We start from the raw sequence: 142,503 nt of genomic DNA, 5'->3' as shown, positions 1-142,503 counted from the left end.
TAGATAACGGTTCGCCGCCATTTGGCTCTCTTCACGGGGCAACGCGGGAATATGCGAGAGGAAACACGTTCACAGTGTGTTCTATTTCGCCAAAAAAGGTCAAACATTTTTCATGGCAGCTGGGTAACCCTTTACTCTTACCAATGTTAGAAAGATTTACGCATTTAATGCAAACCTTTTTAATGTTATCTTTAACCCGGGTCGGATCACCCATTTTGCGTAATGGACGGTGAGTTGGTGATTAACTCGAAAGTCACACTCCACTGAAGAGAAATTGTATAGGTATTAGAATATTTACCTACCAACTTACCACTGCCTGTTCTGACTTGACTTTTAAAGGTTATTTATGTGGTATCAAATTGAAGTGAGATGTCTGAAGCTAATTAACTAGAGACAAGTTACGAGGAAATTACCAAGTATTTGAGTTTCATGATCACTCGAAACCTTACATGCAGACTTCCTAAATCCTAAAGCCAAATCGGTTCATCTAGTGGTAGTATTATTATTATTTGTAGATCAAATTATTATATGATGTCTAATGGTTGTAGGCCATCCAATGAAAACTTGTTGTTTTTGCAAAATCAACAGCTTCATATTCTTTACACTTTAATCTTTTAATAACACTAACAAAGGGCTTAGAATTGTCCACTAATAAGCTATTAATTTATTCAACATGGGTGCTATGTTGATTTCTTCGTCATCGAAGTGGTCGTCGATGCCGAAACCGTGGTGGGTTCGCCCCTCCAAGACGACCACGCGATGAGCTAACCGTGACGTGCTTACCAGGGCTACTGGGTTGTCGGAGCCTCGATAAGAAAAACACATTTTTACGGTTTGAAATTCACTTTATTATTCAGTATGGCCTTCCTGAACATCAATACACTTGTTCCAAGGAGTAAATTTATAAATTCTATCCCTGAAGTGAAAAACTGTAACGCCTTTAAAATACGCTTCCGCAGCTGTTGTAATGTCATCATTCAATGCAAAACGCTTTTCACGCACGCTTTTTGGGTCTGAAAACAGATGGAAGTCGCTAGGGGCCAGATCTGGTGAATACGGAAAATGCAAATGGCTCGGCCTTACACTAAATCTATTTCGTCGATTCGACGATTTCCCAATACTATGGGCCCTATTATGATTCTCGAAGTTCACTCAAACAGTCATTTGAGTTAATTTTGCTATCGCGACTGTTGATCGAGTTTCCATTACAGGAGCAACTGGATGAACTTTTTCCCTCGATCAATCGAGTTCTCACCGCATTATGGTTTTCAAGTCGTCGGGTAGTCGAATTTGACAAACCGACTTCCTACGGACAGAGCCGTTCTGTTAGGATATCTTTGATTTTATCAATTAATTTGTATTGTTTATGCTGCGCCGTGCAAAGATAATGATATTTTCAAAGATAGTTTATATTTTGGTGATGAAAAATTCAATTTGTCAATTTTACGAAGCAATTTTGCGATGAATCGTTATATTTTCAGTTCTTTCACTGTTACTATCGCTATCGGAAACGTCATCAGAAAATCATCAGAAAAGCGGAAATCGTCTAAAAATTTCAGAAATATAATAGCAAGAATCGCACGCACATCTGAACTGCTATCTGTGTATGTGTATCTGTGTGTGCAATGTTTACAAAAATTCACCAGAATGACAGTTCGTACTCGAAGAGCTTGACAAGTTTCACATTTAAGCAAACGAGTTCGACAATCGAGTACAAGATCTTCACTCAATTCGACTGTACGATCATCTTTCAACATTAGTTTATATTTTTCCTTTGCTTTTAAACCTTTCAAATATTAAAATTCAATCACTGCATGATACTTGATTTATCCCATTGTAAAATATACTGTGACATGTCGACACTAATGGCTTTAAAAATAGAATTAAGTGACCGATTGAAACGAAACTTCACAAATGTTCATATGAAGAGTGTACCAATACAACAAACAAAATTAGGCTCGTAGCAGCACCCTCTGTTATCGAGGCTCCGAATTTAAAGAACCTGGAGAATCGGACTTTTTTCAAAGAAATCAAATGTGTCCAAAATTTCAAAATGGAGATTTTGGCTTAACAAAGAGCATCGGAGGAATTCAAAAAACAGACTTTCTGATGGGGCAGAAAGGTGTGATGCTCCACAAGCTACTAAAACATGATGAAAAAGAAACATGATGAAATACAGTTTCGAGCATTCCGAATGGAGACGCCTGGTGGGGCACAATGGCAAAAAAACCTGGCGTCCCCATGCCACCTCATGCAAAACTGCTTCAGGATGATATGAAATCACTTGGATGGGAGCTGCTATCCCTTCCCGCGTTATTCACCATATTTGGCTCTTTCCGAATATAATTCTTTTTCATCGACGAGACACGTATTGACTGAGCAACACTTCGTTTTTTTACGAGGAAGCTGAAATTGGATGACTAATTAGTTTACTTAAAAAGTCAAAGCATTCTTTCGTCTGGGAATCCATGATTTAGCAGAGAGATGGCAGAAATGTATAGCTAGCAATAGCACATACGTTGAATAACATTTGAAATTTTCATTTCAATATTATAAACATTTTTATTTTTTTTTAACAGTCCGATTCTCATCGCAGAGAACTAGTATAGGCAGATAAACCTACAACAAAAGTGAGGAAAAGGTGTAAATGATGGTTGACCAGACCAGTTGAGTTATTGAAGTGTGAGCTAGGCATCTCGAGAAACTAATTCACCTTCCTACCTAAACCATAACAGCTCTTGTTCCTATCTGAACAATCTCACTTAAAAAAAAAATCCGGGTTGATCAACTTACGCACCTAAGTCGACCCTCTCACTTTCCACGAGTGTGTTACAGTGTCACAGTACACAGCATATTGCTTCCAAGCATTTCCAAGCATACGACTGACAGCATTTTGCTGTTGTGAAAGGGTCTCCACAAGATAACATATTCCATGATTTACTAGCGGTATATTTTACACCGCTATTCTGCGATATTTCTCGAAATCATTTTCGAGGTTTTTTTTCAATTTTCGGGAATTTTTGCTATTGGATTTTATCCAAAATACCTCTTGAAAGACCGTATTATCTTTCATGCTCCTACATCTAAACACCACCACGGCGAAGAAACCAATAACATGTTTTCCAAATATCCATCTTATAGCCATACGTGTGGCCATATTAGTATCCATATGTGTGCTAACAAACCCCTTGCATGGATGTTTCATATTGGCGTGTTTAGGAGAACTTGGGAAATTCGGTAATGTATTCGTAGCGTCGATCCTCAAACGGGTTGTTCCTCAATTTTCACCATCATAGTAATCTTCCACCGTGATAGAGAGCTTAGCAAGGAGTAAAACAACCTGCCCAGTAAGACGAAAAATGCTACAAAAAGTCCTAATCACGAATGTCTTACCCTGACGAACGTACGAAGAACCGACCTGGGCCAGCGACTAAGAAACATTAGGAAAGTAACAAGTAAAACCAATGCTGGTCATGAAAGATCTCTGCCCGAATAGACAGCGCCAAGGAAACGGCTTGGCTTGTTTCAAAATCAACAAGGCGTCTTAGCGGGCGATCCGGGACTCTGTTGAGAGACCTCAACAATAACCAAAACAGTCTAACCAGATCCTGGCGTATGTTGATGGCATTAAATTATAGATGGAAGGCTGTCCGATGTAGCTCAGGTTGATATATGGATCGAGCAAGCTGCCAATAATCTCGGTTTACAAATAAACAAGATCGAGCAAACCCAATTTATAGTAGCACCATTACCAGCTCTAGCAACAACAGCAAGTGGGAGTGACGTACCAAGAGGTGACTAAAAGTCGTCTCGAGCGTCACCTATCTAGGGTCAAAGTCTACTATAACAACGACGTAACGCAGGAGATGCGCGCTAGATTACTAGCAACAAACAGGTCAAGCCCGCGTCTTTATCTCGAAGAAGCTGGATTACTACCACCACTTGACGAAACTTACGTTATATAGTCTTTATAATTCCAGTACTCATTTGTGCTCTCTACTCTACTCTATCCAAAACCTACGAAACTCTCTTAGCCGCGTTCCAGAGGAAGATGCTCTGCAAATCTTGGATAATATTCGAATACCTGGTCCGATGGTTCCGATGAACTGGACATGTCATGATAATGATGAACAACGAACCAACAGAAAGCCAGTGTAGCGAGTAGGTTACACGGGATTACAAAAGTCTTTTGTACAAACGAGGAGTGCTCGAAATTTTCTATATGTGCTCAGGAAATTTTTCGACATACTCCACAAACTTCATACATCCTCCATTCACCTAAGATAATGCACTTTACGAACATAAAAAGCTATTTGCCGTTACCGTGTATCTGTACCGTGTATCTAGACTCTAAACTAGTAGAGAATGTTAAAATTCTTTGTTTCTACAGACACCTCTACTAGTCTGGAAGTCGAGTTTCAATAGATGTATCGCTTCGTGTCTCCTAGGCTAATTTTAACGCGGAAATAGCCACGAGTAGTTTACAACTCGAATTAATTTGAAAAAGCATTCAAAATTATCATTCAACCGCATAGCTCTAAATTATTTGTTATTCATCCTGCAGATTCTGATCACACATGGGCTTCGCAAGCCGTCTGCAACTTGACAAATAATTTCTACAGCGTCAGCTCGGAGCTCGGAAGAGCTCTACGATTTGATTTAACTCTTTGATCAAGCGAATTCTTCAAATGATTTGTGAAAACATACCAAACTGTCAATAATTGTATCAGCTTGCGTTACGTTACATTTGGTGAAGGTGAATGGGAACTGGAATAAAAATATATACAATATGTAGAAAAAACAATCCATTCAAAAAGTAGCAAATACCCCGGAGTTTCTATCGATATGATAATTCTTTGATTATCTCTATAAAAGTTTTCGATGCAAAAATTGCAAGTCTCTTAATGTCTCATTCCTTTGCCTGGCCAGTATCACGATAAAATATCGACAAGTTTATGCATCCTGAGATATTAAGTATGTAATAATAACAACAATAATAACGCAAAAACGATGTAACGGTATGGCCAACCCACCCATCTAAATACTTTTCCCAATTGCACCAACACCACGTGATGTTCTTCCTTTGTTCTCTCCATGCAAATTTTGAGACTCAACTGTAATCACGACTTGCATTGTCTCAACAAAGCATAACATTTTCAAACATTTGCTATATATATACGAGCAAGGAATATAGAGATATATGAATTGAAATGGAAGGGTTTTAAAACTGTTGACGCCTATCGACGCCTGGTACAAGACCAAGATTTAATCAATAAAATCCATTTCATGCCGGATATCTGGCTGATGTACACACACACCCAGACATCAGACCCCTTCCGACGTCGTATAGGTCATAGGCAACAGGTTGCTACGCAGTGAACTCACTAATCCTTAGAAACATAAAGGCAGCAACCAGTATTTTATGTACTTCGCTGTATAGTATTTCTTCCTTTCTCAAAATGCAGTAGTATTAGTGCAAACCTGCTATCGGTGGTGAATATGGATAATATTCAATGAAAGCTCTACGAAAAGATCGCCGAGAAGCTCAAGCTAAACGAACGAACGAAGCTTTTCGAAATTATGGAAACCTTTGGAACAAGTTTTCGAATTGCTGCGAATTCCAAATTATCATGGTATAATTTCAATTGAAATTTCCCAACCCTACAATTATAGATACATGTTCTATAATATTACCGATGTCACCAACTGCTTTTTCCGCTAGTTGATGCTTTTAATTTATTTCTGTTCTGCCTTTGAGTGTTTTATTTTCTCTTCTCATAATTTTAGAATTAACTAACATCATATTGATTACACAAAAGCAACAGAGAAGAGGGAAGAGCTATTGAAGGTAGTACAATAAGAAGTATCAATTCTTCCATCGTTCCACATGCATGAATGTATTTTAATCCTTTAGAAAATGAAGCTACACCGCTCCAACAATTTAAGGCATTATATCGGCTCTGTAAAACCATCGGAGGTTTGTCTTATTATATGAAATTATACAACAAAAGTAAGTCTGATACATCATGAACCGTGGTACTTCTTGTCCGTCAATTACAACCACCGATCGCTCTAAGCTCGCATCAGAGAAAATGTTAATCTCTGATGCTTACTGTAACGTTACGAGGTTATTGACCCGTTACAAACAACCTTCTATGGCCTCGGCTCTACATTGATGAAAATTATTAATCTAGACTCTCTTCTCGAAAGGATTTTTTTTCTAGAATTTACTGTATTTTGATTACAGTGAGTCAGGTTATGTTTTCATTAAAGTGCGATACAACTATTACTATACTAAACATACTATTAGTTTTATTATTTATGTTGAGCTTTAACCAATTTACATCTGGCCAGCGTGGTGACAACACATGAACGAAAACAATGATCGAAAGTACGATAGATAAAGAGGTATAACCGTGGGTCATGAAACCTTTTTGCGAGCTTCCTCGGTTGTGCTCTCGAAAAGTTGTTGCATTGTACAATGTGAACAATAAATAAGAAAATGAAAGACAAAACAAACCGAATGAGTTTTTATGTTTCTCCGAATAATATTGTGTCTATCTATTATCCTAGCCAATGATGAAACATACGTATTCATTCAACATTCATGCATACAATAATCATTGACTGAACAATTTTATAATTAACTTCTATAGTGCTGATGGAGCTCACATTCATTAAACGTGTGGTCCTTCAACCTCGAGCCTCGAGCATGTATCCTGCAATCATTACCATCCAGTGATTAAATGTTTACTATGCATTTCAGGGGAGATACACATACGGATGAAGACTCAATAAAAAGTAGACAACATAATAATAAAAATAACAAATAATTTTCATCCAACGTGTTTAATTACCGTTGAATGCGAAATAATCTCCTTGTCCGTCGTTCAACGTAAAGAAAAAACGTAATACACGTAATTTTTTCATGCGCTAAATTTCAATAACAAACCAAATGTAGAACATTTTATGTAATATCAATTATGGTTGAGCTTGACTTGAATGAATGACTTTTAAGTATGCCACTACATGATTTTTGATATTTTGACGCTGAGCTGAGCAGAGTCGGTTTTGGGAGGATTTGTTCAAGCATAGTTTCCGCAGAAAATTATTCCATAACAACCTTAACAAATGAATACGGCCCAGCCCGATGTTCTTTGCCTGCTTTCTAATAGAGCAGACTTTAACGCTCGTCGCTGTGACGCAGCTGGTCACGGGTTCGAATCCCAAGATCGACGTCACAGGGAGGTTGGCGCGGTGCCAACAGCACCGCTCGTAAAAACGCAACGTTACAGATAGCAACAGTGATTGATATTGCTTCAGGAGCAAGCCTAGACTAGACCGTCTGGCGGTAGAAGGCGGATAAGAAGAAGAAGAAAAATCAAATATTCTGTACCTGAACAAATAGATAAATTTCATTGTTGTTTTTAAATTATTTTCAATTTACATTGTTATCATTTTTATTTCGGAAACAGCTTTCGCGGAATATTCCTTGCTCTGTTTTCCATCCATCCCCAATCACCCAATCACCATCCAGTTGCTTGGCAAGTTGGCATCGTTCAGAATATTGTAGTAGTGTTGCTCATTCGCAGGCCGGTCCTACGCTACGACACCTACAATAAAATGTTCCAAAAATCCCAGAAACTAGCTCCTAAGAGTTAGACTGGGACTGAAGAACGCCTCATACTGATTACAACACCTGACACTTCTTTATCCGGCAGACCCGCATAACGGGCCTGATTTGCAACAGGTTCTCTCCATCGCCCACGGTCAAGCACTTTCGTCCATCAACTCCTTAAAGTGGCCGTTCTTGCATCGCTCTCGATGCAATGCAGTCGCACCAATTTAAACGGGCCTACCACGAAACGTTGGAAGCCGAAAAAGGTCTTACAGGCTGGTTCGTCGTCCGTCATTCTCATGACCAGGCCACTTGAGCTTGGCGAGCTACGTTGCACGAAAGTGAGGTCACCGTACAACGTGTACAGTTCCAGTTCGATATTATAACGGCTCCTCTCTTGTCATTCCATAAAAAAAATATGAGCATCATCTTCTCGAACGCGGCTAAGAGGATTTCGTCAGTTTTTGTCTAACATGTATTGGTCTGGTCATTAAATATCCGATATCTGGTAAATATCCAACAGCAGATTCTTTTTGCTTTAATATTTTTTTTTTTGTATACCGCATTACCTTGTACTCGATCGGTACTGTTCTGGCCCCATGATCCCCTATGATCTATGAAAGATTTGGAGTTTGAGTTTTTGAGTTTTTTTCGGGTACAGCTGGGCGTGCTTGGAACGGTCACTGCATGTGATAGTTGCGAATAAAACACGTGGGAAAAGACATAAGGGACAGAAGACAGAAGGGACAAAACACAGAATACGTCTGACTCGGACCACATCCGACGATGGAGTGACATTTTATTCACATTGCGTTTGACAGAAGTCACATTTGACGAGCTAGCCTTTTTAGGAAATGTAATATCCAATTACGTTTGACTATAACTTGAGATTTATTCCTTAGTTTTTCATTCATAACATCGTTGTTAGATTGACACTACTAGAATTGGTTTAGAACAGTCCACTAGATTTTTACTCCTTACTGTCAAACATTCACATTCTTGAACACAGGAGGAGCTGTAAAGTCGTTCTTTTCTTTCAGACTTTCAGACAATGTCGGTTGACAACGACTCTTGCTTTTCCTAATACGACTTGTGACTTAAGTTCGAGCGATAAGACGATAAGGCGCTGAGATAAAGTTGCCATGCCTAAACACGTCTAAACATATTGCCATGTCTACAAACATCATTGCGCATGCGTTAATACGAACAACCGAAAAATGTAGATGTTTGTTTCTAAAGAGCTCTAAGCAGCCTTAGTGTCGATTCCGAATTCTTATCGAACCCAATCTAATCTGTTTCCGTTAGATGTATGGTGCACATCACCTTACACTTCTTTGGTTTGGTCATAACGATACCTATGTAGTTGACTACGATTGACAAAAAATTGCAAAATTGACAAAAATTTGCACGAACAAAATATCCACACGTTTATTCCTATGAAACCCAGCGCTAATGTAGCGACAGGTGACCACGTAGCCCAAGCATACTAACGAGTGCGGTAACATCAGCTTAAAATATTGTTTAATGAGCTGAGAATCATTGGATCTGGCATGTCAGCTGGCAATGAAATTTTCATGATGCCACTCACTTTCACTCCTTCTTCCATGCTCCTGTTAATCGTCCGCTAAATCGCGCCAAAGTGTCAGTTAGCTTGCCTGTAGTGGTTTGGCATCAATTTTTCGATGCATTTTAAGTCCGACCAAATTTACCCACATTGTGCACAATGAAGGCCGCTAGAAAATCTGTAGTCTTATATGTTGCATTTCGCGATGACTATGATGATAGAACCACTCGGATGCACTCGGAAACGCAAGATAAAGTCAAACTAATTGTAAAATGTATTTTATTTATCTGTCAAAAATTATTAAAAATCCTTTTATATATAAGCTGACCTTTCAATAAAATATCGATCTCAAACTCAATTTCTCAACTAAACCCAACGCAACTAATTCTACCACTACAGATTGTTTTAACGGAAACTTTATGTGTATAATTCTTTTGTTATGATATTAAATAGTAAAAAAACTCACATTATACCATCGCACGCTAAAACTGCTCAAACCAATCGTTTTAAGCATCAAACATTATTTTTTATTCAATGCCGGTGATCAACAGGTACGTCACTCAATTATGCCATATTCGTCTTTGATACGCCTGCTCAACAGCAAAATGAGATTTATCTGTAGCATACCATGGGTCGAGGAACGAAGGAAAATTGCTATGGAGATTATTGATATTAAAATTAAGTTCATAAATAATTGAATGCCGGAATTTTCATTTCCCCCTGCTTGTGTAAAGTGTGATAAACGAATGTGAAATGTGGCTTTTCTCGCCGGAAGTTGATGGCATTTCAAATAACTGTTGCATGGAAAATAATTGCATAATTTGTTTTTTTGCTGTAAAATCTACAGTCAAGCTGTATTTTTGTATAGTTATTTACAAAAATACAAAGAACCATAGATGTTTGAAATACACTTTGAAACGTTCGATTTTTAAAAAAGTTTTAATTTTACTGTGCTGTTTTTTTGTTTGTACTGTAACGGTATAAATTTATACGCTGTACTACTAGTCTAATGGCTATTATGTAGCAACTATAGGGATATAACGGTGATCAATAACGCTTATTAGATCTTCTTCCTCATTCTGCACGAATATACGTTATAGTTATGCGTTCATGAGATAGTTGAGTTTCATGAGTTTGGTTGGGGCTTTCATCGTGTTTCGACGACTTGATAAGTCGTCGTTCTGTTGTAGTGTGGCGCTATTCGCAATGAATAATTATAGAGTTATACTAGCATATAGCGCATATACTATAGGCTAAGATAGGAATATTGCATGCAAGATTTGTTTTCCGAAGCTCGTACCCAACATTGCAATCTTGATTTCGAAACTTTCAAGGCAAAATTTCGTAATAATATTACATGATTAGGCTAAACTATATTTTTTGCAGCACTTAGTGTTTTTGCGGCTCCAGAGAACCGACCTTTTTCGGGTCGATTGGTCGATCTCCGATTAAATAGAATGATCACACGATGGCAGCGTGTTACGGATGCAGCCCAAGAGACTAGAAACTGAGTTGCTGGAAGCTGTTTTCATCCGTCGAACGTTTCCCACTCTGCATGATCGTTCTTGTTTCATTGTTGTCTGCTGGATGCTGGAATGCGTCATGATGTTTACGTGATCGTTTCTGTATCCTGTAAGAAATAAGACTACCACGGACTACGCCAGACTGATTTTACACGTAACGTGCTCCTTCTTGATATCGCTGTCATGAATTTTGCACTTTTCTCATTTATCTGTATCCATCAGGCGTTAGAGGCTTCAACCCCGATTGTTTCTTACCATCCTGCACTGGACATTGCTGTGAGTCTCGATCGTTTTCAACGATTAATTGTCGCAAGATTGACTCCTGCCGATCTCTTTGACGTCTCTTTGACAACTATGAATGTGTCTGTTATACTTAATGTCATTAGTTATTAAAAATTGTCTTACACTCCGGGCCCGGATAAAATTCCCTCTGCCATTCTTTAGCAGTAAGGATCAACCTTAGCTGTGCCACTAAAGATTCTGTCGTCTGGGTCCTTGTCCTTTGGTAAATTCCCATATTTATGGACGGAATCTTAAATGCTTCCCATCAGTACCAAAGGCAGTAGGAAATGTGTTGAACACTACCGCGGCTTCGTCCTGCTCAAAACGGAACAGCCCCACTCGTTAAAACTAGATTGTTACTCTAAGTAACAGAGATTAACATTACCTCGGTTGCAGACCAAGACTGCTCACCAGTTGTTGCCAAAAGAGAAGAAAAAAAAGAATGTATCATATGTGGAATAGAATGAGATGAATCGATACGGAATCGTAGAACTACCTAAAAGATGGCAGAAAGCAGTAGCTAACGACGGACAATACTTTCATTAAAGTAGTCATACGTTTTGTCGTTGTAGTTAGGTCAAGATTAGGTTAGGTTGTTGAATAAAAACCGCACGAATTTATTCACACTCCCAATAAATTATAGAGAACTTATTTTCATAGCAAATGACCAAATGAAATACGTTGCAAATTGCAGTTGAACAAGCCGCAAGAACCCTCCTTTGGTAGCTTAATGAAAGCGAAAATCCACATTTTTAGGTCGAGTATATCGTGATAATAATGAAGCTCTTGTTTTACAGCAATAACATCTTGTGCTAAAAAAAAATAAGTAAACAATTTCAAGCTTGTGCTAGATCAGTAAACATCAAATTGTATTTTCAGTGGTAATTTTCTTTTGAATAGAATCATCCGGTATAGCCACGTCAAGCTAAGTCAAACCTTTTGCAAAAGATTTTTGCCCATTCTAGCACATGACGTTTGGATAATCGCAACAAAAAGGCACTTTGCTTCAACAAATACCAAACCTCATTGCACAACCTGATTGCCATCTTTGTCGGTCTGACACTGTACTACATACTAAAAAAATCGTAAGTCCTTCTCTTCAGGGTACATGTCGAGGTCCCCAAAGATGTCGTGTATTCTTTCACATCGGACGGAGTCTACACCAATATTGTATCCTCACCCATTGTTTGTTTCCAATATAAACAGATAAAAGATTACATAAAGTAAAAGCTAAAGAAAAGGAATCATCCCCATGATTTCTGGTTGAGGTGCTTCGCTGCGACTGTAATTGCTACTTCTTTTGGTATAAGACGAAGGCACTTGCATTCCTCGCTCTTCCTAGGATGCGCTCGATTGCACGTTTGTATATTTGCATACTGCTCTTTCACACTCTTTAGCCCCACATACCTACCGCAGACCGATTTCATGTTAAATGTAATACTCGTACTGTCAAACTAAGGACGACAACTTCTGAAAGGGACAAATGAAACCTTGGCTCTCTTTTTCTTAAAACCGTGTAATTTCACCATTTTTTTTATTTTTCTTTATTTTAAACCATTCTGATTGTTGGTCATTTTGGCCAGGCACCTGCAGTTCATCCATGTTTGCTATAACCAGCTGAACTTGCGCCTGGAGCCTGCCTACCGTTCTTATCACTTAGACTCTTAGAAAGAGCACGCAGAAAGATAATGCATCACCAAAAACCATAAGTGATATCAAAAATTAAACTATGACAGCCTCTACTTAGCAAACTAGTAGGGGGGTTGGATGCTGGATGTGTAAGTTTTTTTTGTGGAAAACTGGATATAACTGGTTTTCATCGTAAAAAGTATGCTGCAATAAGATAACGCACGAACAACATTTGAAGGCACAGAATCGGAACGCAATTGTGAAGGAATCTAAAGAATTTTTTGGGGACCGAATAATCCTTGCAAAGCATAAAAGAGTTATTTGATCAGACTTTCGTCATTTTCTTCCTGGACAAAACTTCCACACAGAACATGCCTGTATTTTTCTGATTTCGCATTTCGAGAGCAACCGGATGGTTTCAGGTTGTACGATCGATTACAGATAGCTTAAGTTCTTTTAGCTTTTTGAGTGACAGTCTGAAGGTTTCTTTCTGCATCGGTCCTTCCGATCCTTCTCCCTAGAACTAGTGATTATCATTTTTATTATTTTTATGGATTATTTAATATTGTTATTTTAGTTTTTGAACAAGGTGAGAGACAGTCACACAACTATAGACCCTTTGCGGAACATAATCAACCAATCAACCAATAATTGGCCACTATGATAAATTTAACAATGTTCACTAAACTGCGGCTTTAGCAATATCCTTCAACCGAGCGTATGCATTTATCACACCTTTTCGCTAATGAGGAGTTCATTTCGGAAAATAACCAATGAACACCGGATTATAAAAACACTATTTCATGAAATATGAGAAAAGTTGGATCGAAAACGAACATCGACATGCTTAGCCATTATTTAATAGTGATCAAACCAAAATGTCCCATGATAAAAATTAATTTTCTTCCCAACGTTCGGTCCATGAGGCCTTCTACATGTAGTGGCTGCATACCCTCCCGCAATTATCCTGCAAGAGGACCGTCTGCACGAACGATTGATATTTTGTCGGAAATATAATTCTTCATTCTTTACATTCTGTCCAACTATTTTTTATTCTCCATTCTTTATTACCAAATTCTTAGGCTAATTCCTATATGTAAAGCAAGGCGACAAAAAATCATTTGGCTTTGTCAAAATAGGTCTTAAGACTATGACGAGTATATAAAGGATTCCACAATGTTGTATTCTTAAAAACTGTTGGACAAATCTACTGTTGAAACCTCGGACAAATAATAGAAGGAACATCTATACAATATCTTAAAGAAAGTTCACCTAACAATGACGACGATTTAAGAAGATGTAATATTATTTTGACGTGCAATAACTCTCAATGCTCGCCACTTGTATAATGTGACTTTTTCCGTCCGTTTTGTAACGCTATGATCAACTCTCTTATTATTATTATTGTTATTGTTGTTATTATTATTATTATTATTGTTGTTATTATTATTATTAACCTGTGTTCGCCGCCAGGCTCTAACTTAAATGTTAATTCCTTTACCTAACACTCGGGCTCAGTCTCAGCTTTTACTTACGGAGTGAAATTACTAAAGAAAGACGTAGGGCCAATGCAACAAATAATTCCTAACCATACATAGTATTTCATTTTGTTTGCTTAAGACTCTTATTTCAATTAACTTTCTGTTTAAAACATCTTTTCTGAGATATTGCAAATGTTTCAATGCACTTTAGGCAACAATACAAAAACCTGACATGAGTTTGATATAACTTACCGTGCTTCATTTCGCTAGTCGTGGCCAGTTGCACGTGTAGTATATTGTCAATACATCATGCACTACGCGAACTAGCTTAACCTGCAGATAGCATCGGCCGGGAGTGAAATCGGCCTTCTTTCAGATGTACTTCTATTGACTTTTCTGCGCGGATTTCAGTGCTTCCCATTGCTGCAGAATGTCATCTAACAACAGTAGGACAATGGAGCATTATTTCTGTAGATGGGTGATTCCCTAGATGGCCACAGGATGCTATTCATAGTCCGGATACTAAACGGCTGGATACCCCAACCGGAGAAACCCGTTGTAGAGTGTCATAAAAAATCGCCTGAATCTACCCTGGGGAGAGTGGAAAGGTAACTTGAGAACAAACCCGACTAAACCGGCAAAAGCAAATATGTGTATTTGAACATCTGTATAGAATCTTTTATTTGTTTGTAAGAAGAGCATGATTAAATTTGTTGGAAACTGTAGAGCTTTCCAAAAGTTCATTTCGAACTGCTGGGCGTCTGTCACCAGTTCAATTCCCCTGGTTCCAAATACCATGGTACACGCAACAATCACACTCAGTTACACACTCAACAGTTTCTTTGGAATGGGAAAGTTTCTTGAATCACTTCGCATGTGTTCAAACTAAGCATAGTTGAAACTTCTCGACCTAACTATGCCGAGCATATGATGGTCGTTCTGTGTTCCCTACAAACGAGCAAACCGTTGATTGTAATGTATTTTTCGAACACTGTTTTAGGTAGAATTTCATAACTGTGTTGGATATGAGATACAGACGCACCACATTAAATTAATTAAGATCCTTGGCACCACATTAAATGTCTTCTCACCCTTAATGTAACCACTGTTGCACAACAAAAAAAAACTGAATAAATAAATTGAGAATTTAATGTTAGGCCAGATTATGGCAAGCACGACAATACTAAGAAATATCCTTACAGGGTTGACTCAAACCGCCAAGGACGCTCTTGATCACTTCAGCAACGCTGTTCAGATTCCCTCAAGCGCAACCCAGCCGCTGGAAATAAAAACCCGCAGAAGCAATCGGGCTTACACGATTGTCACGATGCTCTCGATGCTCTGTTCCTAGTCCCTTAAGTACGTGGAAATGAATGCGAGAAAGTCGATCGCGACTGTGGATGTTTGTATGAACGGGCCATGCTGGACTGTTGTTGAACACAAAAGCAAGGGAACCTTAGTTAGTATTTTGAGATCTTCCTACGAACCGTCAGTCACTATCGCGAGCTAGTGTTTCTCTCTCAGAGACGATCAGAGACGATTGAGGCATTCTAGACCTAGTGGTAGCGATATGACCTATTGTCTTAGGAATCCTTATCAAACCAGAACACAGGTACTCTGCGTAGGTAGTAGAACACTTAACATCCGCGTAGCAACAAAATAAGAATAGTTCTTGGCAGAAGGTTTGAGAGAATGACATGTATAGTATTGGGATGTAGATGATTTTAGCCCATTTCCTTATGGCTTTTGCTCTTGGTCCGAAGATAGATAAAATCCCACGCAGGTAAATATGAAAGGGTTTGTCGAGGGTTTACGTTGATTGCTGTGTAGATAACGTAGTTCAACGTATATATAAAATGAATCGTATTGGTTCTGCACAATTTTCGATTCTAATGATATGGTGTTGATGGCCCCCGTTGATAGAGCAGTCGTCGTTGTCACGCAGTCGGCCATGGTTTCGAATCCCGATACCGACGTGACAGCGGGGTTGGCACTGGGCTAAAAACCCCGCCCGTACAAGCACACCGTTACAGAGAGCAACAGAGATTAACATTGTCTCTGGTGCAGGCCAAGACCGTCCAGCGGTTGTTAACGAATAAGAAGAAGAATGGTATGGTGTTAGGGAAATTAAACAGCCTAGCTCGTCGGCATGAGCATGTACACACTGAGAATTAATGACAGACAAACAACAATCGTGTTATTTTGATATGGTTTTGATAGCCAGTGGCAGTAGCCTCGATAGCAGAAGCCTCGCAAGAGTCCGGCATGGACAGTCAAGAGACAGTAGGCAAGCCACACAAGAGAACAACTTGTTCTCTTGTTCCTTCTTAAGATACTGTAAAGCATTGAGTCTAAGAAAAGAGAAAACAAACAGAACAAAAAAATTAAATATTCTGTTATATTGCATCTGTTTAATATTAAATATTAAATACACACATTTACTTCAAACGCATTTTCCAAAAATGGTAAAATGTAAAGATAACAATTATTCAATCGCAACTTGTAAGCGATGTTTTTACTGCTGAACTTAGTTCAAATGCTTTGGTTCTACTTCAAGCATGAAAAGCAAAAATATAGTCTGAGAATAGCGATTAAAGAGTCCTATATAATTTATTCAGGCTGCTTAGCAAAAGTGTGTAAATAAAATCCTGCATAACTGACTCATCAATTTCTTTTTGTCTCATCTCATATCTTCGTCACAGTCTTTGAACGAATCGGAAACCAAATCACTTCATGAATCAAGTTAACTTAACACAAGAAACGATTCAAACCACACCAAATACTACATATTTCAGAGCAACAAATGCAATTCTGGACCTAGGTAACATGTGACGGTCCGCTTTAAGGCGGTTTTGAAGCAACGCTTACAACCTGCGAATTAAAGGCGCACCACTCGGCGAGCTACAACAGAAGCAAACGAAAAGTATACCCCGTCCGTCGTCGTAACCGCCTCTGTTTCCGTGCTCTCAACGAACGTGAACGCACGCGCACCGGAAGTATACTTCACACATTCGCACATTGAATCGGGTGTCTCGTGGGAGGCGCAGATCCCACGAGTGAAGTCTCTCGTGAGCGAGATAATTCGGAATGCTCTGTGAGTTTGTGACAGAGCTCACATCCTTTTCCCCTTTGCACGTCACTCACATATATTATCACACAAATGAATCAACCCATACAACCCCTCTCTTGACATGAATATCTTTTTGGTTTTCAAAGCTATTCCGTCATTACTTTTATTAGGATGCATTGAAAATCAATTTACACGGTTGTATCTACTAGCAAGGTGTTTTGACACAGTTTTCCTACCTTTGGCGATGGCAGCTTCTACAATCAGATTGCAATGCATTTTTCACTAACATGACTAAGCTCTCTTTATTTAGTTATTCATTTTTTTAGTTATATTATTATTATTTTATTCATCCTCTTATTTCATTATTATTTTTTATTTTGTTGTTTACTTATTTATTATTTCGTACAAACAACGTGGCCTTATGAGATAAATTCCCCAAACTGGCGTAACAGGGCAACTTTAATAACGGCACATAAAACCACATTGTTGCGGTGAGTAACAGACAAAAATACTATGACTTTAATTATATTTCTCTTCGATTTACAAGTGACATGATTTTACTACCCGTTGAATCCATCATGCTCATCTTCGCATGAAAACCTTTTCATCTCCTAATATTTTATGTACCCAATGTACGAATTCTGCAAATATGCATGTAAGTTAAGTGCTCCCATTCTTTGGTTGTTCCTTTAACGACTACCAGGTCGACCGCCGATCAATAACGTTCTTCTGAGTCGGGCCATCGTTAGCCATCGATAGCTTCTCAACTGAGATAAAATCTCGATATTAATACCCTACCATCGATCTACTATCGTCGTCTGACAGGTTTCATTGGACTTCACTCTTGACTTGGCCGTGCTTAACGGTGACTACATTGTATTCAAGAGATAAAGCAGATAAATCAGATGCCAATAGCCACATTTAAAGGGACCAAATCACGAAAGTTTCGTCAGAATTATTATTACTATGATAAATTATATAATTATTGCTATTACTACCCCTATTCTACCACTATTATTACCAACCGATGAATCGGTGCAGGGTAAACGTATGATATACGGACGAACTAAAGACGATTGGGTAAAACGTAACACAAACATGTTTTATAACATTATACAGTACTGTGCTAATTAAAGACTTTAAATTAAACGAAGGATTGAAATCATACTGAATACTAATAGCGGTTTGTGCTTGGCTGTCAACATCAATGCCAGCATTACTTCATCACAACCTATTATTTCCATGGTTAGTTTCTTTCCCTTGATAAAGGTACTAAGTATCCTTCACTGCAAGCAACCAACTTTTTCTTAACGAGGAAACTCGCCGTAATCGCTCGAAGTGGTACGTGCAAAAAACAAGAAAAATGGTAAACGATTTATTAAATACCAGTCACCAGATAACACCGCCCGTTGAACATGGGCCACCAGCCAAGCGCTAGAATCGTTCTCATAGTGTCTAACCATTCACACTCCTTGGCTGTACTGTCACAATTCTCTATTATGGGACAACAAGATGGTGAGCGCGTTACCGACCACAACTCAAACCAATAGCTTAAGGTAGAGTTTGGCATCATCGTCTCGCATGAATTAAAACGATAAGGCATTGTGACAATGCAAAATCGATATCGATCTAATTTGAAATCCTTGAGGACGAAACTTTACCAATGTGAGTCTATGAGGCTTTGCATTTGGGAGAAAGACGAAACTTCACCATGTAAGTTATTGCTTGCCTACCAGTGATCTTGAGAGAGGAAATCTCATTTACTGTTTCGGCATCGTTTCTGTTTGTACGTTACTGTGTTAAGTTACTTTTCCTGCTGAACGATGGGCAGTTTTATATCCTACTAGTTTTGTCGTTAAAGTACTAGGCGACTCAATTTAGACATCATCCTCCGTAATCCAAATAATTAAACAATTAAAATGAAACACTCGTCTTTGCTCTTATATGCATCACCCGAGATCAGTACGATCCATTACGACAATCAACGTTCTCTTAGCCAACCTTCGTAAAATCAGCCAGGAGTAGTCAGGTACACTCCCTGGGCCGGATGTTGCTCCGAAAAATTCAACCCGTAAGCCGGAAACGACGAGCGCCAGAGGCGAATGTGGAGCAGCTTAATTACACTCATATCGTCCGTCCATGCTGACGTGAGCCGCATAAGGATGAGTAAATTCATAGTGGAAAGTTGGGGTGGAAACGAATTTTGCTGCCAAAAACCACAAAAAAAATCAACACCGTTACGAAGCTCTCATTCTTATTTGTTGCTTAGTACAGCAGTTGCAACATATAAGGTCACTATGTGGTTGTCCAAAGGATAGAACAGGGTGGAAAGGATAGAGCAGCACTTCAGATTTTCTTTTTTCACTTAGATATCCAATCCGTATGGCAATTGCTTACCGTTAAGTCCGGCTACTTCTAGGCAGAATTGTGGTTTTGACCATTCACCATAATAGCACGGCATAAGGCTGAATACGGCAATTAAATTGTAATGAAGGCTTATGTCTTTACACACACTACAAACGAACAAAGAACCTAGAATCCAGTGTTTCGTTTAAATACGCTCATGACACTGTCGTGTCTAATGGTAACAATGTACCAACGGTTCCTATGATCGCGTTCTACTAACTGTAACTTTTACAGCTATCGTAATAACCATCTGGTTGCTCAGGCACCCTTTAATACAGCTAGTGAAATAATTAAATTATTTTAGCATTTAATGCCATGTAACCTTGCGCTACAATGCAACTAACTTTGTTACATATTGTCGCTATCAGAGCTGTCGCACTAATGAATAAATAAATGATTTCAGACATCAATGATTAGACTTAGACCACCATTTATATTAGCATAGCACAACATGCTAGCACACCAATTTGAAAATAATATCCAGCGTTTGCTAAAACAAGCGATGAACCTTGTAAACACTTTGCAATGTGCCATCATTAAGCTGGCATGGTATTCAATATTATTTTCACCTCAAATGAGGACAGCAATTTCATCAGTTGAGAGGGCATTAAATCAACGTTCATAACTTCCGGCCAAACGATCATCGGCTCTGATTTTGTGATCGCACCCAGCAGGTAAATCATCCTGTAGGATGAGCGATCTCCAGGTGGCCTGTCGTTTTCGGCAGCAGCACTAGCTTTTCCAGTTCCAGCATCCGCGGAACATCGCGACATCCAGGCACCGCTGTCCTGGGAGCCACGTTTCACTCCAATTGTAGTTCCGCCAAGGCTAGCCTTATTCCGCCTTAAACGTTTGGTCTTCTGTTAACATTGTTGCATGCTCCTGGTGAAGCTGTTATCCTGTTCAGGTGAAACAGTGATGTTAAGATGATTGAGCAAGTCTAAAACAAAATACAGCGCCGTTGAGCAAGCTTTAGTAATACAAAATCTTCATTACCGGTGCCGACTAGCTTCTTGATGGGATAGCGTCCAGTGGCAACTAGCAGCAAAGTGTCTGTGCCTACCCCCAATCCATGTATCGTGTCCCTTAGGAACGGACCCTAAGTCCCTGGCGTAGTGGCCCATTGCCCAGCACCAGCATCCGGGCATAGTTTTCCGAACGGTCCTCGCCGTACCTTTCATTGCCGTATACCCAGCAGCACAACACCTGTAGCATACGGATGGCCCATTGTTCCCGCCCATCGGCCGATCCGCACCTTTTCAGCACCGTAAACAAAAGAGCGTTATGTTTTGTATGGATCAGCAGTGATTAGACTTCGCCACCAACATAACTGGCCTCCAAATGAAACACTTTTAAATTGCTATTTGGGCATTTGTCATATTGGGCATAACCGTACATACTGCAAACATACTGCATAAATATTGCAATATTAGTACACATTCGCGAGTCTTCGAAGTTCTTCGAACTCTTCGTTCGTTCAACCATTGTGAAAAAGCACACATGTTTAAAAGTGTAAAAGAACAATGCCTTAATATGAAGGTGTGCACGAAGCAACCAAAAAAGGTTGCCGAGTGCTAATACCAGATACAGAAGCGCAAACGTCCAATCGTTTAAAACCTGACCAAAATGACTACACATTTGACCACCACATCATGACTCTAAAATTAAAACGAAAACTTTGTAAATGCTGCTCTCATTACATTCACTATGCATCTATCATCCAACTAAATGGAGAATCTTGCATTAGCGTACCGAAGTTAGCAGAGGAGAAAATTCTGCGATTTTGATTATTTCAATTATTACTTGATGACTGCGTCTTTATTAATCATAAGTTCGAAGTACAAAAAAAATTCTCAACCACCGCGAATTGCGAAAACTATAGCATAACTTTGGAAAATCTGAAATGAAAAGCAAAGCAGTGAACTCAAACCATCGTAAAAGTTTGGGCTTATGCTTTTCCGAATTGTGGAAATTTTCAAAATTTGGCACTGTCTAGTTTCATACTCGCCGAAAAGATTAAACACCGCCACTGCACCGCGATTTAAATTTTGCTGGCATGTCCCATTACATGTATAGCACTACTATCTTGAAATACATCATTTTCATGGCGACACGAAATTGTTCTCCATGCACAGCCGAAAACTTGCTTTGAGTGCCTTTTCAGAATAACCTACGAAGTTATTATTCAACTACTACAACTTCGATCTAGTTCACAGCATTAGTGATATCGAAAACTTTTTAGAGTAGGACCAATGATAAAGTAGAAGTTGTGTTTACTTAATTTTGTAACTAAACGCTATTGCCAGATAAAGAAGATTTAATTACCTGTTCATTTCACTTTTTACGCATAACGAAGACTGCTAACAAACGAACTAACGAAGGGCTAACACATTAAACATACCCATACCATACCATAATATTTATGTTGTGCCAGCAATCTGTCTTAAATATGCAATACTATACTTATTTACGAAACGCGATGTTTCCACATTGAAAATGTGGCTGTTGAGCGAAAGATTATCGTAACAAAATGCCATTTTCTGTCGCGATATGTAATATCGTCGAAGTATTTTTTTCCTTAAGGGATCAAAAACATATGAAACATGCTTTGATAAATGAAAATAGTAAACCGTCCATAGCCGTGTACATCGACTATATTCGTGTCGATTATTTCTTCTTCGCCTTTTATTGGGGATTGGAATTCAATAGAATGCTTTCGATTGCATGTCAACCTTTCCAGCTTTTCACATTCAAAATACGATCTATTGTCACCGACCCTCCTTCGACATTCGTTCCAGCATCGGGATGACATTTTTATATCTGCAGCGACTCCATATTCAAATGATAGTATGCAAAACGGGAACTCATTTAAATAGACCGAAGCCGGTAGTTCGTCGTGTGACAAGAAAAACTGAACACCTCTATACCTTTATAATATCTGTCTGTTGCATCCTGCACAACTCCTTAAGTCTATTTTAAAAGTATTTGCATATTTAGAAGCATATTTCAACTTGCAGGATGAACTTATTATACGTATAACGGAAAGGATTTCTCTTTGAAATGCTATATGTTAATTAATTCTTTTCATTCGGATTTTCTCTAGTTTCGTTCTTCTCTGGCACAATACTGGCATTAGTTTTTATCTCTAGCCTACACTCTGCTGAAGCTGAATATTCTTGTATCGTTCTATTGAAATTCTTCGCAGCATGTTGATTGCAAGCAGTATGCCTCACAAAACAATCATTGACTTAATTAGTTTGCATTGTGTGAAGCATTTTTTACATAGTGTGAATGAAGTAAATGCTCAGAAAATTAAAGAAATTCTTCGTTTAAAAGCTCGAATATGTTTTATGTTTGGCATAATCGAATGTAAAATGCAACGGCGTTGTGAGGAAGACGAAACGCTTGAAGAAAATCTTGCGTAGCTCAATCTGATTTTGTTCATAAAGAAATTTTGTTTATAAAGAAGACAACTACAGATAACGACAACGCCGGTTCCATAACACGCCGTTTTGCGTTTACCGATGTTATTAAACATGACGAAGTTTTCTCGTGGCATCAGGTAAACGATCCGATGTGTAAAACAGTGAATGTTTTCAGACAAACCAATTTGCATGCAAACCATAACATGTTCATGCTAAATATGGCAGAGTAGGCTAATGCCGATAAAATCCTAGAAATAGCAACAGTGGTTTTCCACGTTCACTAAAGTGCTGTGGCGAAAAACTTAAAACAAACAATCAACAAGTTTTGTCAGTAAAAAACCTTCGTTTCGCTCATTCATAGTGGCAACACATAACCAAGAACGTGTTAACCACCGATAAATGCCTCACGACAACGTGGGGCTGGTTTTGTGTGGATGGGCCGCAATGGTTGCAAGTGGACTACAGCGGTTCGGAATCGAACAAAATTATGCCAAATGAAATATGAAGCAACATATACGTAGCGTCCTGTTGCACTGCATCGCTTCCTCCTCTCGCTGCCAGGCAGTATTTTATTGGTCCCACCCTATGTACAACGCTATTATGCACACGAAATATTCATATCCCACAACTGACACGGGTGAAAGAGTTAGCAGAGAATGGCGGGGAGACGACCAACGGACGAAAAATCAGCAAGAAATCAAGTGTGGCTTCCGGCTAGAAAGGCTTGTTTTGGCACTCTGTCAAGAGTAAACGAAACGGATATTCACGTTGCTTCCGAAATAATAAATCGATTTTATAAGCCTTACATACGCATGAATAAACAAATCCGCTCAGCTTGCATTTCGGAATCAAGTAAATATTGAGGGATTATCCCTTTATCATTCAAATAACATTCGCTGGGTGAAAAACCGAAGCGTTGATGGTTTTTGCACAAGCGGCTAACTGTTTGCATGTTTTTTTACAGTTTTCTCCGTACTACTATGCTCTTCTTAACGTATAATTGTGAATGAATCTGATCATTATATCATGATTAATCTAATTTATCAATCGATCTGTGATTAATCGATTTTATAAAATATATTAGTATCTTGTTTACCCTATTGTTAGGCGGGAAGAAATGTTTTTTCCGTTTTTCGAATGTGCCGATAGCCAAATATTTTAGTGCGGAATCAAACATGTGGGTAGAAAACTAGTTTATTAAAGTTGAGACATTCCTACTACGAATCGTACATTTCATGTATTTATATTGGTCTGAACATACCACCAGATAAACGTACGATGAAAAGCAAACAAATTGCTGCATTTGCACCAAAGTGCAAATGCAACAAATGTAAATTTTCACGAAAGTGCAAGTAATTTATACACTCATGTCAGCCACGCCACTTACATATCCAAAATCGTGATTACGTGAGATATTTGTGTTCAATATCATTTAAAATTCTGTACGCCTTGAGCCCCAAAAACCTGCAGTTGGCGTGTTTCCGACACCACAAAGAAGGTGACGGTGACGTGTTGAGCTTCTTACTCTGCTAAGTTATTAAACAGTGCAAGGAAAAAACAGAAGTGTGAAAAACTCGTTTCGCAGTGGACATGATCAAACCATTCCCATTACACTAAACCGCCACGAGCAAGCCCCTGCATTTCGTCCTTACTGATGCTAATTAAACTTGATATGACATAGAAAAAACTGTAGTTCTAGCAACAGTATGCCAACAACATTTCACTTTTTTCATCCATTCGTTATCGGTAGCTTTTGTGACAACATTTACGGTAGCAAATGCGTTACAAGAGATGCCTTATGGTTCCTTTGCAAAAAAGCTAGTGTACTAAAAGAACGTGCCCAGAATCTATCATGTTGATCCGTTTTGTGCACTTTAGACGAAAAGTAGACAAATGGCGTATGCCTGGGCTTGCTGTATTATTTCATGCTGGTTGAGGGGTCAGAATGGATCCAATATGTTCCCTACATCTCCATGCGATGCCTTCATTTATTCCCTTGTACTTTGGGCTTTTCATTTAACATCGTTATTGTGAGAGATTGCCTTAAAATGATACAAAAACCAAAAGAATCATCCACTCGAACTAGCTTGAACTGTAAGTTTAAGGAATTGTCAGTTAAATGATTTTTCTTGTATTCAAAGCATAAAAATTGCATAAATTCGTTGTACATTGAATAGAGTTATTTTTATGAATCATTCAAGTACACATTTTTAATACATACGAACCACAAGTAAAACAATAAAGTAATAAAATTTGTCGTAGTAATGTCGTAGTAGTAATTGTCGTCCGCCATTCTCATGCAATGACTAGGCCAGCGGAGCCTGGCGAGGCATACATAGTATACGGGGCCAAATATCAATTTGAGCATCTTCCTCTAGGGTGCGTCTAAGAGAGTTCAGCAGTCCTGGACAGAGTACATGTCTCACAGACGTATTTTAATGTTTTATAAAGTGGATTATAAAGTTTTTGTATAAATCCAGCCCCGCTGGTAGAGCAGTCGGTAACGCAGCTGCCCTGGCTTCGAATCCCGGAACCATTTGTCACACAACTGACCATGGTTCGATTCCCGATATCTGCGTGACAGAGGGCGGTTGGCGTGGGACCAACAACCCCATCTGTGAAAACAAGCCGTTACAAAGAGCATCAGAGACTAACATCTAGCATCTTAGCATCTTAGCTACATCGGAGAGCCTTCGACCTATAATACCTATTCGAATTATCCTATCAGCATAGGGCACAATCTGTGTAGAAAGTGGTCAGTGTTGTGACTGTTTTCAATTTCCACGATTTTTCGGCGACGATTCCGCATACTGCAACACTAACTTCTCGATACAAACATCTCGATGACAAACATGAACTGTAATTGGATTTACTATCAAAGTGCAAGGCACATATGAAAATTTCAGTTCATCGATTATTACCATGCCATGAAGTGAGAGAAAATAAGATAGTTTATAACGGTTCAATTGTGTAATGGTAAAACAATTACCATTTCTGGTTGAGTTGAAGAACATAGCAAAATATGATGTCACCTGCCTTAATGTTTTTAAGGAGCATGTTTCCTCCTAGTTTACCTAATAAATGTGAAATACAACGTAACAAGGCAGAAGAAAAAACTCAATGCTCCAATGCTGTAAAAGTGTAAACTTGATGAAATTCACACAGAGTATCCTTCTTTGCGGGTGAGCTCTTGACCCTTCTTTCATATAATCGAGGCTGAAGAGGACATCTTTTGAGATCTGTCCGAGTGGTCACAAAGCTGTTGGTCCTTTGCTGTGCCCAGTTATAAATATTATCATCCGTTACTTATAGCGCCTGTCCTCCTATGGACATCATCGCTGTTACATTCAACAGTAACAGTGACGCCCGGTGAAAGAGGACCATTGTGTTTAACTTTGACTCTGTAAATGATGAAGCATTTCAGTTTATTTTTGTTCACCAGGAGCCATGCTCCTTCGACATAGTAATGACAATTATTTTAAAACTAACATTTACTGAGTATTTGAGTGCACCAGTATTACGCTATGTGAAAGATAGCACTGACGATGCAGAGCGACCATATTCTCGATTCCTTCAGAGCCATGCAGTTAGAGTCATAGTTTTCACGGACATAGTTTTCGCCGTTTTGCTAAACTTTGGCAGAAATATTCTCATCCACGCCGAGACGTGCTCATCATATTTGATTTAAAAACGACGAATGTTACTAAACGGAATAAAAGCCTTTTCAAACTAGCAAAAACGTGGGCCAATGCTGTTTGCTCTGAAATATCGATGCAAGCAAAATCTCCGTCGGAAGTTTAGCAAAAAGCGTAGAAACGTGTACGGTTTTCATGTCAGTTTGGCCTTTTGGCCTTATTACGCCTTGTTTTCGTTTAAGTCGATATAAGACGGAAATGAACACTGATTAGCATTAGAAATTGAAAGATTAAAGAACACTCTTGGCTAAAACAGAAGGCTAAAGGTAATGGGCAATTGTTGGCAAACAGAGTTACTCATGACACGTTATTCCATGTGGGAGGCAGCACCGCTCAATTGAATATTTCGTCAACATCCTGAACAAATTTCTCACTGTACAAAAGGCGCAGATAAAACAACGATTTCGCATATTTTCCATTCTCTAAGGACAACAATGCAAATATAATATGTATGAATTACCATTGTTAAAACCGTGCTTGAATCATGAGTTTAATATTGTTCCGACAAAAAAAAATTTCTAATCGTCATAAGTTTGTTAAAAGTCATAATCTTTAATTCACTGTGCCCTGTTTACATATTCATTGAATAAGAAAGAGAATTAGGTACGAGAATACTCTACATTCACCGAGCAACTCGAATTGTTAATCTCTTTATTTGAAAAAAATCATAAACTTCACTTTATTTCACAACAAATAAATTGTGAGTTAGTTATCGGGCAGACGAACTTGAGTCGCGGCTGACCGTCTTAGAAATTAGTTAAAGACTAATTCCTTTTTGTCGAAATCCACAATGGATTGTGGTGATACCACTCCTCTCCACTAGGATCAGTGGAGCGCAGAAGATCGCTTTACTTTTAATTGGTAAACTACAAATATTTATATTAATGTTGGCTTATGGTTTATGATTTATGCCTACAGTGATCGGTGCGATAAGTGATGATCGTAGGTCATGTTCTGCTGACGGTACTCGATGAAGTTATGGTATGTATGCACTTAACCACCACCCAGAGTGATGCCTCGGTAGCATAAGATCATTGGAAATAAGATTATTATTAACTCGACCGCGGATGTTGTAGGTTGCGATATGCCAAGAGCGCACACCGTAACGCGTGTAACAGTAGTAGATGTTTTTCTACAAAAGAAATTATGTCTTTGTTCTTTCTTTCTGTAGCTATTGTAATTTTTTTGTATAGATATACAGGAAATATATAAAAAGTGTACACCAAACAACACTGCAACAAATGTAACGGCATGATTTCCATGATTGAACGGTATGATTACGCAACATTTCATCCAAAAACAAACATTAAAAATTGCAACTTCAATGTGTACGTTCTTAATTGGTTGTGGGTGTGCGGGTTGTGAATTCGATTACCCATGCCACCGTCGAATGCAGGTTCCTCTTTATTCCAACATCGACTTCAGTAATCATACGAATGCGTTTGCAAATCGAACAACTGAAGCAACGATGGTAACAGCGAGTCTTCGAAAGACTAGCCTATAAATCGTCCGATAAATCTTGCAAACTTTGCTTCGCATTAATGTGCCATCGAGGGTCAGCGACTTTTCTGTTCCTAATTCTTTCGAACGAATGTGGTTTTTTATTGAAGATTTTGTTCTTAAGCATTCATTTTTTGGAAAGCTCAAGAAAGCACCAATAACCTGCAACATTCTCACGAATAAAAGTAAAAACAAGATGTCTTATCTCACGCGACGCCTTTGCTAAGTGCTTTTTCCAATACTGTCGAACGCCTGCTCAACCTTTATTTCACACTATTCAATTGTCACCAGCACCAAATCACCAGCAATTTCAATCATGCTTCTTCTTATCTGGCTCCAAAGCCAACAAGAGCTCTTCACCTGTCCAAACTCGCGAAGAAGCGTCATCGTCAACCGACCTGTTGCACCTGTTCTTGCATAGCTATCGATACAGTCCCTCCATCTCATGCGAAGCCAATCCGCCCCCCCCCCCACAACACCCCCTTTATTTTTCTGAAGGACCCAAGACGACCAAAATGATAATCCTGTCACTGAAATAATAACCCAGTGTAATGCTGGAATCAAAAAAATGGATCCAGAAATCAATTATAAGGTTGGAGATAAAGTTATCTATTATTTTCTCGGTAGGCTTTAGAGATCGATATCTCATGAAGTTCAATTTCAATCAGTTTGATCAGCAGCAGTTTCAAGTTTATGCTCGTTTTCAAACCGACACTTCACACTTTAAAGTATGCTTTCACTGTTTGTTTTTGTTCCATCTGTTTGTGAGTTACAGGGTGTTAACAATGGAAGTCAACAAAGAGAAAATTTGGTACATTTTACAGTTTTTCTTTGAGAAAGGAGAAAATTCAAGCTAGGCCGCTCAAATTGTGCATAGTGCCGATACTGTAACAGCTAGTTGTGATAAATTTTGGTTTCGTCGACCCAGTGCTGTTATTTTTGATGGTAAAGATCGAGGTGCAAGGCATACCCCTCGTCGAACATGTCTATAGAACCACAAAAATAATCAAAGTTCACCCATGAGCTAAACATTAACCATCAAACAGTTTCAAGGCATTTGCGTAAAGCTGGATTCACAGCCACGAGCTTTCGAATCGGTGGCGCGCCGACGACGCGGACACAAAAACGTACATATTTGATCCCTGGCCAGTCACAGTAAAGTGGGCAAACAAAGATTCAGTCAAAAAGCTTAGTCGAAAACAGAAACGTTTTGCTTGCAAGTTTAAGATTCGAATGTAAGAAATACAAGAAAGTTGTTGGTTTGCTTTTTTTCTTGAAGATTCGTTAGAACATTTAAAAACTTCAATGGAATAGGCTTGAAGTTTCGATATAGGACTATATACGAACGTCGAGCGGGACGAATGTCGCATCAATCAGAGTAATCAAAGCGAAGTTGTAGACGGTACGATGCTAAATGACAGCTCAAATCTTATTTTCACAATACCACAATTCCCAATTCTGCCCACTTCGTATCAATAATCAAAGATATTGAATTTGTTTGCTCTTGTTTAAGTTAATTTCTTCGTTCCTGGTGGACAAAACCGACAAGCGATATCTAAAGAATTTGTCCTGAAATAAGAAAGCATCATTTATTGCACTGTTCAAACTTGTGCTTCGTATTGAGGAGGCAAAAGCTTAAAGCAACTACGTCAACATGGGTAAAGGATTTAACAATTATATGTGCAAGAAATTTTTCCATCCGGCATCGCGAGACAACCTAAAACGGGTAAATATTACCATTGCGTGCCATATTTTAACAGTATAATAATGTTTATATTGCCCCCTGAAGGTATGGATGGCGGAACAGCAAGCAGAGGCGTACAAAAAAAAGCAGGAAGAACTGCGTAATCAGTACGAGAAGGAACAAGAGCTGCATGATAACAAAGCCATTCTTAGTCGCGACAGTAAGGATAAACTAAGTGTCAATTTTATGTACGAGCTACCACCAGGAATGAAGAAGGAACAGGAACAGGAATCTAACGAGTTGGAGTGTAAATTCGAATGGCAACGTAAATACAACGCTCCCCGCGAAAGCTATTGCAAAGGAGACACAGAAATACGTGACCAACCGTGAGTACAGCGCCTACATTGCATTTCACAATTTTTAACTAATTATTTTCGCTCGCCATAGGTTCGGTATTCAGGTTCGCAACGTACGCTGCATAAAATGCCACAAATGGGGTCACATTAACACGGATAAAGAGTGCACGATGTATAGTCTGTCTATGAGCGAAGCGAAAAAGATTCACTCTGAAGCCGAAGCAAACCAAACACTTTCGAAGTGTGAGTTGGAGCAACAGCTTCGAGAAGATGGACTAGCAATGAAACGCAGCGCCAAGGAACCGGTTACATTGCACAAACTAATTGGAGAAACAGAAATAGAGCAGATGGCGCCGGAAACTGAGTTTATACGATCGCTTACGAAAAAGCAGAAAAAAAAACTTTTAAAAAAGCTGGAAAAGATTGAAAAGAAACAACTGTTGAAAAGAAACAACAAAGAAACAACAAAAAGGAAGCATTCAAAGAAACGATCTACAAGTACAAGTAGCTTTAGCTCTTCATCATGTTCCCATGATTCAAAGGAAGTCATTAAGCGTTCTTCGAAAAAGAAAAGTAAGACGGAAGTTTGCGGGAACGAAAAAAGTAGTGAGAAGCGACAAACATATCGAAACCGTAGCCGTTCACCGCCAGCTAACGCTGATCGTGCTACCCATAGCCGTAGAGACCAGCGCAATAGACGTTAATCATAGTTGTAATTCAACGAACACTTATCGTTGAACGAAGACAGTATCTCCTAATATGTCCTGCAATTTTCCCTGCCAATATACTTTTTATGTTTACGAACGTATTTTTCAAATGAACCATTTATTGTTTCACGTATTGAAAAACTGAATCGTTTATTGTATCATGTATCGAAAAACTAAACACCTGGCGCTCAACATATCATTCTCTATTGTATCCATAAAAATAAATTCCCGAATCAATTAATTGTTATTTCTGATTTCTCTGTGTATGAAACGATTAAATCTGACGACAAAAAGGTGGTTCTGACAACACATACTGGTAAACAAAGCTGTCGACGAATAAACCTCAGGTTTTGTGAATATGACTGAAAAGGAGTATGACTTGAACTGTTCGTCAATTTTCAATTCTCTTCTGTCTTTGTAAGCGCTCAATAGATAAATATTTTTCGTTTCAATTTCCAAAGTTCAAAACCCAAATCTAAACACTTTAAATTTATCAATTACGTGCGATGTTGGCGCCGGACGAGCCGCTTGCTGGAACACAGATTTCTGCTCCATGGTTGCCTCCACTTTCGCGAGGATGATTCTGTAAAGAGAAAATACTGTGTAGCGGATCCAAATTATGAGAGCAGATCATTCGTAAGAACTAGACCACACCTTTACGTGAATTTGACGACGAACCATTGCCGCCCGCAGAATAAGCATACGCGAGCGCCGTTGAAATTCCTTTCCAACGTTGATAGCCTTTTCAAAAGTGGCACTGCGATGATCTGCATCTTTTGCATAAAGTATTTTGTTGTGTGAATCAATCCGAGCCTGTATTTGCCCTTCCAAAATAAGCTGCATAATTTCATTTTCCAGCGCAGCCACTGAACGGTTGAAGGCGGTTGCCATCTTACGCATGTCAGCTGACATATATGGGCTGAAGTACTGCACCAGTGCACGGTTGCGGATTTGCGTGTACAGTACATTTACATGCGGTGCAATGTACATATCGAGCAGCAGATTGTCCTTAATTTCATCTAGAAGTTTTAAACACGAAGCGTACTTGGAGTCGTAAAACTTAAAAATTATATCCCGCAGCTGAGGTTCTAGCTCCAGAAACAGTTTAAATGAGCTGCTGGAAATAACGTTCTTCAGCTCCTGCCGATCGAAAGTGGCCAATGCGCATAGGCCACAGTATATGGCAACATTATTCGTCGATATCATTTCAGGAAAGTCGCAAAGGTCGAAGTTTGCTTGTAAGAAGTGCTTGGCTGCAGACTTGTATTTACGCGTAGCCAGCTCGGCAAGGCCAGCAGCACACTTTAGTCGCGTTATCACAACTTGATTTGGATCCTTGTCCTTCGAGGTTTCCGCGACCTCTGTAGTTCCTTCGGCTTTCGAAACATAGCTTAACACATGCGACCAGTTTTGCAGATAGATTGATACCTTGATTACATTCAAGCACATATTAACAACATGTTTGCCACTTGTGCAGTAATCACGAGCTCGGGAATAGCACTTCAATGCATTGGACAGGTCACCACAATTGAGATAATGATCACCTAGATCATCGTGCCCTCGACGGATGCTTTCTTTAATAGAATTTGCCTTGTAATTCTTCAAATCGCAGTCCAGCTTTTCTAACTTCAGAGCCGATTTTTTGCTTTTAGTCTCAACCCATGTTGCGTCAAAGGTGGGTATTTCTTGAGAGCCACCAGACTGTGTGGCCACATCCGGCAAAAACAAAGTGCCTACGCTTTCAGCGAGTTTTTTATGTAAATGTTGATAAAGAGTAACATTATAAGTCGTTGTTACGTAATTAATTGCCATTCGCAACGCTTCAAGCCGCAGCCCCGGACAATGTTCTGCAATGTAAACCAGACGATGCAATTTCGCCAATCCCGTGTACTGATTGGCGAGTTGCTCCAGGTCAATCGAGGGATTTTCGACAATATAAATATCTTCCTCGTTGTTTTCGTTATCCTCCGGTTGTGCATCTATTTGCATCGGCTCGACAGCATTCTACAGAAAAAAATATATATCAAATTCTTTCTCACTTAGAATTGAATGTCGCCGGAAGCAGCGATCGTATAATAAACAACAACAAAAGAAAGCTTTATAAAAATTGAGGATGTACAATGTAGTCGGAATCCTTTAATTACACATTGCTTACCGCGAAACATGCTGGAAGCGGCATTTTGCAAAACTCCAATTTGTTCAACGAAAACGACGACCAAACCAAAATAATGCGTGTGGTTTTCAACAATTCTGCCTTTGGATTGCTTGACACAGTCATGTCAGATTTTGACAAAGAAGCTTGCTTGTACTGTGCTAACTATTCATAAGATGCGTTCTCTATATCGCATCGCTATGTGCGCAGCATTGGAATTTCGACCAGTTTCGTCTAAAGTATTACTGGCTTAAAACCAAAATGTCGTTTGAATATCACAAATTCGCTCTTGGAAGCTTTAACTAATATTCGATATCTTTAAGACGGACGAATCAGTAATACATGCATATATTTTTGTTGTTGGTTCATTTGATGCGTACGATCCATGCGTTTCATTTCATGGTTGTAGCCGTTGTTTGTTCATCGATAGTCCGGGTGTCTGTTTATCTCCAAATACAAAAAAGTCCGTAAAATTAGTCCGTAAAACACAAATGAAAAACTTCTGTCTTGACTGACAGACAGAAAAACTGACAGAAACATAAGACATCTGATTCGGTTAACTTCCGACGATGAAGTGTCATTTAATCGCGTTTTGTTTGACAGATGTCATGTTTGACGAACTTAGTACACACTTCGAGTTTAAGCTGCGTACACACTGTGCCAGTTAATGTTTTTTTGCTGCTTTATCAACGAGGAACCCGAATCCCGAAGAGGAGCAACTATGAAAGAGGATCCCGAAAAGGAAAGTCTCCCGCTGACCAGAGTTTCACCATGATGCAGATCCTTGAACAGATGATTCAAGGTTGCATGTAACATGGCTAGAGTACAGCTTTATGAGATCAAGACTAATTTCGGAATACCGGTCAAACATAGTAGATTAATGCGATGGGCAGTGAACAATCGCAAGCTACCCTTCGCGTTTTACACTGGTTTGTGCTGTGAGGACACCCGGAGGCTCTGAAAACATATATAGCTGGTCAAACCTCTTACGAGTGATCCCAACAGCGTCAAACCCTTTCCCGTTTTAATGAATCAAAAGATTTGTCAATCAATTTAAAGGTGCGAACATTTTACCAAATTATCCGGAACACGATATTTTATTTTTAGGTTAGATCGCGGCACTCGTAACCTCTAAAGAATAACCTGTAAAGTTTTCTTCGTTTTCTAAATTTTCTTAGTTTTATTGTGAATTTGTGAATTGAAAACGGTCATTGTATATATCATAAAATGTATCTGACAAATATTTCGTACATTTTTTCCATATTGATTGTATAAATTTATATCAATAAATAATTTTAATGATTGTTGCTTAGTAGCCCTATTATTATTTAGTTATATGCTTAGTGTTGAATCCGTAGCCAACGGCATCAGAGATGCAGAAACATCGTCTTCATCGTTTGGTTTCATATTTTCGCTGTTCGATGCTGTTTTTGTAATCTGTGCATGGTCCTCGTCAGGTTCGCCGAGTGCTGGTTCCAAGACCCTAATGATGTTTGCTTTCGGAATGCTATTGTCTGCCTTAACGTCTCGAAGAACGGAAACGGGGACCTCTTCGCTTCCAATAATTTGTTGATTGTTTTGTGGTGGATAAACAGATGTAGAGAAAAGTACGTTTGTTTCCAGAATATTTGATGTACTATCGCTGCTTTTGTGTCCCGCTGCCTTCGTGTTGGATATTTCGCGAGGAGGTATTACAGGGTAAAGAATAGGTAACGAAATCGGCATTCTCGGAGAATCTCTGTACTGATCATAAACATTTTTTGAAAGAGGTCTTATCGGTAAAATATAGTGTCCTGAAGGTGCTTTACTGGTGCTGCTTTCAACGTATCTAACGGGTTTAATAGTTGTGTCAATAGCGCTTTTCATTTCTGGAGCAGAGTCATCCGCTCCATAATATCCAAACGTGAGAAACGATCTAAGCTTCTTAAGGTATGTGTAAAATCCGTAATCAGTAGCTGGTGAAGTCGTAGTCGTCGATGGCAGTGACGAAACATCTGTGTCTGTACTGTTTTCTGAATATGGCGTCTTCCCAAGACTAATGCGTTTCGCTGGTTGATAGCTCATTACGTAATCTTTTATAAGTTCTAAGCCATCCGGAGTTGACGCGTATTCTTTAATAGCTTTAATAGTTTCCGCTGATGTCGTTGTGCCTAATAAAGCCTGAACGTCTTCGAACGGGGGAAGATGCTCGAAGTCTGTAACGCCCAAAAGTTTTGATAATTTTTTTAACTCCTTTTCGTCGGCAGGAGAAAGGTTCAATTTTTCGAGGTAACCTAATTTTGACGAGAGGTCAATATCATTGTTTTCTGTTTCCTTGTTTTCCGTTTGTTCTATCGAGTTTGGTAGATATGACTTTTCTAAATCGGATTTAATTTTCTCTGTTGTTGGCAATTCAGATGCACTGTACGGCATAACGGGTATATATGTTCCACCAACTCCTTCGGTGAAAGAATGACGATTTGGAATAAGGACAATCGAATACGGTGTATAGGGGCTCGCTAAGCCCGGGTTATGACTGTATATCATAGGCGGTTGTGCCGGAACTCCATGAATAGGTATCAAGTCTGTCTGTTCATTTGTAATAGATTTCCCAGCCTTGCCGAACAACGTCGCCAATAAGCTTCTCTTACTTCTTTTTATTTGCAGATTGCTTGTGTCATGGGCTAAGGTTACACCAATCACAAAGCATCCGGCGAACAGCAATCCAAAACACTGAAATAAGAACACAACATAATATTAGTTATGCAAATAGTAAGTTGAAAACCCTCATTTCGAACCTTCATTTTTAGGAAAAAAATAAAGTGAATCAAATGAAAAGTAACAGGTAAATCGTTACTTAACACACAGTATAATATAATCCAAGTAAAATTTATTGATAAGATTTCAGTACACTTTTTGCGCGCAGGGATTCGATTCAATAAGGAAAAATATGTGATGTACAAAAATTTTTAAGAAAGAGAAAGAGAAAATTTTCAATTTGTCGTCGAAGATTACACCTGTGATTCGTTCCAATTACACCTGTTGTTCGAACCAATGAAACTAATAACTGAATTGTATTTAAGGTAAACTCACTTTGAACATAGCGATCTTCATTTTAATGTTTGTTTCTCAACTGATCGTTAATCACTTTTTGTTAGCAGAATTCATTCACTTAATAACTCGATATGGCCAAGAATAACTTATGTGTTTATTTCTTCGAAACAGACATTACAGTTATTCGCTAAGCTAATTGAAAAAATATGCACAACAAACTAACTAAGACAGTTCGCGATCTTCCTGCAACGATCGTTTCCAGTGAAATGAAGACGCGACACTGAAGATAAGTCACACATTGTCAACCAACCAAAGCTACGTTTTCTACAATTTAGCTTCAGACAGTATAGCGCTTTAAATGTATATGTGTCTGTCTCGAAGGAATGTTGGTTGTAAACGAACAGAAAAGTAAAGATTGCTAGTTTTGTAAGTTGCAATAATTACTTCTTTCGGAATCCAGGTAGATTAACCTTGATGCACATATACCCCGCATGAACAAGAAAAGAGAAACGAATTACATGTACAAACCCGGCCAAACCAACGTAGAAAGGAGAAAGACTTAGTTGGAGAAAGTATTAACGAAAGCATAATAGCCTTAACAGGTGCCGACATACATAAACATTGTTCGTAATTGGAATTCTTAGAATGAACGCTTCTAATGAGATTCCCATTACATAGTCATATCGTTTCATTGTAGCGAATGCATTTTCTTTTAGTTTTCATAATCTGTTTTTAAAGTTGTTTCTGAGAATTTAAAGTTGTTTATTTGTTTGCATCTCCAGTAAATTACGGCAAAAAGTAAATATTATTTCTAAAGCTGAAATATAACCAGGAAATATGGCAACAAAGGCATTGAGTGAAGTTTTTTTGTTCATTTTCCCCAATGATGTGTCCTCAGTAATTTTGTCAATTTTTGTTTGTCAGTGTGTTTTGGGTTGAAACTGCAGATAACAACTCCTGCATTTGTTCCTCTTCAAACCTTTCTACTGCACTAGTTGCAATAGAATCCCTTCTCGTTCCATGTTGTCCTTCATATCCCTTTTCCCTCTTTTGAAGTGCCGAACTCTGACATATTTGCACTGCTGCAGTATGTTCACCATAAGCTTCCACAATCAAACAAACAATAAAATTCATCGCACATAATCGCACATGAATATCGTATAGCACTAGCACTTTCATCAATCGAAACCAAATGCATCGGTACGCCTACATCCTAACGCCCGGTGGTTATTAACGCCTATAAGAGATAATGCAATAGCATGCAATCAAATTGAGTCATTCAGTGGCCTGTACTTTGTGTCCAAATGACACAATGACTCAACCAAGCACGTTTTGTTTTTATCTATCCTACACATAGATTATAAGTAGAGCAAGAAATCTGTCCTTATGCAAAGTTATCTCACATCTTCTGACTGTTCTGATATAATTAATCAAACGTAAAGGGTAACATAACTTTTCATTAAAGCATATGAAACGAGGAAAACATGTTTGGCGGCAATAAGAAGGATGGAAGTAGAAGCAGTGTCTCGTCCGTAAATGATTCATTTGTGCTGCATTTGCATTAAAGTTTTAATTTGATGCTTAATACAGCTCTGTCCTGTCTCCGTAATATAATAATTATTCTTATTGTAGCCAAACTACCACCGCTTTTACTCATCAAACTCGAATACTAGAATGGAAAGCATTCGTGGCACCGCGCAAGTTGTTTGATAAGCAGTCAGTCAGTCAGTTTTGTTATCTGTCCTTGAAACAGCGTTTTGAGCATAATGGATCTCAATAAACAACATTCTTTATCTCTGCCTTGTATTTTTACGGTGACGGTTGGTTTATTGGTTTATTGGTAGTGACAAATGCCGTATGTTAAATATATGCCTTTTCTGCATTTTGATCAGTTTATTTAACATTGCAAAATACTAGTCTACTATAATGATCCTGAGAATCATAACTTCTTTTTATTTTTATTATTTATTCTTATTATTTCATAAATAATCATTGTGTTATGTGTTTCGCGCTTACGAAATCAAACTACGAGTTTTTACTAAAACTATATATATTAGTCATTATTTCAATTGATCAATTTTTTTTAATCTTAGAAGAACGGACCGGGCCGTATTTATTAATTGGTCAATGAGCAATCTACATTGATAAACGTTGACATTATACATAATTCTATGTTGTTGCCTTCATGCTCAGCTTTAAAAAACCGTCTATCTCTAACACTTTAATATGTTTCAAAATGATACCTCATAATGAGCTGTGGCTAATTTTAACGCTTGAGAAATTAACATTATTTTCATAAGCAAGTTTTTCGTTTGATTTTGGATTAATGAAAATCATCTTGAAGAAGTATTTACGAAATGAATGAAAGATAATTTCTTAATGGTAGATTAAGTCCAGCTCTTTATCCAACGCATGCGTCAACAAAAGAGATGGAAAAGTGATAAGCCCTAGAGTTATCTGATGGTGAGTTAGTTTGTGTTAGCTGGCCGCCGCAATAGTCACCAGGCAGACTCTTACTGATAAGATCATATTTCAGCAATTGTAAACGCGTCAGATCATATAAAAGTAGTAACTTTTCTCACAATGGTTAGTTATAATCTTGCTGTTCCAGAGGCTTAATGGTAACATTAACAAGCTCTCAAACTCTTAAATATTATTAGTAAAACCGTGATATGACTGTTTAAACCGTGAAATAATTCCCCTGATATAATTTCACTTGAATTATGTAAAAATTATAAAACGTCAACAGATTAATCGAAGTGTCCGTGAAGTGCAGTTTGGATATTAACTTGAAACTCATGATATCGATTAAACCACTGCTGAAAATGGATAAAGTAGCAAAAATTGTGAGTTTATTCGCATTTGCAAAATTTCAAAGGTGTAATTGATATTTATTAACGATATTTTAAAGTTATTTGTGTGAGAGTAATTTGAGTGAAAGTTATTTATGCAGATAACATTTGTTATTGGAGTGTCGTAATTGCACCATACTGTGATTGTAGAGCTTTTAATTGTAAAAAATTGATGTTAGCAATATTTGCTATATTGTTGTTTTATTTGTAAAATGTAAAGTTTGAAAAAACTATCGAAAATCACTGCGTACACTGCTGGCCAATAATATAGATTAAAGTATTTAAGTTGCATGATTTGATAATTTTTCAAAACATATTGCATTCACAGGTATTACACTGATAGCACAAGATAGTAGTACTTAAATTAAGATAAAGATAATCTAAAAGATGTGAAAAAGTCTAGGAATTCGTTTATTACAACAGACAGCAGTTAAAAGTACCTGGCCAATAAAATAGTTAAATCTGTGTATAGGGCAAATTTTAATGAATTTACACGGTTTACACTTTTGCTAGCATCAAAAGTCAATATTTTTTCAAAATTAGTCAGTACCCCGTGCATCCGCCGTTGTTTTGAAGCACTTCATGAACAAACGACAACGAATCGACCAAATCTTGACAACTTTTTACTGGAATGGAATATCATTCCTGATGCACTTTTTGTCACAAATCATCTTTGTTTGAAAAATATTGTCCAGCCAACTTTTGCTTCAAGGTATTCCACAACCAAGGTATTCCAAGGTATTTTTGCTTCAAGGTATTCCAGGTATTTTTAATATGGTTTAAGTCAGGAGACTGACTTGGCCAAGGCAAAACTGACACATTATTGCCATCAAACCACGATTGCATAAGCTTCGACGGGATCGTTTTCTTGTTGAAATACTCATCTCAGTGGCATGTTTTCTTCTGAGTAAGGTAGCATAACGTATTCCATGATTGATATATACTGGAGAGCATTCATTGTGCTGTGTACTCTGAAATGGGGAACTATACCAGATCATAAAAAATATCTCCAAATCATGATACTTCGCCCTACATGTCTTAAATTTTTTTTGTAAACCTGGCATGGAATTATTTGCCAGCAGGTCATCGAACATTCTACTGAGAGTCTGCTCGAAACAAATATATTTTGGTTTCGTCGCTCCGTAAAATATTATGCACATTTTTCGTAACCTTCAGTATCTTCCCAAGAACAAATAGCAAACTTTTACCTCATGTGTAATTTTTTTAAATAAATAATGGCACTTTTCTTGCTAATAGCCCTGGTAGATTGGCTTCTTGCAACCACCTATGGACAGGTTTTGGGCTAATAATGTTATTTATTGTTGAGCAAATCGTTTTGGACGAACCAAACGGATCCGCTTTGGCCAAAAGCGATATACGATTATCTGTCATTGGCTCGATTTTTCTTGGTTTACCTCGCGTTTTCTTGTTTCACAACTCGTTTCACAACTAAAGCGTTTTGCTTACAAAATTTACTGATCTTCCTAGTACTTTGATGATGAATTCGTGCGTAGCGCCTTCGTTGCGCCGATTTCCTCACAACCTTTCTTTCCTCAGGGTTGCAATGGGTGCTTCTGCCCAGTCTTGACGTTCTACCAGGGAACAACGATTTTTTTCAGATTTATTTTTAAAAATTAATTGCTGCAAGATCAAATAAACCAATTCCTTTCAAGAGGTGAGGTGAAATTGAAATTGAAATTACCTACTATTTTGATCAGGCCATAGCAGATTGCTGTAAAAATAGGCAGTAAGACACCGGTAACTTTTAAGATAAATATCACAAACATAGGTAAAAAATGACGTAATCTAGTGTATTTTATAACAGTATCAGCATGTTAATCATTGGTTAAGTATGGTTTGACTACAGTTTGCATTGTACCAGCTTTACAGAATTACCTATTTCATTGGCCAGCAGTGTACCTTTAATGGAACCGTGTGGAATAATTGTTCTACAGAAAAGATTACATTATTTATTAATGGCAAACACTTACGAATTATTAATATAAATCATAATCATCATCACAAATCATCAACATCATCATCAGTTTTATTAATCACTAGCAGACCCGGCGAACTTTGTTTCACCCCAAAAACAATGGGCCACCGGTGATAGAGTAGTTGGTAACGCTCTTCGCTGTTAGCGCAGCTGGCCCGGGTTCGATCCCGGAACCGGTTGTCACGTATCCGGCTGGGGTTTCGATTCTCGCTACGGAATAAGTGTTAGTATAAAAATAAATAAATAAATACCTTGAATGTCGGATTAAATCCTCGTTCTTTGGTAATCTTTACCCCAAATGGCGTTATTTGGAAACAGCCATCGTAATGTCGAATGTTTTCAAGAAAATGATGTGATTCGGGTGTTTCGCCACAAAGCAATGAAAGCAAAGGTTCTGGTGACGGGGATAATAATGGCAATTTAAGTTTTCCACTTCCGGATGTCTCTCCAGAAATTTTCTACGCATCACATTTGCCATAATGAGCGTTCATTGACCCAATGCGAACTCTCTTACGCTCGCTGTACTTAGCGATGCAATCGTATCGAAACGCTGCTCGATACAAATCAGCTTCTTCTTCGGGAACAACCGCTGAGCGGACATTTCAGCATCTTGTCGAAAATGATCTACTTGTTGATTTCTATTTTCCGCTTGCCGATTTCGCGTTGCCAACCGAGCCGTTTCACGGGCAATTAGGTATGTTCTTCTTCAGTCATTTTATTCGCAATGTTTCGCATCCTTCTTGCACTACGGCTTTGTCGGGAAAGATTCGACCGTCTTGGTCGCCTTAAGACCGTCTTAAGGGGTTGTAAGATTTTTTTTATTCACTGTCCGGTATTACGATACTACGCTGTGTTCGCGGATTGTTTCAATAGATTTTGACAGTTATAAAAATGACAGCTAAGTAACAATCAAACGCTCCAACGTTTCGCGAGAATGAGAGAGAGAGACTGACTATTGGCCAAACTAATCGCAAGAGAGAGACTCGCGAGAACATACGAAAGAGAGAGACTCGCTGAAAACTCGCGCAACTCTTTACTCGTAAAGTAAAGTAAAAGTAAAGTAGTAAAAGTAATGTAGTCCTGGGTTCTAAGCTACCTCCCTACCAATTTTCAGCCAAATCGGTTCAGTTCTTGAGTTTTAAGCATTCCAACATTCTGCGACTTTCTTTTATATATATAGATTCTCGCATCATTTTTTTATCTAGAAAGCCATGAAAAAGAAAATAAAAACTATAAATAAATGTAAAAAAATTAATAAAAAATGAAACGAAGGAGATTTTAAAAAAAATTACAGGAGAAAATTACAAAAAATCAATAAAAGAAAAACCCAAACCTCTCAGACGAAAGAAATTTAATTTCATTAGATCGGCGAACTGACCAAAGTTCAACTGTTACGTCAATACTAAGGCACTGCACTGATTCAAGGTGACGTACTGCTCAAAAGTAACAAAGCAGCTAAAGCTAAAAATCCGAACATCCATGATATTTTATGTCATCAAGATTTGAACGCATAGACGATTTCCAAGTATGACAAATTATTGTGGATCGCCTTCTGCTGGTTAATAATACTCATAATAATCACAGTAACAATTCATACTGTCACTGACATTCATCACACACATTCATAAGATATCTAAAACTTCAACTAAACTACTACTTCAATAACATATTTCCATCGCAGTGGGCATTTTCTGAAATCTATCATTCATTTGTTGCACAGCTCGCCTATAAAAACAGAAGGCGATTATCAGTTATACCACTTCTATTTGCCTATTCTATCGCTAGATAATTTCGTAATGCCATATGTTTCCTTTTCTTTCGCTTTCATACTGCACTAGTCGATTTTTGCAACACAATCATTGCATGAGTGGTCGGACAAAAACAACTACGTGCTTTTTGATTGAATGTATAATGTATAACGTATAATATAATGTATAATCTAACGAATAATGCTTCCCAATAAAATTACATGTTCATAGGAAAACTAAGCAAAAGCTGAGTTCCACATCGTGCGCTAGCACATACTCGAAAAAAATCTGCAATACTAACGAAAACTTACTCGTTTTTATGTTTTCGATCTATCGAACACAGATCGTTTGGTGGTCGGTAGCAGCTACAACAACGCTTGTATTGGGAGAAAATAATAACGAACCCCTGAACAATCTTTTTCACGCATCGAATTCTTGGTCACCACTATTAAAGTTAAGCCACGATTCGTCGTACCTAGTGGATAGTAGTAAAATTGACTACATGGAATATGAACAGCACGACTACAACAATGAGGACTCTCAAATAATTAATAAACGATCTCACACAAGACGACCTATTTGCGATACGGTGGTTAAGTATGTTTATTACAACAGTAGCGATGGATTTGAGTATCGTCCCAATCAATACACCACCTTTACATGTGTTGGATCAACTGTGGATAATAGTTATCAAACAAAGAACGAGGTGAGATACAAGATGAGCAATAGTTACTTATATGCAAAAAACGACCAAAGACTATCGTTAAACGTTTTAATCTAATTTATTTATTCCTTTATGTGGCAAGACAGTGTACTGAAGCTGGCTTATCTTGCACTCAAATCAGACAGAAGATGTACGTTACGCGTCGCAAAGCTTCCGGCAATAGGGCTAACAACTGTTGGGAACACTTCGCCCTTGAGGAGGTAAAGAAAGCTAAAAAAATGGGTCAAACAAAAATTAAGGAATTAAATCGATCTCTAGTGTTGTGTTTTCAATTAATAATACCAATTAAAATGTTGTTACAGATTAATGCTGGATGCGAGTGTAGATACCACATTGGCGACAAAGATTCCTACCGCTTGGCAAAATAACATACTTACGTGTGGTAACATAAAGCATGAACAATTAAGATCTCCCACTGGCACGATAGGAGAGATTCTATTGGACAGGAAACAAATGTATTGATAGGCTAAGCATTTTTTTTTTTCTAAGAAGTGTAGCAGATTTATATATTTATCAAGTGATAGTTGGCAAGTAGTTTGCAGTACATACAATATCATACATAATATAAAATAAATACATCCAAACATTCATACAAGCAACAATTATGAAACTTTTGTACTTACTTACATGTCCATATAATTTTACTAACAATTATTTATCTGCTGAGCAAGGGACGACGGACGACCATCGTGATGTTTATTCGTCTTAGGACCTAAAGTCTAGGGAATCTAGGCTTGATTTTCTTGCCTGCTTGTTTCCTATTGGGTAAGTTAAACGGAAGCCCTCGATAAGGTGATTTTCTAGACCAGAGGTCTCAAACACGTGGCCCTCGAAACTGTTTTGTGCACCCCGCGGCCACGTCCGCGGAGTATATAGCTACGTTATACCAGTCGGGATAGCCAGCAACAAATAACAAGAAAATGCTTCTGATCGGTTCAGCTGCCGGCACAGAAGTGACCGATACGATTTATTTCAAGTCCAAACTAAATCAAAATGCGTAAAATTTAATTAGAAACATTTTCTTTATGTGGTGCGGCCCGCTGATTAGCTGTTACTTTCTTCTGCGGCCCACATGCTAATATGAGCTTGAGACCTCTGCTCTAGACGTATGTAAAATTGGCATAAGATTGACTGTGGCCAGAACATGGTTGAAAATCCGATCAAAAAGATTTTTTTGTAAATGCCTGAGAAATATTCCTTATCGTCTTCATGTTAATCTTCGGTAGGAACGAGATCTTTTAATAGAATTTGTCTGATAAACGTAAGATGCATAGCATGTCGTTAGTAGACCTAAAATCGAAGATCACCGGTTTTATACACAGTGCGCGTTGCGTTGGTCCCACAGATGGTTCTATACTGCAGTTAGTCGGGTTGATTTTCCTTGGCCCTGCAGTTGGCCCCACTTTTAGCTATCCATATTACTGAAATTAGACAAAGCGACAGTAAGGGCGATTTGAGCATAAGATATAAGATATTCAAACTCAACGTCAGAACCTACGTTGATACTAAATATTGTTGTGCTCTTCTGATCGCGGAATCTGATCTGATCGCTCTAGGCTTCGATACTGTACTTTTAAACACTAAGCTCATAAAGGGTTACTGTTTGACAACGGATGCTACTTCCAATATGCGGTTCTTCCATTTCTGCCACCTAATGTGATTGTCTCTACCGCTGGATGGAACTTTTTTCTATACAAACAGTGGTGGCACTCAACTCAGATCTTTTAAATTATACAGAAAGCTAAAAGTTGCAGGAATAAAGATCGATGTTGGTGCTCCGCTACACTCAACCAACTTTACAAAATGTTTAAACAAACAAATGTTTGTTGAAATTTCCTCAACGAACATTGCTGCGACTACTTCAAAAATTAAGGTCTTGCACAGGCCTGTTTATAAAACACCTAAAGCCCTTGTTTTTTGGCAAAAACAAGCTCGCAGCCAACCGTAGGTTCCAAACAAAATATGTCGCTGTGACAAAATATCTCGCCCTTTGCCTTTATGGCTTGTTCTTTCGTTTGTAGTGTTGTACGAAACATTTAATTTATTCCAACTGTAAAACACTATGTAAAAAACGGGACGGAAGATCGAAGATTTAAACACAAATGAAAAAAACAGAAGGGACAGAAACTGAAGACATTTGATTCGGTTAACTTCCTTAGTTTTTTCTTATGCTATAATTTCCCCATCGTAAGCTGCATAATTTACACTGGGCAAAAAATAATTTAGTTTGTATGGAAAAATAATTAATTTCTATGAGAAACAATTGAAATTAATCATTTAATCCAATCATTTCATTAAATTTTTATGGAAAAGTAATTAATTGTTTCTTTAGATAACTTTCTTTTGTCTTTTCTTGGTCTTTTACTTTGGAGTTTGGAGTGGAAGAAATAAACACCCAGAATTTGTGACGCTTGTCAAACGTTGTAAACAAATCATCATATGTTTAACCAAAAGTGTTTGCGTTTTTCATTCATTCAAGTAACATGAGCTCCACAGATTGCGAGTTTCTTAAGGGACAACTAGTTGCTGCTCGAAATGAAATAAAAAATTTAAGGTATTGTGTACCATAACTGGCATTATCTTATCTTTCAATCCCAATTCTAGGCAACCATTCTACCATTCTAGGCAGCAAATCACAAGTTTACAACACATGTATCGGAAAGAACATCAAACCGCACTGAAAAAGTTAGATGAATTTTCATTCCAGGAACGAACGGAATCAAATCATCTAGTAAACAAGGTCTGTATTATTTCCTGCAATTTGCGAAATAACTCCAACAAGACATCAATAACATTAAATTATTTCATATTATTTATTTCTGCACAGCCGTCTGAACGTCTAAACTCAAATGATAACAATAATGATTTGAAACTTAAGCCGATTGGCGTTATAAGAAATATTTTAAATGAAAAACGTGGAGTTCCTCGCCAAGCTAGTTTGTCTTCGACCGTACGGAGCAGAATAGATTTGTCTTCAAAAATTTTGAACAACCCTGAGCACGCTTTAGAGGGTTTGGAAAACTATTCGCATTTTTGGATTATATATCACTTTCACCGACATACCGATCACACTAAAACTAAGGTCGCTCCACCACGACTTGACGGAATTAGAGTTGGAGTGTTCAGTACAAGATCGCCACATCGGCCATGCCCGATTGGCCTTTCTTTGGTTCGCCTGGATAAAATAGAAGGGTCGAAGGTGTATTTCTTTGGCACTGATATGGTATGATTTTGACCATTTATAATTATTTTTATTTGGAAAATTTGCAATGAATTATATCATTATGCTTACAACAGGTTGATGGTACACCTGTGTTGGACATCAAACCATTTATACCACAATATGACACACCAGTGAAAGGAAATGATATAGGAAATGAAATGAGCTCAAGAGAGGCGCCTGACGGAGAAGAAAACTCTACCTCTACTCAGCAAACCAGCAATTCCGGTTCAATGTCGGGACCCTTGCCAAGTGTTTTTATTCCGAATTGGGTATTGAATAGTTCAGTTTTAGATGTAGCATTCTGTCTGACCGCTTCTGCGCAAGTACAAGATCTCGGTATCACACAGGTAACTTAAAACAATATACCTTAGTGCTAGTTACAAATAATCTAGTAAGTGTATTTCAGGCTTCTATCATCGATATTCTTAAAACAGATCCACGATCCGCATATTTACGTACGAAGTATGCCTCAGATATCTATAGATTTCAACTGGGACGGTACACAGTGACATGCAAATTTAACGACCAGAACTCTACGGTGACTGTGCTGCAAGTGCGAGACTTGGTGAATGTACCCGGAATGGCTAAGGATGTTATAAACGTAAATGATCCTGTTATACAGTGATAAGATCTCTATATCAGCTCATTCTTGTGAAGTGAATCAAAGCACATTGTTTCTCTTAAATAAACTCAAATACAAATTTATTTTATAGTGTTGTAGTGCTCATACATCTCATCTGACATGTGCTCATTGCAATTTGATCCGTAAAGTCGCTGAAAATCGCCATCGTCATGCTTCGAGAGCAAGTTGTTTAAATATTGTACATAGTTTGAAAAGTATAAACAGCTGCTGAGTAAATTTAAATAAAAATATGTGTGTAGTAAGTATGTAAATAACAGATGATAGTGATTGTAGCTTCGTCGACACCGTAGACTTTCGGCTGTATTATTCACATCATTTTTAACATCATAATATTTTTCATATAATCGTTATTTTGTGTTGCTCTGCTTCTTCTTGATATCTGTGTGCCCAGTGAAAAACGTACAAATCAAAATCGACGCTTCTCTCACGCCCCGTTAAAATGATAATGAAATGTGAAATGATCTTTCTATCTGTACTAAATTAATTGTTCTAACTCGTTCTAAATGTCAATCTCAATCAGAAGCAGCTGACAAAAGCAACTTTTGCTCGTGATATCGAGATCAATAATTTGTGGAGTGTACAAAAAACATTCGCAAATGAGTATGTATCGTTTTAAGTGAATATTACAAAATGTGAATATAATAGTACAAACTCGGCAGCTTCGAAAATTCGAACTTACTTTCTTGTAAACCATCATTCATCGTCCACAAGTTGACGGAGGACACGAGTTTTTTTCATAACATTCATGGCACGCATTGTGTTGTACCCAAACCGGAACACAAATAGGTAAAAAGGTGAGACGATATACTTAATTCTCAAGGCCAAGGACTGATAAAGCGAAGTGATTTCGAACAAACTCTAGATCTAGTTTTTTGAGAAAATGCCAACACAAGCCAACTTAGCTACACACCACTTCAAAGTGACGAATGAAGCCCCGCGCTCAAAGTCTCTATAATATAACAACAACAACACACCTCTCCAAGTTTCGTGTTTACTTATCAATGTTATCTCGTTATATCAACGCTTTACAATGATGATTCATTGGTGGAATTGGTGACAGAAAGAGAACTGTGATGTGGCACCGGAAGTTTATCTTCTATTGTACCATTTCTCTCTATCAGTGAAATACAGTTGTAGATTTTCTGAACTTGTCTGTGTCTGATTGGTTTCTACAGGCCAACAAAATCAATGATACCTTTTTTCGTTCAAGTATCGGCAAATTGCGAGTAACTGTATAAATGTTTGAAGAGACGAATGATGGGCCCAGTGAGCTCACGCCCTTGAAGCAAAAGAAACGTACTCCACAAGGCCCAGAATATCAAATTCATTTCTCCGATGCGGTTTCGTTTTACGGCAAAAGAATTCAGGACTCTTCGTGCAACAACGGTACAACAGTCTTCGGATCGGAGGTGAATAGTGAACATCTTATAATCAACAGAGCTACCGACAGTAAAATGGATGATACAAAAAGGATTCTTCTTAAAGTCGGATTCGACTTTTTAATCTTATGCTGCGGTAAGTTTTATTCATAATGAGTTTAGAATGTAAGTTTTATTGAATCGGTATAACAAAAACATATAGGTAGATGCTCTTTCCTTGAAGTTCCAAGTTGAGTTACACTCTATTATCATAGGGTGGTCCATCAACTACCGATTACTTGATTTTAAAATCGTCACAATTCATTCTGAAATTTATAGACATTTGGTACGCTATACGCTTGCGGATAATTGGCAAACTGGGCGAAAGAACGTTTGTCTGGTGATGGTGGATTTGACCGAAAAATCATCTTTCTAACGAAGCTCATTTCCACCTCGGTGGTTATATTAATAAGCAGAAGTGTCGTACTTGAGGCTTGCGAAACCCACAGAGACTCGTACATTTGATTTCAACCGAGCGGCGCTACATGACAGTTGCAATCCATATATAAGCAAGAGAAGATCATTGAACATTGTCTCTGTTGCAAGCCCCTCGGCGGTTGTACCCGTATAAGAAGAAGGACAGACCTGTATTAAGCACTAACCCAAAATTTTGCACTCAAATTGATGCCTGTCAGGGTTCGAACTGACTGCAGCGAGTCGGATGATATAAGAGAATTCCCCTGTGTACTTCTGGATGTCGTAACAAGTTTTTAGGGGCTGGTAAAGACTGGATGACTGCAAACAACACAGTTCGTTTTTGGACGATACCTGCATTGTACGTCCCTCCACACTTATGGGATTGAAATAATCGGAAAATCCTATTGGACGCACCTCACAGAGTTTCGTCAGGTTGGGACTAAGCCCTTGTCTCAGAAAACGACAAGATAAGAATCACGATATAAGATAAGAAAGCATGTTAATATTACTTATAGATAACTAAATCTATTCTATTTGCTTTAATACGCAGCAAAACGAACGACGAAAACTTCTAGCTTGAAACCTTAAATAATCTTGTTTTTGCATTGCTCAAATTCACAAATGGCTGGAAATGGGTGCAAAAACTGGAACAGAACTGGAGTGGAACAAACAAAACAACAGGAAAAGATTTTTTTAAGTGATGTCACCTCGAACCTCAAATGTCACCTCGATAGAGAGAATAAATTATAATATACATTGTTTGATCAATTCTATACGAAACATCGATCACTTCAGCAATCTACCGAGAATAATAATGCATAGTAATTTTAAGCATATTTACGAGAAACAAACATCAAACTGAAAACAAGAATATTAATATTTTATTATACACATTTTTCCGTCATGTCTACCTTCTAGTCGGATTTCCGATTCTCATATTTTTCGTGGTTGGAGATCCGTTCAAACGAGGATTTTTCTGCGACGACGAATCATTAATGCACCCATTCCATGAATCAACCATAACGGTAAGTGTTTTGTACTGTTAAATTTTGTGTCAGGTGTTTCCTTTTTCTATATGTTTTGTTTGTCGAATAGCAGAACATCTAACAAAAATTTAAGAAGCATATATTGTTTTACAGAACTGGATGCTTTACATAATCGGCATTGCTCTTCCTATCATTGTGGTAAGATATGCTAATGGTATATGTAAATTTTGCAACTCTTATTTTATAGTTTAGCATGAAAACCAGAAAAAGGTTTGTTCCTATACGGTCAAACTAACTTTTGAATGTTTGACAACTGGACAACTGCACGTGATCTACCAGCACTCATGCTAATAAACTAACTAAAACTAATTAAAACATGTGACAAAACACGATAAAATCTCAATAAGTTTGTATTGTCACGTATCACGTGTATCGCGTTGAATCAGCTAGGTGTTATCCATCACGAATATACACAACCTGACGATGATATTTCGATGACGATGACGAAATGACAGTTCTTGACCAGCTTGATCTTCCATCAAATTTGGCGCAGGCGTTTAAATAAATGACATAAAATAGTGCCAAGAACTATCACTTCAACATCATCAATGGGGTAGACTGTATTTTCCATTTCTCAAATTTGTAGTCCTATTGCTTTCATATTGTTTTTTTTATTTTCCACAGATTGTTATCACAGAAGTAATTCGATCTAAAATGAAGCATACACAAGTACAACCCTTAAAAGTTTTCAACGCCAACATTCCTTTCTGGGTCGTGCAAGCCTATAAATCAATAGGCATGTTTGGATTTGGGGCAGTCGTCAGTCAGCTACTCACTGACGTTGGCAAATATACAATTGGACGTCTCAGACCACATTTTTTTGATGTAAGTATTAGCAGAAAAAGCGAAAGGGGCTGGGATGCCAAATCTATACAAATGCGTTATGTTAGAAACGTATGGTAACAGATAACAGTTTTAACAATTAGACAGGATTCCGAAGCAAGGAAAAAGATGAAAGCAGTAGTGAAAAAGAATTGAACAGTTGAATGGTAGCGAATAAGTAATAGTTTTGTAACGACGATTACGATTACAACAAGATTCGAAATTGCTAGCAGAAAATGATTTTCATGATCTTTTGATAAAGCTTGAATAGGCTGTTGAATTGTTACAAAAATACGCCAACACTTTCGAATATACTACTTATTTCGAAATTTAGTACGTGATTAAATCACTAGATTTCCTTTGAAGACGTTTCTGGAATTGATCAATCTGCAATCATTTTCTGTACTCATCTCGGTAGTCCTAAATGTGGCTGTAACTGCTTCCACGCCTGTTCCACTTCCTAATAAACAAAAAAAAAATTAGAAGGATCTCGATAAAATCTAAAATTCTACATTTTTTATCTCTATTCACAGGTTTGTCATCCAATGATGCCGGACAAATCTACTTGCCATGATTCGATCAATCAGGGACGATATATAACCGACTTCGTATGTACTAGTGAGAAATCCTCCAAACGCATGCTCAAAGAAATGCGTTTGTCATTTCCTAGTGGTCATTCCAGTTTCTCGATGTACACCCTAGTCTTTTGTGCTGTAAGTTGCTTCGGTCTTTTGAATCAATAAGTTCCCACATTTATCGTCGTATTTGACTTTTTTTGTGTTTCTATTTTCTGATTTTAGATTTTTTTGCAGGCTCGTATGAATTGGCGCGGCTCAAAACTTTTGAAGCATTTCTTTCAGTTTTTATTGATTCTACTTGCCTGGTACACCTGCCTCAGTCGTATTTCAGATTATAAACATCACTGGTCGGACGTTTTAGCAGGAGGTGTATTAGGAGCATCGGTTGCCGTTGTAGTGTCAAATTTTTGTACTAATTTATTTACTGTGGAACGAAACCTCGGTTTAATGACTCTTCCCCAAACCCGCTATGAGCTTAGCACAAATCATACTGGAACGGGTAATGGTAGCCAATAAATTAGTTACATAAGGATGAGTTGCAAGACGAACTCGCTAAGTAATTTTTAATGCTGAACGTAAAACATCCCTGTAGAAAGGGCTTAGTTTTTAATATTTCAAAACTTTAGTATTACAAAACTCGTACATCATGTTGCTAATGTTGGCCCATATTAAAATTTATGGTGAATATTGATTATCAATATATTATTAGAAAACTAGTAATTTATTTTGATTATTGTAAAACTACTATGTTGGCATATATGCAGTCGTGTTTCGAATAGCGAAAGTGGAAAATGCTAGTATTTTAAAACGTTATAAAACATAGAAATTGTAAACAGTTTATAACAATTGTCAAAGAAAGAGTAATTAAAATCATTTAAATTCAAATCTGAAAGTTACTTCTAACTGCCTGGCTACACGATGCGCAAATAAACGGTTTTGGCATTTCAGATAAATGCCAAACTGTTTACGCCTCGGCCAAAACATATACGTTTTTACAGAAGCGCAAACAGCTTCGCATTTATCTGAAATGTCCAAACGCCAGGCAGTAATGGTTACAAAATTACTGGTTATATATTGATTATAAACAAGAGCTGTCAAATACATAATCCGCAAAGAATTGCATATAATTCTGTTTTGAATTACGTGCACAGTTACGTGCAATTTCTTTTTTCAAACGCATCACACCTTTTTTCAGGAATGAGCCGAAGTGTATTCAGTGTAAACAAAATCGAAACCGTCTGTTTAAGCATTGAGTGTTAACTGACAAACTAACTGACCAGAAAACCACATGTGAAATTTGCCAGGTATAAAAGTAAGTCATTTCTCCACAAAATCATGATTGGTGTTGGAAAGTGGATTCATTTTGAGAATCCTTAAAAGGAAATCATGGGTAATTCCGGGGAAACCATCAAACTCGACTGCAAAACCAGATCCATGAATCCAGATCGAAAAACGACTAGATTGGGCCAGAAGAAAGGTGCATATTACTGCACCTTGCTGTGTTCGGCTTCGCAAACAAAATTGGGTTCCATGACAATGCGCGGGACACCAATCAAAACTTCTTCAAAATACAATGCTCTTGGCTTGGCTATTAAATGTTTTCGCAGTACTTTTTTAATACTTCAAAATGAAGAAACACCGAAATACTTCAACATGAAGAACTGCTACCGAAACTCATCATATTTTAATGGATGGTTATGGTGAGCATGCTCTTGCAGGAGTTGACCACACGATAGTTTCCAAACGCCTGAGTTAAATAGAAAAGATTAGAAGATATGAAAGTATTGAATAATTGGTCTCTGATTAGATCGCTGATGATGATGAGAAGTTCTACCGACACGAAACTAGCGAGTTACCTGAAAGATGGTAGAAAGTAGTAGATAACGACAGACGACGACTTTCATTAAGGTAGTCATATATTTTGTTGTTGGCTGTTGGGTAGGTAGGCTACAAATGTCGAATAAATACCGCATGAATTAATTGGAAGCCCTAATAAAACAACATTTCAGCGATCGCCCGCCATAGTAAGGTTAATTGATTGGAAGGATTGATGGATGTTGTTATTTTCCAGGCGGAAGGCTCACAAAGTTTGTGCTGTACTTTAAAATATTTATTGTCATTCAAACGATTCATATTTTGAAACGGTATTTTCAAGCAAAGATATAGTCTAAAGTGGTTTAGACCAGTCATTTCATTTAGTATCAATAATTTAACTTCGAATCCGTATAAAATCCGAAAAATAGCAATCATTCATGTCGAATGAGGTAAAGCCAAAGAACTTGTGTGAAAACCTAATGTTAGGCTGTCAACATGGTCAGCTAACTTGGCAGCCGGTTCGTCTAGCTGCGTTGTGAGAAATGAGGAGCGAACCCTACTAATACTAATAAAACCGATGGCGAAAGCAAAAGTCACTCTAGTTGTAGGTGTGAATCGAGAAACCAAGCAAATGCTTCAAGGTACTTTAGTTTCAGCGTAGAGTTCGTGTTAGATGGAAGTCGTGCTGTATTGAACACAGTGGCCGTAACATTGTGCCTGTAGTTTTGTAAGTGGCTTGTTATTTTCTGCGGACCATTTTCCATTTACACGTCGTTTTCCGCCCGTTCGATTTATCTCAAAGTTCTTCTGCTTTCTGTGTCGAGGTAGTGCAAAGTTTTATGTGTTTGCGCTGCCGCTTCTCAACTCGGTTGATTTTACTACGCTCGGACGCCGAATTAACTGTTTGATCTAAAATAATCAAGCATTCTTGAAAACCTTATGCAAATCTTACGTTGCTCTTAGCAGTGTTGTGGCAGTACGTGCGAGTGGGCTGTGTGTTGTAGAGAGGTCTAGAGCAAGAAATTAAATGTGCTGTGCAGAGAAAGTTACTTGAATATCATACGAACCGACCCGAATGACTGAAGGATTTTAAAGACAACTCGTTTGTTTTTGTTTTCTAGTTTACTTTAAATGTTTAGCGAAATAAGCCAAATGCGAAATAGGTTGGTATTTTAGATTCCATGCATAATAATTATGTTTCAGCTCAAAATGTTTCAATAGTTGTTGCTGTAGTGGATGACAGTATAAAATCGAAACGTAGAAAAAATCAAATCAGTTTGAAAAGCACACAATATTCGTCAGCAATGTGTAGTAATAGTTTACACATCGTATTTGTTTCAAAAAGCTTCCTGGATTAGCTTTAAATAAGTGCTACTTAAAGTGACCAACGATAAAACGGTGTGAGAAATCAATATACGTGATCAACAGTTGTGGCTGTTGAAATTTAATGCTGAGCAAAAGTGCACAATCGATTTGCTTGCTAAGTAAAGTGATGGATATCTTATAGCTATTACAACAGAGCATCCTAACGTTATAAAGCATCCCATCCGATCATTCCATTCACATTTTCTCTCTTTCTGTGAACTGTTTTCGGAAATGTCTTTCTCTGTCGTGTTTACCATCGCAACCTTCATAACACAACCGATTCAACACTAGCTTCGAATATCAACTCAAGGAATGTTACAAGCAATAGTGAGTAGACGATGCTTGTTTACGACCAGTGTTGACAATGTGGTATGTAGGTGATCCGTGAATGTGACAATGTATATGTTTATTGTGACGAAGAGACCATTTCATTTATTGTGTACACAAATACTCTTCGGAGTGTTAGTGCAAAGGGTTTGGGTTTATGGTTTGCTGTTGCGCGACTGCCCACGGTGGGTATTGGTAGCAATTTTCTGTTTTCTTCACTGAGAAAGTGATACTTTGGAAAACAATGTTATTTATAACGATCTAATAAAAATGCAATGGCGAGACACCTTTTTGAAACCCTCATAACGTTATCCAAAGGAAATGTTCTATGTAAGAGAGGTAGAAATCCTTAACATACTCTGCCTAAACGAACGAAAGACTCTACGCCTCGTTGAGCAACGAACCCGGTGACGAAAGCAGTCGCTGCTGACGAATTGATTGTCAGACTTCCGTAAATATGACACGCACACACCAAAACAATAACTTTTGAATTCAAATCTTAATCTGACTCAAATTTGAATCTTATGTCGAAAGTTTTGTAACACCCTATGCCCCAGCAATGGTAAGTTCGGACCTAAGCGTGCGTATCTATGATAAATACAGGCATACTTTCCCAACTAACGACTAATTATGGAGATTAGAATGGTCATTGGTAGGTTGTGTTCAAGTTCTCCTAAAACGTAAACATTTTTTAAATCTCTGACAAAATTGTTTTCAAATAAAATCGCTAGAAGCTCGAATAATTGCAGCGTTGTTTGTGATATACTGAAATAAGAAAGAGAAAGTGAGTAATACAATTTACTCTTCAGTTGTGTTGATATGGCAAAAAACATGTTTGTGAATGTTGTAAATGTTGTCATTCGTAAAAAGTAGTAGTAAACTTCAATGATCTTGAATCCTTACACACAATGAATAACTATAACACATGCTTATCCTTATTCAAGTAAGCATCAATCGGACAACTAAAAGATTCAATTGTCCAGCACCGTATGCTGCCATCTTTATCGTTAATTGAATGGATGGAAAAGGCGATCTTTCTAAATTAAAAAGAATTTGAATTGTTTAACCATCTAATGTTTAGCAGAACATGTCAACATTATCTGATATCAAATATTCGCTCCTTATCACAGGCAAAAACAAATTTTTCCTACGTGTTGTAAACTAAGGTACTGCGGAGTAAAATACTTAAAGTTAAAATCAGAACAGTTCGGTAAACAGGAAAATTAAAAAAACACATACATTTGGCATTAAACAACGCTAAGTCCCATTCTTGTCATGGAACAATTAGATAAAGCAAAACCGACCTATAACGATTGGAAAACATCGCACTTTGCATTGTATTCAACATTTCACATGTTACATCAAGCATAGATAATTCGGTTTGTTGACCATACTGACGAAGGCAATCAACCTAATATCCCGCACAATCGCACAGTTGACTGAGCTTGTAACTTTTGCCAATCAATCCGAAACAAGTGAAAGTAATGAAACCTGTTATTTGATGTTGAGTTCAAACTTGCAGTAAAGCGATTTTCCACTTCAAACACATCGTCTAAAAAAAATTCCTATATTCCTCTTCATGTCCTCGACCCGTTTTCATGTAGTGGTTTTAATTATCCATTAGGCCATTAGGCATTGATCAGGGTGAATGAACAAAAACGAGATAAGTTATGAAAAGTTTTGCTCAGTTATGCATTTTCCATAAGCCTATGGTACATTTTTATTTTGTTAGTGATACACTAATGTTAAATTACTATCAACAAGAACCATTTGCTTAGCAATAATAATCCAACAACTTTGCAAAGTAATATAACACAATTGCATCAGTTGCAAACGTGTGATAAACATTACAAAGACAACAAACTACCCTTAAATCACACCGTTGACCAACAAAAGAAAACTGCACAATAAAATTTATAGTACTGTGAAGAAATAAATGTATGTACGAAACTAGGAAGAATATTTTCACTTAACCAGAGTTAATTGCACCCAGTTAATTGAGCCAGTGTATTACACCATCTTGATTTTTATGCCACCAATCTGATATCTTTCGGCCATGTTGCAAACAATAGCCTTTGCTTCGCACACCGAAATCTGCGATTTTGTCGTTTTTAACGTCGATTTGTATATACTCATCACTCTAATTTACAACTACGGACTCCAATGTAAATACATTGGAATATTTATACAGTATTCCTTCAGACTATTTATGCGTTTCAGGTTTCGCTTCTAAGTTCGGCACTCAACTTAGCATGCGAAAATACCCATTTCTTTCACTGTTAATACTGTTATTTACAAGGATTCGGAGCTTATGATATTTCCTCGTTGAAAAAAACTAATTCGAAAAAAGATTTTTTCATTTTACTCAGTATATGATTTATTGTTCAAGTTTCATGAAAATTATTAAAACCAATTGCCGAATGGACTATCATTAGTACGCCTGGTAGTAAACCGACAGAGACTTTTGCAAATCAAACTTAAAATAAACGTCGTATGAAACTAATTTTTGAACCACATCTGATCACTCCCTCTCGAAAAAAGATTGAATAGCCACTGAAGCAAGCATACTAACACTGCAATCATAGCGAAACACAACAGTAGTTTAGTAGTAAGCGTTGGAATCTCTGTGCGCGTTACAACTAACGTTAAGTGCTTACTGCTTACAAAAGGCCTCTCTCACGTATTTACGCTTACCACTACGTCGACACTTTTAGCAACACGATTACCACCACACGGAATCTCTTTCAGGAAAGAAAATCTTTCTGCAAAAATGAAACGAAGTGAAACCAGTTTTTTAGTCATTATGCGAACCATCAAGTAGTCGTCCGAGTTTTCGGACGGGCCCTCCTGATTAGCCGGCTTCCAAACCGGACGACGGTAAAAGTAAGAAAGTGTGTAGGAAATACGTGTCAACCTCTTCGCGATATATGGCGTTCGTTGCAACTGTTTACTGTGTCTGAATCTACAATTTTTTAAGGAATGTGGTATTTCTTCCTCTACCAGATCACGAACCGATCACGAACTTCTAATTTGTTTTATAAAATTTCGACAACGATTAGTTTGCATCCAGCATAAGCTAGGAACAAAAAGCCCTATTTTCTGCAGATTGTAACATGCCAAGGTATTGCATAGAGTTTCTCCAACCATTCGAATTTCTTTTCTTCAACAAACAAAAACTAACTTTTTCCTTCAAACCTGTAATTTGTGATACATAATGCAAAGAAACGTGCCTCTCATCCAGCGAAGCTCACGTTGGGACACATTGATTTGTTTCGCCTCGAGCCTGTCTGATTCGTATGGAGAACTCGAGAAGAGAGATTGAAGGAAAATTAAGTTTCCAGAGCGTGAAAAATAAGCAAAGCATGCGCCCCCGTTCCTCGATCAATCAAACGAGACTTGTCAGCAAAAACCTCGTAGCAGAGCTATGAACAAGCAGGGCTACTCATGATTAGAATCATCTGGGTATCGGTAAAGTACAGTGTTTAATGTTCAGTCAAGAGTTTTTGTTGGATGTTCCAGTTTCTTATGGATGGTTTAGTGTTGCCCACTACTAAACTCGAACGAACTGCTTGATTGTTCTTTATTTGTTTTTGTGCAAATAAAGACACTAAACAACGATCGTATCACTAACTATTTGAAAATGTAACGCACCTAGTCAACCAATCAATACTCGCATTCCAGTAGGCCTCGTGCGAAGAAAATAATTAATTTTGAAAGCGTAAATGCACACTTAGAAAAGTTAATACATCTTGTTTATGCTTTTTCCGAAAGAATCGTATGAACTGGTGGCACATTCAATTTCTTCATTTACCTTGCGTGTTAAATTGGTTGTTTAATATTATTTTAAATTTATTTTTAAGGTTGAAAAAAAAGTTAAGATATTCTTTTATGTTGGAAAAGTGTTCTACATTACATAGAGTTTTCTCGAACGAAACATTATGAAAGCATTAAAACCATTCAAAATATCCCCAATAATCCTCCCGAGAAGATTTAAATCAATATACTCTCATTCGTAATCTCTCAGGCATTCATCATGTATCGGCCAAATTTCTACGAATCAACGTGTCTGAGATGCAACGAAGTGGTCTATCAAGTGGATAGGGTAGGTCCGCTGAAAGATTTTACTTTCTTCCACTCTGGATGCTTCAAGTGCAAACGGTGTGGAACAAAACTCACCTTAAAAACCTACTACAACAACCAACATAACCAAGATGATAAAGAGGTAAGTAATTGTATAATTAACATAGCAAACAAATGAAAAGGAATAAAGTTGTTTTGAAATAAACGTACTAACAAGAAAGTTTTACAATGTTATGCCAAAAAATTTCGTTCGTCACAAAATTGTTCATTGAAGAAATTTTCTATTTACATTCATTCACACAAATTTTAAGAATGGCACGACTTTACCTTATTGCATTGGTTTATTGCGTTTCCTTATTCTATTCATACTCATGATAAACAATTGTTGCCACAGAAATTACTGGAAATTGTGCACTCAATTTCTTCGAAACATGACCATTCTGTAAACTTACTTGTCTTTCGTAAACATAGTTGCATGCCAATTCAAGCGTTCAAACTGCCATGATGACTGACCTGCAACAAGAAGACCTTATCAAGACCTTTTCATTGAAGAACTTAGATAATTTTAATTGACTAAATTACATCAATCAGGACTTCATTTAACGAATGTTAGGTGTATTTCTAGATAAGTTCAATATACCGTTCAATCGTACTTTGCGGAACATTGTCTGCAACTGCGAACGCACTAGCCTTTTGTCTTGCTTTGTTTTGTTTTTAATAACGGAAAACTCGTTCGCTATGGGTTTCATGTAAAATGAACGTACGAAAATTGTAGCTTTGATCCTCTGTCATCGAAGGTTTTCCGATTAATGAAGCATTTTTAAGAAAAGGAAGAATATAGAAGTAAAAGTAACCGAAGTCACAAAGCGTGGTTCATATGAATTTATATTTTATTATTTTCTTATCTGTTACTAAAAATTGTCTTTAGTAGCTAAGCTTCAAAAAAATAACAGCTTACAAAACCGAACTAATAATAAAGTAAACCTTCTGCAAAAGCACCCTGTAAACACGCTGAATGTCGACATTCGACATACACAGCTGTCAGCGGGCGTGGCGTTCTCTGTCTCTGTTACTTGTCGACTACTGTCAAAGCAGCAGTGTGGCTTTGGGTTGTGTGAAAAATTCGTATTTGTGAGAAAAACAACGCAGTGAAAAACCTTGTAAAAGTATGTAATGCTTTGCAATATCTACATGACCTTCGTTTTAAAGGCGTGTTTAATTTTTCTGTACAGAGAGTGCGAGTAGTACTGCAGAAAGCAGATCGTGTGGAGCCCGCACAAACCAAGCAGTATCATGTCGGACAGTGGATCTGGATCCGACGTGGACAGTGTGGCGTCGAACCGATCCCGGAAAAGCATCGTATCAAACCGTTCAGTCTCTCGGTCTGTTTCCCGTTCTCGCTCGGCATCGGCATCACAGTCTGATAACGAGCCACCCCGAAAAAAGAACCGCAAAAAACGAAACCGTATGGAGGATAATGATGATGAAGATGAAGTGGAGGATGAAGAAGAAGACGCTGAGGACGAGCAGGAACCGGAAGGAGAAGACTTGAACTCAGAGGATGAATATGACGAGGAGGAGGAAGACGATGACGACAATCGGCGCGGTGGGCGTAAGAAAAAGAAAAAACCGGAACGTTTCGGTGGGTTCATTATCGACGAGGCAGAAGTGGACGATGAGGTGGACGAGGATGACGAGTGGGAGGACGGCGCCCAAGAGATGGGCATCGTGGGTAACGAAATCGAGGAAGTGGGGCAGACGGCACGCGAAATTGAAAATAGGCGCCGAGGAACTAATTTGTGGGATTCGCATAAAGAAGATGAGCTGGCTGAGTACTTGAAACGTAAGTACGCGGATGGGTCGGTGGCACGACGTCAGTTTGGCGACGGGGGTGAGGAAATGTCCGACGAAATTACGCAACAAACATTACTACCCGGCATCAAGGATCCAAATCTGTGGATGGTGAAATGTCGCATAGGGGAAGAGAAGGCAACGGCGTTGTTGCTGATGCGCAAATTTCTCACCTATCAGAACACGGACCAACCACTGCAGATAAAAGCAGTCGTTGCGCCTGAGAGCGTGAAGGGCTACATCTACATCGAGGCATATAAGCAGGCACATGTAAAAGCGGCAATCAACAATGTGGGCAATCTGCGCGTAGGCATCTGGAAGCAGGAGATGGTACCGATCAAGGAAATGACGGATATTCTGAAAGTTGTGAAGGAGCAAACAGGGCTGAAACCGAAGCAATGGGTCCGACTAAAGCGGGGCATCTATAAAGATGACATTGCACAGGTGGACTATGTTGATTTAGCACAAAACCAGGTGCACTTGAAGCTGCTGCCACGCATCGATTATACACGGCTAAGGGGCGCTTTAAGAACCACGCAGCAGGAAGGTAGCGACAATAAACGCAAGAAGCGACGTCCAGCAGCGAAATCGTTCGATCCGGAAGCGATCCGTGCGATAGGCGGCGAAGTGACATCTGATGGAGACTTTTTAATTTTCGAGGGTAATCGTTACTCGCGCAAAGGTTTTCTCTACAAGGCGTTCACGATGTCGGCCGTACAGGTGGAAGGCGTAAAGCCTACGTTGGCAGAGCTAGAACGATTTGAGGAACAGCCAGAAGAGATCAACATCGAATTGGCCGTTTCGTCGAAGGAGGATCCCGTTTCTGCACATTCATTCTCAATGGGCGACAATGTGGAAGTTTGCGTTGGCGATTTGATGAATCTTCAGGCGAAAATCATTGCCATTGATGGTTCACTGATTACGGTAATGCCAAAGCACGAGGAACTGCGCGATCCACTCATCTTCAAAGCGAGCGAGCTGCGCAAGTACTTCAAGACAGGCGACCATGTGAAAGTGCTTGCCGGAAGATACGAGGGCGAGACGGGGTTGATTGTGCGTGTAGAATCTGCACGCGTGGTGCTTGTATCAGACCTGACAATGCACGAGCTGGAAGTATTGCCCCGCGATCTGCAACTCTGCACGGATATGGCAACGGGTGTAGACTCTCTCGGCATTTACCAGTGGGGTGATCTAGTTCAGCTTGATGCGCAAACCGTCGGAGTGATAGTCCGTCTGGAGCGCGAAAATTTTCACGTGCTAGGAATGCATGGGAAGGTGATCGAATGTAAGCCGACAGCGTTACAAAAACGGCGTGAAAATCGAAATACAATTGCTTTGGACTGGGATCAAAATCAGATCCGACGGAAAGATATCGTCAAAGTAATGGAAGGACCTCATACAGGCCGCGATGGAGAGATCAAACATCTTTACCGTAATCTTGCTTTCCTGCATTCGCGGATGTACACAGAAAATGGGGGCATTTTTGTGGTGAAAACTCGTCACTTACAGCTCGCTGGTGGAAGCAAGAACACCCTCCCAAGCAACCCAATGATGAGCCCATTTGGTGGTGTTATGTCACCACGGATTCATTCACCCATGCATCCGTCCGGAGGTCGCGGCGGCTCAGGTAGCACTGGTTCAGTGCGCGGTGGACGAGGTGGGGGACGTGGAGGAGCACGTATTTCCAGAGATCGGGAGATTCTTGGCCGCACGATCCGTATAACGGGCGGACCGTACAAAGGTGCTGTTGGTATCGTGAAGGATGCAACGGAGACCACAGCTCGCGTGGAGCTGCATTCTTCTTGCCAAACAATCTCTGTTGATCGTAATCACATCGCCGTCGTTGATGGTGCAGCTGTGGTTCGCGAAGGAAGTATGTCCTCGTACATGCGCACACCAAGCCGCACACCGGCCAGCAACTATGGCGCTCAAACACCGGTCTATTCCGGATCGAAAACACCGCTGCATGGTTCACAAACACCCCAGTACGAACCGGGAAGTCGCACTCCGTATGGTTCAATGACGCCATCGCACGATGGTTCAATGACACCTCGGCACGGTGCTTGGGATCCATCCGTGTCGAACACACCAGCACGAGGAAACGATTTCGATTTTATTGAAGAACCATCGCCATCCCCCGGTTACAACCCGAGCACCCCTGGCTATCAGGTGAACACACCCTACGCGCCACACACGCCGGGTAACACGTTTAATACGGATAATTACAGTCCAAATCCAAGCCCGTCCCCGTATCAGGTCGGTGGATATATAGGCACTCCATCACCAAGTGCTTATTCTCCTGCAACGCCCGGTGCTCCCGCTTCACCTTATAATCCGCAGACACCTGGAGCTGGACTAGATCCGCAGCTCGGCGAATGGTTCACGAACGATATTGAAGTAACGATCCGAAGTCACGGCGATTCTGATTTGAGTGGCCAAACAGGCATTATCCGAACGGTCGACAACGATGATTGCGTTGTGTATCTGCCGGAAGAAGATCGTTGCGTCACTGTGCCAATCACAAACTTACAGCCTGTGTTGCCCGAACCCGGGGATAAATTCAAGATCATTGTCGGTGAAGATCGCGAAGCCATCGGCGAATTCATCAACATGTCCGGTAACAACGAAGCATTGGTCACCATTAACGGTCACTCAACGCTCATCCCACTTAACTCCATGTGCCGTTATAAAGAACCGAACAAAATATAGAATACTGTCTAATGTTTTGCACGGCAGCCTACGGACCATAATTATTCGTTTTTACATTAATTATTTTAAAATTTATTCCACGATTGTATGAAAAATACTTACATGATTATCCAGAAACGCGTTAAATAAATATTTCTTTATATATATATATATCTTCTGCATCGCATCCCGTTTTAGTACTTTGATTCACAGCCGTAGATGATCAATCACAAGTTTATTTGTTATTCTTAGAACGGACATAGCCAGACTAATATAAATTATAATCTTGCACTTCTACTTCCATGTATATTAGGTAGTTTCAATATATTATAGTTTAGATTTTATACCACCAAACCATACTCCTATTCACAGGTGTATTGCTGCTCTCACGTACCAAAAAGTGGTCCTGGTCACTTCGATCAAACATCCGTTGGTATTCGACAGGCTCTGAATGTCCCAAAAAGCACAAACTACGTAAATGAGCAAATTCGTGGTCATCGGAATGATGGTGTCGACGGTAAGATAATGGAGAACTATGGATGAAATGTACTATCTGCTTGTAAAAACCATTTTGCATTACTGAAGAAACTACAAAATGTAGTTGTTAAGCTACATTCTCGTATGCACGCTGTCAAACATAATTAGTAACTAAATTAGTAAGCTCAAGTAAGTGCAACAAATCAGTAGCGTTTATGATTGTTTGCCGTTTGTATCATTATATGTTACTCAGCCAAAAGAGAAATTTTCTTTTATCCCTACTTATCTATCTTAACTTTTAACAGAAACGCCCACGCCAGAACCGTTTACATACTACTGTGGTAACAAAATATCAGGAATTTATTTATAAATCAAAAAGCTTCAATCTTCTAAATCTATGCCTACATTAGTTCAAATGTTTAAAACGGTGCTCACCTATTTATCACAAATATTTCCCAACTCTCCTACCCCATAGGAGCGCAACGATTAGGGACTCCGAATGGTTACAATAATGGCAGCAAAGAAGGTAACACAACACTCCAAACCGAGTCCGATTACAAGTATGGTCGTTTCGATGCAAGCGCATTGCACATAGCGCATGCATTGAAGCAGACAGAGATACAGAAAGCTTACGACAAGCCACGGGAAAAACCGATCGATTACTATCTAGTAAGTAACAGCGTGCATGTTAATCATATGGACTTAACAGCTATATATCATGCAAATAACTGAATATTCAGTTAGCTCTATTTTACACTGTAAGCTACTTCGAAATTTCACATGCTGATAATTCCATTCCTTTTTTTACAAATCACAAGTCGTCAAACAGGCTCGAATAGCCGAAGGTTTTACATGTTGAAACACACCCAAGTTATTCTTTTGTTGAACCTTAAAATAATACTGTCGACGTGCTCTATCGTGAAATTCAACTACCTACGGCATACGGACCTAAATCCAACACCGGAAACGGCCGGACACAATTTATTTTTAATTTATCAGATAGAATATCATTTCAGCTCTTCATTTTGCTCCTTTGATGGTCAAACCTAATACAGGGGAATAACTGTTTTTTATGAATTTCTTATGAAATTGCATCCCGTGTCGCTAGCAAAACTCGGAAAGCACCGTGGATAATATAAAATTGCCTATTAAATATTCAACTATTTGTATAAATTATGCACTCAATTATATGTTCAACATGGAGAAAGAAACTAAACTATTCTCGTTTTTCCTTAGGCCCGTGATGAGCAGGCAAAGTTGGAAATGAAACACCGAAAAGAAGAGGATGATCTGTATAGAAAGTTTGCTAGAAAAAGAGAAGAAGAGGATCGTAGAATGCAGAACGAGATTCAGGTTTGAGATGCAATGAAAATATCCTTGAATAGTTTGATGATATTCCTGATAATTTAATGTAATTGCAGGATGAATGGGAGCGCGAGCTACAACGATTGACGCACAAGTTTGAGAAGGAATTAACCACTAGCCGGAGATCGCGAGAGGATCAAAATATACTGACGCTCAAGCATGAGCAACAGAAGGAAGATTTGGAAAAAAACATGACCATACGGAAAACTAAAAAAAAGGAAAGTCTGACGAGAAAATTACTGGAGCACGAACGTACTGAGACCGCAGCGCTAGTCGATCGGCAATCAAGCGAAATGCTTGAGCTGATCAGTGTGCGGCGCAGCGAATATATGCAAAGTGAAAGCATTTTTCTCGACGATGATGTCAACGAAACCGTAATGGCCTTAGAATATCCACTCGTTGCGCCCAAGCCGGCACCACCGGCGTTAAGCAAATTTCAGGTGTACAACGATCCGGTCGAGTTTCAGGACGTCGATCAGATCGCGATAACCGTGGCACAGGAAGATCAGAAAACCTTTACTGATTTAGTACGGCAGCTAGTTGGACGCTGTACTTCGGACATAGAGAAGGCTCGCACCATTTTTCGGTGGATAACGGTAAAGAATCTGAATACAATGACGTTCGACGACAACTTGCGTGGTGATACCCCAATGGGGTTACTACGCGGCATCAAGTACGGCACGGAAAGCTACCACGTTCTTTTTAAACGACTGTGTAGCTACGCCGGTCTCCATTGCGTCGTAATTAAGGGTTACTCAAAAAGTGCAGGATATCAACCAGGAGTGAAGTTTCAAGACTCAAGGTAAGCGAAGTAAGCTAAATTCGTGTCAAATGCAATTATCAGAGATGCACAGTCATAAGACACGGTGACCATTACGGTACCGCTAAGGATGGATTTGGCAGACACGGAACGGAGTTAGTATGACACTCTTGTTTTAATGAGATGAATACATCTGGGTTCTGCAGCCATCCGAAAAATTCCAGATTCCGCAACTCTTGGAATGCTGTTTATGTGGCCGGCGCATGGAGGTTCGTGCAGTGCAACTGGGGGGCACGCCATCTCGTGAACGCGAAGGAAGCCCCCAAAACCGGAAAAGGCAAAAATGATAGTCTGCGGTACGAGTACGACGACCACTACTTTCTTACCGATCCACGGGAGTTTATTTATGAGTTTTTCCCGCTACAAGAAGAGTGGCAATTGTTGAAACGACCAATAACGCTGACCGAATTTGAAAATTTACCTTTCGTACGATCATTATTTTTTCGCTATGGTCTTCATTTTGCCGACGATGGCTATGGCGCGGTTGTATACACGGATGAGACGGGTAATGCTCTTCGCTGTCTTCACCCCAAACGGCTCTCATACATATACTAATGATGATTGATTTGCAGGTGCCGCGACCGTCAGAATAGCAATGCCGTCGAATATGCAAGGATGTTTAATTTTCCATTATAATCTTAAATTCTACGACAGCGACGAAGATTTGTTCAATGGAGTATCTCTGAAGCGTTTTGTAATGCAGTCCGTAATCAGTAATGTGGTTGCGTTTCGGGTACACGCGCCTTGTTCTGGTGCCTTTTTGCTCGATATTTTTGCAAATGCAGTCACTCCGCAGGAATATCTCACAGGAGAGCCGATGAAATTCAAAAGTGTTTGTAAATTCAAAGTAAGTCACGACCGGATCTACACCCCCCTTGATTACCATTCGACGTTCATTTAATTCATTTTCATTGCGTATCCTTTAGATCTGTTGTGAGGAACTGCAAACCGTCATGGTACCCTTGCCTGACTGTGCCAGCGGCGAGTGGGGTCCTACAAAGGCTACCAGGTTGTTTGGACTCATTCCAATTACTCATCCGGAACCGCTCATATTTGCCGGACGTGCTATCGAACTGCAGTTTCGTATGTCTCGACCACTAACAGACTTCATGGCTACGTTACACAAGAATGGAGTCGAAGAAAAGAAACTATCAAAATACGTTCAGCAGACAATACTTGATGACATGATAACATTCAATATAAGGTGTGTTTTAGTCATCACTTCGAAACCTATGGCAGACCGTCGTTCTAACCATTTTTAAATATCCACTCTCGACTATAGCTTCCCGGAAGAAGGACAATACGGCTTGGATATCTACACAAGGGAAGTAGGAACGGTGTCACACAACAACAACCCTTTAAACGAGAAACATTTGCTCACACACTGCTGCAAGTACCTCATCAATTCGTCCAAAAGGAACTGATGCCGAATGGCCCTTATTTGAGTGGACGCGTGTACTGTAATAGTTAACATTCGCTGTGCATATTTTAAACGAAATTTACCATTACTAATATTTTCGGAACAAAAAACAAACACTTAATAACAAATGTACGTTCACCATAACAAAACTCGTATTCTTAGTACAATTGAATTATTTTTAATCGTAGTAATGTAATGATTAAAATAAACCTGTTATAACTTTAAACACGCTGAGTTTATCTTTTGGTTTAAATGCTTCAAGCGATGTTCAAGATTTTCAAACTTTTTTTTCTCGTTTGTTATTTGTTGTTGTTTGCGGGAACGCTCACCTTCCATCGCTTTAAGCTCTTGGCGTTTTTCTTCAATTTGAACAATTAGCGCCTATGAATGAAGGAATACTCGTCACCAAGCGGAACAATGTTTGATTGAATATAAAGTCACTTACCTCGGTTCGGTCCTTCTGAAAGGAAAGTTGAAATAAATAAAACTTAAGCATCCAATTAAGTTTGTTTGCAATCAATGGTCGTATCTGCTCAGTAACAAGCTTTCCCGTAGGACGCCACGCAGCTGCTTGGTTCCCAGCTTGCTCACTTTTCATCAATTCCATTATTTGTATGTTGCTATCTATATCAGCTTCTTCATACAATTTATTCATTGTTTTTATGAACGTTTCGAAAAGCTCGCTTTGAAACTCGCGAACCAATGACTGAAGATCTTGAGCGTCAGTGAAGTGTGCTTTAAACGCATCAAATTTTTCGACTCTGAAACAGGGAAAACAAATACATTATGCTACACATGCGACACAAATTCGTTTGTTATTGTTTATACCTTATTTCGTTCACTAACGCTTGATAAGCAGAGATAAACTTCTCACGCGAACCAAACTCTGCCATTGTAATTCCTTTATCACGTTAATGCAACGCCGGGCTTTTGAATTGTTGACATCTGAAGCCATTGTAGTTTACTTCTACTGTCCGATTACTCCAACCCCTTTTTTGACGGCGAAACCATTAAGTCCAATGTACATGTACGACGAAAGAAAAACAAATGTAATGATAAAAAACAATCGACGCTGTTGTTGTATTTTCAAATATATTCTATCATTATAGTTTCTATTTATACGCCTTCGATGAGTAATAGATTATTGTTAAAGATTTAAAACTTATTCAAGTCATCTTTTCTGACACATTTCATTTGCACGGCGGACGTAGATGAATCGCACTGGCAACACTGCTGTGGAGAACGTTGACAAATCAGAGAAAGCGACAAAAATGAGCTGACGAAGGAATTGTTGATCGACGGAGCTGAACATTTTTTATAAGTTTACTTGTACACGGCTGCGTTGCACACCCGCGTACAGTATTTTAACGGCAATCGTTAAGAAAATGAATATCTTCACGTCACATCTCGACTTTAAAAAACCGTAATATGAAGCGTTTGAGGTAAATATTCCCATTCGTAGCCTGTAGTGATAAATGTCATCCTAGTATTTTGTAAATCTCATTTCAGGGTTAAAACTGTGGGCAACAATAGCAATGTTTGCGTGGAAGACCAAAACCCCAGCAAGTTCGACGTGGCTTTGGTAGAAAATAAAGCTGATTCGGTCGAGAGATGGTTAGAAGCACAGATATTGCCAAGCGATACGCTGCAAGCCATCGCATTGAGGTTCAATTGTTCGGTAATCTTTGTGTGATAAGCGCGTAGCCAGTCAGCTACAATGAAATTAATTGACTTTGAGTATTGTAGATCGCGGTTTTAAAGAAGCTCAACAAAATCGACAAGGACAACGAAATCTACGCACGTAACGTGATTCGCATTCCTGTGACACCGCACTCAATATTGTTGGAAACGCTGCCGAGAGTTCACACAAGCGGTAACAGTAGCCCCAGGAATGCTACGAGCAACCCGGAACAATATCACAATTCTACAAGTTGTGATATTACGCTGGATGAGAAACTTATTGTAGCAGCTGTTAGCAGTGCATCGTATGAAACAAACATCACGGGCCAAAGTGCAAAGTCTTCCGAAGAAATTAGGGAAAGTATTGGTCGAGTAGACGAGTGCTATCTTGACGATTCGCAACCTTTATTGATCGATGACGAAAACTTACCACAACCACGAGCGCTACGGTTACCAGCTAACGATTTTTCATGCAATGGAAGTGATTGTGATATTTCATGGATATGTCTGCTCGTTTTTATTTTAGCTTTATGCTTTGCTATCCCACTTATTTATGTAGTATATATAGCGGAGCACAGGGAAAAATTCCATCACGGTAATTTTAGGGATAATCATAGCATACAAATTTAACAACCATGATCACTACTTGCTGTTCTACAGCATCTTCAATTGGAAATCGATTCAATAAAAAGTGCCTTTTGCAAATGTTATAGCTCGTTAAATAAAATAATTTTCTTCTAAACCTCCTGACGTGATCAAAAGCCAAAAAGCTTTCCATGCTCTATTTGTGTTTTCTGTAAAATTTACTATAATTTATTTCAGATTTGCTGAGCAAAGTAAAGTGGCAGGTATAAAAGATATTATCAGTGGTATTAATAATTCATTTTATGTCACAGTCTCACATATGTTTGAATGAATAAACTCTAATTTACATTTTTCTTGTTAAATAATAGTACGCACCTAACAAACTCGAATTGGAAAAAATGGACGGATCCAATGTGATTGAGGATTTTTGCTTTGTATTTTTGGGTTGCCATTTCCGTCTTAATTAGATTGATATTTCAAGAAGCTTCTAATACTTCTGCTAAACTGCAAAAATGCAAATCTAAATAGAAATACTTATAGAACCTAAAATATTTTTGAATTTTTTCGGACGAATTTGACCCCAACGAATCCTTGGGGTTTTTTGATTAATTTGTTGATTTACAACACTCGCGCGCTGAAATTATAGTAATAATTATCTAATGTAATACAAATACTAAACATTAATTATTTTCAAACAGCCCTCAAAGACTCAATATTTCTCGCTTCCAGTATTTTACCCCGCGCAAGTTAAACAAATACGAAATGCAAGCTCCACCATATTTTGGGGGGCATCTGCGCGTAAACAAACGTACAACTCCTTTGATGGACTGTGAAATAGCCTTCCAATGACCCAAACGTCTAACCGCTCTCCGGATATATGATCTTTTGTGAGAGATAAGCGTATTCCTTGTTCCTTGATGGGCAGAAGAGAACGCTGAGTGTTTAGTTTACTAGACTCGTTGATGAGGAGTGTTCGAAATTTTCTTGAATTCTCGAAGGTCGTGTGAATGATGGTACAGGTTTTCCGAAACAGGTTCATCACTATATCAGTTTTCGGTGTTGTTGTCCCATTGAACGTCGGGGCTAGGAAACAACCTGCCCCCGCTTCTAATTGCACGTAGTAATAAAGTAGATTCTCAATACCACAAGTAATCAATGTTGGTACGAGTTCGGAAAACTCTTTACATCGGCTTTCACACGACAAATCAGTTATGTCGAAACTGCTGCTCCGTTGACTGTCCACGCTTTGGCCCCAATCCGAGTCGTCGTCGTCATCGTGATCTGTATAATTTTCTTCACGAGCAGGCGGAGTTTTAATCGAGCTAGATGCGTTCGATTCTTCATCGTGTGCTTTTGCGATTTGCGATCGTTCATCATTCAATCCTGGAGCAAGATTCTGGTGTGGCTCCATGTTTGTAACATTACTCGAAACGCACTGCGGTCGTCTGTTGGACTCGACCCATATCCGAATGAGATGCTCAATTCCCGTAGATTTGAAGTATTTCAGCATATCTTGTATTTCATCGATGTATCGCGAAAATGATTTGTTGTGGGCTGTATCGATTGGAACCTCTAAAATCACCACCATCAGAAGGCTACCGATCGACGCAAGCATTAAGTATGCATCGTTTTTCTCGTGAAAGCCTTCTTCGCAGTATTGTTTTGGATAGAACTTTCTCCAAATGGCCAAGTTTTTTACATCGGTAGTATTAAACAACTCAAATATTCCAAAATTTTTCAACACTGCTTCCACATCCATCACGTATTGCCCGCTAAGATGTGTACAAACTAGTTGTTGTTTGTAGTAAAGTGCACACCCTATCACAGTCATCATGCAAAAGAGATCCACAAAATCATCGTTCCAGTTGCGATAGTCCATTGCTTCTATTTCTCCCAGGGCGTCGTCAATGCGTAGTTGAATTTCCTTCGGCAAAGGTACAAGGTGTGCTTGCGGAAAGGTTTTTTCGAACCTATCGCAATGCCTGTTGGCTTTGATCGAATGGCGTATCATTTCGCACAGCTGCATTAACTCCGTAAGCTGATCCACAGGTTTGTTGAAAGCTTTGCCGATACTCTGGTAGAGCGCGTTAAGGCAGCGACAGATCTGCTCACTTTTCTTTTTCACCGCAAACACAGATGAGTATTTGGAATTGAAACCTAACAACAAAATGCCATCATCCACCATCGTGTAGGTTGTATAGTATAGCACGTTCCTTATTTTCAAACATGTCATAACCGATTGTTGCTCGAACGAATGGTTGAATATTGAATGTAGTGTTACGAAGCTACCTCTAGAATTGAAAAGACAATTGTTTTCGCGTGTAGGATAGCAAAATTTCACGTCGAGTTCATCATTTTGGGTGTATTCTTTAGAAATGTAAATCATGCTGAATATAAGATCGTTATTACTCATCGTTTGAATATCTTCCTTATCGAACAACGTTTCCTGACTTTGTATCAAATCCATAAAGTTGGTTATCTTGATCTCAATAGAGTTACTCATGTCGGGTTCGATCATTTCAAAAAATGTTATTTTCACGATACTCGGAATTTTGGTTGATCCTTCCAGTAAGGATTCGAAATTATCCACAGTCACTGATTCTGTATCAATTGCTTTTATCCAGTCTTTGGATTTAACCAGTTTACCCTTCGTGAATACCGAGTATTCTTTGATTTTATCCACCATCAGCTTGCGTCCATCAGGAAAGAGGCTTGTTGTGATTCCTAGAATAGTCTCGGTCAAGGGCAAAACTTCTTTTAAAAGTATATTTTTTTTGGGTGCGATGCTAATTATGATATCTTTCTGGACTCCATTTATCAGATCTTTTTTCGACGCATCGATTACGCTTACGCGAAATAGTTTATGTTTGCTCTTGTCCCGCTGCCCGAACCTCGATAAAATGCTTTCCTTTTTTCGAATGGAAAGTCGGCGAAACTCGTTGCGGAAATAAATCGAATCGAATATCATCGATTTGGAACTGCAAACTAGGTCGAATTTCACGAAAAATAGCGAATTCTTCTCAATATATTGATTCCATTCGGAATCGGACGAATCATTCGACTGATCGTCCGTCCAAATTTGGTTTTGCATTATTGCACTTTATTTATCACTCGATAAATAATAATAATACGATACGATTATACACGTAATAATAATAATACGACTTTACACGTCTTGTCACCGGAAGAGCAAGTCTACGTTCACTTTTTGACGTTTCGCCTTCTTTGGCGTTTCGACGATTACTCGACTTTTCGAAGTTTTTGACGTGGGGATCACGGTTGCCACATGTTCTCTCGTGTAAATGGCGAATTCGTCGTTGAAAAATTATCTAGAAAGAATAAACAAAACAAATTGTGGTTTATTGTGGTAAGTATGAAGTAAATAGAATGTTTGGCATATTATACGAAACGAAATGTCTTGTAATCAGGTCATCACAAAATTAAACTAATCAATTCACTTGTTGATGTTAAAAAAGTACGTAGAATAAAAAGTATAAAGCTCTCGACACACCGTAAGCTGAAATTTTTACCGGAAATTTTGACACGTTACGGAAAGGCAAATTCACGTTTGTCTTGTATCTGAGAGGCCACACGAAGAATAAAATTAATTTGTAATGCCAAACTGTTTACGCCTCGGCCAAAACGTTTGCAAAACGCCTCGGCCAAAACGCCGACCGTGAATCCAACCGTAAACACTGTTAGCAAACGCTTTGTTTACAAACAGATTATAATATAAGTTCTTATATGCTGGTACAGCAACAAAATCGAGAAAAACAGTAAAAATATTCATGAATCTACTTATTTCTCTTCCATTTCTATTTTCTCGGACCAAAAACACGAACGTAAACACGTTTGACATTTCGTTTTTATATTTTTGCTGCTACACGAAGCGTAAACTATTTGACATAACAAATTAAATTTACCCTTTTACCTGCCTTTCGCCCCCGTTCGCAATCGGTGTGAAGGGTCCGAAAAAGTGACGCGTCGTAACGGAATCAACGTCGGCGGTGTGTGGAGGCTTTTAAACGTCCGATTGTAAATTGTACACCTATGCTTGTAAATACCTTGCCATTCATCGTCTCACCGCGCTTTTAGCAGCACACAGACTCTCTCGCTCTAACATCTTCGATTTTCGAATTTTCGTTCGATATAGACATAGCCGCATAGCGGATGTGGTGGTGACTACGCTTAGTGTGCCATTGTGCCATTTTCATGAAAGTAGTTTGTTCATTGTGTTACCAAGCCACGCCAAGCTTTGCAGTAGTTTTTCAGTGAAAATTACATTCAGAAAGAATAGTGTTGAAGCAGATATTGATTATCTTAAGGGTAAGCAGGCTTCTCTAGTTGGAGCACATACACGGTTTCATACATATTAATCGTTGATTGTATCACAAATTAATTTGGAAACCCTCGTGCAACATGACAGTGCGTAAAAACAACCAGCGGGTAAATTAAGAACTATGGCGGCATGTGTGGCGGCATTATCGAAGGAAACTGATTCCTTGAAGGTCATTAAGAACTGGTTTCTTTCATCCTGGAGTATGGTATGTGACCCAACTTACGCGAACTTAAATGTTCGAGGTCAAACCCTTGTGGTTCGAGTTGTAGGAGTTATGCAATATCCTGATGCTTGGAACAATTCGGAGCCTGGCCGTGCGGTGAAAGTTCTGACTAGGCATTACAGGAAGAGGCGGCTTTCAAGTTGCAAAAGTAAAATGGAAGAAAATGTGTTAGTGTGAGAAAGGCTCAATGCGCTAGACATGTTTTCGCAAGCCGGGGGACCCACACGCTAAGCAATTAAAAGATATTTGGTTTGATTTGAAAGGTGATTAGATCGCTGTAACGTGTTTGCTAAATTTTTCTCTTGTTTCATTTTCCAAATTTACTAAGCGTTATATAATCCTATTTTTGATCAGTTTATTCTCAATCCAAATTGGCGTCCAAATTGATGCTCGAAGATCCTTAACGAAGTTGTAGACTTAATGATTCAAACATGCATTATGTTTCATTGTTGTTGTGCGAAGCGATACCAAGATTACAATGTGAAGTAAAAATCAAAATCATCAGTCTTAGTTTTCTATTTAAAAACATACGGTTACCATGTTGTTTCATTATGGATATTTTATGTTGTACGGTTTGTTTCAACACCTAAAATGAACTAACATTAAAAACTTATTATTCAGCATTATTATAACAACAACAACATTTATAAAACGAAATTAAATATCATATATTATTATATTATTCAATTTATTTCAATTATTAAGTCAACGGGTCACAAGGTTCAGGCTTCATCCTATATATATAAAAATGTCTTTAAACTAGGAAGTAAAAAGGAGCAAATAACAGAGCAAATGAAGAATAGAGAATCGTAACCCAATAACGTGGAAAGAAAGGAGGTAAATGTTTGGCAGTTTTTGGAGACATCAATCTCAAATACCGGCGATGCACAGTTACAGGCTTAAAACAACCAAAGAATTTATGAAATGAAATTAAATATTATTATATTCAATTTATTTCAATTATAAAGGAAATTGATGAGCATGCACATTCAACTCTGACATGAGAATTGAGAGATGATCAGTGCCCGAAGAAAAAGAGCACCAATGTCAGCAGTTAACAATTAAAACAGAAATAGAGGCGGGTCAAAGCTGATAATCATACGTGATTTCATCGGCCAAATACCAAGCAATAACAGAACTCCATAAGGTGGAAGGTTCTAATGATGAAACCATCCAGATATCAAATGTCCACGCCCGTGAAATTCTCCCCTGTACCGAAGTTAAATAGTTTTCTGTTAATTTATGATTTTGAGAAGTTCTAGGCTGATTTTTGTTAAGTAGTTTTCGATAAGGAATTGCTCTATAAAGTAATAGAAGTGGAAACGCGAGTGTTATATAATTCGTGTTCTGGATTTATTTTAAAAAACCTTTCATCTCGGGCATTAAAATGGTTACACAAACAGTACTTTGACTTGAACACTGACTATTCGATAGGTTTTATAATTTGTTTGAAAACACACATACACAACTTTGTACTACCATTCCATTAGCGACTATCAATCGGCTGGGAACGCATGATAAACGTGTAGTAGTTTAATTTGACCGTTACATAGCGTGAGTGGTGAGTGCGGGTGGTTTGATGGTCGAAACCGTAAAGTAGAGCAATACGTCTATAACAGGAAACATAAAGATAATAACCCATATGTACAGATCACATCGGCAGGCGAACGTTGCAGTTACTAGATAGATCGGTTGCAATGAACGAAGAAGGAAACATTCGAGAAAAAATTGCACCATAGCAACCGATTTGTTTTGGCACAAGAGGAGAAATGTCAAACATTAGAGGGTCAAAGATAGGAAACCTGTTAGAAAACGACAACTTGGCGGCTTGTGTTGGTTCATCAATATTGGTATTACATACATAATAGACAATCTGGAAAGTAGGCTTTTTTGTATTAACATTGTTACTAGGGTGAGTAAATTCTCTTTTTGTATTTTAACTATACAGTGGCTGATGTAGTAATTTTCCTGTGGGAGAAAGTCTCAGAATTGGGAACATTCACCCCAATATCTCCATCACTAAAAATCGTTTTGATAAATCATTTAAGACAATATGCAATACGATGCCTAAAACACACGATAGTCGAACACCGCTTTAAGAGCGATCGATTCGCTCTCAATAAGTGAATAAATAGCTGGTATTGTAACTCATGTGTTTATTATACAAACAGATGGTGAACAGACCATTAATTTAAAAAGATTTAACATCCATTCATGTTATTTCTTGGGACTGTTTTCTCCTTTCTTGACAGAATAGACAATTTTCGTAGTTGTGTTTGGCTGCACTACATAATAAAATGCATCTTGGAATCCGAGTGTATAAGTTAGTTGATTTATGTATAAGTTGATTATAGTATAAGTTGATTTATGTTATACTTTTGTGATACAAAGCTCTTATTTTTTAATTTTCTTACAAATAACGGTTCAAAATATGTACATTGGTTAGTTGGCTGCATTTCCTGCGAAGGAACTCTCAATAGTTCTGAAGAAACCAGACTCAAAGAGACTAAAATAAAATGAAGCAATAGTTTATTTACATAATCGACAGAATTGTATATTTAGAACCTTACTTTTGCATTTCGTTCAAAACGTAAGCATGAAATAAATCTCAGCTCCGTCCTCTCCACGAGACGTAACCAAGATCTGCAAGATCTCTAAGATCTTGCAAGAAACTGTACCGACATTCCCATTGTTACAGCGCCATCTGGATTGTATGAAAATTAGTTGCGAATTGTGACTGATAATTGATTTGATATATAGTTTTTTTTTCTATTTTCGTTGGTTCAAGTTTGACCGGTAAAGGGGAGTAGAGAACCACTTCATTGGGCTAGTGGCTGCGTAAATTATTCGACACAATATAAATATCGTTAAAATGAACAAAATTTACAAATTAGTATTTAAATTATATTCTTTAATTTAAACTAAAGATACATTTCTGAAATGGGTTCTCGTTTAAAAATCTCTATTGCTATAGTATAGTTGGAAATAAGAATAATACCTTCATTTGCCTAGCAGTACGTCCAAGCTCTTTCTTTCTTGGTCAATTATATGTGGTAATAGTTTTGTGGCATGTATAATCATGGACTTCGGCAATGTATAGTAATGTCCTGCTATGTATCTTCATTGTCTTCGCTCTTCATTGCTCATCTCTTCATCGCCCATTACCCACGTACAGAGGGAGAAGAGGGAGGATACAATGCGGATATAACGTTACTTACGTGTACCAGTAGTGACACTGCACAGTCCTAGTAAATATACCCCTTCGATTGGTAGTGTGGTTCTAGTAAATGAATAATGGACTTCCCCTCCACATAACAAAAAAAGTTGTGCTTCGCCACGAGTCCAGTTACACAAAATTTTTATCAATAAATATAAGTCCAATGTTCAGCATTGTGGTCAGTCATGTATTTCCGGTGCATGTTAATAGTTCGAACTTAGCTTGATTCCATAAGTGCGATCCAAATTCTTCAGTACCATAAAATTTTTGTTCTACGTTTGAAGTTGTGGAAGAAAAGTTACTGTTCGGTGATTTGTGTTTTCATCATTAGTTGGTTATTGGAGGTTCGACATTATGTGGTATTACATATATTTAATTATCAGAAGTATGTTTTGATAGAGTTCATCGTCCATTCGGATCCTTAACAAACTGTTGCCTTTTTCCGAAATGTTTGTTTGTTTATGTTGACTTGTCGTACAAAATCTAAAATACATGCAAAAATTAAATGAGAAATATTGAACTTCATTTAGTATTTTACGTTACTTACTTTTCTTGAATGAACAACAAAATAGAACATAAAACAAAATTCGATGAAGATCTAATGAAACGCACTGACAACAAATGTACAGGTGTGCTTATAGAAAGAAAAACTTATTGAACACCACCGTTTTTATATTAGCATAAAGATTCGATTATATTACTCAGCAACTCGTGGGTATTGCATTATTTACCGAAGTAGATATTGAAAAGTTATTGAAAAAAATCAACATTCTCAACAAAAATTAAAATGTGTTGATGTCACTTTGAAGATATACCAGTGAGTATATTTAATGAACAATTGGAACGCACCTGCATGTTGGATACATTGTTGTGCCTTTGCAAATCAAAAACAAATTATTTTATAAATTCCGTGTGTTTCTGGCAAGGTTAGGGGTAAATGGTTTTGTTGTACAACTGTTCTCACCATGCTATTGAATTGTAGAAAACAGTATTAAAACGCTCCGTTCCTAGAGTAGACGGTAACACTCGTCGTTATCACGTAGTATTGTGGTCATAGGTTCGATTCCCGTGACAGGGAAGATGACGCAAGGCCAGTTTCCCTGCCCGTAAAAACACATTGTTACAGAAAACATCAGAGATTACCATTGTCTCGTGTGCTGGCTTAGACCGCTCGGTGGTTGATGCAGGATAAGAAGAAACATTATCACAAATCGCTTACTTAGTATGTTTTCTTGTATGTTTCAGCCAAGAAATGAAGCGCGGAAATGAAGAAGCTAGCGATGGAGCAAACGAAGAACAAATATCTGCAGATCTAGAAGGATCGAACGATGAACAAAGCGTGAAAAATAATGCTCAAGCTGAAGACTCGTCCGACTCTAGTAAATCATCAGTAAAACGGATGCGTTCAGAGGATCAAGAAGTTCGACTCTTGATTCCCAGTAAGGTAAGCAGCTTAATTATCGAATATGGGATTGTTTTGGATTTGTTGCCCTATTTCAGTGGAGTTGCTTGTTTCATAAATTTTATGTAATAACTATGAGTTGTTCGGTCACTTCAAATAAAAATAAAAATCCCTATACGAACCTAGTATCTGTCGTGTTTTTGGCACAATATGTCTCACAATTCGAATGTGCAATCATTCCCTTGTGTTACATAGCATTGGGCTAATTTGTCCTAATTCTAATGGCTAGTTAAAAGTAGTCATACATCCTTTTTCATTCGAGTATTTAGTATTTCGTGAACAACAGCTTTATTTGTGTTGTGTTTAACGCAACATGCTGGTTTTCCCCGCTTCTTCGTTTACTTTTTCTTCAGGATTTGAAAAATTCTACTTGATCGGCAACGTAGACGTGAGTTAAAGTCACTTACGATTTTATAAAAAAGTGTCGAAGTTTTGAGTTGCTTCGATTTTTTAAAACCGTTTTGACATGTTAGGAATGTTGAGCAGTAATCGACTTAATTGCATCAGTTGCTTTGCTCACTTTCCCCTGTAATGATTATGCCAGATATGTTGATACTTTTAACCGATCTCTGAACTTTTAATGCAACACATACAAAGCAACAGATGTCTAGTAACAGTAACTGATTTTTTTCTTTTCTTGCATGGTTTTCCACATCACTGCATTTTCGGTATACGTTGTTATTGCTGAAAGATGGCTGGAGCTATCATAGGAAAAGGTGGACATAACATTCAAAAACTCCGCACAGAGGTATGCTATTATATTACACGCGTATAATATCTACAATATATATAATCGAAAACGTAACTATTAATTCTTGCAACGATGCTACATTTAATTATTATTTTATAGTTTATCCATATAAAATAATTTCACTGAATAACTAACAATCTCCTTATGAAAACGTTTATTTTTCGACTTATTATTTTTTAATTGTAATTGTGATATTTAAGTAAGATCCCGATGGATAATTTATGTGCATTATAAATCACACTTTTGCGAGCTATAGATATTCTTATGAGATAGCAATTTATAATCTATTTCTTTTTATTGCTATGGTAAATATAAGTATTCGTAACGATTTCAGCAGTAAAATCTAGCGCAAAGCTCTACCCTTTGTTAAAAAGATCGATTCTACTTTTATATTACATCGTATTATCGCTGCGGAAGAAAGAACCAACATAATGTTTTCATCACTATGGTTTGGTACTTTCGAATGTTTTTTCTAATTATTCGTCTCTTTTTATGTCAACCAACTTCTACTCTGTTTACGGTTTGATTTTCTTTGTATACATTGTTAATACTGAAATGAATGGTGTGCGTCCTGTTGAATTTTATCTTAATATATTTTTTCTTCTTTTCCCTTCCTCCATTCCTTATCGGGTGCGTTGAACTGTTGATGTGTCATTTTGACAAATATCTTTACAAATTGACCAATCGCCCTCATCTATTGCTACTACCACTGGCCCTGCTAACTACATTGACTCAATGATTATGAACGTGCCCAATGAATATGATCTCGCGTAATGTTCATCCTGATGTCGTCCCGGGCTTGCTGCGGGGTCTTGTCGCTACAAACCATGCATCTATGCTGTACACAATATACACAATATAAAAACCAACACCTGTGCCACGTATATCCGGCTTCTTGACTGAACGTTGGTCTGGCCAAAATCAAACAAAACCGAAAATTGTGGACAACGTTTGTATTGCCTTCTACACGATCATATGGTGCATTGGTTGGTTGGTGCTGCAAACACATCTTTGGATTCAACAACGTTTGTCCGCATCATCAACACCACTATCACTACAACCACCACCAATACTACTACTACTAAAAAATCGTATCATCTCTATCAAAAATGCCTCGTGTTCCTGAACCTGACCTGGGTATTCAACCTGGCACCTTCACCTGCCTTGGGGGTCTGGGTGTCTCCGTCTACCAATTTGATGCCATTACATGCTGCCGCTATCGATGACCGTCTCCGTCTACTTCTTATATCAAAAACACGATTCCCGCGTGTTGTGATCATGATCGATAAACAATAAACAAACACAATTCCCCGGATTTTCCCTGGATTCAACATCTGCTCGCACACACTAACGCCTATTCACCCGGCCTATTCGTTCGCCTGATCGCTTCCCGGAATGCACAAAATCCTGTGGGAACACATCGACCAACAAATCCACGATTGCACGAATCTCCCAAATCGAATTGAAATCAAATCAATGGCTGTGAACAACCGGATACACGCGCTTGTAACTTGGATTCAACCGTGTACATCTGCGATCTCTTAACATGATCCTGTATCAATGGCCATTGAAATCGAACCAAAATGGAACCGAATAATCTCTACATGTATTCTGTTTTTGCCATGACTAATGTTTCATCGCCTGTGGCATGAGTGGCACACCTGTGTTGTTGATAACAATCACAATACCATTATCAACTATCTATGCCACTTATCTACACTCTGTCGCAAAATGGTCACTCGCTCGGCTGACTATGTACTGACCAACCGACCACCCGCTCGCCCGCCCGCCCGTCCAACCGCTCACGTGCTCGCTCGCTCGCCCGCCCGCCCGCCCGACTACCCGCCTGTGCCCGACCAACTTGGATCACCTCTTCTGGAAATTTATCAAATTTGTACTGTATCTCTTTTCTCTATTCTCTCTCTCTCTCTCTCTCTCTCTCTCTCTCTCTCTTTCTCTTTTTTTTTGTTTCTGATTTTGGTTTTATGTGCGAATTTCATCGTGTATCTTTCGATACGAAAATGCGTAACGCGTTCAATCTCTCATCGTTGCCTGGTTTAATCCAAAACCAACCACCAAACAAATCAAACGAATTAATTCCAAACAATACCGAACATATAATCAACTACTGCAACTCGTGTCTCCGTGTCGTGTGTTTATGCCTGTGTCACCAAAAACTACCATTATCGACTGTGTCATTTGCGCGCGCACATCAACCCCCCTATGAGCAGTATCAAGCCCAAGTGAATATAGGCGACTGTACTGGCCCCGAACGGTAAACAACTCTTTCTATTATTTTTCTCTTTTTTATATTGTCCTATCAAATTTCAATAGCAAAATACTATGACTTATCCGTATATGAGCAACATTTTGTCATAATACGCAACTAGCCCTTCCATCTATCTACACATATCCTTTTTAAGAATCTGATTAAATCTTCTATCCAATTCTCGTTTCGAATGCTCTATGGATTTTCGTTTCGATAATTGCCACGTTGTATAAAGAAGATCACTTTTAGAAGATTAAGGAGAAGATTATTTAAACTTGATTAAACATTGGTTGATATTGGCATTATTAGGAACCAAAATATTTCTGAGACTCATATTTTGCCATGCAATTAATGTATGGTTGTTATTCTTTTTTTGCATAAAAGAAATAACTAATGAAAGCATGTTTAAATTCTGACATGCAAGATGTCCAATTAAAACCACGGTAAAAAATACATATACGTTCTTGCTGTTTGCAATAGAAAAATATTGCTATTTCTAATCATGTCTTTAGTTTGTGAAAAGTTATGCCATTCTTGCAGTTATTTTGCAATACTTGATGCACTCTAGGTCTCGTGTTGAAACTATTCGAATCATTTATGTAGTTCATAGTCCATACGTCGTATAATCTGTCCCAAGTCGAAGATCATAAGGATGTTGTTTCCCTTCCTTGGAAAAAATATTTTTAATATAGACAAAATGACAACCGAAACCTTACTCCACTCGAGTCTAAACCTTATTGGTACCTTTCAATTATGTGTGCCCGTTTCATATATTTTTTCCCTCGGTAATCAATGTTTTAACGAATTTCGTTTATCTTGTTTGTGAACTTACTATGGTTGTTACCGGCATTTAATTTCAATTACATTATGCCATCGTCGACAGTTTTAGCTATATTGAATATAACCATAAACTTAAAAGTCTCCCAATCATTGTGTGCAAACTTATCCTCTTGCGACAGGTATTTCCCCGAAACAACTATCTATGAATGTAGCAAATATTATTAATGTATAAGCTTAATATGCAACACGTTATTTTACAGACGTAAACACGTAACATTTATACTCTTGTTTATGATAAGAACTTAATATGTTATGCAAATTATCAATTGCAGTGTTTGAAGTGCTTCTACAATATTGCAATTTTATGCTGAGTTGTCACACAATACAGAAACATTAAAAATTGCTTTCCAACTTTGTCCTGTTGTTCGAAAACAAAAATCGATAATCTTGTTCAGTTCTATTGAATATAGATTATAAAGGTTAATTACTGTCAGGATGAATGCTCGTTGACAAATCTAGTTTTGTCACAATCTTTAGTTTGCGATAATGGGATTAGTAATGTACGCCAAAATTAGCGGTTCACAATACTTCTGTGACTCTACGACTATCTATCTATACACTAGAAACACTGAAGAAATATGAAATTCATTCAAATAATTTTACTTCATATTTTTATTTCCAGTGTGCTTACTATTGCTGCCGATATGGAAACAGTCACGAAAGTAGTGAAAGATGTAATGAAACACCTGGATAGAGTAAGTACTTTTAAGTTGTTTGTAATTTTTTTCTTATGGTCAAAGTGTATTATAATCAAGAGTTTAATGTTTTTTAATGTTGATTTGAAGTTTAAGTGACGTTGCAATCAAACGAAAGAAAGCTACGTAGCACGAGTAATTCTTTAAATAATGATAACATGTTTAAAATACTGTTTAGATATACCGCTCAGCTAATTTCTTTGATATACATACTCCTCAGAGACAAAGAATACATTAAATTAACCAAATAATTGAAAAACTTCCATTGTACATCATTATATGACTTGAATTGCAGTTGTTTTTGAATTTTTAGAATCTTCTAATTAACAATTACTTCTTTCTTTGATTGTACAAATAATTATGTTATTGTAAATAATTGGATTGTGTTAAATATTTGCTAGTTATGATATTCACATTGTAGGGCGTAATATTGATGCAGTTGAAAATTGAAATAAGTATAAGTACATCACTTCACAGAGGATTCCTCACTATTTCAAGGGATTCCTCACTATTCCTCAGTTCAACATCTTTAGTATTTGTTTCTCTGCTGTTATTGAAGCCTATAATATTTGACTACTGAACATTCTTTTTGTTACGTTAAAATTGTTGACAATTCCAACATTGCGTGCCATGTAAGATGCCGATTGTAATGTAATTTTGTCCATCATTTGAACCACTCGGGGTTTGCTTGGTTGGAAGAAGCACACCTAGTGCTGTCACCTAGCTAGTGGCATGGTAATGATTAGCAATCAACAGCATAAAATAATAAAGGTCATACATTCAAGCGTGGTATGTTCATGTATGTTGTCAAATCTTGCAAAAATGGGTAGTTCAAGCTAATGGTTTTCGCATTAAAATCGATTAGTTGGTGCAGCGAAGAAACGCCCATGAACTGTGGACGAACGAAACTGCATTCTATTTTATAAGAAGTATAAGTCAGTTTTAACGAAACATGTTTCTGGGTTTCATTTTAACCATTCCATGTTTCCTTAAAGGAACAGGCAAGTCGACGTGTAAATTTCTTGTTCCTTGCGATTTTAACATTGTATCATAAAAACACAATGTTACGTATCGATGTGTCATTAGTAAATTAACGTCGGTATACACATCCATCTTAACATGTCGAAATTTTAAAACAAACCAATTGCAATTGAATGATATTCTTACGAAAACTCTGCCAAATCTGTAAAAAGTAACAGGCTATGAATATTAATTTCATATTCTCTAATAGGCGGGCGACAATGAATACGAGCTGAGGATTTTAATTCACTTGAGTTTAGCTGGATGTGTCATCGGTCGCGGAGGCAGCAAAATTAAAGAAATTAAAGATGTAAGTATCCAACGTAGGTGAAACAAGATTAACATTCTATTTAATTTATCTAAAGAATTTGTCTGTAACTAAGGTCTCAGTCCCATAGAGCCTATAAAAACAAAGATTACTATAGTTCAGTATTGGTTGATAAAAGTCAAGGATAATAACAGTTGAACGGCATGTCGTTTGATTTAAATGACTGCGTCTGAGTTCTTATGGCGCCAGAAATAAGTGGATGGTTGGTTGGCGTGTTACTCTGAACATAAAATCGTTATTAAGGTAGGTTGTCCAACATACAATTCCCTTTAAGTGGCGTGGATGATTTGTGGTGGATACGTATAGGGCAAGCATAAAGCAACTAGATGCAGACTGCTACCGTCTCGTATATCAAGTAATCGCGGATGTTGAACTGACCTATCCCCCAACATACCAGCAAATAATAGGGGAGAATTTAATACAAACGCAACATGTATGTAAAAGTGCTGCTGTTCCTTTGAGATTATAATTGTAAAGATCTCTGTCATAATTAATGGTTGGGTTGCTTCTAATTCTAAAAATAGAATTAGTTGTAAACATTCCTCGAAGGGGCTGGACCTTAAACTAGTTTTTGTGTTTTCTTGGCGATACATGCGAAGGGCAGGTGGTGGCTGCTTGTGATCTTTATTGACTTCCAAAGAAATATGTATTAGCATAATTCAACTAAACTTTCCATCGCCATCTGCTCCAGCTGGTTTGATATTGAGATGGTCTGCCGCGATGAAATTGTAGACAATACGGACAACAAGAAATGGGACAATTATAAAGAGAACGATAATAAGAAAAGGCAGAAGATGCAATGTGTATCGTTGTCCTTCGTCAGTAAAGGTTTTTGAAATGCATGATGTCCTATATGCTTTTCTGTATGCGTGAAATTTGGCACAAGAAAATGGTTAACCAAGTAGGAGAGAAACGGTGAAACACCATATGTGAAGGATGATATTGAAGGAACCGACAACCAGAGCAACGAAGGGTAAAATGAATGAACAAAGAGAAAAGAGAGAAGGACAGATTATAGTGTGTGACTTCGAAAGGGAAGAGTATTGCATATTGAAGCAAACCTTGCATAGTTTGAATGTGTGGTTTCGATAGAAAGTGAGTTGGAAAAAGATAGACAAGGAGAAAAATGTTTGAGAGGAAAAAACCATTATTGTAGAACTGAGCGACAGGGAGAGAAACAGCGAAAGAGATAGAGAGAGAGAGTTGGAACGCTGAAAGGAGAGATTGCTGAGGAAAGAGAAAAAGCCAGAGAAAGAATGAGTACTCAAAAGCAGAACTTTGAGACATGCGCAACAGCTTTCTGATGGTGAATATTTGTCTTCATGATGTCAGTTAGCATCCAGCAGCAACAACAACCGAACACGGTCAATCATCATTTTGGCTAAACTTGAAACGATCAAAAAACGAAAAAAGTTTTCTTTAAGTTATATATAGTGTGTGCGACATATACGGAACGCTCCTCCTAAAGAAAGCAATTTCATCAAAATGTGTGGCGTCATTTCTACCAAGCGCGCATTGAGTGATAACGACAAATATTGTCACTTTTAAGAGTCCATTGGATATGTACCTCCAAGGAAAATGCTGAAAATGTTCTAACTAGCTTCTTTCAGTAACATCAGTTAGCCAGCCAGAATAGTAAAGATTGCTTGTTTTTTTGCATGTCAATATCCGTCAGTGAGGTACAAGTAAACTAGTGTTTTGGTTAGTTAGCCTTGTGATCCTCGCTGCAAGTTGATGGTGCTTGTCTTTGTTGTCGATGTTCAGGGCCAATTTCGAACAAAGAAATACTCCATTACACTATTTTGATGTCGAATGTTGTTCGAACCGAATATTTTCTAAAAATACGATCTCAAAAAGTGCACAAAAACATTATGAAAATGGATTTAGATCATGGGATTGTTCCTAACTGGTAAGCAGAAACATTAATAATCTTTTTTTTACTTTTCCGTGGTCTACATAGTTGGTTCTTACTTGCTAGTATTTGTTTTCTACTGACTAGAACGAGAAAAGTCCAATTTGATTTGATTCTTCGTTACATAGCAGGATTTATATGTTTAATAATTTTGTAAATTCTTAAGTAAACACGTCCACAAAACCCGTTTTTCAAATCGCTATTCTCCACCCTTTTTCTTAGCGATGCTACCAAATTCCCAAAAAGTTTTCGTTCTCATCGAGAAGCAAACGCAATGAGTATGCAGCTGTCCAGAAACAGCCCCTGGGGATGTTTTTTTCTTCCTGCCTGATGTTTTCTACCGGCTGTACATCTGCTGCGTCATGCTGCATGGCATGCTATGTTCTGCGGATGGATGGCAGTTTGTGAATTCCCTACGTATATTCATTTTTGTGAAGTGTTGCAAGGACCTAAGAACTTGGCCAATGTAAAATAACAGTCTTGCTAATGCTAATGCTGCAGCCTATCAATCAAGCATAGACGAAAGTGACGCCGATGAGTAAGCGCATAGTAGCGTAAGCTTGTGGCGGCAGCTCCAAGATTCGGATAAGTGCTTGAATGCATTTGTGCGTTTCGAATATCAGATGTTAACAACCAAGTGCAGATGGCAACGCTTCTCTTCTCGTTATTTTTTAAATTGGTAGATAATTGTTACACCGAAGGCCTTGCATCCTCTCTTCATTTCATTCATTGTACTTACCTTGGCGAAATATCTTCGGATTGGCCGAACAGGGGTTCGTGGCAGCTGATGGTCTGTCCGTTAAGAATTGTATGCTTCATTAGTTCTCTTTGCGTTTCTCTTTCGTACATCTGTGAAGTTTTCGTCTTTCTGTTTCTTAATGGCTTGGATGTATGGGTGTAGTTTGGTGAAGGAGCAGATACGTAAAGGGGAAAGGAACTATAAAAGTAACAGCAGAAATATAATGAAGCGCAGCAGTGCCAACGATTGTAACTGCTGCAAAGGGATTATGGGCATATCTATGCGCCCATCTGCGCTTTTGACCACACGAAAATGTGAACACCATTTTTCAAGTTACAACGGCTGTGTTCTTCCTCTCTATAGTATTTTGGGTTTCTTTACGCCTTGCGTGTTAAAATTCACTGTTGTGTTTAGGTACACAAGGATACAAGAAGAACGCAAAGTAGACATTTTTGTAACCTATGGTAAATCATATTTTTCCTACACCATTCTCGATTCGTCTTAACTAGAATCAGTGAGATTTATCCAACGAATAGTTTTTGTAATCCATATTTGAACGAATTCAATTAAATTGCCTTAAAGCAGTGGTCTCAAACTCATATTAGCATGTGAACCGAACCGGCAGCTGAACCGACAAGAACATTTTCTTGTGATTTATTGCTGACTATCCTGACTGGTGTAACGTAATTATATACTCCGCGGACGTGGTCGAGGGCCGCACAAAACAGTATCGCGAGCCGCGTGTTCGAGACCACTGCCTTAAAGTAACGACTGAAATTAATTTTCTTTTCTAATCAATAATTGCATCATTGTCATATTTTGCAGGAAATTGGATGCCGGTTAAAAATTTTCTCCAACATTCCGCCTCAAAGCACAGATCGCATAGCGCAAGTGATAGGCAGTGAAGAGCAATGTTTGAAGACGCTTAATGAGATTATTAAGCTGGTCAAGGGCACACCGATCAAAGGCCCGGTCCATAACTATGACCCGCACAACTATGACGACATGTACGCTGACGAATACGGTGGCTATGGCGTTGGTGGTGGCGGCGGCGCCGGCGGAAGTAGTGGCGCAGGTGTTTTCCGTAACGGAGCTGGTAGTCGTGGTAATGGCAGCGGTGGTGCTACTGGAAGTGGATACGATCGGCGAGGAGAACGATTTGATGATCGAGGACGCTCCAGTCGCGGTGGTGGTGGCGGTGGAGGTTACGAACGAGGAAACGATCGAACGAACCGTGGTGCGGTTGGTGCAGTTGTCGGTGGAGGCGTTACTGGCGGTGGCGGTGGCGGTGCGGCGGGTGGCATGAGGTGACGATTAGTTTTGTGACCGAGCTTGGTTTCATTACTTATTGACTATTGTTTCCTGGCAGAGACAGAGACTACATCAATCCGTGGGCTAATCCTATCAATGGCGGCAACATGGGAGGCAACTTTGGAAATAGCACTGGTATCGGGTTGGGAAGTCTGGGAAGCCTTAATCTTGGCGGCGCAGGAGGCAATTTGGGTAACGGAAATTTACCCAACTTTGGCGCCGGCAATAATGGCGCGATGGATAACAAAACATCTACGCAGGTGACGATTCCGAAAGATGTAAGTGATCACAAAAATCCGTAGAAGCATCATTGTTTTAATGTTACTTGTCGATTTTGTGTTACAGTTAGCCGGGGCTATCATTGGCAAAGGAGGTGGCAGAATACGTCGCATTCGAAATGAATCGAACGCTTTCATCCAAATAGATGAAGCATTGCCCGGATCGAATGATCGCATCATCACCATTACTGGCACTCCAAAAGAAATTCAGGCTGCTCAGTACATGCTTCAGCAAAGGTAGTTATAATACTGTAATTAATTAAATATTATTGAGCTAAGGAGAATGAAATTAAATGGAAGAAACCCTGAGAACTTTTTGAGTTACAGAAGAGAACCTTTTTGCTTTTGCTGCTTTTTTCTTTCATGGCAATGTTTTTGATTTAATTAGATAATTCAAATCTTAAACTTGTTAACTACAAACAAGACGAAGGCGAAAGCGATTGTTGTATGGAAGACTAGTGATTTTGTTGTTTGATTTTAGATACTAACAATAAATCTCTTGTCTTACTACAAAGATCGCTGCTTGCTACAAAACATTTTAAACCTTCAGTACTTGTAATCACGACATGCCGACCACCTTTTTAGTACCTTTACTATGTTAGTTATACTTTAATTTGATGCCACTGATTTTGGCTGTTTGGGTATTTTTAACCTTTTTTGTGGGCATTTTTCTATGACATTCAGCTCGGCTTTTTACAAACTAAATGCCTGCAAACTGCGTTTAAGCGCTTTTTGCAAATATTATCGAAACATTATTGAGACTTTTTTTGATTACTGTTAAAAATAGTTCAGTATAGTTAACTTCATCTTAAAATCATTTCAATTAGGTTTTGACCACTTGCATCGTGTTTCACAATAAGAAGCTATTTAGCCTATACTACATTTATAAAATAAGAGGATGTTTCACTACTCTAGCTGAAAACTACATTGTTAGTAATTTATATTGTATCTTTTCATTATACACCATGAATGTTGGAGATCTTCGAGTCAATTAGATTTAACAAAATGAAAGCTTGTAATAACTATAGAGCGTGAACTTCGGACACGGTTAACTAGTTTTATTGTACTTTCCCGCAAAATCTCCTTAAGCCGTCCAGAGAGATAGAGAGGGTAGGCCCCGCTCGAGATGGTCGAAATGCGTCGACAGGGACGTTAGAGCGGCTGGAATCAATACGTGGTGGACGAAGGCGATCGACCGCGTGCGGTGGAAGGATTCTATAATGCAGGCCCAGACCGCTCAGTGGTTCTAGCCACATATGAAGAAATTTCCAATGAATATTTGAATTATGAGCAATGTTGGAAGAATGAAACAGTTCCATGTATGCATCTACATGGACATATAAATTATTGACGTTATACTACTTGATGCATTTTACACCATGGTTTATTTTTTAAAGTTATAATCAATATTAGATAATGTTCCGTAAAAATAATTAAATTGCATTCATTTTTCGCAAGAATCTTACAAAACAGCATTTTTGTACAGTTATTTATATATGGTAAATCCATAGTATCATGATGCGCTAACTTACCAAAGTAGCTCGCTCCGCGTTTGTTTCACTAATGATTTTTTTCAAATCTTTTTCTGCTCTAGCGTTCGTGAAAATCTTAGTGGAACAGGATCTGGCTTCAACCGCAACTAATTCAAACGAACGGGTTGTATGAAGTGGGGAGAATGAACGGGAAGATATAAACTACACACATTATTCGCATCTCCTGATGGTGACCGATGACCGCAAAACACCTGTCCTAGTTGCTGGAGCAGTTTGAAAAGGAAAATAATGGAACCGAAATTCAACTAAATACAGTTGGTAGCATTTGAATGATAATTTCTTTAATACAAAATTGTTTCAAGAAAATTGAGCAAACTTCGATGGCTAATTATAATATTTCTTAATTGGAATTATGAGCAAACGGTGCATTTGTCGGACCAGTGAATTCCTTTGTTACTAGAAAGACCTGAAATCAATCAATCAACAATGTTTATGGCTAGAGTTAGTTTTTACCGTCCAATACTGATCGAATAGTCAAAACATACAACTTATTTCTGTCACATATTGTAAACCCAGCTCAATATACTTCGTAACACACAAAATGAAAAAACGTATGAATGCTGAATCAAAAGGCATTTCTTAATTCTGTTGATTGTAACAAGTCTTCATGTCTTGGTTCGAAGAATTTATGAGCCTTTTTAATTTTTCACACTACAACATTCACATTCTTTCACGTTTGATAAGAATCAATTGCTGAAAGATAGCAGAAGTTTGAAAAAGCATGTTTCCTACCATTGCTTATTCCTTTTTGTGTTCCTGTATTTCCCATATGTAATAAAAATCAGTTGCCCACTAGCACTGCTGTATCTTCTTGCCCAAACGAAGACCGGGAGATTCCTAATCTCAACTACTGTGTTCGGTAAAAAAATCATAAAGAACATTACTGCATGACTGTCAGTAACAACTCAAAGTTGAAAAATGGAGCTCTGCCCAATAACAGCATACCGAGTGGACATTGGCGTTAAGGTTTTGTTTGTTATATGTTTTGAACAAAAATTGCAGCTTCGAGAAGATGCGGCGCGGTGGTGTGCAACTGATTTTACTAATAACTAGCAGGGCCATATATATTCCTACTGTTTTAGTAACCAGTGAAAACAGAAGTGTATTTTTGTTTGCTGTGGCATTTCCCCTTGTGAAACCCATTAAGAGTGTCATGAAAAATGTAATAGCTAAAACGCAAAGCTCGTATCATAACTAATTTTACAGAACTGAACTCACTGTCATATTCATTTTGTTGACATATTCGTTTTAGCCTTATTCAACGTTTAATCAGTGAATGATATAGTCAAAGATATGGAAGGTTCTTGCATTTCATTAGTTTAGACAACTTCCTGCAATGAATGATAGTCATATAATCTCCATCTACCAATTTTGGCAAAAGTGAAATACAGGAAATTAAATAAACTATTAAAATGTCTTTCTTTCACGTACCTACAGAGTTATAAATTATTTTGACACACCTCCAGAGCCTATCAACCTATACATCCTCTCCTCATCGATGACGCAAACGCGCAAACAATAACAGCAATACAAGATACATTACACATTATTAAGGAGAGCAATTTGTAGCAAGAAAATATCGAAAATTAAAAACGAAAAATGAAAGGATGTTCTACGCATTATTATTGCTGTTTTGCCAATTGAACTCGTCAACAATACAATGATTTTGTATTGAAGATATACGTTTACTGATTTGTTTGTGAGGCTTAGAGGTAGTAATGGCGAAGAATTCCGCCATATGACCACATTTTCGATTGGATCGCCAGAGAATAAATTCATAATTAAATTATACTGATAAGAGGAAGACGATGCTGGTAGGCTATGGAAAGATGGCAATTTGTTGGAAAATGATAAAAACCAAAAATAATTTTTGTTTTCATCGATGTGCAGAGTACAAGGATAGTCGTTTCTAAAAAAAATCTATACCAAATCGGATCTTACCCACACGTAAGTAATTGTGTGGCATACAATAAAATTTAAAAAGAATGCATTGATTGTCATTTAATCAACAAAACAGATCGTCGTGGAGGCATGAGAACTCCATTTTAATTTTTGAAAATAGACCACAAGGCAAGTACTTAGTCTTATTCACTGTATGTGATGTAGACCTTGTTTACATCTTTAAATAAAAAACAATGCCCACCCATAATTAGGTATAACTTTGTAGCTACTAAAAAAGAAACCAAAGTATGAATTGTGTACATGTTACAGATTTATTTGCCTAAATATTTCTATTTGATCATTCCTGGAATATATTGAAGATTCTTTTCGATGCCCTATCTTGAGTGAAGCGAATAAAAAAGTATAAAGCAATTTGATTCACCTCCTCGTGTTCACTTATAAAAGATTTGAAGCCTTTTGTTACTGCCATCACACATTCCATTTCTTCAAACAAAAAAAATAAAAAATAACATTCTACTAATAGTTGTCACTCGCGTAAAAAGAATGTGTGGCGTTTTTATAGATCTAAAACACTGAAACAGCATGGTGATAGAAGTCGACCATATTCCATCATCCAGTCTAGTAAAAGCTAATGGGTGCATATTTAAAATCATGTTGCATCGCTTCTGCCCTAGAAGCGAAGCTTTCCTTCTGTTAATGCGTCTATCTCTAGTCCGCCTAGTTTGTGGTGGGTCGAAATGCCCTGCAGCTTTGCGGAGGAATACTTCAGCCATGGAGCTTTAACCTTTTTCTTCGCCATTTCCGGTACAGTTTTCACCACCTTGGCTAATCGCTGAACGATCGGAACCAAGTCTTGAACACTATACTGTGTATAATGCTCGAGCGTTTTACTCCAAATCCTCGTGGTAATGTCCTTCTTTGTACCATTTGAGCAGTTTAGAGGAAATAGAAAAAGGGATACATACAGGGCTGCTGCGGCTATCTGCGGAATGATGAAACATGTTTATAATTTAATAACACAAGATATAGTTTAATAACACAAAAATATATGCCATTTCTAACCTCTGATGGTTTGTAGTGCGCAGTACTGTAGTCAACGCTGGCAAGCTCCAATAAATACTTTGCCAACACATGGTTTAAGTCGGATGCTTTGGCAGCCTTTGAAAAGCGACGCAGGAAGTGTGTTGGCAGCGGCTTCCCCATTTGAAACTCAAGTACCTTCAACATTTCCTTTTCCATTTCAAGAATCTGATACTTTTGGTATGTGTCATCGGTTATGAATACAAAATCCTGGATCTCTGGCGGAAACAGTTCTTCGTACTTTGATGCAATGAACATAGCTGTTACCCCTACTAGTTGTAATTTTTTCTTAGGAATATTTTTAACTTTCTGCAATAAAAGAATCGTACACCATTCATAATAATGTTGACGATACGATAATAGAAACAAGGTACCTGCAGGTAACGATCGATGAGCGAAACGGTCATATGATAGGTATCGATGTCCAACTTAAACTGGTTATGCACTTCATTGATCCAGTCTATCAAAATGATACGCATTTTGTGGGTGATCTTTAATTACAGAAGCGTTGCAGAAAAAGAACAATATCAGTATAGAACAAACCAAAACCCAAACAAAACGTACATACCTCTGCTTGACCTTCTAAAAAGTTTTCTTGCAGCATATAACAGGACGAGCTTTCCAGTTTATTGAGGTAGCGGTAGATATCGCTGGCATACTCGGATACAAGCATCGGATTCCATGCATCGTTCTCGTCTATGTTTTCGATAGTTTCTAACAATTGCTGCGAATGTGTGTCCAATCTGTCTAGGTGCTGAGTCGAGGCATGCTAGAAATTTATTTTGCATTGAATTTGTACTGTAAAAAAGGCCTTCAGCTGAGCGTTTTTATACCTTTGTCTTGAGAGATGCTTCAATTTCGTTCAGCGAGGAAGCGGCACCGTTTCCAGAGCATTTTTTATCCGCAGTAGTAGTTTTTTGATTAATTTTCGTCAACTGTCGCAAGGATAGCTGACTTTCTTCTCTTTTAGGACCAACTCGTTTTAGCTCGTTTCCGTTGTTCAACTGAACATGCACTTTCACAGCCCTTTGAGATTGATTTTCCTCCGATACTTTTAGCGCCTCGTTACCTTTGGCAGCTTTAAGAGAGTCGGACTTTGTCGGATGTTTCTTAGGGATTGTACTGCCGGCGACTGCCGAGATTTCTTCCTTACGCCAGCGTGTGTCGACACGCGCTTTTACATTTTTGAGCCCCAAATTCGTAACCTTCAATGTGGTAGTTTCCTTTTCAGCAACTTTTATCTCATGAGAAGCATTCCGGATGACTTTGTTGCCCAGTTCCCCTAGCACTGGACGTCTCGTAGCGGCGGCAACTTTTTTTATTCCTTCACTCACATTTCCTGCCCCATGGTTCTTGATAAACATTTTAGAAGGGAAAAATATAAGCCAATATAAAATCATGAATTCTTAAATAAAACACAGCGAAGAAAATTTCTATTCAAAATGGTTGCGACGTCCATCACATTTGCAGCTGGCTGTGCAAATCAGCTGGCGATGGACTTTAAAGCATAGATGGCGTCATCTTATCTCAGGGTGCATTTTTCCTAATTACATTACTCCACTTACCTCGTCAATTCTTATTATACGGGACATTGCTAATGATCGATTATCGCTTTTTGTTTCTAACACACCAATTCACGTTCACAATTACGAAGGTTATAAAGAATCGAAATCTGAAAGCGGTACCGCCACACACGCCAACGGAGAGCAGGTAAGAAAAAACGGCAATAACGCAACTTGACCGTTGGAAATCGTATGCGCTTTGAGAATGAGGCCTCTCTGTCGATAGTGAGCTACTTAGATGAATGTGCTGCGTTTGAGCTACGCGTTTTCAATGCGTTTTTCATGTCGACTGTCATTTGAGCGACGGCTTTGTCGACATATATTATCCCTTCCTAGACAACTTGTTTTATTTAAAATAAGTCGTTAAAATATAGGCATAGTTGGGTTCTCTTATACGAAATAGAGACGTCTTGAAAACTAGCAGGGATGGAAAGGCATGGAGCGGTATGGAACAAAAGGAATATTGTTGTCCATCAAAATATCCGTTTAATTGCGGTGCAATGTCTTCGATGATCAAGCTCTATCGAAAACAATAGATTTATAAGAAATATGTGTTACAACATGTTTAAAGAGGATTGGGAATGCGTTAAAAATTGTTATGCTTAAAAATTGGTATGCTGATATTGTTTTTTTTTTGTTCTAACGCTTCTATAATTAAAGATCACCCACAAAATGTGTATAATTTTGATCGACTGGATCATGAAGTGCATAACCAGTTTAAGTTGGACATCGATACCTATCATATGACCGTTTCGCTCATCGATCGTTACCTGCAGGTACCTTGTTTCTATTATCGTATCGTCAACATTATCATGAATGGTGTACGATTCTTTTATTGCAGAAAGTTAAAAATGTTCCTAAGAAAAAATTACAACTAGTAGGGGTAAAAGCTATGTTCATTGCATCAAAGTACGAAGAACTGTTTCCATTCTTTTCCATCTTCTTGTTATTTTTTGTGCCAGTCTTTTCCATTTTCTTCTTATACGACTACGACGAGCGGTCTTGGATTACAACAGAGACAATCTTTGCAATGTTGTGTTTTTACGGGCGTGGTTGTTGATCCCACGCCCACGCCCAAGATGTTTCGAACTAAACATGTTGCGTGAAAAAATCGAGTGGATTATACGTAAACACTGTGTTCAAAAAGGTATTTATTAGTATTTCATTATGAGTTGCATTCATTCATGATGACTGATATTGTGCATCTATCTGATTACTTGATCAACACTTTATTAAGAACATCGTTGATAACTTTTTTTTCTTAGCCTTAGACGTTTTTATTTCGACCTCCAATGTTGGAACTGTGCTGTTTTCTTTCTATTTAGTCTCGAAAAAATTTCGTTCGAATGTGTTGGACATCTTTTTCGCTTGCATTTTGTGTCTCCATGTACTTGAGCAATTCATTGATAGCTGGGGATAAACAAAGAGAAAACATTAAAGTGAAAGGTAATTAAAGAAGATTACACATTTTCTTGCCTTTTCGATCATTACAGTTAAGAAGTAAGCAAAGAATGTTTACACATTCATTTTTCGCAATTTCCAGCATGATATTTGTCACGTCGATCTTGTCAGGAATAAACCGTGTTTGCATAATGTACAGTAATTCACCTAGCATCTCGTTCGATAATCCGGCTCCGAAGAGCTTGTTCAATGGTACATCCTTTAGAAGCTATTATATAAAAGAAATCGCAAATACATTTTCGATCTTGAAATGTATAAACCAAACACATGTTTACGAATTATCTATCGGAAAAATTACCTTTAAGTATAGATATTTGTGTTCCTCGTTCAAACCGCTCCAAGTAGTGTAGAATTGGCCAATCGAATTGGGAATTGAAAGCATAGAATTTGTTGGAGATATAACGTTTTTCGGCTCGGAGACCTAAAATTACAAAAATGTAACATTGTGTCTATTCCAACGGTTCTACTCTAGAACATACCTGGGTTTCTTGGTTGATTTTATCACATTCTATTTTATCGTTTGTTGGTGAGTCAATAAAACTTTTTGCGTCAATTGTAGTTTTTGTATCGCTTACTGATTCTTTGATATTGGAAATTGAAGGAGATAATAGTTTCTTTTGATCACTGAGAGTTTTGGACGATGAAAAGAGATTTTTGAGCTTATTGGAGTGCACAGGAAAAAGATGTTCGAGAATGGTACTCTCCTCGGGCTCCATCAACTGTTCGCCAGTGTTATTGTTGAATATTTTGTCAATAATCGCATCTGGTACGGGCTCACGTTTTACACTGGTACCGTATGATGCTGGTGCCGTCACAGGATTTTGATTTATGTCCTCTATGGGGATCCGTTTCAAAGCTACCTTCGATCGTAAGTGAGGTGGCTTCTGAATGAATTTAGTAGGCTTTGCATTTTTTTTTACTTGACTCCACACAAATGCCTGTTTGGCAGGTTTTTCGCTTTTCATTAGTTTTTCCAATCGCACTAGATCTTTCATTGCAGTTGTTTTTTGTTTGTCGTCTTTCGCAAGATCGAGAAATTTCATGCAATCCTCTATAGCACCTTGGAATGAGCCTAGATGTTCGCGCACCAGCATGCGTCGATAGTAGGGCCGGAAGTAGCTTCCATCCAACATGATTGCTTTATTGCAATCCGCCAAGCAGTTTTCATAGTTTTTCAGATGCCAATGGCAAATACTGCGGTTTGTGTAGAATATTGCTTCATTCTCGAACATTGAAATAGCCTTTGTGTAGCATGTTTCTGCTTTCTGGAATTGCTTTTCGGCGAGAAGCTTATTACCAAGCTCTTTGTACTTGTCCGCTTCCTTCTTTACTAATGATAGTGTTGAATCCGGCCCGCCAACTGATTCTTTTCCTTTTCCAGCCCACGCCGCTTGTTGTTCCGCTAAGCGCTTTTCAATCCTTGCCATGTCTCGTTTGGTTACATTGCGTTCGTTATCATCTTGAGAAATATTCAGTATCTTTCGACACTCGGAGATAGCTTTTGCGTTCTCTCCTAATCTTTCGTAAGCCTGCATTCGTCTGTAGTATGCCTTAACGTTCTTCGGATCTTTCTGAAGGGCGATGTTGCAGTCCGCAAGGCAATTCTCGTACAGTTCAATATTCATGTAGCACAGAGCTCTATTGCTGTAGTATATCGGATTATCTTCGTAAATCTCGATAGCTTCTGAATACAACTTAATAGCATCACGGTAGTTTCCAAGTTTGCATTGTTTATTTCCTCGGTCCTTTAGAACCTCTGCATCGGCCAACTGCATTTGGTCAACAGCTGCAAAAGGAGAGCACAAAATGCAAAGAAAACTACGTTCGTCTTTCGGTTCATTACACTTACCTTCATCCGTCCGATCTAGTTTTTCTGTAGTTTTCTTATTCTTATAGAATTCATTCATTGCGCTGGCGTTGCTACGAACAGGAGGGAGGGAAGTACTCTGTAAGGAGAAGCGAATACATTAAATAACAGAGTAATGGCAAAATGGGTACAGAACTTATAGCTTGTAGTAAAATGTTCATTCATTTAGCGATTTCACGACATTCGAATGGAGATAGAAGAATTAAACGTGTACTGTAACTAACCTCAACTGGCTGAGACACAGCCAATGGCTTTTTTATTTGTTCTTCCCAATCGTATAGCTCTTTGATTGATTTTTGCAGGTGTTCGCACTGATTCTTCACGGCGAGTTGCGATCGTATAGTATCCATTTCTTGATAGATGTATATAAATGCAATACTTTTCCTGATTCAAAAATGGAAGAAAACCGGGATCTTTACGGTTTTTGTTTATTTATGAATGCTGAAAATGCAGCTTACGAATTAGAACGATATAAACACCACAATCAAGGCTAAAGGAAAACGAGCGAACAGCAATTTGACAGCAGAAATGTCTAGCAATTTTGACAGCTCAGATCCTTTGATACTGGGAGGCCACACGAAGCGTAAGAACTAGCGTTAGATTAATTTGTAATGCCAAACTGTTTACGCCTCGGCCAAAACGTTTACGGGTCGGCCGACCGCGAATCCGACCGTAAACACTGTTGGCAAACGCTTTGTTTACAAACAGAGGGTAATATAAGTTCTTATTTGCTGTATTTTTCATAAATGTATTATTTAAATGTATTTAAGTTCAATTTTCCATACGTATCTCCGTATTTCATATTTATTTATGTATATTTGATTCATTCATTCTCGCTCTTTCTTTCAAAATGCTGAAATGGTGGAAAATAATTACTCATTGTCAATTGGTCAATTGCCGATATTTTATTCTATTTGTTCGACTAATAATACAGTCATAATAAAATTTTCCTGGCCAATTCTCTTCTTAGTTAGCTTACGGTAATAATCCTTACTAAATAAGTAACATTTTTTCAGTTGATTTGCAATTCATTTTTATTCCATTTGAATTTTGTATACACTAGTTAAAGTCTTTTTAATGCTGAGGGAATAGTCAAAGTACGGTCACACAAAAGTCTGCAGACTCTCATTGAAAAGAACCTACCCACGCAAACCACTTTGCCTAGACCGTTATTAATTAAAAGCATGGCACTCTAAAGAGTTGCTATTACTGTTATTGGATTTGTTGAATCTATCAAACGTATTTTTATGTAACTTGGTAACTAAATGAGGTATATTCCGATAGCAAGCTGAAAAGTTATTTTGGATCGACTTGACTGGCTTTAGAAAGCAAATAAATCTCCGCGCCCCGCTGGGGACTTGTTGCAAAGACATGGATACCAGTGTCCGCTGGTTTCGATGTGGTTTGTTTTGCGTAAAACTGTTTTTGAAGTAAATTTATGAAGCACTTACTTTCTTCAAAACCATCGCATAGAGCGACGACGCATCCACCCCAGCTGTAATGGAAAAAGAAGTTTGTTTCTGTTTGAATCTGTTCCCATTACTTTAATGACATACTACATACTAAATACATACCCAGCCCCAGTCAATCGCGTGCCAACGCCAATCGATTCCGAAATATCGACAATTCGGTCCAGATTTTCATGTGAGCATTCATACAGAATTTTTAAGCTTTCGTGTGATTGTCGCATCAGGGTTTTCATGCGTTTGATAGCATCCGCTGGCATTGTTTTTGCTATTTCGATGAATTTCTCAACACGCAGAGCCTCTAAAAGTGACTCTTTGTTAATACTGATTCGTAGTCTTAATGTTTAAGGCAATTTAAATGAATGAATGTTGATTAATGAAGTCAATGAATATTTAAGGTAACCACCCGAAATTACCTTGAAATACATGAAGGGATCGTTGTTTAAGCTTGAACATTTGTATATTGCGAGTGTTTGTAGTAAGCATATTTTCGGAAAAATCATCCTCCGAAATTTCTAGCATTTGCAGCATATCTGATCTATTGTAGGACAGTTGAGTTAAATTGCGGTTCACCAACGCTTCCATTTCTTCCAAGGAATAACCAAGTGCTTTCTGCAGATCAGAAAATCGGCTTATGTCACGCCAATTAAGCTTCATTTGCTTTGCCAGTAATCTAGAATATCAATATTGTAATTTAGTATGCATTTTGCATTGCGAGATAATGAATGCAGAAACCTGCAAGCCAGACGACACTCGACCACACGTTGATTAAAGTCTGATGTTGCAGCTTTATTTGCCTCAGATAAGCTGTTTGCGATAACAAAAACAGCACTCGGTGGGAGTTGTATAGCAGTTGCGCGAAGCGGATTCCAATCTATTAATTGAGCGCAACCTTCTTGCGCGAGATATGCTATTGCTTGGTCCATTCCGCCTCCTTGGGTTCCGATAAATTTCTCACATTCCGCGGAGAGTGTGGCAAGAATTTGCTTGTTGAGAGTAATCTGCAAATAGGTGCTGGTCAATAGTTAGATGGAAAACTGTGATCGCTAGAATACTTTACATTATGAATAAACGCTGTAGCTAAAACGGAAGCGCTCACGATTGCACTAGAACTTGACAATCCGGAAGCAGGAGGAATATTACCGGATAACATAATGAGCATACCCCGTCGTTCATCGTGGTTTATGTTTAAATCTTCTAAAATACCTTTAACACCGCATAATACGTACTGATACCAGCTCGGCCCACCAGAGCTAGGCACATCAATGCTATAAGATGAAGAATACGATGAGAATATTTTTTGGTTGAGAAGCATATTCATAAAGTTTTACCTGAAGGTGTGTACATTGCATTTAAACGGTTTGAAAGAGTTGTCTACGTTTTTAATATGCAAAAGGTTGTCGTTGGAAGGCGCCACCGCCAATAAAATTGTTTGTTCGATTGCCATTGGGAAAACAGGGTAACCACAATAATCCACATGTTCACCGATGATGTTTACTCTGTAAATAAAGCATATTGAAGAGAAATTAAAAAATACCTAAAATGAAATACAATAGAATAGAATAGAATACCTTCCGGAGCAACGGGCAACAAATTTGGCGCCACGTGAAAATTCGTTCGTAAAACATTCGAGCAATCGAGACAATCTGTCACAAGATGGAACTGTTTCCAAAACTGGCACGCAGAGGTCGCCCTTGTCGCCCATGGCAGTGAAAGGAAGGGGAAGGGAAGGAAGGTGGATATAATGTAAACAAACAATACTCAAAAATGCACTTGAAAACTTGCAACACTCGATGGTACGCCAAACACTAGCGGTAAACGAGTTGTGTGAAAAGCCGGCCGGTTAATTAACGATTCCTGTGTTTGCTACAGAGAGTAAGTTGTGAATCTCCAAGAAATCATACAAAGAGCCGGCGAGACACGGACGCGCACAAACGACGAACCAACGACCAACACGAACGACCACAGACTGACACGTATTGCGTTTGCGTATACTGCCACACTTCATGATTTCATGGTCATTGTTTGTTATCATCGTTGTGGCTTGTTATCATGGCTTGGGCAAAAGGGGGCCGCGTGCAAACTGTGTGCTTAGTACATTATTGGAACATAAATATAGTAATATGAGGTAATTTAGGCTATTGTTGTGCTTTAGGCTATGTGTTTTCTGCTGAAGGAACTGAGCAATGGTCTTTAATACCGCTGTTCCATGAATACTGCCTTTTTCAAATAGATAATACTATTCCATTGTTGAAGGGCGTACAGAAACATATGCTCAAAATGATACAAACGATAGGAAGAAGGAATCACTAATCACGGCAGAGGGCCACAGAAGATATCTTCTGTCTCTTTCTTTTATATGTATACAATTGAATGTTTGTCGTCCGTTCGTCCGTCCGTCTGCACCGCATTTTCTTCAAAACTACTGTGCCAATCCGCATGAAAGGGTGCACAGCGTAGTTTTGTGACACTGGATTGTGAATAGGAAATTTTGACCCTCCCACCCCTCCGGGGAGGGGCGGCTCCCATACAAAGGTAACATAAAATTCAGCATAATTTGGGTGGTTTTCGAACCAAATCGGACCAAATTCGGCAGGTGGGAGTTTTTGGGATGGGGGAATGTTCTGATGAATGTTTGAAAACCCTCGCCTCTTTACAAAGCGGGTCTCCCACACAAAATCTAACTTAATTTCAGCAAAACCCGCACAGTTTTCCGGCAATTTGAGCAAAATTCAGTTGTTGCGAGTTTTGACATGGAAAGGGCAGCCGATCTGATATGTCACCAGGAAGCCTGATCGTTTAGAACAGAGGGAAGCCGATTGTGCACCGGAAATTGCGATCGTCTGAAAAGGAGGAGTAACGCGAAATGAAAAGGGATGCCGATCGGATACGTCACGGGGAGGCCGGTCGTCCGAAGAAGAGAAATAACGGAAGGCGGAGAGGGAAGCCGATCAGATACGTCATGAGGAATTCCGATCCTCTGAAACGCCAGATATACGAGGATGTGATCGAGAAAATGAGGATGAAATAAGTACGGTACTTTCATAGCGGAGAAACGTGCGACATTCATTGTTACGAAACCTACCTATCTTTTGATTGCCACGATTATTCTGATCGTTCCCGAACACACGCTCGGGATGATTAGATAAAGCCTATCTGGGGCACCAGACAAAGCGCAAATCGGATCGCAAAAACGTCATTTCGTTTGCGCTTCGTGGCACCAAAAATATAAAAACGAAATGTCCAACGTGTTTACATTCGTGTTTTTGGTCCGAGAAAACAGATATAGAAGAGAAATAAATTGACTTCTGAATATTTTTTCCTTTTTTTCGTTTTTGTTGCTATACCAGCATAAAAGAACTTATATTATCCTCTGTTTGAAAACAAAGCGTTTGCTAACGGGTTTGGCGGTCGGATTTGCGGTCGGCTGGCATTATGTGCCATGCTAATCGCGATCAGTTGCATATGCCGAGTTGAAATCGATGAATGTGTGGTTGTATTGTAAGAAAAGTGCAAACAAAAGTTATTGTGTTTTAATGGATGTTTATGGTGAGCATGCTCTTAGAAGTAGACCATACGATAGTTTCCAAACGCCTGAGTTAAATGGGAATGATTAGAAAATGTCTTGTTGGGTTGCACGGCAAAAAGGAAAGGGGTCTTGTACCGAATCGTCACTGGTGATGAAAAGAAGATTTATTACGAGAATCCTAAACGCAAATTGGGCTGGGTACAGCCTGTTGAACCAGGTCCATCGCAATCAAGGGCACTTTGCAACGGTTAATGGTGCAATGGTGGGATATGAAAGATGTGGCGTACTACGTGTTTTGAAAACCTAATGAGTTTATTGATGGACAATGTTATCGAAAACAATGAATGCGTTTGAAGTAGGCTTTGGCCACCAAACCAACAGCGTGGTGTAAAAGACATGATAAACTGATTTTTAAACATGAAAGCGCTCGATCAGACAACGCAAAACCGGTCAAAACTATCTCGAAAATATCGGATGGGAACTGTAACCCCACACGCCATATTCACCAGATATTGCTCGTTCGGACTACTACATGTCCCGTTGCGTTAATAAAGATTTGGCAGCACAGCTGTTTATTTCTTATGAAAGTATTGAAAAACGGGTCTCTGACTAGATCGCTGAAAAAGATAAGGAGTTCTATCAACAAGGAATCCAGGAATTACGTGAAAGATTGGAGAAAGTAGTAGCTTACAATAGGCAATACTTTCATTAAAGTAGTAATAAGCATTGTCTTTGTAGTTAGGCCACAAATGTCGAATCAGCAAGAATTATTTTGTACTGCCCATATACGTGGTGTATTTAAAAAGTTCTGATAATGTTATATTTCGCGTATTCACATTCAATTTTCGATTTTTTTGTGACGTTATGTTGCTATCCCTCACTTATGGTGACAAGTTCACCCATTTTGAGTATTTAGTCACATTTTGCCAGCTGTCTAGCTTGGGCTTGTTTTAGCTCATCGCCGATTTTTCTTTGCTCGAAAAACGGGATTGCAAAGAATGTGTCTTGAAATCTTGAGATCTTAAGATCTTGTAAGGAGACGATGAAGATTGGATACTACCGAAAACAGCTACTACTGCCTAAAACAAAATTCAAATGTTGCTAGAGGACCACCGAATCAATTGGGAGAGATAGCTGAGGATGTAAACATGTAAAACAGATTGTTTATTTGAAATCAACATTTAGACATGAGAAAGCGGTCCACGCGGTGGCTGCCGCATTTGCTCACCTCAGACCGAAAACGTGTTTTCACACCTCGGTTGTTGTCATGGCAAAAATCCTCGAATTACGGCTTGAACTGCATAACTATGCATCTTACTAAAAAGATTTAGCCCCAAGTGGGATCAGTTTGTTTCTTCATCTAAACATGCTGTTCAGAGAACCCTCGTATGTGAAATAAACCTCGAAAATGGTTGCTCCTCCTACGGTCTATTGTATGTGTCCTGTTCACGAGTTGGAAAACCTTGGGATTTGTTTGTGTCCGCACCTGAAGCAAAACTAAGCACATCTCATACAAGGTGCGTTTCACGGAAAACAGGACTTTTTAAAAATGAAGTTAAAAACAAATGTTTTTGGGCTAATTCTTTTTTATTTATTCAAAATAATCTCCCTCGGATGCAATACACTTTTTTGCGCGGTCTAAAAGCATTTCAAATGAGTGTTTTATGTCCTTCAGAGGGATCGCTTTGAGGATGTCGGTACACGCCTTTTGGATGGCATTTACGTCCGTATATCGCTGGCCTTTCATGGGCAAATGCATTTTTCCGAAGAGGTAGAAGTCGCAAGGTGCCAAATCCGGTGAATACGGGGAGTGATTGATATTTAAAATGTGATTTTTAGTCAAAAATTCGTCAAAAAGAGTCAAAAGAATTCGGAGCAATTTTTGGTCGTCAGTCAACTTGTGCGGAACAAACCTTGCACACACCTTCCGGAAGCCCAGTTTTTCCGTCAAAATGCGATAAATTGATGGTTTGGAGATGCCCAATTCCATTTCCATAAATGAGAGTAAGTGAAAGTGAAGATTTTGGCTGATATTTGACAAAGTCACGCACAATTGCGATGGATTCTGGCGTGATCACGGTAAATTCCGGGCCTGGATGATCGTCGTCATTTAGGTCCTCCCGACCGTTTTTGAATCGGTTAAACCAGGCATGCACTCTGCTACGGGATAAACAATCAGCACCATACACTTGGTTCATCAATTGAAACGTTTCGGTAAAAGTTTTACCAAGTTTAAAGCAACACTTAATATTGGCTCTTTGTTCGATGCTCATTTTTGTACCGATGACACAAACATACTGTCACTTAAAACGCAATAACTCGACTTCCAATGGATGAAATGTCATCAAATTTTTACTGGAAGTTGGGAAAGGATGTGCTTACCAACACACATTCTCACCAAGAGATAGCGCTGCCTGAAATGTCCCGATTGAAAAAGTCCTGTTTTCCGTGAAACGCACCTTGTATATCCAGCAGCACTTCAATAAAGGCAATATTTGTTGTTGCTGTTATATTATTGTAGAGACTTGGAGCGCAGAGCTTCATTAATCTCTTACTTGGCTGTTGTGGTCGGTGCTTGGAGTTATTGCTGGTTGGAATTTATCTGAAAGAATTCAGATTTGTGTGTATAATCCGGTTCTTCTGAGGAAATTTAATAACTTACGCTTTTGGTAATAAAGGCAATAAAGGGAAATCAATGTTATGATTTCTAATAAACTTTGAAGAAATCATAGCGAACCAAAAGAACTATAGAAACAAAAAAACCGTTGGATGTATTTAGGGATAGTTTATATTATATTGGTTGGTCGTTTAGGGGTAGTTTAACAACATCATACGCGAAACGTCGATAGGAAAAAGAACTTTTAATCTGCTTTAAATTTTATATAGTACCACAACATTGATGCGACAAAATTTGACTAAAACAGATCAAACACAGTAGTTTTTAATTCGTAAAAATTAAGTTATTGTATAAATCCGTCATCTGCCTATAAACGTAGAAAAGATTGACATTCTATATTTACACTGTGTTAGTAGCCTCATTTTGCTTCAAATAAACCGTATCTCAATGCTTTATTACTTTATTGTCTATTTATTTACTAGGTATGAGCTACTTTTTTCATCTATATTTTTGTTTAAAGTCAAATTTTATTTATTTATCGGTTTTCGATCAGGTTGTTAGGCTAATTACCTACTTTCTTTTGCCTGACCTAATTACTTAATAACTAACCAAGCAGTTCGCTGGTAAGACGTGTGTGCATAACATGCAATGGTTGAGTTACTGAAAAGCCTTACAATATGTTATAAATAAACAATCACAGACTGATAACAAAGTACAATGGGAGAGATGCTTAGGAATGTTGGTTTCTGTAGACGTCGCTTCATCCCGGAATTAAGCACAAAATATTCAGCAACGTCGTAGTTCTAGAAACGCTTGACACACGTGGCTCTGCTTATTTCAAATATGTCGCTCCAGCATTATTGTGGTCCATGGAAAGGAAAAAAAGTTTGGTAGCACGTAATAGGCGGTATTTGTCTTTAGCTGCCAATACCACTTTTTATTGATTCAATTTCGCATAACTGAACCGCCAATATAGAAATACTTTCATCAATGGAGAATACCTTTTTCTGAGCTGATTACTGAGTAGTTTTCGTTCTGTCTTTCATTGTATTTTATGAACGGCTGAAGGAAAAGTCAGAGAACAATAATACAGTAGATAGATTGTATATTATCCTACGTGATTTTTCTAGTATATTAATAGTGTTAGTGAAAACCACAATACGTCTAGCATACGGTGGACCTAAATACGCGTGGAGTTGTTTCATTGTTGTGTTATTAGTTTTGTTTTAAGTTTTACAAATCCATTGCATCCATTGTTAACTTATAGAACCTTTTAAGTATAGACATTGAAACTTTTCGGAGACCAACACAAAAATGACCATAGTCAAATGCACTTCTTGCAACGTTCCTTTATATCCTTATAAATTATTCAAAATATGCGAGTGTCCTTAGCCATTCGCTAAGAGCTAAGAGCTTAGCTTAGCTAAGAGCTATTCTGATTATGGCTACAATAAAGGCGTAAAGAAATCGTTTGTTGTAATGAATTCTGTAAGTGTATAGGCTTAAGTTACAAAATAATTTTTTATAACTTTTACTTTTTTACCAAAACATAATTCGTTGCAAAGGTTTTTTTAATCTCAGAAGAACGGACGGGGCTTAAGGTTAGTCGGTCGCAAGAAAGGTTAGTTTAATGAACATAAGAATAATACAAATAAAGTGGCAACTAATTGTAAAGTAGATACAAAACCCTGTAGCCGATCAAAAGATATCCTTCAGTGAACATGGCAGGCTGTGAATGTCCAGTTTGCTTTGCTGTCGGATGCCTAGGTAACTATTCTTGGGTAATACACCAACACGGCGTTGGTCTAGCAGTGAGGGGTCAGGGGTTGAACAATATTAAACAACGTTATCGGGAAGTATATGTATGTTGATGTGGTGAAATGATCAACTGAGCTACCAACCGACAGGAACAGCTTACGCTGGCAAAAGGTAAAGTGAGTGAAATCAAACGAAACAATACACGGTTTGCATGCATGGTTTCCAACGCGGTAAAAGGGAAACAAACTTGACTACCCACTTCCGGTTTATTAACATAGTATTTAACAACTTAAAACATAACGGCAGAACAAGAACAAACACATACACATGTTGTGAGTTTTTACGGTACTCAACGAATGTAGGCGGGGCTGCTCGATAATTGACGGTTGGCAATGTGAGAACACAAAATAAAATTGTTTTATTGATTGTTACACTGTTAAATCAATTAAAAGAACTTTCGGCTTGTTTTTCATGTGTTGCGGATGTTGAGCAAATAATGATTACATCGAATGTAGAAGCGAACCTAATTAATCTACACGACTTTAAAAAAAAAAGTTGAAGTCGCCATCACCTTTTGTTTTAGAAGACCGTGCAGTGGCATTACTATGCCAGCAAATTTGTCAAAAAGCGATAAAAAAATAAACAACGCAGTGAAAAGGTGTGATGCACACGCATTGTTATTTTCGTATTTTGAGGCTTTCATCGTAGCGAAGTCTGCTTATGTTTGTTATTGCTTTTTAATGAATTTCGAGGACTAGTGTTGCCATCGCTCAGCTTTCTAAAAGAAAAGGTAGCGGTGAGTTCAAGTGTCTCTTTATCCAAAGTCTTCGCTCCTTTTCGTTACTAAGTGTCGTGGATAGCCGTTACAACAGAAATTCTTATTTGACTGTTGTTAGCAAACGGACTTAGGAGCGCTCTGCCAAGCCAAAGATTATGAAACATTACAACGGTGGTAGAAGTATCGGCACGCAAGCTGGTAGGATCATGCCATTAAACATCAATTATATGAGTTAAGTAAATTGCTTGAGCTGACTGACAAGAGTGAAACGTTGCACTACAAAATCGCCTAACTGCGGACAATGAGAACTAAATATTCAAACTATCAACACAAGCGATCAAATGCAAGCCAGGAATGACGACAAACAAGATTATGTTGTGTGCTTGGAGATGAAAACGAAATTGTTTATCATGAGTTCTGAAAAAAGACCGGAGACTTTAAATGATTTGGTAATTAGCTTTAAATTTGTTTGACCCATAAAACAAATCAATGGCCCTTCCTTAAAGGTCCGTCATTGGCTTGGTCTATAATTAAAGTTGGAAAAACTATTTGCTTTGCTATTTGTGCGTTATGTATTTTTGTAAACATAAAATTCTGAAGACATGATTTAATGTTTATTTACATCGAAACGTTGCACGCAAGACACCAAACTTAATCATTGTGAAGGAAAACTGTTACCCATGATAAGCACAAACAGAAGCACACTTCGTAGCGATTCTGTACTCATTACTGTCTCATATTAGCCACCGGTTCCAGCATATATTTAAGAGCAATAGAATGCAGAGTCTTATAAGTTTACCGTGCCTGTAGAAAGTAAAACGCAGACTGTAGAGTCTCGTGACGTTTTGTTTTTAAGTGTGTTTCTCATCCAGTTAGTTGTCTACATTAAATTGAGTGTTGAGGAACATGCCTTTGACGAACCCATCGACCAAACCATTTTTTCCAACGTATGTTCTTTGATGACAAGCTAACACCTTTTCTGAAAATGTTTTCATAAAGTCAGAGTCAAGTCGTGTCACGAACTGGAAATCACTTTCGTTATTACTCACTATGTACACACAATTATTTGGAGTCTTCATGCTTCGCCTGGAGATCACTTGGAAACATTGACGGCGTTCTGTACAATTGATTGACAGAGTATTCGATGATCGCGAAGTTAAGGGCATAGTTACATAATGGTAAACATTTATGTGGGATACTGAGAATTACACTTGTTACCGCACTTGTTAATATTTTTTGACATGCGTCGCCTACTGTTGCTGTTGCGAGTTCATAATTATTTTTTTTTCACTGTGGCACATAACAAGGGAGTGTGAACCTGTTTTTAATGCAGTATTTTGGAGAGCACTACTATGATAAAAAACGATTCATTTTTTATAACGAAATTAGTTTTAGTTTGGAGTTTTTGTTTAGTTGTGTTTGGTCCTAATTAAAGTCTTTCTCATTCGTTTGTAATGAATCAATTACTCAAAAAATGAACGACCCTCTTCCTGAAACGACTAGTAGCAAACTGCACAACGAACGTGGGTCGACTGTGTGAAAAGGGTACACCTTTATTTCACCGCAACTTGATTCCGATCACAGGGTCGAGTGTTCGTAAATAGTCGGGCAGAAAACCTGAATAAATATAGCGATCTAGATAATGAAAGGAACTAACACCGAAAAATTAACAAAAGCTCAGAGCACCTTCGCGGCACGGCTACGGAAAAGGAAACAAAAAGCGGTCAACATCCCAGGCGAAAAGCGAAGCTGCCAAGCGATAATCAGACACCGTGCACATCACATCTACTGGTTTTTTTATTCGACCCCAGAGGAACAGGGGATTTAGGAGTGTTTCGCGAAATTATAGGGTTTGTATGTTATAGCAAATTAACTAAGGTTTGTAATTGTTTCGTTACAGTTCAAAACCATCGTTGATTGCTTTGGAAAGGCTACTCGAGCACGAGACAAGAGCAGAAGAAGAAAACAGTGGGTGACAATTAAAAAGTGAGAATTCACGCGAAAAAGCAAAGCAAATTACAGGTATGACATTAGTTCCTGTTTTGTATTTTCTTGTATTTCAATGTGGCTAGTTTCTCATATCAAACGAAACCTAAGTGGTTCAAGACACACACAACTTAAGAAACAAGTGTTGGTTAAGTTTTGTTTTTGGCATTCTTATCACTATTCGTTGCTCCGAATAGTGTTTGCAAAATTGTTATGGTATTCGTATTTTCTTTTGTTTGTAAAATTATTGTAAGTGAAATGTAATAATTTTGAACTAGTTCCTTTAACGGATCAGCAGTACTGAGCAGTGCGGAAAACGACTGACCGGTTTAGGTAGTTGAATGATTATTGCTTCTGAAGGCAAATGTTGGCCCAAAGTCTACAAAAAGGCAAAATAATGCAAATGTATATCTAGTTTTTTAACATGTAGCATAGCTGCCTTTGCCGTCGTAATTTGATTTATGTTGGATGGTTGGTTGCCAGAATCGTACAAGGTTGTACCACGCGATCGTGTGTTTTTGTTGATCCGCTTAGATAGCAACCAAAACAGATCAGAGATCCTGGCTTGTTTTGACTGATGGATTAGCTACGTTCAATTAATGTTCTAGATTTATGTATTCACTTCAACGGCCTGCAAGCTCGGCTGACTGTGAAGTAGAGGTATATTTATTGATAAAAATTGCATGTGTGACGTGCAAAACACGGTTAGTGCGTGTAGTTTATTGATTTATACGATGCAATTATTATGTGAAGCGGAAATGAAAAAGAAATACAGGAAAAGGTGCGATAGAATTGAAAAGGGACTTGAGGAGAAGGATTTCTGTGCCGCAGGGAAGCAGCTCAGGTGCTCGTGATGCATATGCATTTTATTTGGTGGAATAGTCTCTAATAACATTGTAGTTCAAATTAGGACAACATTGAGAACAGCGTGTTCTTTCGAGTTGAGTACAAATGGTCTGACGTTATTACGTTATCTGTTAGTGTTTTACCATTTACGATTGTAACATTTCAAAGGTAACATTCGTAATACACATAAATTATACTTATACAAAAGATTATACTTTTATTCGACTTTTAACAACAACTATACTTGGTTACTTTCTATCGCTAACACTTCCGTAAATACAACGTTACAGTAAGCTACAGAGATAAACATTGTCTCTGTTTCAGGCCCCGACCGCTCTGCTGTTGTGAAGGGAAAGAGGAAGAATAATTTACCACGGCAAAAGAACAAAGAAGAGAAAGCATAATTCAAAAATTCTTCAAACTAAGACAGCTTTCGACAATTCAATTTAAAAAGAACATTGTCCTTGCGTCAAACTGGTTGCAAATGCTGACAACCTAAAGAAAACCAAAACAGTTCATTTACAGTTTTGTATGAGTAGATACGTGTACTACTCATACAATATGAGAGAATGCTATTAAAAACATGTTTCATTGACTGTCAAAAATCAGCAACTTGGTGTTGATTCATAGAAATGTTTAACATCGTTTATGCACGATTAAAAGCATTTTTTGTATTGGTAACTGTGGAAAGTTCATTCCGATGAAGACGTAATGACCCAAACTAAGTGGATTTCGAGTCCGTACTAACATCATTCTGCACTGACGGTACAAACCGCTAAAACCGCTATTGAAACCGCTGAAAAGTATCTTGACAGAAAAAAAGTCTGTAAGCCTATCATTGTTGCGTTCACAACTCGAAAAGCCCCACCAACACCGGGAACCGTTTATGCTACTCTTTTTAATTTCTTGTACATCATTTGATGACCTTGAAGAATAAGGTAAACTAAGGTAAAAAAAACAATGTTTATTGTTTCTCACGGGCTAGCCTTATTGATCCAAATGCAGGCGACCGCAGCTATCGAACACAAATCGAGACATCACTTTTCGTGGTCAAGCTTGTTTGTAGCTGTTTCAGCGAAGTAGTACACGAGACAACACATTCTTACGTTATACGTTAGAAAGAAACCCATTAATTTATGCCATTCGGCAGCATTGGTAAATTAGGCACTCATTGTTCCATTGCACACAGCACTTCTACTACCTCCATTACTTTGTATGTTTTCCACACACATAGCCTCTGGATGTCAGTCAAATGTCGTACTTACCCCACCGGATTTCTGATTGCAATATTTTGAGTGCACGTAAAATCGTACATGAAGTATTGTACATATATGATTTGCGCATGGAAAACATGAGTGTCAACATGATTCGTTGCGAATACTTAACAGTCTGCATTTCTGACATTTCTATTGTCAGAGTTATATTAAACTGGATGATTTGTTTAAGCATCCGTGTCAATATTGATCAAATGTTCCGTGGCAATTTCAGAGATTTCATTAGCAGATGTGAAAAAATGTAATTGTTAATATTAAATCTAAGATTTAGTAATAAAACACTTTATCCTCTTTTGCCTTCTTGACTGACAGTTGCTTTCGATTAGTTAAGGGTGGATTGGTGGAACCAGTGATTAGCGGAGTACCCCATGAGGGCACAAAATATTATTAATTTTGTATTCTTGTTTCTTGATTGTGAAGCACGACCGGTAGCTAGCGTAAGGAGATAGATAATAGATGTAATTGCTTAAAGTGATTCAACAAATAAAAACTTTCACTTTCGCTACATCAAGTTCACCTAAAGAGTGCTTGTCACAGGCTGATTTGTTAAGAGAACTGTTTCCTCAAAAGTTGCTGCTTGAGTGAATTACTTCGCTCCTTTTACGGGGGCACTTAGTTTAGTTACTTTGTAGGACGGATGCCGGAAAGCGTTCAACTCCCTACCGCCTTTCCGTAGCTCACCGTTACCCTAATCGTCGGGGTTTTTGCGCAATGCCGTGTCAGCAGGGTCGTGTGTATGATTTATCGGGCGATAATGGTTTGTTACTGTAAATTTTGACCACACGTGTAATTTCTAACGGATTGCCGCCGTCTAGTAAGTAAAGGGGGTGGTAAGAGCGAAGGACATAAATCGTCTGTCTTCTGATTGCGGCACATGACTCAATGAGCAACAGGAAACGGGAAGGAAGTGTTGCACCATTTGCGGTTCTATGCGTAGTTTTATATTTACAAACGCCACATTCGAAGCTGTTTGATAGTTTTGGCCAATTTGCCATCTTACTGTATCACTTCTTAAGGTGCTTTACAAAACTATGTGTTAGGCAAGATGTGGAAACATGTTGCAAATAATTGTCCCTGAAAGAGTGCTGATATTCGTATAATACGGGAGAGTTGTAATAAATGTTTCAACAATACTGGCCGATCCGAAAAAAGATTCCGTCCGTGTCGCGTTGTACTTGTCGGTTGTAAAATTTATCCCAGCACACTCTTTTCATCCTTCGTCAAGCGAGACGAACCGGAAGATTCGTTATGAAGTGTCGCCGTGCTACAATGGTTTATGCCATCGCCGGAGGAAATGGAAGATGGATTCAATGGGCGCAGAAGCACGGGGCACACAGGAAGCAGCTCGGAGAAAGGAGTTCCTTTTTGTAAGCAGTGTGTGACGCCTTTTTGAAAAGAGGGATTTTTAATGAATGATATTTGGATTAATTTATATAAATAAAATTAAAATTAGCTCAATTTCCTCGTTTGGCACCCTTTTGCGGAGTATGTAGGTGTATTGAAATCAGGCAACTTTAGCCGCAGCAGCGACGGCAGTGGCGGAGCGGAGCGACAGTGGAGGAGGATTTTTCCTGTTCGTTTTTTTGTTGTAACCGAGTCTGGGAGCAAATTTGTTACGGTACGTGCTTGTATTTCCCATTTATCATTTGCGCGGCGCAGATAAATCGACGCCTTGGTGATGCCGCTGGAGGTTCCGTAGTGGGCCGGCGTTCGTTGATGGTGGCGTGATTTTATTACAAGTTATGACTTGGGCTGAACCGAGGCCGGGCAGAAAAACCGCGACCCTTCGGAGGGTTGTTTTCGTTGCCGGAAGGCGGATGGCGCTTGTGAAATGGCACTTGTAATTATGCTCTACTTTTTGCTTCCACCGGTGTGGCCGGCTCGCTGACGTACGTACAATGCGAGCTCTGTTTGGCTCTCGGTCATCCAAATTGCCTTGCAACACAGCGCGCGGGAGACAGAAAGAGACTGACGAAGGACAAGTCGCGACATTCGCGCTTGTGACGAAGGCTTAACTCGCCTTTGATACTGTCGCCTTCTGCTGGCCAGAAAGGTGCTCCGGGCGGTGTCACTAATGGGTGTAGCTGTTGAACCCACGTGACGATGAAGCGAACCCCGATAAAGAGCAACGAAAAAGAGAGGATTTTCAATTAAAATATTTTCTAAATTGGATTGATGGTGATTCAGAGATAAACACATTTTACACTTCATTAATGCCGTTTGTATCATTATTTCGTTTTCTTCGGCCGTTCTTTTTTGCACACGTACGCGTTGTGCCACCCTCGCTTCATTTCTGAGGTGTTGGCATCGTTGTTAGCTGCACAATGCGGCAGACGGTTTGTGCTGCATTATTGCCTGATTATTAGTGACAGATGTGGTGCGGGTTTTCTAATGTTCCGTAAATTTCAAGTAGAGTATTTGTCGCTCATAAAACAATAGATTCGATTGGGAAGTGATGTATGTTGTGTTGTTGTGGAAAGTTGTGTTTACATTACTATCCTGGTTATTTTCGACTTCAATTACAACGTTAGAAACGTTCACATACTTAGAATCTTCTTTCTCAGATACTAGCTGGAATTTGCACGACTAGTCCAAGTGTCTAAACTGCTGGGGGATTCATTCTAATCGAACGATATATATATTTACAGTTGCTTGTCGCAATCGTATTTTGCAAACGCTGGTGGTGTGGCACAACGTCATAGAATATAAACAGCAGGTTGTGCCTGTTTCTTCCTTGTATGTGACAGCATGCCGACAAGCATAAACTCGATAACATTTTTGTCGTCTGCTGAGACATTCTATTCCTTCTCCTGGCAGCTGTAGCATGTGCGTTTTTGGAAACAAAATGCCACAGCCCAAGAAGGAGCCAAGGCGAAGAAAGTGCGTTCGAAAGTGTAGTTCAAGGAACCGTGCCGGAAAGGCAAATGTAATCGGCGCCAAGGAAAGGGTTGTACCAGCTGAAACGATACTTTTGCGAAATTTTCAATTTTACTCCCTCCGCGTAGCGAAACAGATTCATCGACGTTTCTTGAGGCAAGTCGGGCAATGCCCAAGGATGGGACCGACTGCGTGCCCGGAAAGGCGCCCGGTGTTTGTATCGTTTTCTTGTTTAACGCTGGAAACAAGTGTCTTTTATAACTGTGAATTTCCTGCGACATTTCGCCGCCTCGTGCCGCTTTACACGACTGTCCTCTCTCGGGTTTGTTCCCAGCGACATCGATCTCAAATAAACGCGAGGCGTGCGCGGAAATAAAGGGTTAAAAGTATGGCGGAATCGAATTAAATTTTATAAATATTACCCCACGCTCCGAAGGCCGGTGGCCCGGCATGTAAGTGAACCAGGGCAGAATGGCAGTTAGAGGCTGGGGTTCTTTCTTAAAAACGGCACCACCTTGTTGTCGCGCGTAAAAGCTAAACGCCGCGAGAGAACCGTGAACAGTAGTGCAGTGCCTTCAAGTTAACGCCGGCTAGTCGCGAAAGAGGGTGGTTTGGTGGGTTTCATGTTTTGTGCCGTTCCGTTTGCTGCCTTTCGATTCGCTAATTTGTTATGTGGGGTGTCAGTTGGTATTATTGTGATTTTAATTTAAATTTAACCATATGCTGCTGCTACTCAAATGGTGCTTAACACTTTGACAGCGTGCGTCTCACGCAAGTAAACCAAACTATTGACGCCACTCGTTGGGAGAACTCGAAAATGAACGTTTGGCATGTAATTGGAAAATGAAAAAGAAATTGTGTAAAAATACTTCACTCTACGATGCTTTGCTTTATAAAAACAGCAGGATGCCAACCATTTTTGGTATTGTGCTTTCGGAAGTTAAACCACATATACAACATACAGTTTGGATTGAAGATTTAATAATAGATTTAATAATAGTACTATGTAGATGGAGTATTTTAACAGCCATTAATCAATCGGTTTATTCCGCGTGACGTAACGTGATTCAGGAGAGCATCTATCGCATTCTGTTCCTCTATATCAAACACAACTACACAAGAATATTAGTCAACTCTCCAAATACTCCAAGGAATGATATTAAGAAAAGAAGTTTTTGCTATTTCCTGCAATAAGTACAATATTAAGTTAATTCCAGGCCGAGGGTGAGTGTCTAAAATGTCACTACGACGGCAAACCGAAATGTCCCAAAATGTCCAATTTCGCGACGCATAAGCCACTACACGTGTTTGTGCCCATGTGCGTGCAACTGTACATGTGTACACATTAGCTACGGGACGCAAGAGAACTCCCGTGCTGGCCACAGCAAACTACGCACCAAGTGTTGCGATAAAAACCAGATCATGACACTAATGAATACGTTCGAGTATAAGTCCCAAAATCAAACCAATCATCAAATCGTAGGTCGCAGAAACTCACTTTCAGAAGGGACTCTCAATGTCTAAGTTAATCTCTGCGCACGCTACCGTCCTAACGTACGGATTATGACGAAACAAATTTTCTTCCAGAAAGACATCCAGACAGGAACGGTCCAATCTGTTTTCTGCAGCTTCTGACCCCCCTATCGAACCGACGATCTTTTTCGGCATCACTTCATGTCATCGCAGCGTTCATAATTCCGTCGAAAGGATGACATGAAGTTATGTGAAATTGGGTCGAAATTAAAAGCGAAAAAGTGCGGCCAACCTAAAGTATGTTTATAAATACGTCAATTCGTCGTACAGTCACGTGGCGTTGACACTCTAGCGACACGAGGGTGCGTCTGAAGTCTGTTGCTACTAGACGATCGGAACAGCAAGGAGATGGCGTGATGGATCATTTCGGTCTTTTACGAGGATTCAGCAGTTTCGTTAGCATCTAACGCCAAGCTACAATCTCTTAACGTTAAATGACGGTTTCGTGCGATAGTACTATACCGCGGCTGGATACACCAGTATCCAGCATTGCAAAATAACCACTTTCGTGAAAATAAGTAAAAATCGATACTCCAAGTATAGCTCAAAACCTCTTTGGTATAACTTTTGTGATAATTATCAAACTTTTGCAAAACCTGCAACAATACTGTGTCTTGATGCGACTTCACTTTTTGCGAGATCAAATTTACCTTTTTAAAAATCACTAAATCTTTTACTCAAATGTTTCATATTTATAAGAAATCTCACTTCAGAGTTTATCCATAAATTGGCTTTCATTGGAACAGTAAAGCATTTGAAGAATAACTTGAACACCAGGTTACGTTTATTTTATTTGTTCGCAACGTCAACAGTTTTAATGTTTACATAGTTTTATACACATTACTGCTGACTTTGTATTATCATATGTTCATTGTCATTTCAGTATATGAAATGTTTTGTTTTGCATTAGAAAATATTAAATCAAGAATTCAATATCTGACGCTCTTAATTGTTCTACCAATTGATCTAATTATGCTGCATGCGTCAAAATATGTATCGCACGTTAGCCGAGCAATTTTCTCCGTTTTTAGTGGGTTGTCTATAGGTTACGCTAATTTTGCGCGACCTTTCGCGGTTTGGTCGCAGGTTTTATGCGTCGATTTATCGTTCATTGATTGCATCGAAAAGTTAGGTCCCTTACTCGATATCCACGCCATGCGCTATTTAGGTACGATGTCGCGGCCAACCTATAGGCGTATTCTATTGTGGGATTGGCAGGAAGAGACACGAAATTGAATAGCGAAGTTTAATTATCTTCCACTCCGGCGTACACCCTGTTTAATACGGCCATGGGCAGCGTTTTCACTAGATGACATAAATAATGTTAACAGCCCTAAGCGTTTATGAAAATATGTTTTTCTCACTTTGTTACGCAATGACTTATGATAAAGGTTGTTTGAAGGTGCTATAAGCGATATATGACAGCCGTGTGCCATATTGACCCATGTGCTGGCGCTCGTACTTGCAGCCAGTATTAATTAATCTAATCCCTTCATATTGAGTTCACAGCGAAACTACTGTATGACTCAATTACAAACTGAACATACTTTAAATTGATTTGAAAATTGCATCAAGCATTTAATTTATAGAAATTAGAGTTGCATTTCCTAGCCTGGCAAACCGTCGTGCTAAAATGTGAATTTGGCGCTTTTGAAAGAAAACATTTCCCCAAATGAGAAAATGCGTGTGAGAAGAATGAAAAAAATTAGAAAAATGAGAAAAATGTTAAAAATGAAAAAAAAAATGAAAAATTTCCGAAGCAATGACCAATGGAGGGGAAAGGGGGCGATGATTGCTGATTTCTGCCAAAAAAAACATCGAATTTGAACTCGGTAACCGACCGCTAGGTGTCGCTACTGGCATCGAGTAAGCTCCGCCCACAAATTATGAGAAAAAAACCAGAAGAATGAGATGAGATGAGATGAGAATGAGATGAGAATGAGATGAGAACGTCGTTCTCAGCACACGAGAGGGAGTAAGGTCTCTAGGAAAATGGACAAAACAACATAATAAAATAAATACATTAGCAGAAACTGATCCACCAAAACACTTCACAAACAAACAATCTTCATTGTCTGTTTTAAAATGCTGGCCGTTTTGGTCTATGTTTGTACATACGCTACGCATCAAACTGTGCAATACTTGATTACTATTGATCAGGTGTGTTTAGTTCACTTTTTATTAAAATTGTATAGAACATTTTTGTTATTCTAAGCTGAGTGCAGTAAAGAAAGTGTGAATGCTGGACGAAGGACTATTCGTAGTACGAAGACATTGGGGATTTGTAGTGATTTTTTTGTTGTTGATCAATATCCGAGGCAACGCCGAAAGGTAGATACAGTTATTACAGTGTTTTTAATTCCGCAGGTGGGGTTTGTAACTGAAATTCAAGATCGATTGTTATGCATTTCTATTAGGAATAAACATGTAAACATAATAGTCAACCAATTATTAAGTATGAGGCACTGTAACTTATATTTAAAAATTTGATGCTCGAAGTAGAATTCCTTTACATTCTTGCCTCCTCCTTGTCTCCTCATCCTCCTTGCCTCCTCCTCTTTGTTAAAAAGCCGGAGGTCATCATGGTTTCATGGTTCGGTTTCATTAAGTTTTTTTCATTGGCATATCTAGATCCAAGTAGCAGCATAAACGCAAACACTTACTCAACAACATGTAGTTTCGTTATTCGAATTATTATAACAGTAAACATGTTTGTCAAATCCATTGCTTACTTCGATTGGTAACGTAACCTTTTCCGAGTAAAATGAGTACAATAATAAAGATAAATAAATGATACATTTAAACTAGCATAGAGTTTAATTTTTGGCTCGTCAATGATCTTAGGAATTAAAGTAGAATTCCTTTGTGAACCTTCTACTAATAAGTTTTTGGCTTCAGTACCAAACAGAAACTCTGAGAAGGTGTTAATAAACTCGACTTTGTTTTCCTTTTGTCTACTTGGGGTACTTGTTAGGTTAAAAAAAACAAAGATACGGTCAACCACACAAGGAGCTGTATCTAACGTAGTGGTTAATTGCTAGTTCACCATCATATAAATTAGCTTAATGAAGCTAATGAATATTTTGAATCTTTTACAGAAAGAAATTAAGAATTCTAGCACATACAATGAAAGACGGTGATTAGCATACGTTTTATACGGTTTTGGCACGTTGATTAATACGATTATTCACGCGAAAAATAGTTATGGTAAGCTACGCACAGTTTGGATTACACGGGGCGTTTATTCAGATTTAAAGAAACAGATTGTTAATAAACTTATAATGATATCAAGAATTAAATGGAAGCTTTTGTATATTGTTACTTTTGTTTGATTTGTTTTATTCTATATCATTACCTGTTAGAATGATTATCCATTTGCTTGCAATGACATGTCATTTAAATAAGTTAAGTTAAGTTATGTTATGAAAATATAAATACTTTTTTTGCATTAATTTCACAATATTATTTAAGATATTTAAGATGGTACGAATTGCGTCAAATATGCACCGTTTCGTTACATAATTTGTTGCCATTTTAACGGTAGCTTTATAATGTCTCTTATTGGCCATTATTGTGGTCATTATTGGCGCAAAACTTTAATCAATTTTCACAATATTCTTTCCCAATCCCAATTTCTTATCATTCACGAAGTTTTGCAATGCGAGAAACAGATGGTAATTGATTGGTGCCAGATCTGGAGTATATCTGACGGATGCATTATAACGTCCCAACGAAACTCACTGAGTTTTTGGCGAGTCTCTACAGACCTGTGAGGCCTTGTGGCCGGATGGAACACAACACCCCTTTTGATGGCACAACTCACAACTAAATGGAACCAAAAACAAAGCCAAAAGATTTTTTTAGTGTGAAGTGTCACCTTCACAACGAGCATAAACTTCAAGTTGTATGATCGATACTTCACGATATATCGATCAGTACAGCCATCTACCAAGAAAATAATGGATTTCTTTTTGCACAGCTTAGTTTATATTGAAACAAAACTTCTCTTGATTAATTAACGCAAAAGCAAAGCAAATAAAAAAGATGATAAGTCGAAGCAATTAACTAATGCACGAATTGGTTACTCTACAAATAGACAAATATTTGGAAATTGTTTCAAACTATAAATATTAGATAATCCTGTAGACATCTCTCAGCTGCGCCCAAATTTTATATCTATGTGTTTGGTTCCTTTGATGGGATCAGCTGCAGGTTACGAAGCACCAGACAGTCACAACACCAATTGGTGTTGGGCCAAGTTATACGGAGAAAAAGGCCACACATGACAAGATTCGAAAAAAACCTCACGTATATTGACTATGCATGGGCACATTGTGAAGAAACCGCAACGAAGGAAGCTCAAATCGCAAGGATGGAAACCTTCTCCCTGTACTCATCTCTTACCATCCGACTTGGTGCCTTTTTCGGTCAATGGCTGCCGCTTCGCCTAACCGGCAGCTCCGGAACCGAGCCGAAACGGAAAAGGATCCGGAACTGGTTAAGGCCAAACAGCTAAGCGGTTAAGGCACCAATCAACCGGACAAGAGATGACAGATAGAAGAAAAGAGTTGGCAAGAGTCAGTGATGGCAATTACTTTTATTAACCTACTATTTAAATTTGTTTTATAATAAACGTCTTAAAACGTCTAAAAATTATTACCGGTTTGTTTAAAAATTATTAAAAATGTTTGTAAATAAAATAAATAAAATTATAAAATACTATAAAATTACTATAAGCTATAATAATCGGTGTTCAGGTAATATTTGAAGATCAAATTGAATGAAAATCACATTGAAATTTGCTCGAATGAAAACATAGACTTAGTTGTAATTTCTAATAGCTATAATTCAATTCGTAGTTGGGTCGTTACCAAGCTTTTTTTGGTTATTTGCATCGTGATGAAAAGAAACAAAAATCCAACAACCTTTTAAAGTTCATATAAAAAACTAATGGTACAAGTATGGGCTACTGTAGCGACTTCTGTGCGGCTGTTTTCGTTTGCCCAAACATTTGATCTTTAAAGCCTGAAGTAATTTGTCGGCTCATTCGGTTTTTCGATCGCCGAAACATTTGATTAGACCTTAGTGGGTGATGGCCTTTCAAGATGCAATCATGCAAATTAGCCGAGACAACAGAGTTCAGCGCGGTAATAAAAATAAATTCGACTAGTTCCTGCTAGAGCTTTGAATGATGCTCTCGCTCACCACACCATGGTACAATAAATCAGAGACAAAGAGATGAGTGAAAGAGAAGAAACTGCTAAGAAATTAATTGAGACGCAACTCGTTTTTGACTGTTATACATGATTTATATGTAGTTGTACACTAAACGAAAAACTTTGCGCTATGACAAACTCTAAATGATTGTTCATATCTTTTGAACTGTGTTTCTGTAATATATAGTTATTAACAAACAGACGAAAATCAGTTACATATTTATTTGTTTATTTATTTTTATTTAAACGCATATGGAACCGCAATATGAAAACATTAAAAGAACATAGTTGAAACAGCAATGAATGGAAGATGAGCTAACTTTTCAATAGAATAAATAAAGCTAACCCCTTACTTCAATTTTCAAGGTTTTTATTTTTTCTAAAACGACGTTTATTGGATAAGTATAAGGGGGACTTAAGTAATACTTGCAGTGTGTTTATTGAACTCTATGTCATGGAATGATCACTAAAGATAAATGGCAAAGTTTCCATTGGAATATAACTTCCAGGTACAAACGATGCTAGAAGTATTCACGATCATATCAAGCTTAGCAACATCAATCCGTCAATGTGATGAATGTGTTTCATGCGTAAGGGTGGTATGGTGGGATAGTCGTAAACTTAAAAGCATAATTAAAAAGCACAATCACAAATTGAATTCGGGTAGATTAAAGCTCAATCTACCGACGAGTTGTGTACAGGGATGAGTCTGTAGACTTTTTTTGGACAACTGTTACATTTGAATTTTAACAAGAAACTTTATCATGCACTTAACGAACGAAGTGACCTGCCCCGGTGGAATGTTGTGTGAACTACCTCGTTGAACATGTTGTTAGGAAACAGTCGATATTGAAAGGTTACTGTAGCGTTGTGATGACTTCAGCATGGTTTCGAATGCGAATAAAATAAGAAGGTGAGGTGAACATTTTACTACATAAGGTCGTTGGGTTTGCCGGTTCTTATTCGCCAATTAACTTGTGGCGTCCAACGTGCAAATAGGCAATTAAAACATCACTGTGGATATTTGGGATTTGGAGGTTCTTGCCAAGCATTTCTACGCAATCTATCGAGCATGTAAAGTATTAATGTATGATGTTTGGTGGCTTTGAAAAGCATACGGTACAATGTGTTTTAACCAAAGTTTAACCATGTTTGCTTATTGTGTTGAAAAACAGTATGCAAATGTCTGAACCATAAAAAAATGATGATGAAAAATATGATGGAGAAAACAAAATCTATAGAATAAATCGCTCTCAAAGCGTTTCTTACCAGAAACGATCGAAGCAACTTTATTAAAAACTACTCAAAATTACGAATGAAAGTTGAACGTTGATGAATCGTCTGTGTTACATTAGTTCTTGTAGCTTCTATGTAGTGTTGTTGTAGTGTTCTATGATTATGATAAGTCTCAGTGGGTCGTATTTATTATGAAAAAATGAATGATTTTACACATTATGTTCACGTTTTGAGTATTGCAAATCTGTGTTTGTTGTGATAAAGCTTATTATAACATTTTATCAGTCACAAATGTACTTCCCTAGAATATATCAAAACGCAAAAGAGTCCAACTAGAGAGCAAAAGAGTACAACTTGTCGTCTGCATGTTTAAACTTCAGCATTTAATTCTGCCTTTGCTCGTTTGGTTTTCCTATTTTTCCTATTTTCTTCTCTTCTCAGAAGATATTTGAGGCACGCATTATGCGCTGCCAATACTTTCGTGACAAGTGCATTCCATGCTTGTGTGACTTTCATCTCATCCGCCATCAGGAGGGAACAAAGAAAAAACCGCCTAGACTGGCCTCCGGTATACGCGAACAGGTAGGTCGGTTTACAGAGCGTTAAATTTATACACGTTCCCCAACGCGTTGCTGCCGATGCCCACGATATGGAAAGTCTTAGGTGTGGTTAGCGTTTTACGTTTTATATATTTTATTACTTCTGTTTGTTGTTTTCGAGCGAGCACTAAAGCGGTAGAAAAAGACCAAAAAATAACATACACATCTAACAGACATATGTATGCCCGTGGACTTCAAAGCATAGCTCGTCAACATGACAGAGTTGGTGGCGGCACTGTTTCTGAAATATAATTTTAATTAATCGCTACCTCGTTGTTGCCGACAGACGTTCTTTGGTTAGGGGTCTTAACGAATCTGGTTATTATATTTGTGTTAAGCTGTTCACATTAATGTAGCAGCCTGGTGCTCTGCTGGTGGGTATTGCTGTGTGATGTTGCCGCGCCTATGCAGGTGACAACTCACCTTCACCAGTCTATTTGATGATTGTTTTACTTAAGAAGGAACGTGCTTCAACTCTTCAGCATCAAAGCCCCAAGATAGTTTCACACGTTTCTAATAGTTTTTCGTTATCTTGGATGGCTTACTTACAATTAGATAATTAAAAAAATAGAACAGTCTGTTGCCGAATATCAGCATTCTGCCAAAGTGAGAAATTATGAGGTTTCAATGTTTTTGCTAGGCTCGAAACGAATTGATTTTCAAAATCAAGCTGTAGTGACGATTATCAAACAATCAAATATACGAGCTATTAACCCATTATCAGTCATCACTGACCCACGACTCCTTTACAGTTTAGAGTTTAGCTTGAACGATTTGAATAATTAAAAATTGTTAAGTTAAGGAGTAACTAAAATTAGAATCGAATGCGCTAATTATTGGAAATGTTGGATGTTCTATTTTTATCTAAAAACACATGGAGACCTATTACAATTTAATTGAATGTTTTACTTGACGTTAAGAAACTACCGGAGTTCAAAGTATTGCTCGAATAAACGTTGCGGTGTGGAGCAAGTTGTGCATGCCAACTGTAATTCTAGAAAAAGGATGAATGGGTTTCAAAAAATATGCCTGCTTTTCGTGCGTAGAAAAAGAATTAAATGGACAAAAGCATGAACATGTTTTTATCTCCATACCATCGTCAGTGTTGCTGTTAATCATCGTAAGTGGGCCATTTATTTTCGTATGAACTGTGAGCAATTTTGAATAATTTTTAGTAATTGCTTTACTGACGACGAAGGCAACGCTGAGACCAAACAACCTATTACCTGGTGCAGCTTTGTTGAAACTTCGTCATTCCATTCAGCAGAGGGATATCTGTCTGGACACCTTACTTCCGCAATATTCATCAAGTGAGTATATTCGTTTCAAATCGATGAGTGCAAGTGACGTTCTCTACCGTATCTAATGACCAAAACAGGTGGAAAATATAAAAAAAGAGTGAAGCACACGTCGTTGTCAAAGATGCCGAACAGCATAGATGTGTTTTAAGGCGAAACGGCTAGAAGGTGCATTACAAATAATCTTTGTTGCCAAGAGCGATCTTATCCCATCGACGTTAAGTAAAACCACCGGTAAGCCTTTTCCGGTTGCATCGGTAGAAACGGTAGCACATGTCGCTGTTCTCGGAAAGTCCATTTTTTTTGGCAAGACAAGGCACGTTTCCACATCACAGCAGATGCATTATCTTCTAGTTTTACCTTTCTCTCACTTACGGACCAACTCGCAAATTCAAAACCTACAAGCTGCGGCTTGTGCTACCAAGGAAAGGTTGTGCAAGAGCACGAGGAAAGAGTATTGTTAATTATGTAAATTACAGCCGCTAAACACGGCCACTGGTAGCACTGGGTACAGGAGCGGAGTTATATCGGGACAAGTTTTTTTCGTCCAGGGGGGAATGGTTAAATGATATTTAAAATTCAGTCACCCAAAAGTTTTATCACATATTCATTAGCGCTACTGGGTAGGGTTTTACCTCAGTTTCCTCTGGGGATTTCTGCGGCTGTCGGCGTATTTGTTTCTCTTCCTGTTTCATTTTTGCTGATCTGCATACTATTCTACCAACCTTGATGCTGTTTCCTATCGTTCGTTCTATTTTGATAGCATTTTGTCCGTCTGCATTATAGCCGTGTCGCTCGTGATAGGCTGCTAGTTATCCCGAATAAATCGACAGTCTCGTCGGCTCGTTTCTGTATGTCGGCAATCTTTTGCTCCTCTTGATTTAGCGTTCAATCGAGAAGTAGCGAAGACTAGATGTATCAGATCTGGCCCGTTCTCTACTGGTTATGTAGAATGCCAAGGGTTTACGTTAGTTTACCGAACGAACGATGCCAATAACACACGACAAACAGCAAAATTCAAATAACAAAATTAACTCAAATGATATTACAAAGAGGCCGAGCGGTGTAGAAGAACAGTGTTTTTCTGTTGAATGGCAATGCAAACTTTATGTGAGTGGCGAATACATCAGCGTCATCATCAACATCATTAATCGTTAAGTTTGCAACTTATGCTTTGTTTCTGCAGGTCGACTTACAATTTTTGGTCCAAAACCGTCTTTGGAAGATACTGAAAGGTTGTGCTTTCGGAAGATTGCAGTGCAGTGGGAAGCACCTTCATATCGTTCCCACTATCTACCATGACCAAATCGAGGGGAAGCGTACAGGTGCTTCGGTAAGCACCGAAACGTTTGATATGTTATCCGTCAGCTACACACGTATTCGTTAGGAGGATCCGTTGATTGGGTTACGCTAATGCGCCGAGATGCGACATCAAAAGGTGTACCCGACACACTAATCGAATGCGAATGACACGAAAACAGCTTTTAAAACGTTCGCTTTATTTATTTATTGATTCTTTTATCTTTTCTCTTCCGAAAAACGAAATGTATATAAAACTCTTAATTTCGTCTTATCGGCGGGGTCTCGGATAAATTCTCACGGATACACAGATTCAGTATTGGTCGAGTCGTGCTAAGGTCTTTCTAGTTCAGCAGCGAATCTGTAGTCAAAATCTGTTACAGTCATTTGTAGATCCATTTAACGGATGCTTTCGTATCGTCTCGATAGTGGAAAATAAAAAGAGATCTTAACAAAAGATTTACTATTATTACTAGTATTCTGGATCCTTTCGAAATTCAGTTCTAATTAAATTTAATACGGAGTTTTAGGAGTTAATGGACGTTGCGGTATTAATAAATTTGACCACGGGCACATCCTTAAAGTTAAGCTTTACTCTGGTGCTGAAAAATGAACTTGGTGTGGTAGAATTATGATTTAATATAACTTCTAATTTTGAAATTCGAATTTCTTAAAATTAAAAACAAAATGACATGAAAAAGTTTATTATTAATGAAGTATTATTCAAAAAATTAACGAAATACCACAAATCTGTGAGTTGACGAAACTTGGTTGTTTACTTTATTTCTTTCTCATTTCGAAAAAATATTTGAATGTATTGAAGTTACATATAACTAATAACTATGGTATTCTTTCAATGACTTTCAATGTTTTTTGGAAATGGTCTTATGTTAATACTGGTAATGGTTTTGTACGGCGCCTTTGTTTTTTGTGGGTACATTAGTTGCATCATGTCCTCAATTACTTTGTATTTGTGCTTTTGTGCATCAGGAAGCTTCGATCAACGTTGTTCGAATTCAACCTGCGCATATACATGGAACAAAAACCGGTAAAAAACAGGGGCAGAAGTAAGAAACCGAATAACACTGTGTTTAAAATGGCTCTGGCGTTTGAAGAAAGCAAAATAACGAAAATTACTGCCATTGTTTTAAGATTGTTTATCTGATACTTTTGAACTCGTATGTTCGGTTTGATCGGCTATTCTTCGGAAGAATTGTTTGTGTTTTTTGTTATCGCTGAATGCTTACACATTTGTATGTGTGCCAAGATACGAGACACACGAGCGGACGATCCACCAACCATGAAACCCATGAAAGCCGATGACAAACCCTTGAAAGGCTATGTGGCCGTGCTCGGTCGAATGCGAAAGACAACTGGCGCCGTCACCTAATTATTATTTCGAAAACTAACAAGATGGCGCTCACATTTCGATATTTCTTTTCCACTTGGCCAACTAACGCATGGCATCCGAACAATCAGGAAAACCTCTTGCAAAATACCAGGAGTTTATCGCAGCTCCTGCGGGAGGACAAGGGGAAGATTCCTTCTGCAACAAAAGTACATACGAAAGGTTTGTACGGCGTTTGTGGTGCGGCTTTTTGCTCTCGGTGTTGACTTGGTTGAGCTGTTGTTGAAAGTCTGTTTCTTTTCGCACCCGTTTTATTTACTGCCATTGTTTTCAAATCCGTTGGTGCATTGAAGAAATTCAATTTCGTTTCTTCGTTTTTGTTAACACTCTTGGCCAACCCTACAAGACGTTATGGCTAGAACCAAAAAAAATGTTTACATTTACAGTAACATTTTGTTAATTCTTTCAATCCCGAATCGGAAGAGTTTTTATACGTTTTAAATGTTGTGTGAAACTTTATGATTTTATTCCTATTTTTTATATATTTTATATATTTTTTATATATTTATATATATTTTTTATAGATTTTATATATTTTATGATTTATTATTTTATTTATTTTTATTTGGTTGAAAGAGGCATTTTAAAGAAAATAGAAACCTTTAACGATTGGTTGATAGTTCTTGTTAATAAATGCCATATTCTTAACGGACAGTAGTCATTTATGGCGATTAAGATGGAATTCTAAGACTCAACACAACTTTTGGGTGTCTTTTCCAGACCTAAACTCAAGATAGAATATTAAAATTCAACATTTGTTTTATAATTAAATATTTTAAATAACAATTAACGACTAAATTTTTGCAATATAAAATAATCACGATAATTTTCTTTTAACTATCGACTGATCATCAACGTATATGAAGGGCAACTAATTCTGTAAGAGATCTACTTGCTATTGAAACCAGCAAAAAAGAAGTTTGAATATTGGGGCAGTGTGTTGTGGACGAGTGACTGGAAATTAAAATCGCATGACGCAGTGTAACACATTATATTTGCAACAGACTATTTTTTCGACTCGCTGTGTGAAGTGTGTTCTGAGTCATCATAATGAAAGATGGCACTGATTCGCGCTTCAGCAGTGGCGTGTAATTAAGCATCGTCTTCCTCACAACTCAATGTATCACATCGCGGATGACACACTAGACAGACTAATTAATGCTTCTCTCATACTGCATAGCTAATTAGTCGTGATGGATGGTATGATATGTAGACATAGATTTCTGACTACAGTTCATTTGATGCCGCTTCAGTACTAAAATGTTTCTAGTAGGTCGTTTTCATTGATAATGGCACTGTTCCGAAACGCACGACGCTTTGGGGGACAATTAATAATAATCTTGCACCACATCCGTTCATTCACAGCTTCTAAGGTTGAGTGTAAAGCATGCATTCGATGATTTGATGAGGTGAACGTTTGGTAAAAATGATAAGTGCGTGATAAACAATCGCAAGCATCTCCCTCGGATGTAGGCATACGGATATCATTTAGCAAAGAGTGCAATAATGCAATAATGAACCGAAACTATATTTTCAAAGTATAATCATGTTCTCACTTCTTTTATTTTGACAGCTTCAAGTGTCCAGCTAGAGTGCTCAAGGAAAAGCAAATACAAAATAAACACATTCGTCGTCTTCACGACATCGACAAATAAACACATTCGAATGTACATGTTTTTTCCTTCAGAACAGTACCATTTGTTTCCGCTGACAGACATTTACGACTTCGGATGGCATCATCAGTATTTGACTGTAACGAATTTGTCACTATCGCCTGAGTGTACCATTAATTAAACATTCTCGTAGCTTCATTTTTCACAGTTTTAAACTGCTTTCCTCTTACGGCTAAATCATAACAAATGAAGTGTAATTATGTACAGAATATGGTTCCAAATTTCACTATGTATTTAGTAAATGATACAACAATGTAATCAGTTCTTTGGTCGCTTCCTAATTTTAGTCTCTAACAAACCATTAGGACACTTTTGGGGCGTAAGGGGTTAACTAGCGGGTGAACAGTCGTCCACTGAAACTACTTATCTATTTTTCTAACAAATGCTTTTCTGTAAAATTCCTTGCGTTTGCAATGTTACATTCAGTTTGGTTATGAACTTATCGATATTTTATTAGTGCTTTCGCAAGCAATAACTTTGCATAGTTATATTACGTATAAAACACAATTGTGAACCGTTGTACAGAGTTAAGCCGTGCAGCGAGTTCCTGAGATAGTGTAGAAGTAGAAAACACTGGTTGTTTTGCGTGTCATGATACATTCTCATGCAGCCATGCGTGAATTAGGTTCAACAATTGGTTCAAAGTGGCGAACTCTGTTGCGAAGTGCACAGGCCTGTGGTGCCGCGTTTGGGATACTTGCTTGTTAACACTGACCACACAAGCCAAAAGGAACAAGCAATGGCTGCGGAACTATGTGAATGTTAGCAAACTGTAACATCTAATTCCTCGTCGTAACTCCCAGATACTGAAGCGAAGCAGGAGCGTGTAAACATACGCCTAGTATCATTATCGCGATAATCACGAAGGGAAGAGATAGAGAAACGAAAGCAGGACGCCAGATGATGGTGGAGACAGATGATGGTAGAGCCACGAACAGCTCAATGTGCGACCACCAGATGACAGTTTTGGAACGGTATTCACACCACGGAATCGTGGTGGTTTTGCGACACAGGGTAGATTTACGGTGCAGCTCATTGCCTCGCATCTGGCCAAATCTACCGCCATAACAATCAAGTTAGCGGCTAGGAACGTGTGTCACAGCGGTTTGTGACCATACCGGCTGATGCATTTCGATCAGGCCTGGAAGTAGCCTTCTAACACCTAATTAACGGAGAACTTTCAGCGTGGAAAAGCGGGTTCATCGATGACAGAGAACGAACATAAATAAATATAATCAGATAATAGTTTGACTGAAATGAACGTCAGCCTGCGGCACATCGCGTCCACTCGGTTTCTAATGATAATGTTTCCGGTAAGCCGGCTGTGTTTTTAGTTAGACTTAGACTGATGGAACAAATTGACTTCTGCTGCTGCCTAACTTGTGTGAGTCTGCCAGTTTACGTGAACGTTTGTTAAATTGTAGGTGTATGCATATTTTACTTAACTATCTGTATGTAAGCGGAATCGGCTATATATAAAACTAACTATATATAAAAACTACATGCATATACCTACGGACTATGTACGGATAAATTAACTTTCGTTTAGAATTCTAAATTGATTTGAACCAAATAAGCTTGATCAAAAACAAACCAAATGGTTTCCGACACTATCGGCATGATTTGAGATTTAAAAAAAAAGTTCATTGTAATTATATTTGCCTATGAGTTTTGAGTTGGTTTGAAATGAAGCAAAATTTAAATTTATCGAAATCTTTGTACCAAACCTCTTTATGCGTACGTTCTGTATGTTTTAACCTGTGAATATTTTTGGTATCCGATAAAATTAACGATATGGTCTTTCGTGTTCTTTCAGCGTTTTTACCACATTATCAATTTCTTATTTTAAGCGAGTGGTCGCTGGACGATACTGCTGGGTTTTATACAACTTCAATTCCGCTACAACATTGGGATTCAAATTAATAAAGTATTAAGACTAGTCAGTAGTAAGATAAATGTTTACTGATAGGTTATCGGATCTTTGATCCCGAGCTAGGTAAATTTTTACGCTGATTAAGAACAACGCGAAAGCGGGAATGTAACGCTTCAGTAATTTCAGTAAATGATAAAAAAAATATCGCCTCAGATTCATTCCAACGGTCTTTGACTTTTGTTTCGACATTCCAAAGGTTCTTGATTTCTAGTTGGACAGCAAAACTACTGGTCACTGGCAGGTGAAGGGACACCTCCCCTTGACATTTCCGGTGCATTTACCGTGCAAAGGCGCCAGCTTCGGTAGCATCAATTCAGAAGAAAATGGCAACTGAAACGTGGAGGTTAACAAAGCGAGCGAACACTAACAGGGCAAACTGGAAACTGAAAATTGAAAATCACTTTCGGGGCGTTCGGCGCTTCGACGGAACGGCGTTTGGTTTTGATTCGGTCGCACTCCGTTCTGCTTACAGCTGTCGTCTTGTGATTTTTTAGTCTTTGTTTCTGTTTTACCTCCTCTCGCCTGCAGTGCTGTCTTTCTTGTGACAGGCGGTCGTTTGTGAGTTTTATATGAAACCCTCCTCTTTGATGTTGTAGGGTTTTTGTCGTTCGATTACTGCCAGCACAACGATCCTCCTTAAAATTGCTACAAAATGAGATTCGTTCCAAAATAAAAGCGCCATCTCCAGGCTCTGTCATTTACTTTGATTTGATCTTCGAGATGGAAGAACCAATGGCATAGCATTACTAGCATGAAGCGATGACTTTGACAGGGTTTGGCATGTTTCTTCATCCGCCATGTAAGGCAAAGCGAGATGAGTTTATTCGGCGCAGCACGTTTTTGTTCGAAAGGCTTTGTAATGTACCGATATCGCGGCGCCCTACAAGGCGGACTGTAGACGTAGATGTGAATGACGTAGTTGGGAAGAAGGATAGGAAAATTAAGTGAAGCTTTTAGTTGCCTAGATATTTGATGTACATTGTGCAGAGATTCCGGCGAAGATGCTGCTACTGGCAAGACAAAGACATAACAATAAAAAAGTATACATCAGAACGACAAGAAAACGAAACCAAAAAATTAGAAATGAATGAAAATATTTTAAAACAAAATTGAATCGCATCGAAAATTGGACTGAAGCTTTCCATTAATCCAGTAGAAAACTATAGACTATATAATGCAATAGAACATCATTTAATGAACCAGATACTAAACAGGGCGTAACATTATTGCTCATGAATTGATCTTACTGAAATTAGTTTATTTTATTTTGATAAACCTAACTTAACAATCCATCCATCAATCCATCCATTCTCTGTATCGTCTTGAGGTTTGAATAATGCATACAATACTAGTGCAGTCATTTTTTTCGTTGGGACTTCCAAAACGATATATTAATATAGTAGAAAAGCATAAGGCATTCTTGTTGTTTCAACCCTAAGTTACGGAGAGCAGCAATTGTTTACTATCGTTATGATAGTATTTATTGATCGGCCACTTGTTTTACGTCCAGCTGCTCACATTGAAAAGATCTGTCAGTATTCGCGGTTACCGCAGTGGTGATTAGCGAATATATTATTCCGCGAGGAAATCGTGGAAGCAGAAATGGATGCTGTGAGAAGTTTCTGAACCGCTGTCTGGACTCCATCCACGATGACAGTTTATTATATGTGCGAGCAAAGCCGATAACTGTGCAGTACACAGAGCTCAACTTCGCTCCTTGCCGAGCACGAGATGCACTTGATTCTGTGTATCGTGAACTACGACAAAGGTGCGACGTCTGTTGGGACGGGCTACAACCAGAATTTTCCCCCTTTTTCACTAAGAAGTCAAGGAAAGTAATAGCCTCGTGGAGGACGAGCGTATCGACTGCTCATTCGTCTCTACGAAGGGAAAGTAAATTTGTCTAATACCACTTTTTGAGACAGGCGCGCCAAACCGGGAATGAGAGCTGTCCTGACATGGGAGTGGTAGCCTGCGTAGGGGAAACCTGCATTGAATTGGCCGGAACAGAGTTCAATTGAATTGTTGCTGCGGAAGACGAAAGTGTGGCACAGCGGCGGCGGCAGCAGCACCTAATAAATAGGGAAGATTTTCTATCTCGAGCAACTTAAGTGTAAGTAATCTGTTATACTGGCAGATAACGCCAAACAAAACCCCCGGGAGCGTCGTGGTAGGAATTGTCCCCTGGCGCAGCGGGCGCGAACCTGGGAAATGAAGCCATGGTTTACTCTGGGCCGGGATTCGAAATGTGCGCTCGCCGTGTTGTTGCGGAAGGAGAGGCGCGAAATGAGTGAATTCGTATGTATGAAAAGTTGTACGCTTGACAGCATTGTTCCTGAGGGATGTTTTCATATTCCAGCCCCTAAATTAATAAACACCATCAACGGCAATTCTACACCTTGGACACCCCGTGCCATTTTTCGAAGCACCCAACAGCGCGTCGGAAGAGTGTTCATTACGGCAATCGGAGTAATAACAATGTGTAGTGGGTGGATAAGGAACACAAGATGGACAGTGGAAGGGCGTGCAAGGGACGGTGTTACATATTAAAAGTTGAGATAGAAGGCCGGGCCTTCTTCGGGTCCGGAGTGATACTGAGCGAATTGTATTTTTTGCGGTACGATAACATTTGCATATTTCATAATGTTAAATTAGACTTCTTAGGCTACAGATACTGCCGAAAAGGGAGTGAAGCAATGGATGATGGTAATGTGATGGAGCCGCCGGGCCTCGAAAGGAAGAGATGGGGAACGGAAACTCAACGCGCTGCGCCGTTGAAAATGTAGAATGGCGCCGTAAGGTGAGCTTGTGGCCATGTAATTGGTTGAATGAACGGCGTGCGCTTGTTGCGCTTCAGTTTAAATTTGCTAGAAAAGTGTTGAAAGTCTTACTAAATACGATTTTAATTAATTCCAAGTGCTATCGATGGCGAACGAAATGCTAATGGGCCCGCCGGAGAACCAGAGCACTGTATACGTGCTACGCCAAATTGGTATAATATTAAATCGGGAAAGTAAGGTTCTCAGTGGTTGTGCCATTTTCAAATAAAATTTAAATTTACGATTTGGAATAATGACACTTCTAGCCGATTACTTTCTAATTACATGAATTGGGACAAGCAAACTCTGTAACAGGAACACAACACATGAAATGTGTCACCACTATCCATAACTGTCCGCCACAGAACCGCAGAGTGGCGACATTGGCGTCGCCCATCGTGGCCAGCAAGCAATGGCAATGGTCACAATCAACATCCTGATCATCTTCGGGGTGTTAACATTTGGATGCGGATGCAATTGACGCCGTGCGCAAGTGCTGCACGCGTCTGTTATTTATTATTTAAATTGCGTTTGTACATGATCTGCGCCCTGTTCACAGACAAACACGCAAGATTTGGAACACGTAAAGAAGCATGCTGGATTGTCACAGCGGTCACGTGCCAATTAGTTTTAGTCGTGCGATTGAGGCCTCTTTTGCGTCATGGTGGCTTTGGCAACGGTGGGTCGCCGGCTCGGGCCTGCGTTCGTAATCTTTTCCGGTTTCGGTATGCCCATTCCGTCGACTGGGGAGGATATTTCAACAAACAACGTCGTAACGAATCGACTTTCAGTGATTCGCGTCCTTACAGGTTTCTGGTAAATATTTGCTTTTGAAAATTAATCATCTCCGTAAGCGATCTATCCTTTTTCGAGGGTGTTCGATATCGTGCTAGCAAACGGAGTCTTCTGCACTAAAGGGATGAAGCCAGCTCTATTGTAGTGAGACGTTATTAATGATTTTAGTCGTGTGTCGGTTGCATGATATCGGTACCACGCAAAAATTTGGGTTTTGTTAGCTTCCCTTTTTTTACTATGCCAAAGTCAAATAATTTTGGCAACGATTCATACGTTTCGTTAAGCTTTGTGAAAGTATTGTTAGCTCCCGGATTAAAGGTGCGATTTCCGAATATCGGACTATTTGTGGTGTAAGTAAGTTTACAACAAGCTACGAACTGAATTGCCCATGCGGCTGCTTCATAATGATATATGAGTGTTGGCTATTTGTTGTTGTTGTTATAAATCGAGGTGCAGTTTGCGAGTAGTATACACTTTTTTACAACGAACTATGCACAAAAACAAACGAACGCAACGGAATTCTTTTGGTTGGTAGATATCTTTAAGAATGGCACAAACAAAAGACACACAACGTTAGCACTGAAAGTGACGCAAGGTCGTAACGCGAACGTAAATTATTTTTCATTCTTTCATTTTTTAATACATATCTGTTTGTAATGACCTTTACACTCTCACTGTTTGAAAATGATTTCATTATGCAGCAGTGTTAACGGGTGCGGGGTTAAAACCTTTGTCACCGTCAAGTAGGGTTTCGTAAAATAATAGCACCGTGCCATTAGTCAGACTGGGAGCGAAAATTAACTGCGGCATGCATTCGCTGGGTCTGGCTTTGTAGAAAAGTGTTCACGATCATTTTTGAAATGCTTTTGTTATTTGCCATTGGTAGCTTACATATCTTTGCATCTACTACTACCATTCCTTTCATAGGTTGTTTATTGAGAGCTGAACTTCGAATCGGCCGAATAAACTCTTTTTTGTACAGTTTTGGTTTTTTACATAACTTTGAAACAATCCATTAGCTGGGTGAGCAAATTAACGCGTACTTTTTCTTTTAGTTATAAAAAAACGGTTAAATATTTTTCGATGCTTGAGCTTTTATTTGAAAGGATAATTCATTACAATTATGTATAAAATTCAATTTTTGATTTCAGAAAATCAGAAAATACAATAAAAAATTCCAAAGTGGTAGATCGTCAAATCATTCGTCAAAAACACAGAAATATCCCAAAATATCCAACAATTACAACTAACAACAACAAGAACTAGGCACTACATACATTGTTCTGTCCAAATTATGCTTGTTCATTTGCAGTTTGTGTTGCAGTTATTTTTGAAGTTGCTGGAATCGGTTGATACATACCGGGGTGTTCAATAAGTTCGGAGCCGCGAGTTCGCAGTTACGTTCTGAATAGAGGACGCTACTACGAGTCTTTTTTTGTTATGTTGGTACACCCTTCATATGAACGTATGTGAAGTTTCATTTCAATAGATTTCTTCATTCTGTTGTTACAAGTCATTTAGAAAATTCAAGCATCGTATAATGATTTTCATTTTTGAAAACTTTAAAAGCAAAGGAAAGTTCTAAACGAATGTTGAAAATGTGTAAGGACTTTTCCCCTTCAACTAGTACATTAAAAGGGGAGTTTCTAAATTTAAAAGAGGTCGTACAAGCCTTCAAGACGATCCACATCATGGACGTCCAAAAACAGACAAAACGTATTCGAGAAAAAATAACATTTTAACAAATTGACAGCTTTGTTTGTTCATTTATTATAAACTTCTTGCTTTTCTTCCATCTTCAAACTGAATTCAATTGTTTCTTACTTGATTTATCATTATTAAAAGTGTTCGATATATTATACTCCTAATATTATTTTTGTTATCAATTATTCATTCATGCAATGATATAATGATAATCAAAAACGTTTTGATAGTTTGATATCCGAGTGTTTGCTACTAAACCAACAGTTGAACAATATATAGGACATACTTAAAACAACAGGAATACATCTATATGTATCTGATTGAAACCATTAAACAAGCTTCCAAAGAAATGGGTTCGTTCTAGAGAATGTAATATGTTATATGAGTACGAAGCAATCTTTCGAAAACAATACAAACGAATTTCACATTTGCGCAAGCTCTTTTACACGAGCATTACAGGTTGTTTGGTTTACAGATTACAGTGCTGCCATTCTATGCTATATGGTTGCAACACAAAGAGAATAATTGGCTCTCCAGCAGTACAGTAAAGCAAATATAGAAAAAAAATCTGGCAGCAGTGTAGCAATTTTGTGTCTTTTTTTGAACTGTGAATCTTGTAAACTGTAGCATATTGCATCCTGCAATAGAGATAAATTCAAAATACATGAGGATCTCGTCCCACTGTTCCGGACCCCGCGAGTTACTGCTTGCGGTTGTGGTTTTACAACAGTGGTCCCGTACACTTAGCGGTCACTTGTGGGTTGCAAAATTAACCCGAGCAGATTTGGCATGTTTTGCAATGTCTATATACAGTATGTTACCTATTGAAAAAAACACGACATGAAAAAACAATGGTAAATGCAGAAAGTAAGCTGATATTGCGCCCATACACATCGGCATTCTACTGTCCCTGTCACTATTAGAAGCGATTCACTTCGTTGACTAAGTTAATAGAAATGTTAAGCAATAGGAATACATTAGTTTAGGACGGGTGCATACAGGATTTTTTTATGATGCACATTCAGCTACTTGGAATATGGCAGATGGGTATTTTGTGTATGTGCTTACTCAATAGTTCTATTGCGACAGAGCAACTAGATATGTGCTTGAACGGACCATTTTTTAATAAATTTTTTCTTCTTCTTATCCAGCTACAACCGCTGACTGGTTTGGACAAGAGACGATATTAATTTCTGGTTGGTTTCTGTAACGGTGTGTTTCTACGGGAACGTTACGGATTGCTCTATTCACGGATGTAAACAATTATTTACTCAAGATTTAGTGATTTACAGCTTTAGGTTTGATTGCAATCGCTACTCGTGTTTAGTATTTAAGATTAAAGCTCTTTACGATAAAAGTTTGTTTAAATATTTAAATATAGTATAGTTTTGTGTTATATAATTAATGTTCATCTGAATTTATTCGTCCTTTTCTAACATTTAATTTATCAAAGAATTACAATAAAGTTACTAAAGACAATTTTGAACTATGTTACGGGTAGACATGAAGGGAAAATCCTATAAAATTTATTGAATATCTACGTCCATTCAACGCGTTTCCTTAGCTATTAGAAGACATAAAACAATGGTGCATAGCATAGGGGAAGGCGGTTGACCCTTGGTTATGTATTATAGATTGACTCATTGGTCACACGTACCCAATATCGACCCGGAGAGCAAACATTTACACCGTGCTGTCCACTTATGTCCAGCCCTGTAACATTTTTGTCCTCATAATTTATACATAGTTCATACATTTTCGTAATAGATTCGCATGTTGACTGTCGTGCTATCTCTGTTTTTTACCTTACTTCTTAGAAACTTCTTCCGATGTTCGCTACTTGAGCGTCATATGCTTCGCAGCCAGTTTGTCGCCCGAAAAAGGTCAGTAGAGTTGGTTACTAAATGGATATTGATAGACTTTTTGATAGAAGTTTTCCCCGGAAAAATCTCTACCCTAAGAGGTAGTGATAGAGATCACTGGTTCGAGGTTGAATCTGGAAGTGAAACCATGTTAAGGAAAGTACGGAAAGAAAATAACAAGCTGTAACCTCAACCCTCCTTCTAACTTCAGGTGGAAAACCCAAAACGGTTAGCCAATAAGACCGTAGCAAAAGTAAAGGAGAGAAGCTTGGACGGTCGTAAAACATTTACAAAAGTAAATTATTTAGGAGATAAAGAAAATGATATGTTGACGTGTTGTCCGATAGGTGGAAAGCTTGGACAGGACAAAATGGCATAGAAAAAACTTTTAGCTTTAGATTTCATACCCAAAGCGAACCGGTAAGGGTTTAGTTGAACTAGAATGGACTGCTTGCGGCTTTATGCCACAGCAAAATTATCCTTTGTTGAACACAGTACCAAGTTAGAAAGTCCGATATCCAGCATGCAGAATAATTAGCACAATGGACTCAAAATGTTTTTATATTGGTTTTGGATGTTGTAACCTTTTTAATCCACAATGGTTCTTCGAAAAAACTAACAATGGGTTTAATTAAGGATTATTAAAGCTATAATAATTAATGATTTCAGTATTTGATTGGACAGCATTGAATAAGAAAACATCATTATATTTACAGTCTAGGGAAACCATTGTGGATATTAATCTTTTGAAGTCCGATGAATTTAAAAAGTTAGGTTGTTTTATCAAACGAAGAATTTTTAGTCATAGCGCTTGTATGGAAGATAATTATTGTTTTCCAATGAACCTTTCAAATAAAAGTTCAAGTTTCGAAAAATATTTAGCTGTTTTCTTATAACCAAATCAAGAAGTTTATCGTAAATTGCTCACCCTGTTGTTTATTCTGTTGTAATGCATAAAACTAAAGCGTAAAAGGACAAAGAAAATCAATCCTTAAATAGAAATCCATTGGATAATGACAAAATCAATATCTTCCTTTGTCTCGTAGTCAGAGAAGTGCCGCTCCATGTTTCGCCGGATCTATTATGTGCAATTGTACATAATCGTGACCTCCACCAGCGGATTATTTCTTTGTTTGTGTTCTACTTTTTCCAATGACGCATCCATTATAATGACATTGTGTTAACAATCTCCAAGAATAAAATCAGCTTTGACAAGATCTTTCACCTTTGCATCTTCTTGCATCTTCTTCTTAAGCATGACCATTCTATGTACAATACGAACACAATGTTTTGTGTTGCCATGTGATATTATAGAATGAAGCTATGCAAAGCATTTGTCATGCGTCCATAAGGCATTATTTGATGAACTTGAATAACAGTGATGTAATTTATAACAGCAGTACTTCATTTTGGAAAGAAAATCTGACATGCAAAAAGTTCCAAAAATATTGATGTTATGGCAGAGAAATACAGAACTGTGTCCAGAAGAATGAAGTAGCGTAACAAAAACCACTACAAATACAATTGAACACTGATACAAATTTTCATACGCTGGAACTTTGCTATAGCAGACGTTGTGTATTTCTTCTCATTTCAACGAGCTTTTCTTTTAGCAAGCACGATGATAAGAAGGGGATTGATTTATATTTTTCGTGCTGTTTTGCTTTCGATGTTTGGAAAATATCTTCACCATACTCGCCCTTACTCAGCGGGCCCAATATTCCTTATATTTATGGAATAATCGAGCAAAGCATTTTTTAGCCTCCTGCACACATTTTGCAAAACTGCTGTGCAACAAATGGAACAAAATTGTTCTTCCATAATTCTGTTTTGCCGAATTTTTTTCAGAGTTTAATATTTTTTCGTAACAATATGCATCAAAAACATTGCAAGACTTGAAAACCCAAAAAAAAACAAAAACCGAATATGAATTGAAAGGATCCAATAAACAAAAAAACACCTACTTACGAAAACGGAATTAATTAAAAATATCAACCCTCATTATTTCGCATTATCTTATCACCTTGATTTAATCATTCATTTAATTGAAATCAGCCCCTAGGTTGTTCTCGCGCAGCCTCTTTTACGGGTCTATTACGATGAAGACGAATGCATGCTTAGGCATTCGATGGAGGGTTCGGCGGGCGGTTGGCTTTGGCTTAGGCTACTGTTCCAGCATTGGCCTGCCGCTGCCCACTGTCTGCCAATATCGATGGTGGTAAGTATTCTTCCAGAGCGTAGCTTGTCCATCCACTCGCTAGCTATCGCTGTCACGTAGCTCTAAGCCAAGCCACTGAAGTGCCACTCGAATGCTGCGACCGTTGGGATGGCGGCTGAATTCGGGCGGTTTCTAGAATTCTGCCCCTCTTAGGCGATATTGCTGTCGGGGTTTCAATGTCCATGTTTGTGTCAATACTTATAGACACACTCCGCCTGATCTAATTTAGATGTTGATAAGCGACGCTACATTGATCGTGGTGGACGCTACTGGACTGGAAAAGGCACCCTGTGCGCTGTTCGGCTCACGGTGGGGTGTCGTTTACCACAATAGCAGAGCACAACCACTCCTACATAAATACTTTCACCCACGCACAGCGGTCGTCGAGAAGCGTGCGACCAAAGGTTGACTGCGGAACACCAACCAATGACCAGACAACGTTGAACATGTTTCATTTGTAGTAGTGAGTGTTTGTTTACGCGAGAAAATGAAACTTCTAGTTTGAGGATTAGATCGAGAACGATACTGGTTACATTTTCATCTGTAGTAGCGAGAGGGACACACACCCACAGAAAGAGACCCAAATCTGGAACGCTCTTCCGACCCATATCCTGCACAGCGAGAAACGGATTTTCGTAGTACGCATGAAACGAAGGTTGGAAATGATGGTTTCCATTCCTCTTCTGTAACCGTTCTAGGGGCATTGAATGGAAATTCGGAAAAGCAAGCCGCTCTTATGTCCGTGAACTGATTAACATCTCTAATGGCTTGACACACGGTCGTGTGGCAAAGTTTGTCTAACTTGAAATTGATTTTTTTCCACTTTATTCGCCTTTTTATTGCTTTCAACCCCTGTTTTCGTGCTGTACAAACCATCAGGACACAACTGCTGCTTAGCTTTGTTG

The 142,503-nt window shown here is 38.3% G+C and overlaps 14 protein-coding genes across 23 annotated transcripts; 8 read left to right on the top strand and 6 right to left on the bottom strand.

Moving 5' to 3' along the window:
* The first annotated feature begins 29,645 nt into the window (after positions 1-29,645).
* On the top strand, positions 29,646-31,188 carry LOC131205632 (corepressor interacting with RBPJ 1). Its single transcript, XM_058197819.1, has 3 exons — positions 29,646-29,919; positions 29,983-30,263; positions 30,325-31,188. Exons 1-3 carry the CDS (start codon positions 29,848-29,850, stop codon positions 30,935-30,937), a joined length of 966 nt encoding a protein of 321 aa, XP_058053802.1. The 5' UTR covers positions 29,646-29,847; the 3' UTR covers positions 30,938-31,188.
* LOC131205631 (COP9 signalosome complex subunit 1b) lies at positions 31,046-33,199 on the bottom strand. The gene is made up of 3 exons (XM_058197818.1): positions 33,096-33,199; positions 31,595-32,944; positions 31,046-31,523 (listed from the first exon to the last, which is right to left on the bottom strand). Exons 1-3 carry the CDS (start codon positions 33,117-33,119, stop codon positions 31,434-31,436), a joined length of 1,464 nt encoding a protein of 487 aa, XP_058053801.1. The 5' UTR covers positions 33,120-33,199; the 3' UTR covers positions 31,046-31,433.
* A 5,429-nt stretch (positions 33,200-38,628) lies between these two features.
* On the top strand, positions 38,629-44,036 carry LOC131205633 (uncharacterized). Its single transcript, XM_058197820.1, has 5 exons — positions 38,629-38,711; positions 38,875-38,971; positions 43,065-43,427; positions 43,532-43,645; positions 43,748-44,036. Exons 2-5 carry the CDS (start codon positions 38,924-38,926, stop codon positions 43,811-43,813), a joined length of 591 nt encoding a protein of 196 aa, XP_058053803.1. The 5' UTR covers positions 38,629-38,711; positions 38,875-38,923; the 3' UTR covers positions 43,814-44,036.
* Positions 44,037-45,881: 1,845 nt separating this feature from the next.
* Positions 45,882-47,349, top strand: LOC131216740 (tRNA (adenine(37)-N6)-methyltransferase). Its single transcript, XM_058211306.1, has 5 exons — positions 45,882-45,999; positions 46,071-46,185; positions 46,273-46,668; positions 46,743-47,015; positions 47,075-47,349. Exons 1-5 carry the CDS (start codon positions 45,929-45,931, stop codon positions 47,291-47,293), a joined length of 1,074 nt encoding a protein of 357 aa, XP_058067289.1. The 5' UTR covers positions 45,882-45,928; the 3' UTR covers positions 47,294-47,349.
* Positions 47,350-47,855: 506 nt separating this feature from the next.
* LOC131216739 (putative phosphatidate phosphatase) lies at positions 47,856-53,284 on the top strand. Of its 4 annotated transcripts, none has more exons than XM_058211303.1 (7): positions 47,856-48,105; positions 48,522-48,826; positions 50,065-50,171; positions 50,286-50,330; positions 50,817-51,017; positions 51,548-51,727; positions 51,827-53,284. In XM_058211303.1, the coding sequence occupies exons 2-7, from the start codon at positions 48,550-48,552 to the stop codon at positions 52,106-52,108; spliced, it is 1,092 nt and encodes a 363-aa protein (XP_058067286.1). In that variant the 5' UTR covers positions 47,856-48,105; positions 48,522-48,549; the 3' UTR covers positions 52,109-53,284. The 4 variants fall into 4 exon arrangements, with proteins under 4 accessions (XP_058067286.1, XP_058067288.1, XP_058067287.1 ...); XM_058211305.1 differs by having other exon boundaries at positions 48,679-48,826; positions 51,815-52,926; XM_058211304.1 differs by having other exon boundaries at positions 48,672-48,826; positions 51,815-52,925.
* A 798-nt stretch (positions 53,285-54,082) lies between these two features.
* Positions 54,083-68,020, top strand: LOC131216737 (hillarin). Of its 4 annotated transcripts, none has more exons than XM_058211298.1 (10): positions 54,083-54,134; positions 59,124-59,321; positions 64,091-64,235; positions 64,671-64,864; positions 65,432-65,548; positions 65,617-66,362; positions 66,527-66,885; positions 66,953-67,227; positions 67,307-67,584; positions 67,663-68,020. In XM_058211298.1, the coding sequence occupies exons 2-10, from the start codon at positions 59,133-59,135 to the stop codon at positions 67,802-67,804; spliced, it is 2,445 nt and encodes an 814-aa protein (XP_058067281.1). In that variant the 5' UTR covers positions 54,083-54,134; positions 59,124-59,132; the 3' UTR covers positions 67,805-68,020. The 4 variants fall into 4 exon arrangements, with proteins under 4 accessions (XP_058067281.1, XP_058067280.1, XP_058067283.1 ...); XM_058211297.1 differs by lacking the exon at positions 54,083-54,134 and adding an exon at positions 54,450-54,570; XM_058211300.1 differs by lacking the exon at positions 54,083-54,134 and adding an exon at positions 58,118-58,220 and having other exon boundaries at positions 66,545-66,885.
* LOC131216736 (transcription elongation factor SPT5) lies at positions 60,294-63,855 on the top strand. The gene is made up of 2 exons (XM_058211296.1): positions 60,294-60,345; positions 60,412-63,855. The coding sequence occupies exon 2, from the start codon at positions 60,473-60,475 to the stop codon at positions 63,737-63,739; it is 3,267 nt and encodes a 1,088-aa protein (XP_058067279.1). The 5' UTR covers positions 60,294-60,345; positions 60,412-60,472; the 3' UTR covers positions 63,740-63,855.
* On the bottom strand, positions 67,937-68,693 carry LOC131216741 (uncharacterized). Its single transcript, XM_058211307.1, has 3 exons — positions 68,629-68,693; positions 68,246-68,561; positions 67,937-68,181 (listed from the first exon to the last, which is right to left on the bottom strand). The coding sequence occupies exons 1-3, from the start codon at positions 68,691-68,693 to the stop codon at positions 68,014-68,016; spliced, it is 549 nt and encodes a 182-aa protein (XP_058067290.1). The 3' UTR covers positions 67,937-68,013.
* Positions 68,694-69,071: 378 nt separating this feature from the next.
* Positions 69,072-70,274, top strand: LOC131211858 (lysM and putative peptidoglycan-binding domain-containing protein 4). The gene is made up of 3 exons (XM_058205550.1): positions 69,072-69,242; positions 69,310-69,478; positions 69,547-70,274. The coding sequence occupies exons 1-3, from the start codon at positions 69,229-69,231 to the stop codon at positions 70,108-70,110; spliced, it is 747 nt and encodes a 248-aa protein (XP_058061533.1). The 5' UTR covers positions 69,072-69,228; the 3' UTR covers positions 70,111-70,274.
* LOC131211776 (protein inturned) lies at positions 69,980-73,230 on the bottom strand. The gene has a single exon (XM_058205425.1). The coding sequence runs from the start codon at positions 73,154-73,156 to the stop codon at positions 70,799-70,801; it is 2,358 nt and encodes a 785-aa protein (XP_058061408.1). The 5' UTR covers positions 73,157-73,230; the 3' UTR covers positions 69,980-70,798.
* Positions 73,231-74,268: 1,038 nt separating this feature from the next.
* On the top strand, positions 74,269-93,493 carry LOC131206253 (heterogeneous nuclear ribonucleoprotein K). 3 transcript variants are annotated; one of them, XM_058198736.1, is made up of 10 exons: positions 74,269-74,391; positions 79,090-79,288; positions 79,998-80,054; positions 82,289-82,332; positions 83,789-83,861; positions 85,093-85,191; positions 88,686-89,167; positions 89,236-89,449; positions 89,517-89,686; positions 91,044-93,493. In XM_058198736.1, exons 2-10 carry the CDS (start codon positions 79,097-79,099, stop codon positions 91,090-91,092), a joined length of 1,380 nt encoding a protein of 459 aa, XP_058054719.1. In that variant the 5' UTR covers positions 74,269-74,391; positions 79,090-79,096; the 3' UTR covers positions 91,093-93,493. The 3 variants fall into 3 exon arrangements, with proteins under 3 accessions (XP_058054719.1, XP_058054717.1, XP_058054718.1); XM_058198734.1 differs by having other exon boundaries at positions 89,230-89,449; XM_058198735.1 differs by lacking the exon at positions 74,269-74,391 and adding an exon at positions 78,061-78,188 and having other exon boundaries at positions 89,230-89,449.
* Positions 93,199-95,729, bottom strand: LOC131206252 (G2/mitotic-specific cyclin-B2). Its single transcript, XM_058198733.1, has 6 exons — positions 95,550-95,729; positions 94,818-95,336; positions 94,553-94,753; positions 94,359-94,475; positions 93,967-94,293; positions 93,199-93,886 (listed from the first exon to the last, which is right to left on the bottom strand). Exons 1-6 carry the CDS (start codon positions 95,574-95,576, stop codon positions 93,575-93,577), a joined length of 1,503 nt encoding a protein of 500 aa, XP_058054716.1. The 5' UTR covers positions 95,577-95,729; the 3' UTR covers positions 93,199-93,574.
* Positions 95,730-96,677: 948 nt separating this feature from the next.
* On the bottom strand, positions 96,678-99,358 carry LOC131212606 (RNA polymerase II-associated protein 3). Its single transcript, XM_058206537.1, has 7 exons — positions 99,333-99,358; positions 99,099-99,258; positions 98,857-98,953; positions 97,487-98,793; positions 97,306-97,428; positions 97,023-97,215; positions 96,678-96,956 (listed from the first exon to the last, which is right to left on the bottom strand). The coding sequence occupies exons 2-7, from the start codon at positions 99,222-99,224 to the stop codon at positions 96,868-96,870; spliced, it is 1,935 nt and encodes a 644-aa protein (XP_058062520.1). The 5' UTR covers positions 99,225-99,258; positions 99,333-99,358; the 3' UTR covers positions 96,678-96,867.
* A 420-nt stretch (positions 99,359-99,778) lies between these two features.
* LOC131216066 (N-acetylgalactosamine kinase) lies at positions 99,779-106,412 on the bottom strand. Of its 2 annotated transcripts, none has more exons than XM_058210465.1 (7): positions 106,329-106,412; positions 101,672-101,839; positions 101,401-101,608; positions 101,076-101,341; positions 100,757-101,013; positions 100,449-100,641; positions 99,779-100,369 (listed from the first exon to the last, which is right to left on the bottom strand). In XM_058210465.1, exons 2-7 carry the CDS (start codon positions 101,785-101,787, stop codon positions 100,171-100,173), a joined length of 1,239 nt encoding a protein of 412 aa, XP_058066448.1. In that variant the 5' UTR covers positions 101,788-101,839; positions 106,329-106,412; the 3' UTR covers positions 99,779-100,170. The 2 variants fall into 2 exon arrangements, with proteins under 2 accessions (XP_058066448.1, XP_058066447.1); XM_058210464.1 differs by lacking the exon at positions 106,329-106,412 and adding an exon at positions 101,912-102,288.
* Between the last annotated feature and the right edge of the window lie 36,091 nt (positions 106,413-142,503).

The sequence above is a fragment of the Anopheles bellator genome, chromosome 1, assembly GCF_943735745.2.
Source record: "Anopheles bellator chromosome 1, idAnoBellAS_SP24_06.2, whole genome shotgun sequence".
NCBI lineage: Eukaryota > Metazoa > Arthropoda > Insecta > Diptera > Culicidae > Anopheles > Anopheles bellator.
Note: the sequence above shows the minus strand (reverse complement) of the source record. Positions and strands in the feature narration are given on the sequence as shown.

Coding starts and splice junctions, on each gene's coding strand:
- LOC131205632 (XM_058197819.1), top strand. CDS start 29,848: ATGGGTAAAGGATTTAACAATTATATGTGCAAGAAATTTTTCCATCCG. Junction 29,920..29,982: donor CGCGAGACAACCTAAAACGG/GTAAATATTACC, acceptor TGCCCCCTGAAG/GTATGGATGGCGGAACAGCA. Junction 30,264..30,324: donor ACAGAAATACGTGACCAACC/GTGAGTACAGCG, acceptor CGCTCGCCATAG/GTTCGGTATTCAGGTTCGCA.
- LOC131205631 (XM_058197818.1), bottom strand. CDS start 33,119: ATGCCGCTTCCAGCATGTTTCGCG. Junction 32,945..33,095: donor CGCTTCCAGCATGTTTCGCG/GTAAGCAATGTG, acceptor TTTTTTCTGTAG/AATGCTGTCGAGCCGATGCA. Junction 31,524..31,594: donor GTCGTCAAATTCACGTAAAG/GTGTGGTCTAGT, acceptor TTCTCTTTACAG/AATCATCCTCGCGAAAGTGG.
- LOC131205633 (XM_058197820.1), top strand. CDS start 38,924: ATGATATCGATTAAACCACTGCTGAAAATGGATAAAGTAGCAAAAATT. Junction 43,428..43,531: donor GTTATCAAACAAAGAACGAG/GTGAGATACAAG, acceptor GTGGCAAGACAG/TGTACTGAAGCTGGCTTATC. Junction 43,646..43,747: donor AACACTTCGCCCTTGAGGAG/GTAAAGAAAGCT, acceptor ATGTTGTTACAG/ATTAATGCTGGATGCGAGTG.
- LOC131216740 (XM_058211306.1), top strand. CDS start 45,929: ATGAGCTCCACAGATTGCGAGTTTCTTAAGGGACAACTAGTTGCTGCT. Junction 46,186..46,272: donor CAAATCATCTAGTAAACAAG/GTCTGTATTATT, acceptor ATTTCTGCACAG/CCGTCTGAACGTCTAAACTC. Junction 47,016..47,074: donor AAGATCTCGGTATCACACAG/GTAACTTAAAAC, acceptor AGTGTATTTCAG/GCTTCTATCATCGATATTCT.
- LOC131216739 (XM_058211301.1), top strand. CDS start 48,550: ATGTTTGAAGAGACGAATGATGGGCCCAGTGAGCTCACGCCCTTGAAG. Junction 50,331..50,816: donor TTGCTCTTCCTATCATTGTG/GTAAGATATGCT, acceptor TATTTTCCACAG/ATTGTTATCACAGAAGTAAT. Junction 51,728..51,814: donor ACACCCTAGTCTTTTGTGCT/GTAAGTTGCTTC, acceptor TTCTGATTTTAG/ATTTTTTTGCAGGCTCGTAT.
- LOC131216737 (XM_058211298.1), top strand. CDS start 59,133: ATGTATCGGCCAAATTTCTACGAATCAACGTGTCTGAGATGCAACGAA. Junction 64,236..64,670: donor TCGGAATGATGGTGTCGACG/GTAAGATAATGG, acceptor CCTACCCCATAG/GAGCGCAACGATTAGGGACT. Junction 67,585..67,662: donor ATGATAACATTCAATATAAG/GTGTGTTTTAGT, acceptor TCTCGACTATAG/CTTCCCGGAAGAAGGACAAT.
- LOC131216736 (XM_058211296.1), top strand. CDS start 60,473: ATGTCGGACAGTGGATCTGGATCCGACGTGGACAGTGTGGCGTCGAAC.
- LOC131216741 (XM_058211307.1), bottom strand. CDS start 68,693: ATGGCAGAGTTTGGTTCGCGTGAGAAGTTTATCTCTGCTTATCAAGCG. Junction 68,562..68,628: donor GCGTTAGTGAACGAAATAAG/GTATAAACAATA, acceptor TCCCTGTTTCAG/AGTCGAAAAATTTGATGCGT. Junction 68,182..68,245: donor TTCAGAAGGACCGAACCGAG/GTAAGTGACTTT, acceptor CTTCATTCATAG/GCGCTAATTGTTCAAATTGA.
- LOC131211858 (XM_058205550.1), top strand. Junction 69,479..69,546: donor CATTGAGGTTCAATTGTTCG/GTAATCTTTGTG, acceptor TGAGTATTGTAG/ATCGCGGTTTTAAAGAAGCT.
- LOC131211776 (XM_058205425.1), bottom strand. CDS start 73,156: ATGCAAAACCAAATTTGGACGGACGATCAGTCGAATGATTCGTCCGAT.
- LOC131206253 (XM_058198734.1), top strand. CDS start 79,097: ATGAAGCGCGGAAATGAAGAAGCTAGCGATGGAGCAAACGAAGAACAA. Junction 82,333..83,788: donor GACTGTACTGGCCCCGAACG/GTAAACAACTCT, acceptor TTTTATTTCCAG/TGTGCTTACTATTGCTGCCG. Junction 89,168..89,229: donor GGTGCGGCGGGTGGCATGAG/GTGACGATTAGT, acceptor GTTTCCTGGCAG/AGACAGAGACTACATCAATC.
- LOC131206252 (XM_058198733.1), bottom strand. CDS start 95,576: ATGTCCCGTATAATAAGAATTGACGAG. Junction 94,476..94,552: donor TTTTAGAAGGTCAAGCAGAG/GTATGTACGTTT, acceptor CTGTAATTAAAG/ATCACCCACAAAATGCGTAT. Junction 93,887..93,966: donor CGCACTACAAACCATCAGAG/GTTAGAAATGGC, acceptor ATCATTCCGCAG/ATAGCCGCAGCAGCCCTGTA.
- LOC131212606 (XM_058206537.1), bottom strand. CDS start 99,224: ATGGATACTATACGATCGCAACTCGCCGTGAAGAATCAGTGCGAACAC. Junction 98,954..99,098: donor CTGTGTCTCAGCCAGTTGAG/GTTAGTTACAGT, acceptor TTCTCCTTACAG/AGTACTTCCCTCCCTCCTGT. Junction 96,957..97,022: donor TAACTGTAATGATCGAAAAG/GCAAGAAAATGT, acceptor GTTTATCCCCAG/CTATCAATGAATTGCTCAAG.
- LOC131216066 (XM_058210464.1), bottom strand. CDS start 102,045: ATGGGCGACAAGGGCGACCTCTGCGTGCCAGTTTTGGAAACAGTTCCA. Junction 101,609..101,671: donor TGCAATGTACACACCTTCAG/GTAAAACTTTAT, acceptor TTCATCTTATAG/CATTGATGTGCCTAGCTCTG. Junction 101,342..101,400: donor CTACAGCGTTTATTCATAAT/GTAAAGTATTCT, acceptor ACCTATTTGCAG/ATTACTCTCAACAAGCAAAT.